Consider the following 144179-nt stretch of genomic DNA (forward strand, 5'->3'; position numbering starts at 1 on the left):
CCTTCTTTCTCCTGATGTAGGCTGAAGACAGGCTGTCCTCAGAGGATGCACAACCGGGGAAATGTTGCAGTTGCTGAAAGGAGCTGGAAATTCAATGTCGCAGAAGGCGTCTTGCTTCTTTGTTGCAGCTTACAGGGTCCTGAAGGGTCCAGATACAGTTTCTTCTAGCAGAAGTTGAAGTGGAGGGTGCAGAGGATTCCTTCTGGAGTTTTGCAATCTGAATCTGAGGAACCACCCAAAGGAGGCACCCTAAATAGCCCTGAAAGGGGGATTGATCACCTAGCTGGGTGACCACTTATCAGGAGGGGGCTCTGACATCACCTGCTGGCCCTGGCCACTCAGATGCTTCCAGAGTTCCCAGCCAACCTTGAATCCAAGATGGCAAAACCCAGGGTCCCGCTGGAGGAGCTCTGAGCACCACCCCTGGGGTGGTGATGGACAGGGAGTAGTCACTCCCCTTTTCTTTGTCAAGTTTTGTGCCAGAGCGGGGTCTGGGGTCCCTGAACCGGTGTAATCTGGTTTATGGAAGGAGGGCACCAAATGAACACTTCAAAGCATTACCAGTGGCTTGGGGAGGCTACCCCTCCCAAGCCTGTAACACCTATTTCCAAAGGGGGAGGGTGTAACTCCCTCTCCTAAAAGAAATCCTTTGTTCCACCTTCCTGGGCTTGAGCTTCTTACGCAACAGGAGGGCAGAAACCTGACTATGAGGTGTGTAGCAGCTGGGGCTGCCTGGAAAACCTCAGAAGGCTGTAATGGCAATACTGGGGATCCTCTAAGGAGCCCCAGGAGTGCATGGAATCATACAACCAATAATTGCAAAAGTATTGGGGTATGATTCCAACATGTTTGATACCAAACATGCCTATGTTCGGAGATACCATTATGTAGCTGGACATAGGTATTGATCTATGTCCAGTACATGCGTAATATGGTGTCCACACATTCACGAAGTCTGGGAAAATGGGCCAGGAGTTCGTAGGGGCACCTCTGCTAATGCAGGGGTGCCCTCATACACAGGTACTTTGCACCGTGCCCTCTGGGCTGGAAGGCCTACCATAGGGGTGACTTATAAGTGACCTGGTGTAGTGAAAAGTGGCAGTGAAAGGGTGCATGCACCTTTTCACGCAGGCTGCAAAGGCAGTCCTCAGAACCCTTTGCTTGGGCTCCCTATGGGTGGCAAAACATATGCTGCTGTCCTTAGGGATCCCCTGGAACCCCAATGCCCTTGGTACCTAGGTACCATATACTAGGGACTTATAATGGGACACCAGTGTGCCAAATGTGGGTGAAATACTGTGATAACAGTAACCAACAACTAGATTTAAGGGAGGGAGCATAACTACTGGGGTCCTGGTTAGCAGGATCCCAGTAGACTCAGTCAAACACACTGACAAACAAGCCAAAAGTGGGGGTAACCAAGCTAGAAAGAGGCTACTTTCCTAAAAGGGTGAAACACCCTCAAACCAGTGCTTAATTTGTGCTTGTTGTTTCCGGTGCTCAGCACCGGCACTTATTTTTCAGGGCCGGCGCTTATTCTTCTGCCTCAAGCATTTACTGTGAGCAAAAGACACATATGGGAAAGACGGAAGAAGACAAAAATGAAAAAGCGCCACAATGGTAGAAAGCAGAAAGCTGCAAGAGTGAGCTGAAGGGGAAGGGAGTGACTTTAAATATTAAAGGGGCCCGAGATGGCTTTCGGATTACGCAGCCTCAGTATTCAATGCTCCCACATTTACATGCAGCAGCTGCGTGTTTAAGAGAAGAGCTCTGGGCACCGGCACATTTTATTTACAAATTAAGCACTGCCTCAAACACTTAGGGCATGTGACTTCCCTGAACTCCTGCAATAGAAAAGCTATGCAGCATCCACAAGTTATCTCAAACTGAGCCTCCTACCCCTCCATCCTGGCTGAGAGTTGGTCCAGTCCCAGGAGTTCCCACAGTACCTGGAGCCATGCATGGTATTCTGGGAACATCCTTTCCTCTAAGGGCTGTGACCGCCTATCTGGATGGGCATAGCGCTAATGTGAGTGCCCTCCCTCTTAATGATGGTAGTGAGTAAGTTAGTCTGTGAGGTAAACCTAGTAGAATGCATTCTTGGAATTGTGGGATGTCAGTAGAGAAGATAGTATTTATACTGGCTATCATACTGGCAAAGCTTGGGGCACCCAGTGGCGTAAAAAAAGGCCCCTGCAGCACTTTTGCGGTGCAGGGGGCCCCTGAGCTCCAGGAACCCCCCCTCAGCACATTACCCTGGCCTGAGAGGTCCTGAGTGAGTTCAGAGGGGGGGCTGCCCATGTACTTTGCAGGAGGCCCCCCTCAAGTTTCATTGCTACTGGGGGCAGCGCCATAGAAGGCGCATCACTGTTTCCGTACTTCCGCAATCCCGCCAGTGTTCGGGAGTTTCCATGGGTCTCCGGTTACGTACGTGGGATGGGATGTAGTACCAATAGAGAGCAGTTTTCATCAGGGTCTCGGTGCCTGTACTGCTTGAAGCAGAGGTGTGCGTCCTATAAAAACATTCCTCCATTCTTCATTAGTGAGTCTGTGTTCCAGTCCGACCTCCCACCTGTTCTGTTCTGAAGGTTACCGATGGGGATGGTATACTGAAGCTATCTGTAAGTATCTGATAGTATGTGTTTGCCATCATGCTTGGAGGTGACCCATCTCTCAAATCGTGTCAGCAGTCTTGGGATCTGATGGCTGGCTGGCTCACCACAATATTTAATTTTGTTGAACAAAAATGAAATATGAATTAAAAAATGTAATTGAATATAACTTTTACACACACACACACACACACTCACACATATAGTACACAAAAGAAATTCACTGCACTCCAAGAACTCCAACCAATTTTGTTTATTAAATGTCTTCAGCAACCACCAACGCGTTTCGACTCTGAAGAGTCTTCCTCACGGCTAGTGAGTCCCACAACAATTTCCATTAAAATAGTGGCGATCCGTCTTGCATTTAATGAGGCATTCCGGATCTTGTAGTACATACTACTAAATAACTATGCACACAAATGAAAAGATAAAAAATATAACCAGTCAACCATTTCCACATGATGCAAGCTGATTAAACTCATATTACTCAATGTCTGAATGCTTCAATAAAAGTGACACACAGGACCCTGTGGAGTGCGGGGAAATTTTCTGGTTTTACAAATACATATATATATATGTCCTAGAGGCGGTCACCACTCGGTAGTTATAGTTAGGACCAGTTTCCATAGAAACAGCATTTTTTGACTTGCCTATATCTTTGGCACCGTTTGATGAATCTTCACGAAATTTTCCAAACAAAAGTGCCCCAGTGATTCTTGTTGCAACCTTCAAGATGATCCATTAAACGGGGGCCGAGAAAAAAAGGGAGGGGTCAAAAAAGTTGTGTTTCCCACGTTAATTCCCATAGGACCTTTAGACACGACTACTGCCCGAACCACTAAACGGAATTACGCCAAATTTGGCAAAATCTAACTTCAGTACGCAGATTACACTTTTGCTTATTTCGCAAAATTAGAGAAAATCAACATTTGTATACGTGAGCCCGCAAATAAATTGTGAATATTCACAAATACACGCCCAAATAGAAGCCCTGTAATTGGCTGGCCACAACCTGAACAGAAAGTTGCGGCCGCCATTTTATGTTACAGGAGAGGGCCCCTGGGGCTGAAAAACAAAATGAAAAGCAGTATAAGGGGTCAGGGTGGGGGTACCCTGACCCCAGGAGTGTGACATAGGGGTGTCTGAGGATCAAATTATGAGATTAAAATGATTTTTCTTCAGCCTGCCTGATATTCGATATTAATCAAGATTAATCAAGATTAATCACGAATAAGCAAAAAAAAAATGAACAATTCACAGGCTCATTCATACACTAATTCATTCACTCATTCATGCACTCAGAGACTCATGAGCCGACTCACACACCCACTCAGAAACTCATGCACCCACTAAGACCCAATCAGATACTCCCACACCCACTTTCAGACCCATTCAGACACTCAGGCACCCACTCACAAACCCACTCAGACACTGACACACCCACTCTCAGACCCACTCAGACACTGATGCACGCACTCACAGACCCAATCAGTCCCTCAAGCACCCACTCACTGACCCACTTAGACACTCATGTGAGTAGGTGTGAGTTATAGTTACCTCAGGGTGCAAGTTATAGTTACTTGAAAGAACTATAACTGCTGAATTTCTATGGTTTTCTACGAGTAAATTCAGAACCTAACTTTAACGTCCCTGTAACCTTTGTTTTTTTCATTGAAAAAAATAAATACAGCTATATAACCCAGTTGTGGTCACCACTACTAGGTAGTTATAGGCATGACCTTTTTTACTATAGACGGAGCGTTTTTTTGTTTTTCCAATAACTTTAGTACCGTTTGATGAATCATCACAAAATTTTCAAAACTTATACTTTGGTCAGTTCAGCTGCTGTCTAAAAAGTTTTGGGGTGATCTGTCAAGCATCGGAAAAGGGGAGGGTCCCAAAACATTTTTTCCCCATTCTATGTCAATGGGAATTTTCAAAATTATTAACACAACTATAGTTCAAACCGCTGAACGGAATTACACCAAATTTGGCAGAAAGCTAGATCTTGGTCCCAAAAGCACGCTCTTTAGGTTGAGCGCGCAAGCGCTTTGACATGTTGCCGGTATTGTGGGATTTTAACCACACCCATGTCACTCCCATCACTTTCACTCGTTCGTGGGCTTGTCTTTCAAAAATCACTTTATTACATTGGCAAATGCTTTAGGTTTGTCCCACGTAAAGGCTGTTTCTGTCACGCCTTGAGGACTGCCCCTGTTACATGGATTATTGCACAATTGCCGATATACTTCAGCGTGGGCGAACTATTTCTGTTGTCTCTCCCCCTCGTGCCGCATGGCGGCCATGGTACTCACAGCGCGAACAGGCACAACAGCGTGAACTCGATCAGCGGTATTGAAGCGCAGGTCACATTGTTCACAGTTACCTAATCAGAGTCATTTCTTGTGGCCCTCCCTCCCCTTAAAACACTTGAAATTGGTAAATGAGTTACGTAAAACAGAAACCCTCAAAGTGAAAGAGGCCCTCCTGGCACAGTGGGAGAGCCGATACTACAATATTCACGGCACTCGGAAAACTCGCCCCATGATGCTTTGCAGGGCATTACTTTTACAAAACATTTTTGCCCATATCACACCCTTTGCTGGTCCTAGGCGCATGTAGTAGTTACCTTAGGGCACAAATTATAGTTACTTGAGATAACTATAACTATAACAGGTGAATTTCTATGATTTTGTATGTTTAGAATGTGAGAATAACTATAACTCCCTTGTAACCTTTGTTTTTTTAAGTGAATTTCCATGTTTTTTTTTTTTATTCTATTTCTTAATTAGAATGTCTTGTAACCTTCCTTTTTTAAGTGAATTTTTTCATTGAATATGTATATATGTAGGTAGTTATATTTAGGACCAACTTTTTTCATCATCCAATTTATCCAAAAATGTATTGGATACAAGGTGCATGGAGCCCCCGTGGTACCCTGCCCCCTTCACTGCAGAGAACCACTTACAAAGAACTCACACCATTCAAACTGTTTGCTTCAACAGTGCAAATTCATGTTTTGAAAAATGCAAATGAACACTCTGAAATGCAGTCAGATGGTGCATCACAGGAGTATGGGGTACTCTCAGGTCTGCTCCCCTGGAGGGGGTGGCGCCCCAGAGAGGGCCTGTCCTGGAGAGTTTCTGCACATCCACAGGCTGACCACTCTGTTGAGATTTACTCAGTTCCCCCCTTCCCATCGTGTTAATGACTGTTGACTTACTCCTCTAAGGGGCAGGAGTAAATGTCCTTCATGGTGAGCACAGCAACAAAAAAAAGAATAAATTGGTGGGAGTGTAGAAGGGCTTTAGCTATGTCGAAATTCTGATAGGAAAAAATGCAGGTCCCCCGGCAAAGGTCTTACACCCCCTCAATTGTGCTCGTTGTGGAATTACGCGCGCGAGTACTTGAGGAAACTTTGAGGATCACAGAGGTTGGTACATCTGCCTCCGAGCCTCGGTGTGATCCTCCGGGTGTAGCTTCAGGGGGCTGTGAATTCTAGCGGGGGAGTAAACGAGGCAGGTGGTCTGTGGAGTGCAGAATTGTCCAACTGAACTCGGTTGTATAAATTCTCGACGCGCTCCCGGCTCATCGTGTGACACACACCCCGCAGCGCGTGAGCTTCTGCATGAAACATGCGTACACGTTAGCAGACGGCAGGGTCGCATCCCGGCAGGGCTGGTCAGACCTTCAGTTTCTGGAGGCCGATGCAATGAAGACGTTGAGTTGGGTAATAACGGGTTCTTTAGTTACCGGGAAGCGGTGGCGTGTGAAAGGGTGTTGGAGTTTACACGCTATACAACACCGTGCTGCTTCCGGGCCCTTAACTGCCCCGTCTATGATCAGTCATTAAAGCCCGGGCAGTAGTGATTGTTAACATCACTCCGGGTCTGAGTGGCCTTTGTGGTGCTGGATCTGGTGAGATGCCATGAGACTGCCAGCCCTGGCGCCCTCGGGACACTCCCTCTTTACTGTCCATCCCCCTTACTCCCGCCCCCTACTCTCAGTGCCCGCCCCATGATTAGTCATTAAGGCCCGGGCATGGTGGTGAATCTGGTGAGGTGCCATGAGACTGCCAGCCCAGGCTCCCTTGGACACTCCTCCTCTCTCGCCCACGCCCTCCTACTCCCGCCCTCACCCCCTTCCACACGCGGTGACATCACTGAGTGGGAGTTAGAGAAAGTTTGGAGCTGTCCAAGGCCGGCGGCAGAGACAGGAGCAGAGCCGAGACACCATCCAGCGAGACGAGGGGTGGAGACAGAAGCAGGAAGAGAGACTGAAGGTAAGAGGGACAGAAGAGACTGCTAGGAGACCAGAGGTGACAGAAGAGACTGCATCTGAGGGGTGGGAGCGCAGACTGCAAGTGAGAGGTGGGAGCGGAGACTGCATGTGAGGGGTGGGGCAGAGTCTGCATGTGAGGGGTGGGAGCGGGGACTGCATGTGAGGGGTGGGAGCGGGGACTGCATGTGAGAGCTGGGACAGAGACTGCATGTGAGGGGGAGCAAACACTGCATGTGAGAGGTGGGAACAGGCTGCATGTGAGAGGTAGCAGCAGAAATTGCATGTGTGTGTTGGGAGCAGAGACTGCAGGGTGTGAGGGGTGCACCAGAGACCGCATGTGAAGAGTGACAGCAGAGACTGCATGTGAGAGGTGGGAGCAGAGACTGCAGGGTGTGAGGGGTGCACCAGAGACCGCGCGTGAAGGGTAGCAGCAGAGACTGCATGAGAGGGGTGGAAGCAGAGACTTCAGGGTGTGAGGGGTGGGGTAAGAGACTGCATCTGAGGGGTGACGGCAGAGATTGAATGTGAGGGGTTGGGAGCAGAGACCGTTTGTGAGAACTGGAAGCTGATTGCATGTGACAGGTGGGAACAGAGACTGAACGTGAGGGGTACCAGCAGAGACTACATGTGACAGATGGGAACAGAGGCTGCATGTGAGGGGTACCAGCAGAGACTACATGTGACAGATGGGAACAGAGGCTGCATGTGAGGGGTACCAGAAGAGACTACATGTGACAGATGGGAACAGAGGCTGCATGTGACAGATGGGAACTGAGGCTGCATGTGAGGGGTACCAGAAGCGACTACATGTGACAGATGGTAACAGAGGCTGCATGTGAGGGGTACCAGCAGAGACTGTATGTGGGGGGGAGCAGAGACTGCACGTGCCAGGTGGGAACAAAGCCGGTGAGGAGCTGCAGTAGAGATTGTGAGAGATCGCATCAGATACAGCAGCACGTGTGTGTTGCCAGAAGAGACAGCACGTGAGCAGCTGTAGAAGAAGACATCACGCGAGGGTTGCCAGAAGAGACATAACGCGAGGGTTGCCAGAAAAGACAGCACGTGAGGGGTGGCAGAAAAGACAGCACGTGAGGGATGGGGACAGAGTCTACATGTGAGAGGTGGGAGCAGGGACTGCATGTGAGGGACAGCAGTAGAGACTACATGTGAGGGGTGGGAGCAGAGACTGCATCTGATGGGTGGGAGTGCAGACGGCAAGTGAGGAGTGGGGGCATAGACTGCATGTGAGAGGTGGGAGCGCAGACTGCAAGTGAGAGTTGGGAGCGGAGACTGCATGTGAGGGGTTGGGCAGAGACTGCATGTGAGGGGGAGCAAATACTGCATGTGAGAGGTGGGAACAGGCTGCATGTGAGAGGTAGCAGCAGAAATTGCATGTGTGTGTTGGGAGCAGAGACTGCATGGTGTGACGGGTGTACCAGAGACTGCATGTGAGGGGTGGGAGCAGAGACGGCATGGTGTGAGGGGTGCACCAGAGACGACATGTGAAGGGTGGCAGCAGAGACTGCATGTGAGGGGTGGGAGCAGAGACTGCAGGGTGTGAGGGGTGGGGGCAGAGACTGCTTGTGAGGGGTAGCAGCAGAGACTGCATGTGAGGGATGGGAGCAGAGACTGCAGGATGTGAGGGATGGGGCAGAGACTGCATGTGAGGGGTGACGGCAGAGACTGCATGTAAGGGGTGGGAGCAGAGACGGCATGGTGTGAGGGGTGCACCAGAGACGACATGTGAAGGGTGGCAGCAGAGACTGCATGTGAGGGGTGGGAGCAGAGACTGCAGGGTGTGAGGGGTGGGGGCAGAGACTGCTTGTGAGGGGTAGCAGCAGAGACTGCATGTGAGGGATGGGAGCAGAGACTGCAGGGTGTGAGGGATGGGGCAGAGACTGCATGTGAGGGGTGACGGCAGAGACTGCATGTGAGGGGTGGGAGCAGAGACTGCATGGTGTGAGGGGTGCACCAGAGACGGCATGTGAAGGGTGGCAGCAGAGATTGCATGTGAGGGGTGGGAGCAGAGACTGCAGGGTGTGAGGGGTGGGGACAGAGACTGCATGTGAGGGGTAGCAGCAGAGACTGCATGTGAGGGGTGACGGCAGAGACTGCATGTGAGGGGTGGGAGCAGAGACTGCAGGGTGTGAGGGTTGCACCAGAGACTGCATGTGAGGGGTGGCAGCAGAGATTGAATGTGAGGGGTGGGAGCAGAGACCGTTTGTGAGAGATGGAAGCTGATTGCATGTGACAGGTGGGAACAGAGACTGCACGTGAGGGGTACCAGAAGAGACTACATGTGACAAATGGGAGCAGTGCCTGCATGTGAGGGGTACCAGCAGAGACTGTATGTGGGGGGGAGCAGAGACTGCATGTGCCAGGTGGGAACAAAGCCGGTGAGGAGCTGCAGTAGAGATTGTGAGAGATCGCATCAGATACAGCAGCACATGTGTGTTGCCAGAAGAGACAGCACGTGAGCGGCTGTAGAAGAAGACATCACGCGAGGGTTGCCAGAAGAGACATAACGCGAGGGTTGCCAGAAAAGACAGCACGTGAGGGGTGGCAGAAAAGACAGCACGTGAGGGATGGGGACAGAGTCTACATGTGAGAGGTGGGAGCAGGGACTGCATGTGAGGGACAGCAGTAGAGACTACATGTGAGGGGTGGGAGCAGAGACTGCATCTGATGGGTGGGAGTGCAGACGGCAAATGAGGAGTGGGGGCATAGACTGCATGTGAGAGGTGGGAGCGCAGACTGCAAGTGAGAGTTGGGAGCGGAGACTGCATGTGAGGGGTGGGGCAGAGACTGCATGTGAGGGGGAGCAAATACTGCATGTGAGAGGTGGGAACAGGCTGCATGTGAGAGGTAGCAGCAGAAATTGCATGTGTGTGTTGGGAGCAGAGACTGCATGGTGTGACGGGTGTACCAGAGACTGCATGTGAGGGGTGGCAGCACATGTAAGGGGTGGGAGCAGAGACGGCATGGTGTGAGGGGTGCACCAGAGACGACATGTGAAGGGTGGCAGCAGAGACTGCATGTGAGGGGTGGGAGCAGAGACTGCAGGGTGTGAGGGGTGGGGGCAGAGACTGCTTGTGAGGGGTAGCAGCAGAGACTGCATGTGAGGGATGGGAGCAGAGACTGCAGGATGTGAGGGATGGGGCAGAGACTGCATGTGAGGGGTGACGGCAGAGACTGCATGTGAGGGGTGGGAGCAGAGACTGCATGGTGTGAGGGGTGCACCAGAGACGGCATGTGAAGGGTGGCAGCAGAGATTGCATGTGAGGGGTGGGAGCAGAGACTGCAGGGTGTGAGGGGTGGGGACAGAGACTGCATGTGAGGGGTAGCAGCAGAGACTGCATGTGAGGGGTGACGGCAGAGACTGCATGTGAGGGGTGGGAGCAGAGACTGCAGGGTGTGAGGGTTGCACCAGAGACTGCATGTGAGGGGTGGCAGCAGAGATTGAATGTGAGGGGTGGGACCAGAGACCGTTTGTGAGGGATGGAAGCTGATTGCATGTGACACATGGGAACAGTGCCTGCATGTGATGGGTACCAGCAGAGACTGTATGTGGAGGGGGGCAGAGACTGCATGTGCTAGGTGGGAACAAAGCCGGTGAGGAGCAGCAGTAGAGATTGTGAGAGATCGCATCAGATACAGCAGCACGTGAGAGTTGCCAGAAGAGACAGCACACGAGCGGTTGTAGAAGAGACATCACGCAAGGGTTGCCAGAAGAGACAGGACGTGAGGGGTGGCAGAAAAGACAGCATGTGAGGAATGGGGTCAGAGCCTGCATGTGAGGTAGGAGCAGAGACTGCATGTGAGGGACAGCAGTAGAGACTGCATGTGAGGGGTGGGAGCAGAGACTGCATGTGAGGGATGGGAGCAGAGACTGCAGAAGGGGAGGGGAGGGGTTGGAGCATAGACTGCAGGAGGTTAGGGGTGGGAGCAGAGGTTGGAGGAGGGGAGGGAGCAGAGACTGCAGGAGGGGAGGGGTGCGAGCAGAGACTGCAAGTGATTGGTGGGAGCAGAGACTGCAGGAGGTGGAAGCAGAGACTGCAGGAGGTGAGGGAGCAGAGACTGTCGGAGGGGAGGGAGCAGAGACTGCATGTGATTGGTGGGAGCAGAGACTGCAGGTGGTAAGAGCAGAGACTGCATGTGAGGGGCGGGAGCAGAGACTGCAGGAGGGGAGGGGTGGGAGCAGAGGCTGCAGGAGCGGAGGGAGCATAGACTACAGGAGGTTAGGGGTGGGAGCAGAGACTGCAGGAGGTGAGGGGTGGGAGCAGAGACTGCAGAAGGTGAGGGGTGGGAGCAGAGATTGAATGTGAGGGACAGCAGGAGAGACCGCATGCGAGGAGTGGGAGCAGAGTCTGCAGGAGGGTAGGGGTGGAAGCAGAGACTGCATGTGAGGTGTGGGAGCATAGACTGTAGGAGGTGAGGGGAGGGAGCAGAGACTGCAGGAGGGGAGGGGTGGGAGCATAGACTGTAGGAAGTGAGGGGAGGGAGCAAAGACTGTAGGAGGTGAGGGGAGGGAGCATAGACTGTAGGAGGGGAGGGGTGGGAGCATAGACTGCATGTGAGGGATGGGAGCATAGACTGCAGGAGGGGAGGGGTGAGGGCATAGACTGCAGGAGGTGAGGGGTGGGAATCAGAGACTACAGAAGGTGAGGGGTGGGAGCAGAGAGCGTTGTGAGGGGTGGGAGCATAGACTGCATGTGAGGTGTGGGAGCATAGACTGTAGGAGGTGAGGGGAGGGAGCAGAGACTGCATGCAAGGGGTGGGAGCATAGACTGCAGGAGGTGAGGGGTGAGAGCAGAGACTGCAGGAGTTGAGGGGTGGGAGCAGAGATTGAATGTGAGGGACAGCAGTAGAGACTGCATGGGAGGAGTGGGAGCAGAGACTGCAGGAGGTGAGGGAGTAGAGACTGCTGTAGGGGAGGGAGCAAATACTGCATGTGAGGTGTGGGAGCATAGACTGTAGGAGGTGAGGGGAGGGAGCAGAGACTGCAGGAGGGGAGGGAGCAGAGACTGCATGTGAGGTGTGGGAGCATAGACTGCAGGAGGGGAGGGGTGAGGGCATAGACTGCAGGAGGTGAGGGGTGGGAGCAGAGACTACAGAAGCTGAGGGGTGGGAGCAGAGAGCGTTGTGAGGGGTGGGAGCATAGACTGCATGTGAGGTGTGGGAGCATAGACTGTAGGAGGTGAGGGGAGGGAGCAGAGACTGCATGCAAGGGGTGGGAGCATAGACTGCAGGAGGTGAGGGGTGAGAGCAGAGACTGCAGGAGGTGAGGGGTGGGAGCAGAGATTGCATGTGAGGGACAGCAGTAGAGACTGCATGCGAGGAGTGGGAGCAGAGACTGCAGGAGGTGAGGGAGTAGAGACTGCTGTAGGGGAGGGAACAAATACTGCATGTGAGGTGTGGGAGCATAGACTGTAGGAGGTGAGGGGAGGGAGCAGAGACTGCAGGAGGGGAGGGAGCAGAGACTGCATGTGAGGTGTGGGAGCATAGACTGCAGGAGGGGAGGGGTGAGGGCATAGACTGCAGGAGGTGAGGGGTGGGAGCAGAGACTACAGAAGGTGAGGGGTGGGAGCAGAGAGCGTTGTGAGGGGTGGGAGCATAGACTGCATGTGAGGTGTGGGAGCATAGACTGTAGGAGGTGAGGGGAGGGAGCAGAGACTGCATGCAAGGGGTGGGAGCATAGACTGCAGGAGGTGAGGGGTGAGAGCAGAGACTGCAGGAGGTGAGGGGTGGGAGCAGAGATTGCATGTGAGGGACAGCAGTAGAGACTGCATGCGAGGAGTGGGAGCAGAGACTGCAGGAGGTGAGGGAGTAGAGACTGCTGTAGGGGAGGGAGCAAATACTGCATGTGAGGTGTGGGAGCATAGACTGTAGGAGGTGAGAGGAGGGAGCAGAGACTGCAGGAGGGAAGGGGTGGGAGCATAGACTGTAGGAAGTGAGGGGAGAGAGCAGAGACTGCAGGAGGTGAGGGGTGGGAGCATAGACTGCAGGAGGGGAGGGGTGGGAGCATAGACTGCAGGAGGGGAGGGTGAGGACATAGACTGCAGGAGGTGAGGGGTGGGAGCAGAGACTACAGAAGGTGAGGGGTGGGAGCAGAGAGCGTTATGAGGGGTGGGAGCATAGACTGCATGTGAGGTGTGGGAGCACAGACTGTAGGAGGTGAGGGGAGGGAGCAGAGACTGCATGCAAGGGGTGGGAGCATAGACTGCAGGAGGAGAGGGGTGGGAGCAGAGACTGCAGGAGGAGAGGGGTGGAAGCAGAGACTGCAGGAGACTGCAGGAAGAGAGGAGTAGAAGCAGAGACTGCAGGAGGGGAGGGGTGGAAGCAGAGACTGCAGGAGGAGAGGGGTGGAAGCAGAGACTGGAGGAGGGGAGGGGTGGGAGCAGAGACTGCAGGAGGGGATGGGTGGGAGCAGAGATTGAATGTGAGGGACAGCAGTAGAGACTGCATGCGAGGAGTGGGAGCAGAGACTGCAGGAAGTGAGGGAGCAGAGACTGCTGTAGGGGAGGGAGCAAAGACTGCATGTGATTGCTGGGAGTGGAGACTGCAGGAGGTGAGAGCAGAGACTGCATGTGAGGGGTGGGAGCAAAGACTGCATGTGATTGCTGGGAGTGGAGACTGCCGGAGGACAGGGAGCAGAGACTGCCGGAGGAGAGGGAGCAGAGACTGCATGTGATTGGTGGGAGCAGAGACCGCAGGAGGGGAGGGGTGGGAGCAGAGATCGCAGGAGGGGAGGGGTGGGTGCAGAGACCGTGGGAGGGGAGAGGTGGGAGCAGAGACCGCAGGAGGGGTGGGATGAGAGCAGAGACTGCGGGAGGGGAGGGGTGGGAGCAGAGACTGCAGGAGGGGAGGGGTGGGTGCAGAGATGGGAGCTAACGAGGGACTGAGCGCGGAGAGTCAATACATGGCGCCCTCAGTGACAGTTCGGGGCAGTGAAATGGAAGCTCAGTGAATGGGCCCTGCGTCCATAGGGAGAGAGGGGCAGGTACCGGGGGGCCTGCGGGAGGGAGGAGCGGGTGCAGTGGTACCGAGGGACCTGTGAGGTAGCTCAGTCACCTGACCTGTGCGCCTGCTGCGGGGGTACTTTGGTCCTTTCTGTGGTTAGACGTATTTCCTCAAGACAGAGGCATTTCTGCTTTTTACTCAAGGTTCCTCTGAGAATGTGGGGAGTAATATCTGTACTGGGGGAGGTTAGAGGGGGGGTATCAGTGTAGGACCAGTAGGTCACTCTCTGGGAAAATGCTTCACACACATAGAGGTTTCCGTGTGAGTTAATCCTCTCCCGTGGGTGGGAGCGGGGGCTCCCGGGAAGGTATTTACTCCTACCCTTCTCAGGAATGAATCAACTTTTCCAGGGTCAGGCACAGGTTTCTGAATAACCACCATTGTGCAAGTTTGTGAGTGTGATCGAACTTCCAGGACATTCTCTTCCTGAAAAAGGAAGACATTCAGTGATTAATTCATTTAGACTTGAATGTTGCCTTTTAGCTATTTTTGAATGTTGGACTGGCGGGGGGAGGGCATTGCATGCCCAGAAGGGATTCGAACCGGGACCTGGGTTTCACCTACATAGAGAGGGCACCAAACTCCTGCCTGAGAAGTCCTGCAAGGGATTAAATATACATAATTTGACGTGAAAGTGCCACTATTGAACCCTGCGGTAGTACACAGGTCAGAGGGGTCGATATAGCAGAGAGACTCCCCAGTTTTAACACAATGGTGTCAGCTTGGAAGATAAGGATTTAAACCAGTGGTTCCCAACCTTTTGACTTCTGTGGACCCCCGCTTTATTATTACTGGAACCCGGGGACCCCCACTGAATCATAATTGGAATCCGGGGACCTAATCTGTTAATATTATTGAATGTTCTAAGTAGTCGCGGACCCCCTGAGGAGGCTTTGTGGACCCCCAGGGGTCCCCGGATCACAGATTGGGAACCACTGATTTAAACCATTTTAGCAGCATGTCATTAAATCACAACCTTTCTTTGATGGAGTATTTTATGGTCCTGATAAAAAAGTACGATCTTTCTGACATTGTTACCCCCACTTTTTGCCTGGTGTCAGTGTGTTTAGACTGTGGTACACTGGGATCCTGCTAACCAGGACCCTGGTGTCAGTGCTCTCGCCCCTAAAATTGACTTGGTAAGTGATTCTTTCACCCACAATTTGGCATACTGGTGTCCCCTGTAAGCCACTGCTAAACAGTACTTAGGTACCCGGGGCACTGGTACACCAGGGGACTCCAATGGGCTGCAGCATGTATTGTGCCACCCGTGGGAGTCCATGCAAACTGTCTGCAGCCTGCCATTGCAGCCTGCGTGAAATGGTGCATGCACCTTTCAGTTTAGATATAAGGCTTGCCTTATATCGCGGTCACTTCAATCGGACACTGTAAGTCACCCCTCTGGTAGGCCCTTGAGCCCAAGGGCAGGGTGCCGTGGGACCCCTACAAACGCCAGACTCAATTCTCTGGGCTTTTCTAAGTGTGGCAAAGCAATTTTAAGGTCTGTAGTGGACTCTGGTCAACACAAGATGTCCAGTTACAATCTGGGTTCCCCAAACCTAGTCATGTTTGGTATTAAGCTGGAATCATGCAGCTACATCAATTTCAGTGTTAGTTCCATGGCCTGATGTACTCGGGGTTTCTTAGAGGATCCCCCAGATTTGCCTGTATAGCCTTGTAGGGTCTGCCTGCCATCCCGTGCTGCTGCCGACCCTAGACATTGTTCTGCCCTCCTGCCGATGAGCCTAACTCAAGCAGGGGAAGGCAGAACAATGGATTTCTTGTAGGGAAGAGGTGTGACCACCTATCTCTTTGAAATGGGTGACTCTGGGCTGAGTGGGGTGGCCTCTGCGCACCACAAGACTGCTTTGTAGGGCACATTTGGTGCCCTCCTTGCCTAAACAGGTTTGTACCTGAACAGGAACACCCGGTTTTGGCACAAAACTACACAAAGGACAGGTAGTGGCCTCCCCCCTGCCCAGCTCCTTCCCTAGAGAGGTGCACAGAGCTCTGACAGGCGGCCATTTGATTCTGCCATCTTGGAAACAAGATGGGCGAAGGCCCCTGGGAGCTTTTGACTGGTTAGGCCAGCTAGGTGACATCCTTGACCCCCTCTTATAGGTGGGTCACTGCAGACAGTGAACAACCCCCTTTCTGGGTTACTTAAGGGCTCCCCTGACAAAGAACTCTCTGCAAGACATTTCTGCAACCTGGCCTCTGGAACCACTGCTGGTCTGCGCTGGGAACTGAAACAAGACGTGATCCAGTAGGAGGGCTCCCACTGCAACATTATTTCTCCAGATCCTGCAAGAATGCTGCAACCTCCGTGGCCGTGCATCCTCCTAGGTCACAAGGACTTTGCATCCGGAAGCACAAAGCAATGCCCCTTGGAGTGAAGGAGGCACTCCCGGCATCTGCAGGCAACTCGACGACAACGACCAGCAGGTGGATCCTGCTGTCCGATGGACTTCAAAAGGCTCTACAACACAGGTGGTGGCTCTGTGGCCCTCTCCAGGGCCAACCTGTCTTCTGTCCATCTTGGGAGATGGTGGGCCATTGCTGTAGCCACTGGGACGGAACCCCTGTGCACCGCGGCTGTTGCTGTTACCAAGGCTTGGTGAGCTCTTCAAGCTTGAAGCCCCGACCTCAAGCACTCTGCAACTCTAAGAACAGCAGCTTCCCTGCAACTCCAGCGGCGCGGGCCTCCCTCTTTGTGACTCTCTGTGACTGCTGCCAGTAGGTCTTTGTGGGGGCTCCAATGATCCCTCCTGGCTCTTCTGCTTGCTGAGGGACGGCCCTGACTCCCCTCCAAGGTTTGAGTCATTTGGACCTTGCTGGTCCCCAAAAACTTGCAAACTTCCCTGCGGCTCTTTCCTGCATTTGCCAAGCCTTGTTGGTGGTTCTGCTGGCCACTGACCTAACTGCACCACCTGGACATCTCCGAGTGGTCTGGACTCTGTCCCCTTCTTGTCAGGTTCTTCTTGTCCGGAATCCACCCTTGGGTTCCACCCACCTGGTCCACAGGTCGCAACAGCAGCTGGGCAACCGAGGCTCCCACTGACTTCAACAAAGGTTTCAGGCATCACTTCGTCCATATGCATCTGGTCTCGCTGGTGTAGGTACACCCTGGGGATCCTTGGGTGGGGGCACTACCAAACCTCCCCTTTGCCACTGGTTTCCTTGAGGTCCTCTGGCAAGGGCCCTGAATCCTAAAAATTCCAACCGCGACGGTCCTGTGTTAGCCCTTGGGGCACCCGGTTAGATAACACCTCTGCACACGGACACCTGAGGGGTTTCTATTACTTACCTTGGGGAATTTCGTACTTCCCCAGCCCCTGGGATCCTAACACACTCACCTTGGTGGGACATGTGTGTTCTTATACCATTTTGTTAGTATATGGTTTAGCTCCCCCATAGGGCCCCATGTGTTTCTGTGCTTTTCCTGCATGTTACTGACTTGCGTGTAGATATCTAGAGACATACCAAAGTTAGGAGAGAACTAGTGCTACAATAATGACTATTTTATTTTTGTAACACTTGGTGTTATTCTTTCTTGTGTGAACATCACTGACTGACTATTGTGGTATTTTAAGTGCTTTATATGCCTGAGCTGCTCTCCACAGCTTACCATAGAGAGCTTTGACTATCCAGTCACCAAGACACTAGCACTAAGGGTTGCCTGGACTCAGTATAGGGTACACCATAAACTGAGACAACCTCCTACACTCCCCTATATCCAAGGCCAAGGAACTATTTAATAGGATCAGAAGGCTTCTGTCATTGAAGTCATCACCCATCCTGGGCCCCATTGAGGTTTCTGTGCTGTGACGTGCAGGGTAATTGATTGGAAGTCACCAGTAAGCTTGTTTTCTTGCAGATAGTTCTTGAGCTGGGATGCGACTCAGTGCCCTGTGATGTTCTACTACTAATCCTGTGATGGTAATCCTGCTCTCAGTGCAGCTTGTCTCTGCACTAGGTTATTTAAAAGGAGGTATAACCTGTCGTATTCTGGGCGAACCAGGCCCACAACCATGCTCGAAGGATGAATTGGTGATTTTAAGCCAGTTTGGAATCAATGCTCACGGTTTTGGACAGATTTGGAGGTAAGGGGGGCTGAGCTGGTTAGCTCAACAGTTGTGTTTACTTAAGAATCTCCTCTGTGACTGGTTCAAAGTGAGGCCAGAAGGTGTTTGTTTTCTTGGTGATGGTTATGTCAGGGGTATCTAAGGGGAGGAGAAGAATGATTGCCTCATAAAGTTACATTTATTATCAATGAATTTAGCAAACTCATTTTATTTCTGAAGTTCACACTTGCCTGCTTGGGCGCCAGATTCGTCCAGCGTTTGAAGAGTTGTGTTGGGCAGTGTTGGCCCCATTCAACTGTCCACTCAAATACTTAGCTGTGGCCAGCGTTGCATTTTTCTTGTAGGCCCCTCGTTTGGATTTCAGGGTGTATCTGTTGAGGGCAGGTGTTTTTTAGTCATTTTCTTTCAACCCCTTGAGATGTCCCACTTCCGTTGTTAAGATGATCAGTGTACCAGACTGTAGACTTCTAGCACTCTTGTTTTCAATAGTTAGAGGGCCCCCTTATCTCAAGAGAAGGATGACATCTCATTGTGATGGAGAAGGGGTGACGTTGTGTGGTCTGCACGAGGAATGCTCAGTTTAGGTGTTTGCGGCACTGATTTCACGTTGCCTTCTTGTCCGCTCATGTGGCTGTCAGGGGTTGATTTTCGTAGGTCTCAGATCCAGGTCCACTTTCTTGAGGGTTGAGAAGTAGACAAAGTGCATATGATGAGGAAGTGATCTGATTGGTCAGCAGTCACGGGGCCACCAGGCGCGAGGGAGCCGGGTTTAGCGTGAATAGATGAAGGATATGAGTTCGGCCGAAGCGCTTTAGACATGTTGGCAAAGGACGTGGCTCTTGCGACGGACTGAAGATTGGGGGTACCTGTGTCATTGAAAGAGCCCCAACTGAGATTAAAACCTCCTAGAAAGAATGTATCATTTTTGTCAGGAGTTGACCTGTCATGTTTTCGAGATATTTGTTCACAAAATGCACTTTCCACCACTGTGTATTCTTAGGCCTTTCTGAGTTTGGACACCTGCTTCTATGCACTATGAACTGTGCAAGGGAGGGGGTTATTTTGTAGCCCCTCTGAGAAGATGTATTATTGACCTACCCCGTAACTTGTCTTTCCTACTTTCTCAAGTCTTATGATGTCATAGGACTTTCATTTCAGGGGTGACCATGCCCCCGTGTGGCTTGGAGGACGCAGACCCCATGTCACAAGTGTCACCTCACTTTCCAACATAGAATTAGCTATGTATGTATGTGTTGAATGCAATATCCTATCTCCTGCTGAGGAGGGCACAACATATATTGCTTTTGGCCGCCTTCTTCACGCAGGCCCCTCGTGAGGTTTGAATGTGAGTTAGATTACAATATTTCATTTTTTGTAGGTTTGATGCACGTTTTGATCGGGAGTGTAGTAGTTCCGGGTCTCGTTACATCCAGGTGAGGTTTCCTGGCAGAGCTCCCGTATCCTGAGAGTATCCGTAGAATTGAGTTTCCACATTAGAGGGATTTCCATCTGCCACAGAGTATGGAAGCTCTGATGCCTGCGGCTCACGGGGCAGCAAGTGCTGGTACATCCGGGTAAAGCTGGAGACCAAGGAAGGCCTGTAGCTGCTGCATAAGATGGGCACATGAGGAGAGGGTCAGAGCTTCTAAGCGCCTGCGGCTCACAGGGGACAGCAGGTACTGGTACATCTGGGGTAAGGCTGGAGACCAGGGAAGGCCTGTAGCTGCTGCATAAGATGGGCACCTGGGCAGAAGGAGAGGGTCAGAGCTTCTAAGCGCTGAGGCTCACAGGGCGGCAGCAAGAGCTGGCACATCCGGTAAAGCTGGAGACAAAGGAAGGCCTGTAGCTGCTGCATAAGATGGTCACATGAGGAGAGGGTCAGAGCTTCTAAGCGCCTGTGGCTCACAGAGGGCAGCAGGTACTGGTACATCTGGGGTAAGGCTGGAGACCAAGGAAGGCCTGTAGCTGCTGCATATGATGGTGACATGGGTATGAGCAGAGGTTCCCTGCTTCTAAGCGCCTGCAGCTCACAGGGCGGCAGTAAGAGCTGGTACATCTGGAGTAAGGCTGGAGGCCAGGGAAGGTCTCTAGCTACTGCATATTATGGTGACATGGATATGAGCAGAGGTTCCCTGCTTCTAAGCACCTGCGGATCACAGGGGGCAGCAAGAGCTAGTATTTCTGGGGTAAGGCTGGAGACAAGGGAAGGTCTCTAGCTGCTGCATATGATGGTGACATGGATATGAGCAGAGGCTCCCTGCTTCTAAGCGCCTGCGGATCACAGGGTGCAGCAAGAAATAGTATATCTGGGGGAAGGCTGGAGACCAGGGAAGGTCTCTAGCTGCCCTATCAGATGGTGACATGGGCAGGAGGAGAGGTTCCCTGCTTCTAGGCGCCTGCAGCTCACAGGGGGTAGCAAGAGCTGGTATATGTGGGGTAAGGCTGGAGACCAGGGAAGGCCTGGAGCTGCCCTATCAGATGGTGACTTGGGCAGAGACATTTAGTGCAGCCTGTTTGCCAGGTGCCCCCTCCGTTGTTAACCACGCTGAACTCAAAGTGCAAAGACCGCCTCGGTGGGTTTAAAATTATAAGTTCGTGTTTCCCTGACTGACTTCAACCAGCAAATAAGAAACTTATCGATCTATCAGCAACGGTTGGGGTACGATCCACTGCTCCCTACCCCTTCACTCTCCCCCCAGCCCTGCCCATGTAACTAGCGCTCAGCCCTGTTCTAAGCGCTACATAAGAGATTTGTGGTGAAAGGAGGGAAGGGGCGGTTGTTATCTCATCCAAAGTAAACAGAGGGCCTTCTTTACACTTTATCTTCTTTTGGGGGGGTCGACACCCGCTGATTAATCCCCTCCTGCCCCCACCTCATACCCCCCCGGAATACACAGCATCGGCCCCGTCACAAAAGTGAGTGATTTCAGCCCCGTCGAGGTGCACAGTGGCCCTGCTTGCATCTCATGGCGGGGGGGGCTCTCTCTGCGCCCCCACTTCTTCCCGAGTGACTCATTAGTGCCTGGAATGTGACAGTCCCTCTGTGTGTCTCTGATGGCGGAGGAGTAATCTCCGACCCCCCCACCCCACCTCTAGTGTACTTTAACACAAGGGCCTTTGTGCACTGTCCAGATGTGGCCTCTGACCTCTAACCCCGGCCAGTCACAGTGTGGTGATCCTGAATGCACTGCAGGGGTGAATGGGATTCCTCATTGGGGCATCCGAGGCCCCCACAGAACAATGCACCCTGTGTTTTCAGCCTTCCAGGGAAGTCCAGCAGTTCACTAGGAATAAACTTGTGAAATAATTAAATAAGCCATTCACGGTTCCTGTTGTGTAATACTGTCAGTGCTCGTCTGTAAAGAGCAAACTACAAGCCGAATGTGCCTAGACTCTTAGAGAATAGCCAGGCTGTTTCGTAACTCAACGGCAGGGCCACTGGAATTACGCAGTAGAAGGGGGTCAAATTACGTGGCAGGTTTGAGTAAATTATGCTGCAAGAAAGGCAAATTGTGCGGCATAATGCGGCACGTTTTGTAATAGTATTACTTAATTATTTCATAATGTTTTAATTTGGTAACACGGTGTGGACGTTGTTTGCACCGCATAACTACCATTCTAATACCCAAATATAGCATTAAGCAGCAGCAAGGGGACCAATCCAGCTTTCTGAAGGGCCTTTCACTGAGCAGTAATTCTCACTACTCGGGCCTTTCACTGCATTTTTAGTTTCATTTCAACCGTTTGAGGTAGATTTTTTTTTTTGTTAAACTTCTGCAGATTATGCGGCAGATGGTGGATTATGTGATTTATGTAATAAATATATAATTATGCGGAAATCGCTGCGGCCACACAATCGCATAATCCCAGTGGTCCTGCTGCCAAATGGCAACCACATGACAGTGGAAGGATGCAGGACTGAAACCCTTGACCTGCATATTGTACTAAGCGCCTAGACGACTGTCATGCTAAGGTAAAGACCAGCGCCAGCGGGAGAGGATCTAGGACCTTGCACGTAGGAGTCACCATACTCTCAGTATGGACAGGTATTTTTTTAACACTTGAAACGTTCACGGGTCACGATACACTGTTTCCAAAGTGTCTAGGCGCTTTACAAACGGTGCAGCGAAGCTACGCTCGCATAAAAGACTTAGCACTCGTTTTATCGACCTCTGAAGGATGAAAGGTAGAGTTGCCTTCAGTGGGATTTGGAGCTGAAATAGCACAGATGTTTGCAGCAGCAGTGTTATCTCTAGAAGTGATTTCTAAGGAGCTGGGGACGGGGGAATGAGATGCAACGGGCCACAAATATAATTGGTGGGGCCACCTACAATGGGCAAGAGTGAAGAGTGTTTGTGCACGTGTGCACGTGTTTGCACACATATATACTCACGCACATTCAAAGTTACAGTGATCACAATCACAGAACACTCAGTCACAGGCTCACGCACTCCCTCCATCACTGATTCGCAGTGAAAGGGGCTTGGACACCAGGGGAAAGCACAGATTTCAGTTGTTTTTGATCATCACTGACACTAACATACCGAGTACTTGCAGAAGTTGACAACCTTTCAAAGCAACATTTCTAATTGCAATTGCATCCATATAGTGCTTACTACCCCCGATGAGGCATCGAAGCACTTTTTGGAAAGGTGCACCCTACTCCAGAACCCAAAAGGCATTAGTGGTGGATTAGTATATGGAAATATGAGTTCATCTGGGCAGTGAATATGCGAGGCTGTTGCTTGAATAGGGTGGAGGGGCAGAGGAGGGAAGTCTCTAGGAAGTGGTAATTGGGCGATCGCAGTAGTAAGGTGAGGTTTGGGTGAGTAAAAGGAGAGGAGGAGGGAAGAGTCTGTAGAAAGGGATTAGGGAGATCATAGTAGTATAAAGAGGTTTAGAATGAGTCAAAGGAGCGATGCATGAGGGAAGGGCCTAGAAAGGGTTGTTTTGGAGATCACGGTAGTCGGACGAGGTTTGGGATGAGTCAGAGAGTGAAGGTAGAGGATATTGTGGGAGAGGTACAGGGTGAGGCATAGAATCGTGCATTGGAGAGAGTCTGCTTTTTTCTTCAACAAGTAACTGCTGACATTCCAAACATAAAATCTGATCAAACCTCCTGTCATCAATGGAAAATACTCCTATAGTGACATGCTGTAATAGCCAGCATTTGCATTCCTTCGCTTGGGGTCCCTTGCATGGCAGGTATTGTTAAAAGTTTATAGCACGGTCACGTCCTAAAACTGAGGAAATAGCGCTGTAAGCATCTGGAGCACACGTGGAGAGCGAGCCAAGACCGGTGGACAAAGGCGGACAACTCCACGCTGAGAAGATACCACCAGCAAATCCAGAAGAGCAAGTGCACAGCCCTCCCAGACCGCATCAACGCAGGCAATATTCACCATCGTCAAAGAGTTCATCATGGCTGCAGCCGCCTCCAACTCCCTCTCAAGAGCTCTGCGGCAATCTCTCCGACTTCTCTGAAACAAGATCACATCCACATATGGCAACTTCAACCTGCAAATGGACTCCTTTGATCTCCCAGCAAGTCTCCTCGTCTTAGACGGAGAATGGACCTGAACCACATTCACCGTAGATGAAACCACCACTACCATGAAGTCCATCCACTCCGGAGCCCCGTGGGGCCCCTGTCCCCACCACGCCTCCAGCAAGGGACTCACCAAGATCATCAGCGCTATCACCCCACTCCTCAATGCCTCCATTGACTCAGCCATCTTCCCAGAAACTTGGAAATGCCGCAGTCACTGCCCAGCTCAAGAAACCTTCGGATGACCCAACCAAGCTCAACAACTACAGACCAATCTCCCTCCTACCATACCTACTACTGACCACCCCATCAAATACCAGCTCCTAGATGCCACACAGTCCAGCTTCAGACCCAACCACTTCACGGAAACAGCCCTCTTAGCCACAGCAAACAACATTCGCTTGATCCTGGACATAGGAGAGACCGCGACCCTCATACTTTTGAACCTCTTGGTGGCCTTCGACATTGTATCACCCTTCACCCTCATCAGTCGCATACTCCAGATCGGCACTCAAGGACCTGCTCTTCACCAGATCTGCTTCTCTCTAATAGAAAGAGCTCAGTCAGTCAGCCTAACACTGTGAACCTTGGAAGCCTGTAAACTCATCAGCGGAGCAACCCAAGGTTTATTCTTCAGCTCTACCCTCTTCAACATATATATGACTCCACTAGTCAATGTCATCCTTGCCCACAACATCAACATCCTCTCTCAAAAAAAACAAAAAAACAAAAACTCAAGGAACAAGTTCACCGCCTGCTTGCCTGAGGTCGGTACCAGGGTGAAGTCTAACTGCCTCAAGCTAAACACGACAAGATTGAAGTAGTGATCTTTGATAAAAAAATATCTTCCTCACTCTGGACCCAACTTGGTGCCCACTCCCTGAACCCATGCCAGGAACCTCTGAATAATCATTGCCAACAACCTGGACATGCCCGCACAAGTCAACGCTGTCACAGCTGCCTGCTTCCACACCCTGAGGATGCTGAGGAAGATCTTCAAATGGCTCCCGAGCAACACCAGGATAACTGCCACCCCTGCATCTGTCACCAACAAGATGCACAACAGAAACACCCTCTAGGCCAGGATCCCCAAGCAACTCATCCGAAGACTCCAAATCATCCACAACGCGGCAGCTAGACTCATTCTCCCCTTTCTATGCAGAACCCACATCACACCACACCTCAGGGAGCTCCCCTGGCTCCCAAGGCACAAGTGTGTTCACAAACTCCCCACACTCTTGCATTCAAGGCACTACACAACACAGACCATAAGCTCAGACTACCTGACCAATTGCATCTCCTTCCATCTATCAGTCAACAACCTCTGACCAGCTGGACTCCTATTTGAACACATCCCACACTAACACAGAACAGAGACGGAGGTTGAGCCTTCTCATACGTCACTCCTAAAGCGTGGAACTACCTCCCAATGCACATCAGAGCCTCCTGCTCTCTGGAGAAGCTGAAGGAGCTAACCCCACCAGCAGCCTTGAGATGAGGCCCGCACACCTGCTCAGTCCCAGCATATCCATGCAGGTGATAGTGCACAAATACACATAGCATACAACATGCTCATGTTTTGCCTCAAACACTGCTTCAGCATTCATGGCAACAGTCCTGATTTAGGCAGAAGATCAAAAACTGCCTCTACTTTAGTTTTCTCCTGCTTAGGCAATCCAGTGAAGGCAACGGAGAGAATAAATGTTCCTGAGATAGGTGCTGTACTGGCTTGAATGCTAGTGTTAGCAATGCTTAATTTGAGCAGTGGTTTCCGGTGCTCAGAACCGACAGTTAATTGTCAACACCTGCACTTATAACAGTCTGCCACACGGTGGCGCTGCTCATCTGATTTAGAGATGAGCACAACAACGATGTTTATGAATACAATATGCATTAACCCCTTCGCTGCCACGCCTTTTCCCCCTCCTGTGGCGAGCCTTTTTTTGGCTATTTGGAGCAGTTCGCGCTTAGGCCCTAATAACTTTTTGTTCACATAAGCTACCCACGCCAAATTTGCGTCCTTTTTTTCCAACATCCTAGGGATTCTAGAGGTACCCAGACTTTGTGCGTTCTCCAGAAGGAGGCCAAGAAATTAGCCAAAATACATTGAAAATTTCGTTTTTTTCAAAAAAATGGGAAAAAGGGGCTGCAGAAGAAGGCTTGTGGTTTTTTCCCTCAAAAGGGCATCAACAAAGGGTTTGCGGTGCTAAAATCACCAGGTTCCCAGCTTTCAGGAACAGGCAGACTTGAATCAGAAAACCCAATTTTTCAACACAATTTTGGCATTTTACTGGGACATACCCCATTTTTACGATTTTTTGTGCTTTCAGCCTCCTTCCAGTCAGTGACAGAAATGGGCATGAAACCAACGCTGGATCCCAGAAACCGCAACATTTCTGAAAAGTAGACAAAATTCTGAATTCAGCAAGGGGTAATTTGTGTAGATCCTACAAGGGTTTTCTACAGAAAATAACAACTGAAAAAGAAAAATATTGAAATTGAGGTGAAAAAAACATCAATTTTTCTCTACGTTTTACTCTGTAACTTTTTCCTGCAATGTCAGATTTTCGAAAGCAATATACCGTTACGTCTGCTGGACTCTTCTGGTTGCGGGGATATATAGGGCTTGTAGGTTCATCAAGAACTCTAGGTACCCAGAGCCAATAAATGACCTGCACCCTGCAGTGGGTTTTCATTCTATGCCGGCTATACAGCAATTCATTTGCTGAAATATAAAGAGTAAAAAATAGCTATCAAGAAAACCTTTGTATTTCCAAAATGGGCACAAGATAAGGTGTTGAGGAGCAGTGGTTATTTGCACATCTCTAAATTCCGGGGTGCCCATACTAGCATGTGAATTACAGGGCATTTCTCAAATAGACTTATTTTTTACACACTGTCTTACATTTGGAAGGGAAAAATGTAGAGAAAGACATGGGGCAATAACACTTGTTTTGCTATTCTATGTTCCCTCAAGTCTCCTGATAAAAATGATACCTCACTTGTGTGGGTAGGCCTAGCGCCCGCGACAGGATATGCCCCAAAACACAACCTGGACACATCACAGAAAACAGAGCTGTTTTTAGCAAAGTGCCTAACTGTAGATTTTGGCCTCTAGCTCAGCCGGCACCTAGGGAAACCTACCAAACCTGTGCATTTCTGAAAACGAGAGACCTAGGGGAATCCAAGATGGGGTGACTTGTGTGGGTCGGACCAGGTTCTGTTACCCAGAATCCATTGCAAACCTCAAAATTTGGCTAAAAAAACACAGGTTCCTCACATTTCTGTGGCAGAAAGTTCTGGAATCTGAGAGGAGCCACAAATGTCCTTCCACCCAGCGTTCCCCCACGTCTCCCGATAAAAATGATACCTCACTTGTGTGGGTAGGCCTAGCGCCCGCGACAGGAAACGCCCCAAAGCGCAACGTGGACACATCCAAATTTTTTAAGGAAAACAGAGGTGTTTTTTGCAAAGTGCCTACCTGTAGATTTTGGCCTGTAGCTCAGCCGCCACCTAGGGAAACCTACCAAACCTGTGCATTTCTGAAAACTAGAGACCTAGGGGAATCGAAGATGGGGTGACTTGTGTGGCTCGGACCAGGTTCTGTTACCCAGAATCCTTTGCAAACCTCAAAAATTTGGCTAAAAAAGCACATGTTCCTCACATTTCTGTGGCAGAAAGTTCTGGAATCTGAGAGGTGCCACAAATTTCCTTCCACCCAGCGTTCCCTCACGTCTCCCGATAAAAATTATACCTCACTTGTGTGGGTAGGCCTAGCGCCCGCCACAGGAAACGCCCCAAAGCGCAACGTGGACACATCCAAATTTTTGAAGGAAAACAGAGATGTTTTTTGCAAAGTGCCTACCTGTAGATTTTGGCCTGTAGCTCAGCCGCCACCTAGGGAAACCTACCAAACCTGTGCATTTCTGAAAACTAGAGACCTAGGGGAATCCAAGATGGGGTGACTTGTGTGGCTCGGACCAGGTTCTGTTACCCAGAATCCTTTGCAAACCTCAAAATTTGGCTAAAAAAACACATGTTCCTCACATTTCTGTGGCAGAAAGATCTGGAATCTGAGAGGAGCCACAAATTTCCTTCCACCCAGCGTTCCCCCACGTCTCCCGATAAAAATGATACCTCACTTGTGTGGGTAGGCCTAGCGCCCGCGACAGGAAACGCTCCAAAGCGCAACGTGGACACATCCAAATTTTTGAAGGAAAACAGAGGTGTTTTTTGCAAAGTGCCTACCTGTAGATTTTGGCCTGTAGCTCAGCCGCCACCTAGGGAAACCTACCAAACCTGTGCATTTCTGAAAACTAGAGACCTAGGGGAATCGAAGATGGGGTGACTTGTGTGGCTCGGACCAGGTTCTGTTACCCAGAATCCTTTGCAAACCTCAAAAATTTGGCTAAAAAACCACATGTTCCTCACATTTCTGTGGCAGAAAGTTCTGGAATCTGAGAGGTGCCACAAATTTCCTTCCACCCAGCGTTCCCCCACGTCTCCCGATAAAAATGATACCTCACTTGTGTGGGTAGGCCTAGCGCCCGTGACAGGAAACGCCCCAAAGCGCAACGTGCACACATCCACATTTTTGAAGGAAAACAGAGATGTTTTTTGCAAAGTGCCTGCCTGTAGATTTTGGCCTGTAGCTCAGCCGCCACCTAGGGAAACCTACCAAACCTGTGCATTTCTGAAAACTAGAGACCTAGGTGAATCCAAGATGGGGTGACTTGTGTGGCTCGGACCAGGTTCTGTTACCCAGAATCCTTTGCAAACCTCAAAATTTGGCTAAAAAAACACATGTTCCTCACATTTCTGTGCCAGAAAGTTCTGGAATCTGAGAGGAGCCACAAATTTCCTTCCACCCAGCGTTCCCCCACGTCTCCCGATAAAAATGATACCTCACTTGTGTGGGTAGGCCTAGCGCCCGCGACAGGAAACGCCCCAAAGCGCAACGTGGACACATCCAAATTTTTGAAAGAAAACAGAGGTGTTTTTTGCAAAGTGCCTACCTGTAGATTTTGGCCTGTAGCTCAGCCGCCACCTAGGGAAACCTACCAAACCTGTGCATTTCTGAAAACTAGAGACCTAGGGGAATCCAAGATGGGGTGACTTGTGTGGCTCGGACCAGGTTCCGTTACCCAGAATCCTTTGCAAACCTCAAAATTTGGCTAAAAAAACACATGTTCCTCACATTTCTGTGGCAGAAAGTTCTGGAATCTGAGAGGAGCCACGAATTTCCATCCACCCAGCGTTTCCCCACGTCTCCCGATAAAAATGATACCTCACTTGTGTGGGTAGGCCTAGCGCCCGCGACCGGAAATGCCCCAAAGCGCAACGTGGACACATCCAAATTTGTGAAGGAAAACAGAGGTGTTTTTTGCAAAGTGCCTACCTGTAGATTTTGGCCTGTAGCTCAGCCGCCACTTAGGGAAACCTACCAAACCTGTGCATTTCTGAAAACTAGAGACCTAGGGGAATCCCAGATGGGGTGACTTGTGTGTCTCGGACCAGGTTCTGTTACCCAGAATCCTTTGCAAACCTCAAAATTTGGCTAAAAAAACACATGTTCCTCACTTTTCTGGGGCAGAAAGTTCTGGAATCTGAGAGGAGCCACAAATTTCCTTCCACCCAGCGTCCCCCACGTCTCCCGATAAAAATGATACCTCACTTGTGTGGATAGGCCTAGCGCCCGCGACAGGAAACGCCCCAAAGCGCAACGTGGACACATCCAAATTTTTTAAGGAAAACAGAGGTGTTTTTTGCAAAGTGCCTACCTGTAGATTTTGGCCTGTAGCTCAGCCGCCACCTAGGGAAACCTACCAAACCTGTGCATTTCTGAAAACTAGAGACCTAGGAGATGGGGTGACTTGTGTGGCTCGGACCAGGTTCTGTTACCCAGAATCCTTTGCAAACCTCAAAATTTGGTTAAAAAAACACAGGTTCCTCACATTTCTGTGGCAGAAAGTTCTGGAATCTGAGAGGAGCCACAAATTTCCTTCCACCCAGCGTTCCCCCACGTCTCCCGATAAAAATGATACCTCACTTGTGTGGGTAGGCCTAGCGCCCGCGACAGGAAACGCCCCAAAGCGCAACGTGGACACATCCACATTTTTTAAAGAAAACAGAGGTGTTTTTTGCAAAGTGCCTACCTGTAGATTTTGGCCTGTAGCTCAGCCGCCACCTAGGGAAACCTACCAAACCTGTGCATTTCTGAAAACTAGAGACCTAGGGGAATCCAAAATGGGGTGACTTGTGTGTCTCGGACCAGGTTCTGTTACCCAGAATCCTTTGCAAACCTCAAAATTTGGCTAAAAAAACACATGTTCCTCACATTTCTGTGGCAGAAAGTTCTGGAATCTGAGAGGAGCCACGAATTTCCATCCACCCAGCGTTCCCCCACGTCTCCCGATAAAAATGATACCTCACTTGTGTGGGTAGGCCTAGCGCCCGCGACAGGAAACGCACCAAAGCGCAACGTGGACACATCCAAATTTGTGAAGGAAAACAGAGGTGTTTTTTGCAAAGTGCCTACCTGTAGATTTTGGCCTGTAGCTCAGCCGCCACTTAGGGAAACCTACCAAACCTGTGCATTTCTGAAAACTAGAGACCTAGGGGAATCCAAGATGGGGTGACTTGTGTGGCTCGGACCAGGTTCTGTTACCCAGAATCCTTTGCAAACCTCAAAATCTGGCTAAAAAAACACAGGTTCCTCACATTTCTGTGGCAGAAAGTTCTGGAATCTGAGAGGAGCCACAAATTTCCTTCCACCCAGCGTTTCCCCACGTCTCCCGATAAAAATGATACCTCACTTGTGTGGGTAGGCCTAGCGCCCGCGACAGTAAACGCCCCAAAGCGCAACGTGGACAAATCCAAATTTTTGAAGGAAAACAGAGGTGTTTTTTGCAAAGTGCCTACCTGTAGATTTTGGCCTGTAGCTCAGCCGCCACCTAGGGAAACCTACCAAACCTGTGCATTTCTGAAAACTAGAGACCTAGGGGAATCCAAGATGGGGTGACTTGTGTAGCTCGGAACAGGTTCTGTTACCCAGAATCCTTTGCAAACCTCAAAATTTGGCTAAAAAAACACATGTTCCTCACATTTCTGTGGCAGAAAGTTCTGGAATCTGAGAGGAGCCACAAATTTCCTACCACCCAGCGTTCCCCCACGTCTCCCGATAAAAATGATACCTCACTTGTGTGGGTAGGCCTAGCGCCCGCGACAGGAGACGCCCCAAAACACAACGTGGACACATCACTTTTTTCATTGAAAACAGTGCCTACCTGTAGATTTTGGCCTCTAGCTCAGCCGGCACCTAGGGAAACCTACCAAACCTGTGCATTTGTGAAAACTAAAGACCTAGGGGAATCCAAGATGGGGTGACTTGCGGGGCTCTGACCAGGTTCTGTTACCCAGAATCCTTTGCAAACCTCAAATTTTGGCTAAAAAAACGCATTTCCACACATTTCGGTGACAGAAAGTTCTGGAATCTGAGTGGAGCCACAAATTTCCTTCCACCCTGCGTTCCCCCAAGTCTCCCGATAAAAATGATACCTCACTTGTGTGGGTGGGCCAGGTGCCTGCAACAGAATAAGGCCCAAAACCTGTAGAGATAGAGGGGATAGCACAGCGAGTTTATAAGGACATTTTCTTTTATACATCTTTAGACTGACTCTGCTTTGGGGACCCACATAAGTGAGGTGTCATTGTACTTGGGAGACTGAGGGGAACACTGGGGAGTAGGAATTTTGTGCTGGAGTGGTGATCCTACGAAGAAAAGTCAGGAAAATATGCTTTTTTAAGCAAATTTTGAGGTTTACAGAGGAGTCTGGGTAAGAAAATGTTGGGGGATCCACGCAAGCCACACCTCCCTGGACTCCTTGGGGTGTCTAGTTTTAAAAAATGTCTGGGTTTGGTAGGTTTCCCTAGATGAAGGCTGCACACAGGACCAAAAACATAGGTGCCCTCTCCCCCCCAAACACAGGTAGTTTTGTAATATATCGTTTTGATGTGCACACATATGTCCGTGATGTGCCAAACACTAAAATTTTGAAAAGAAACACACTTAGGTTATGTGAAAAAGACCCCTCACCCACCAACCAAGTTGGTGGCATGCTTCATCATCGGGGTCCCACCTGAGGCACCTAGCGTGTCACAGGTGTGCTGCGACGCCTGATGACAGCGGAGCAGGTTTTGTAATTTTTACCACACATACTGGTTGGATTTGGCACGAGGGTGAGTGATGGTTCAGTGGATCAAATTTTACTAACAAGAGCTTTCACAAAAATGAAATGCACTGTTAGTAACTGAAAGGCAAAAAACTGAACCAATGACTCACAGCTCGTGAGCTGTAAAGCCGCGACAAGGCACCAACCGCTTTACAGTCCATTCACACAACTTTCATACATGACACACACAAGGCCATTCACACCGCCAGCCACGGGCCCAGCATATTACAACACTCACATCGACAGACAGCGCCACTCAAGGGCCCATCACTTACATACGCCCACATGCCTGATACAACAATCACACCAGCTGATGGGAGTGTGTGGACTGGTGTTTGGCTGGCAGTGTGTTGCAGTAGCCAACAGCAAGTCAATATGTACACTCTCAGCCAAGCCCCACTCCACACACAATGGCATATTTTTTTTTTTTTTTAAACAGAGGAACCCCTAACTAAGTAGAAAGAATTACAAAACTACAAACACAAAAGCTCTAACTAAGAACATGACAGAAATGCTAACCATGAAACTAAACACATGAAAATACAAAACAGACATGAGTTTACACTCATGGTTGTTCCCAGTAATTCTTCTGGGTGTGGTAATTCTTAAAACAACCACCCACACACAGCCCAGGCTTTGAAGGACAATCTGGGCAGTACATTCGAGTCTCCCTCCGGATACCTCTTCGAAAACACACTCTACATTTCTTAGCTGGAAAGTCTTTTTTGTGCGTGGGAGGAATGTGCTCAGCAAAGTGGCGATCTTTCAATCTAGCCACATCCTCCACCACTGCTTCTCTAGGAACTCTGGCCTGTTCCACCACAATAAGGCTCTCTATCACTGACTCCTGAAATTTCACAAATGTCATCTTTGACTCTGGAGACCTATCCCTAAACACAATAAAAGCATTGAAGGTTGCTAAGTGGAAGAGGTGAAGTGCTAACTTCTTATACCAAACGTAAGACTTACGAATAGCAGTATAAGGTTCCAACCTCTGGTCAACTCTATCTACACCTCCCATGTGCTTATTATAATCTAAAATGCACACAGGTTTGCGCACTTCAGCAACCTGGCCCCAAACAGTCACAGGGGAAGTACTCTCATCATGGATGGTACTTAGCATGTAGACATCCCTCTTGTCTGAAAATTTCAAAGCTAGCAGCTCCTCGTTCCGCAAGGCACAGCACTGTCCCCTTTCAAGTTTTTTACAGACAAGCTCCCTTGGATAGCCTTTCCGGTTAGAACGGATTGTGCCACAAGCAACTGTGTCCACTCTAAACAATTCCTTGAACAACTGCACACCAGTGTAGAAGTTATCTACATACAAATGGTGACCTTTGTTGAACAGTCGTCTACCAAGATCCCACACAATTTTCTCAGTAACTCCAAAAGTGGGAGGACAACCAGGGGGGTCAATATTGGAATCCCTACCAGTGTACACTGCTGCATTTTGTTGACAATGCATTAGCCTTGCCACGAGATCACCCAGATTCTGACCGTCTTTTTAAGATTAGGCCTGTCCTTGATCATTTTGTAGATCGGTTTTCGGAGGTCTATGTTCCAGGCAAAGAGTTAAGTGTGGACGAGTCTTTGGTCCTCTTCAAGGGTCGTTTGGTTTTTAGGCAGTAAATTCCTAGCAAAAGAGCACGATATGGAATTAAATTGTATATGCTGTCTGAAAGTAGGACAGGATATGTGTATAGTAATGGCCAACAGGTCAATGCCCCCAATGGGGGGGTGCCCATGACCAAGGGGACACCCTCCCACCAAAAAAAAAAAAAAAAAAAAACGGAAACTATACACATATCCTGTCCTACTTTCAGACAGCATATACAATTTAATTCCATATCGTGCTCTTTTGCTAGGAATTTACTGAAGAAGCAAATACCGATTACGACTCATGGTGCATAGAAATATAGCTGTTGCCATCAAGGGACTAGTAGACCAATAAGAAGCCAGTGACGGCTTCCTTATCAACCCCATCAAAAAAGTCAAACCCAAAAACATTTTTATCTCCTCCAAATTTGTGGGAATCCACTGGGCAGCTCTAGAGTGTGGCCTAAGTCTAGCAGCGTTGTCCCTCAAATGCTGCTCCGCATACAAATTAGTCTGCTCAACAATCTCTTCCAAAAACATATCATCCATGAATAACTCAAAGAAATTGATAGGCAAAAAGTTCTCTGTATTGGCGTTACACCCCGGGAGACCAGTAAAGGCAGGCAACTCTGGCTGCTCCATGTTTGGGGCAACCCAGACATCAGGTCTTATAACGGGAAACCTTTCAGCCCCAGGTTGCTGCACTATTGGCACATCAATGTCCTCCTCTAAAACAGGCCCTTCATCTGCACTGAGTGTGTCTTCATCATCAGAAGATTCCCCTCCAACAGAAACATCACTGCAAGAATCTCTGACTTCCTCCTCTGCCTCAGATGCAGAGTCCGTCTCATAGTCATGATCAGACTGTGACTCAAAAAGCATACCAACCACCTGCTGAGCGGTCATCCTGCGGCTAGCCATGATCTCTCCTGCTAAAATTAACTGGACAAATTCACCACCAACAACCAGCACTGTGTAAGACAAGTAACAAAGTGTAGCTTTGTTAGTAAGAGTTATAAACTCAAAAACTATACCGCTCACTTGCCTGAAAAAGCTTGATTCACCAGCAACTACACAGCAATCACCAATGATATCCCACTAAAAATAAATAAAGAAAGGCAAATTAGAAATAAGACAAAACAAATATCATTGTGCACAAACCTAAGGACAATTTCACACACAATCCTGCATTTAGTACACCCCCTACAAACATGTCATTCATGCATGGCAACAATACTCCTTTGGAGTAAATTGTTTTTACTTACCTAAAACATGCAACTGTGCAAACTGCAGGTCAACCACTGCCAAAACTGCAAGGAGCCACAGCAAATAAAGCAAAAGCTTTGAACTAGAACAAAAAGGAGGAAAACATTTTTTATCACAAATGCAAAGACTTCTTCAGTTGACAAACACCCCACCATCAAACATTTAGAAATTGGTGCCTAAGTGGATTCTGCCATAGGGGCAGATGGGCCTACTAAAAAAATAGGCCTGTCTGGCCCAAGGAAGCCAGAAAATACCTTTAGTAGTGTGTCCCCATGGAGAGCGACCCTTGCCAAAGGGGACAGCCCTCAAACAAACAAAAACAAAAAAACCACACACAACACTATCCCTGGTGCCTAAGTGGCTTCTGCCCCCCTTGGGGGCAGATCAGCCTAAAAATAATAGGCTGATCTGTCTCCAAGGGGTGCAGAAATGGCCTGGGTACATGTGCCCCCAAAGTGGGGGGCGACCCTTGCCCAAGGCCCCCCCTCATCCACTAACACACACACACACTATCCCTGGTGTCTAAGTGGCTTCTGCCCCCCTTGGGGGCAGGTGGGCCTAAATAAATAGGCCCATCTGCCCCCAGGGGGTGCAGAAATGGCCAACAGGTCAATGCCCCCATTGGGGGGGCGCCCATGACCAAGGGGACGCCCTCCCACAAAACAAACAAAAACAAAAAAATCCCTGGCGTTCTACTGGTTTCTGCCCCCCTTGGGGGCAGATCAGCCTAAAAATAATAGGCTGATCTGTCTCCAGGGGGTGCAGAAATGGCCTGGGTACATGTGCCCCCAAAGTGGGGGGCGACCCTTGCCCAAGGCCCCCCCCATCCACTAACTAACACACACACACACTATCCCTGGTGTCTAAGTGGCTTCTGCCCCCCTTGGGGGCAGGTGGGCCTAAAAAAATAGGCCAATCTGCCCCCAGGGGGTGCAGAAATGGCCAACAGGTCAATGCCCCCCTTGGGGGGGCGCCCCGTGACCAAGGGGACGCCCCCCCCACAAAAATAAACAAATAAAAAAAATCCCTGGCGTTCCAGTGGTTTCTGCCCCCCTTGGGGGCAGATCAGCCTAAAAATAATAGGCTGATCTGTCTCCAAGGGGTGCAAAAATGGCCTGGGTACATGTGCCCCCAAAGTGGGGGGCGACCCTTGCCCAAGGCCCCCCCCCATCCACTAACACACACACACACACACTATCCCTGGTGTCTAAGTGGCTTCTGCCCCCCTTGGGGGCAGGTGGGCCTAAAAAAATAGGCCCATCTGCCCCCAGGGGGTGCAGAAATGGCCAACAGGTCAATGCCCCCCTTGGGGGGGTGCCCCGTGCCCAAGGGGACGCCCCCCCACAAAAATAAACACATTAAAAAAAATCCCTGGCGTTCTAGTGGTTTCTGCCCCCCTTGGGGCAGATCAGCCTAAAAATAATAGGCTGATCTGCCCTCAAGGGGGGCAGAAATGGCCCTAAAAGACATGCCCCCCCAAAGGGGAGCGACCCTTGCCCAAGGGGGCGCCCCCTATCCACTACACACGCAATCCCTGGTGCCTAAGTGGCTTCTGCCCCCCTTGGGGGCAGAAGGACCTAAAAAAAAAGAAAAAAGGCCGATCTGCCCCCAAGGGGGGCAGAAAAGGCCAACAGATCTCTGCCCCCTTGGGGGTGCCGCCCCTTGCCCAAGGGGGCACCCCCCCCCCCCACATAAATACACATAAAAATAAAAATCCCTGGTGATCTAGTGTTTTCTGCCCCTTTGGGGGCAGATCTGGCTAAAAAGTAGGCCAATCTGCCCCCAAGGGGGGCAGAAATGACCGTACATAATTGCCCCCTAAAGGGGAGCGACCCTTGCCCAAGGGACCGCTCCCCACGTGCCACAGAGTAAAATAAATACAAAAAAAATAAAATCCCTGGTGTCTAGTGGGCATTCCTGCTGCCCTATTGCAATGCGATCGGGCAGCTGGAATGCTCAAAGAGACACCGGGGGAAAGGAAAAGCCTTTCCTTTCCCCGGGTGCCTCTTTGGCCCAAACCCCCCACCCACCGGGAAGAGGAACTCACCTCTTCTCTCAACGCCGCACAGGAAGCAAATGGCTTCCTGTGCGGCGATATCCCCATAATGAAGTCAGCGCACGATTGCGCGCTGACGTCATTATGGGGGGGGTGGGGGTGAATTTTTGCAAAAAATGGAATAAGCATTGGCAAAGCAATATGTGTGGCTTTAATGTGCCAGAGCATGTGAACACAGGCATTCACAGATGCTGTTTATATGTGTGGTATGCTCAAATGTTGTTTATCATATGAAAACCAGCCAATTGCATTTACTGGTGCTGGGAAAAAAGTTCAAGGAGTGCTTCAATGGCAAAATGCTACATTGCTAAAAATTCTTGCACTAGCCCCAAGCGCATTCCTTGTACATCTATGTACTCATTAGTGGGTTTGTCTTAATAAAGAATTGTGATTAGAACACGGTTTTGCATAAGAAAAGTGGTGCTTCTTGTCTCCTCAAGGAACTTCGGGCCTGATTACGATCTTGGTGGGTGGGATAGTCCGTCACAAACGTGACAGATACAGATATTCCATCTGCGGTATTACGAGTTCCATAGGATATAATGGAATTGTAATTTAGTGGATGAGAAATCCGTTACATTTGTTACCGAGTAGCCTTGACCGCCAATATGGTAATCAGGCCCTAAGTGTAACACAGAGCTTTGTTTAATAAAGTTTCCAGTGCTCTCCTCAGGGGTGCTTTTAGGGCATGGTGCTTTGGGGGACCTAAGAGAGTGGGGAAGTGTTACTGGAGTGCAGCTGGCTGTTATTTCCTCTGTGAACTCCACCGGGTGGGCTAGTCCGGAGGAAGGGCTGGGGAGATCCCAGTGCTGTGTGCTGGCAGCTCCCAGGAGTGTGAGCTGGGGAAGTCCAGGGGTGGGCTACCGATAACTGTGTTACTGCCCTTACCTGAGGCCAAGGCCTCAAGGTCACCAGCAGTCCCCTGTGCACTAACACCCTGCTTCACCTGTCTCTTCACAAGCACAGAGGAAGGAGAACACGGGAAAGCCTGCTTACTTTTTAAAAGAACCTATACAGTTGTAGCAAGTCTCGGAAAAATGGGATAGTGAGAACAAGTTCTTCCATTCTTGTTTTTCAGAGACACTGACACTGGGGGAGGCTGTGTGGCAGAGGAAGGGGGCTGCAAATGCTACCAATCACCTCCTTTTGTTATATTCTGGACTCAAGCTATAGATCTTTGGATTAGGGGACACAGAATGTAACTTAAGGATGCTCATCATTCTAGCTGAGAGGAAAGGCAGCGCTAGACCACTTGCTTCTCTACCTCAGGACCAGGGTCTCCGGCTTGCTGTGGTCTCGTTCATGTTGGCCCCTGTAGGCTCTGCGGGTGGGGGCCAGTGGTGAAAACCCAAGCCCCCTGCCTGCTCCTCATCTAGATCTGGAGGAGAGAGCCTGGGTGGGAGATGGTGCATGAGCTAACCTGGGAGCACTGTAGGGTGGCCACAGAAGCTGGGCCCAGAAAGATGTGGACGGCTTATGATCCCGATGACATCGAGGAGCTGTACAGCATGGCTAAAAACCATTGACAAAGCCAATACATTTGAAAGCCAAGACCGGTTGGCTTTGCCAATGCTTGTTATTCTGTGTATCTGGCATCCAGAAAGAGAAAGTTGCAAATATTGTTTGCTTTGTATCCATCTGCTAGTTCCACAGGACATGGTTAAGATGATGCTGAACTTTGCTTTGTAGACAGTCCCCTTACATTTTCTTGTGTTATTCCTCCTTGAAAATCAAGCTAAATCTATTCTTGGCATGTAACGGAGACACCATGATCCAGGTCTTAAAGTGCACCTCTAAAAAGTGCTTTCAGGGAGACAGTTTTTGAAATAGCCTAGTATCAAATGTAGCTACTATGTCCATAACAGAAAAATAGTTTGCTATTCACATTTTTTATACCGTTTCATAAAGGTTTATTATTATGCACAAATTTAATTAAAAATAGTACATCTCACCTCATCTAAATATTTGAACACTGGAGCCAGGCAGAAATTGCTGTGTTCTAATTTTCAAAATCAAGTAAAGGCACCGTAGGAATTAAAAAGTAAAAACACCATTCTTTCAAGGAGTGTAGCCCTGGTCATCCCATACTGCTCTCAAACACAAAGTCCAAACCATGAAGTCCAAACTGCAATACACTCCTCATGTCTGCCCTCCTCCCATCACCGCTCCTGCCAAAGAAAAACAAGCTCTGTGAACTATCTGCTTACCTAAGACACTTTAAAAGAATTATAGCATCAGGTGTGTGCCCCGGAAGGTAAAACCTAATCCCATTGTAAGCGTCCTACTTCTTAGGGAGCCTTGTCTGGGCAGCCATAAGGCCTCAGGCAGCTGGATAAATAAACAAAAGAATCCCAGTTATGTGGAGGGGAGACACTTTTTCTGTGGATGCATACAATTTCTGCCCAATAAAAACACGTGCTCCTTCCCACCAACTAATGTGGGTGGAGCCAAAGACCCTTTTTATAACACTCCTGGGAGTTGCTGATCACATAAAGTCAGGTGAAAGCCGCACTGTCAGGCCAGAAGTAACAAGGGATACTGGGATGGTAGTGGGATGCTTCAAGAGTAGCACTTACAAGCACGCATGACACATCAGTGCATACCTGTACCGTGCATGCAAAACAATGCACACTACTACAATGCATTTACACACATCCAGTGGCATTTACCACTACCATGCATTGCAACAGCATTCTATCACATTTATTCACATACATTAACACACACATTTATGTGCATATTTAAATATACACATATATATTTGCTATCACTTTACATTACCCATCCCTGAGCCTCAACAACTCCTTACTACCCCTACACACCACCCATTTGTGAGCCCTAAAAACTACTCACCACCCTTATACACAGCCCCTCCCTGACCACTAAAACTCCTTACCCATCCCTCAGTCCTAAAAACTCCCTACTATCCATACACACTGTCCTTTCTCTAAACCTTAAAATCTCCTTCCTACCTCTGTACACCATCAATCCCTGAAACTTGAAAATGCCTTACTGGCCCTAAACACTACTTCCTAAAACACCTTACTACCCCTACACATCCCTGATTTCTAAAAAAAACTTTCTATCCCTTAACAGTCCCCATTCGTAAACCCTGCAAAATCCTTCCTACCTTATACTCCACCCATCTCTGAACCATACACAACCCTTACTACCCCTATATACTACCACCTATGCCAGCCCTTAAATGTGTACTGGGGGCACATTTATAACTGGGGTTGCGTCGCTCTTGCACCACGTAACATGGTGCATGTGTGACGCAAGCCCTAAATGTGATTAATGAAGCCATGCAAGGCCACCTTGTGTGGCTCTGAGCAGCTTCATAAATCTGCAGTAAAGCAACGCAGCGCAAATCAATGCGTTACATTACTCTGCAACAGGGAGACGTTTCCACGGGTGTTGCATGTGTGTACCAATGGAACACCCATGGATTTTGACACGTTCACAGATTCATCACAAGTGGTAGACCTGGAAATGCACCAAAATGCTACACCTTCCCCTGTGAGGCGTAACAAGGAGAAATATCTCTATTTCCTCTTGTTTTTTCATATTTCTACTTTGCAGTTTGCAGCAACTCACAGAGGAATTTGCCTCTGGGGATTGTTTTTGTGCAGGAAGGTGTCCCTTCATCCACACAGCAATCTTGCTACAACACAGGCACCATGGCACAAGTGTTTACGTTGGCGCTAGGCAGACGAAAGGGCACAAGCAGCAGGACAAATGCACAAAGGCCGGTATTCTTTACAGCGCAGTAAGGCGACCTGCTGCAGTACATGCATCTGCCATAAATATGTCCCTAAATGTAAAGGCGTCGCACTGGTTCCTCGTTGTAGCCGTATGTTGTAGGAGTATAATACCACCAGGGAAGGGTCGGCAGGAGGCTTTGTAGCCTGGTAGGGCCGCAGCTGATTTAAAACATGTAGGACAGGTACGAGAGGTGAGGGATGCTTGGCTGGAGTAGTTAGGCCGAAGAGAGCTTTGGATGAGAGAGTGAAGTGTTTGACGGTCTGTGGGTTAGATGGATAACTGTGAAAGTGGCAGATCGTCTCTATGGGACACATGTGCAAACCTTTTTGCTGGTCGCAAAAAGGCTTTTAGATATGTACCAAACCCAACTAGTGAGTCAGTAACTTGTTACCAAAGGGCAATTTGGGTCTGTGATTCGGTATCAGGAAGGGGCATGTTTAGGGGGTCCCTTCCTAGCACCGAATCGCAGTGGTATGTGTGTATGTTTTGCGACTGAAATGCGGTCGCAAAACACTTGCATTTTACCAGCACTTTCAAATGGGTGCTAATCATTCGCAAATGTGAAGAGGTCCCCAAGGAACTCCCTTCCCCTTTCTGAATGTTTGTAAAAGCATTTTTCAAGAGCAGGCGGTGGTCCCACAGGCCACTGCCTACTCTTAAAAAAATTAAAAGAAAACTTTTCATTATTTTTTTTCAAATGCATCCCATTTTCCTTAAAGGAAAATGGGCTGAATTTAAAAAAAAACAAGATTGCTCTATTTATAAGCAGTCACAGACATGGTGGTCATTTGACCCCAGCAGGCCACCATCCCTGTGATTTTTGTGATTCCCAATGGGTCGCAAAGCGAGACCTACCTCATTAATATTCATAAGGTCTGTCTATTTGACACCCAGTGGGAATTGCAAAGAAATCACAATTAAGAGATTACTATTTCAAACTTTCGTACATGTGGCCCAAAGTGAAGTTCGATTGACATGCAGTAGTTAGGCATGGTGTGATGGTGGGGGGGGGGGGTTAGTTGTGCCTGGCTGTCATTCTCTGTCCTAATTACCTGTTCCCCATAAAAAGTTTTGTACTGGGGGCCTGGGGCGGTGTAAATATGTTTTCGATGGAGGAAGGCTTATTGACTTGTATGTTAAAAGTTTTGGAAGCTGGTGTTTTGCAAATGGTGTGTTTTAAATGGCACAATCTTTGTTTGCTCCACTTTTCTTGGGACAAACTCACTTTGCTCCAGACAATATTATTCAAGGTGCAAACCCAGTGGAAGTGAATTTGCTACATTTTCACTGGTACAAAACCTTCTGTACTAGTCTGTGTTTTATGTACCTCTTTCGGGGCTACTGGAATTATGCGGCAAGAGAGGACCACATTTTGCGGCAGGATTGGGTAAATTATGTGGCAAGAAAAGCCACATTATGTGGCATAATGCAGCACTTTTTGTATAGTGTCACTTCTTTATTTTGTCATTTTTAAACTTGGTAACACTCTATGGTCATTGGTTGCACCTCATTAGCACCAGTTTAACACCCAAATATAGCCATAAGCTACATAAAAGTGACCAGTCCAGCTATGCAAAGGGCCTTTCGCTGTGCAGCAACCCTTGTATCTGCATTTTTAGTAACTTTAGAACCGTTTGAGCCACAAACATTTATTTTGTTCAAATCTGCAGATTATACGGCAGATGATGGATTATGTGGAAAATGCAGCAAATCTATAATTATGCGAAATGCTCCAAGGCTGCACAACCACATAATTCCAGTGGCCCTGCCCTGTTCTCTCCGCACTGCAGGATTTCACAAGCAGTTCCATTCATCCAGTGATCCTCCTGTTCCTCACCGGACACTGCGGCCCTTCTTTCCAGGGCGGAGGCATCATGTTCTGGGATGCTCTGTTTGCTCTTGGCAGGGACCTGGGGCTGCAGGGGAGTAGCTGGGAAGATTCTCCCGCTATCAGACAGATAAGGGGAGCTGCCCTTAGCTACACAGCTCCGACAGCCGAGGACTCCTCAGGTGCCAGAAGATAGGGACTGAATGATCTCCTCCTGACCTGGGTCCTAGTCCATTTTAGCACACCGTGTGATCCTGGGCACATAAAGTATTTCTCTCTGTACCTTTGGTAACAAGCAGTGTCTGAAATAGACTGAAACATTGCCACTGTCTGTGTTTTGGGCGGTAATGGAATGAGCCCTGGCAGACCGCTAAAGCTTCCTGTAGAAGGACCTAAAACACTTCATTAGGTGCTGAGCATATGTTCCTGGCAATGACCTCAGGATATCACTCGTTTAGTAATACTAACTGAACAACGTGCTCCAGAAGTAGCCAATCGGGTAACGTTTTATGTAAAGTGTATGTGATTGCGGATAGGTAAATACCTTCTCGGAGTGAAAGCTAGAGCCTATAGAGGCCCCTCCCTCTCTCCTGCCATTCCCAACCCCCCCCAACTCTTTTTTCTTTTGTGCAATGTAACCAACATTCTACCCATAGGATCACCAATAGACGCCGCCCAGCTTCAGTTTTCTGGTGACGTCCACTCCTGTGGTCTGCATGCCCTCTGCTACCGGGGATCCCATAGTCTGGTGTCTTTGAGTGCATTGTGTAGCGCCTTGATGCCTCCATGCAGACTCTAGACCTAAGTACTCAATCGTGTACCCTATGCTCCGAAGTACGGTAAGCGCCTGAATGACCTCCCCTACTGGGGAACCCATAGTCTGGTGTCTGTGAGTGCATTGTGTAGCGCCTTGATGCCTCTATGCAGACTCTAGACCTAAGTACTCAATCGTGTACCCTATGCTCTGAAGTACGGCAAGCTCCTGAATGACCTCCCCTACTGGGGAACCCATAGTCTGGTGTCTGTGAGTGCATTGTGTAGCATCTTGATGCCTCCATGCAGACTCTAGACCTAAGTACTCAGTCGCGTACCCTATGCTCCGAAGTACGGTAAGCGCCTGAATGACCTCCCCTACTGGGGAACCCATAGTCTGTGGTGTCTGTGAGTGCATTGTGTGGCGCCTTGATGCCTCCATGCAGACTCTAGACCTAAATACTCAATTGCGTACCCTACCTGGGAACCCATAGTCTGGTGTCTGTGAGTGCATTGTGTAGCGCCTTGATGCCTCCATGCAGACTCTAGACCTAAGTACTCAATCGCGTACCCTATGCTCCGAAGTACGGTAAGCGCCTGAATGACCTCCCCTACCGGGGAACCCATAGTCTGGTGTCTGTGAGTGCATTGTGTAGCGCCTTGATGCCTCCATGCAGACTCTAGACCTAAGTACTCAATCGCGTACTCTATGCTCCGAAGTACGGTAAGCGCCTGAATGACCTCCCCTACCGGGGAACCCATAGTCTGGTGCCTGTGAGTGCATTGTGTAGCGCCTTGATGCCTCCATGCAGACTCTAGACCTAAATACTCAATCGCGTACCCTACCTGGGAACCCATAGTCTGGTGCCTGTGAGTGCATTGTGTAGCGCCTTGATGCCTCCATGCAGACTCTAGACCTAAGTACTCAATCGCGTACCCTATGCCCCAAAGTACGGTAAGCGCCTGAATGACCTCCCCTACCGGGGAACCCATAGTCTGTGGTGTCTCACCAGCAGCGGCGGCCGTGTATGCCAAGGGGGTGGGGCAGCGGGGAAACAACGTTTGAAAAAAAAAGAAAACACTTACTATTCCCGTTTAATATAAAAGTGTTAAAACCCGTCAAAGCAGAGTTATTTTGCATTGGAAGGATCCCGTTCCAATATAAAACCTATGCTTGACATCACTAACACTCGTGCGCTATGCAATGTGCGTGAACTAGTGCAAGGCAGCCTACAGCGCACCAGCGCAGGGAGAGACACAAACAGTGCTTTATCTTAGTGCCTCTTCTGCTCTCTTCCTTCCATGCAATGCAGCACTTGTGGGAATTCTTTGCAGATCTGGCGCAGACAGTATAAAAATACACAGCAAGTATAAGAAAGTTGTCATAACGAATATGACTTTATGATAAACAGTAGAAACAATATGGTAAACATTTTTCATTGTGTGACATAAATTACTTAAAATGTGGGAAGGGTTGGGGGGATACCCTACATCTATTTATGGAAATACTCCTGACAGAAGCACCAAATCCCGCGACTGTTATAGATGCGATAACAGTAGTATATGCAGCAGTCAGAGACTGTCTCTTTGTAGTAGGCAACCACCCTAATAAACGCAAATGTGGCTGGTACGACAAAGCCTGCTATGATGCAAGGGCAAATTTAAAGATGGCTACCAAGACTCACCCTAGAGATGGGGTTCTTGTAAAAGAAGCTAGAACAAGGTATAAAAGGACCCTGAGGGATAGTAAGCTAAAATATAAAGATAAAGCCTGGGGAGAGTTAGAGCGTGCTACAGCTCTGAAAGACCCCGGCCTGTTTTGGAAGGTGGTGAATAGAGGTTCCTTTGAAACAGAAACCTCTGAGGGCCTTGGATGTAACATAGCCCCGGAGGCCTGGGTAACTCATTTCTGTAGTATATTTGAGGGTACCCCCTAAGAAATATGCGGGAGAGTGTGTCTGATGAGGCTCCTAACCTAGCAATCAGATTCTCACTACAGGAGGTTATTGATGCGATACAGAGTTGTGCGCATAATAAAGCTCCGGGCCCGGACTCAATCCCGATGGATCTGTATAAAGCTAACCCTCAGTCATGGGCACCCATTCTCCTAAATGTTCTCAATGCAGCCGTTACTGTGGGCATTCCTGCCTCTTGGAGATTGGCATGTATAGTCCCAGTGTTTAAAAAGGGTGATCGAAATGATCCTAAGTCTTATCGCCCTATTTCACTGCTGGATTCCTCTGTGAAGATTCTTGGACGGATTATCCTAGGTCGTCTGGAGGCCTGGATGATAGGAAATGTTATTTTAAGTCGGGAACAGTATGGCTTCAGGGAAGGCCTCGGCACGCAAGAACAGTGTCTTAATCTACTGATGATAATCAACAAATACACGCAGGCCAGGAAAGGTACCCTTTATCTTGCTTTTATGGACCTTAGCTGTGCTTTTGATAAAGTAAACCGGTCTTTATTATGGGAGAGGCTAATTCATTCAGGGTTGGACCCTAATATTGTAGAGCTTCTCCGATATCTCCATTCAGGGACAGTTGCAAACGTGAGGGTGGGCCCAAATGGGGAATGCTCGGAGGCTTTCAAGCTTTCAAGGGGTGTGCGCCAGGGGTGTGTCTTGGCCCCTACGTTGTTCCTTCTATACACAAATGGACTGTCAGATTTTCTGATGGAACACTGCAGGGATGTCCCGAAGGTGAAGGGTATTGATATCCCTGTGCTGACGTATGCGGATGACGCGGTCCTTATGGCCCGCACAATGAATGGTCTCCGAGAATTAGTTAGAGCTTATGTTGTCTTTATGTCAGCTTTGGGACTGGAGGTCAATTTTAAGAAGTCGCACTTTATGGTTTGTGGTAAACCTATGAGTAGGGTGGGGGAGCTAAGGGTGGAGGATCAAGTTATTAGCAGAGTCCATGAGTTCCCATACTTAGGGGTCATTTTTGATGAGAAAGGATCTTGGAAACCCTGTATTGCTAGAAGGATTGTGCTTTTTCATGCAACAGTTGGTGCAACCTTTGACTTTGCGGCTAGGGTAGGTAGCAAACATATCAAACCCCTGCTTGAAATCTTTAGGCGGAAATGCCTACCTGTCCTTTTGTATGGTTCAGCACTTTGGGGGTTTAGGGATACCCGAGCCCTTATGGTGGAAGAAAATCGTTTCTGTAGAAGGCTTCTGGGTGTTGGACAAAATATTCCTGGATTTTGCCTTCACCTGGAACTGGACCTTGAGTATGTACAGGACACTACCCAGCTGGCTCCCCTTTTGTTATGGATTTTAGTTTGGAGTAACGAACATGCCTCTCTTAACAGGGATATCCTATGGGATTGTTTGGCCTGCGACAATGTAAAGCATATTCCCTGGCTGTCACACATAAGGAAGATGGCACATGACCTGGGGCGGCCTGAATTGTTTGTAAAATTATTACCGAGGACCTGACTAGCTATGATAAGAAATGGGTTAAGGATAACTTTCAGAGAATCCAGGAGAACAAGAGGGAGGGGGAGGCACTAAGGAAAAAATCGATCAGGGAATTTACTATGCTAAAGATGTGGGTGGGTCCTGAGCGATATCTTTCAGAAATCAAGGATGTGAGGGAAAGGTCTCTCATAATTCGATTTCGCTTGGGGATCATTAGAAGTAATTTGTGCTTCCCCCCAGGTCAGTATGGGGAGAAAGGTATTAGACCCTGCCCCTGTGATGGGGTGTCCCATCAGACCTTGATCCATTTTACACTGTTTTGTGCCTTTTATGCACCATTTAGAACCCGATTTCTACTACCGCTGCTTAGGCCCAAGGGTTTTGTACAATACTGTCCTGCTTTCATGTGGCTGCAAATGGCCTCAGATGTACTGGTATGGAAGGGCCTGGGATCATTCCTGAAGGGAGCTACTACTTGGCGCAAAAATGTAGAATTTTTAGAATGATTTTATTTATTTGTTTTCAGTTTTTATGAATGAGGTTTTTATCTTTGTCTGTTTTTTATTTTTATATATATATGTCTATATATATATATTTATATGTACATGTTTTTATGATGGGTGCTTTTATTATACATGGTTTTTATTGGTATTTTTATAATGTTTTGGTGATTATGTGTTGTAATGGATGAATTTTTTCATACCGAATAAAGCTTCTTCTTCTTCTACTTAAAATGTGTTATAAGGCGCTGTAATAAAAACTAAATTGTCAATGAAGTTGCAACATTTTATTTTTGTTATATATTTTATAAAGCATACACATTAAAATACTTACATACAGGAAGATACAACTATTTGAGAAAAACGCATACCATTGCAGTAGTCAACCTATTCATGTACCTAAAAAGTGAAGTTACATTATTTCTTTCAGTTTCACCAAAGGTGCTCTCCTTGGGTTCGGAGGTGAAAGGTGGCACTGAGGGCGGGACACAAAGGTGAAGAACTGAAGCACTGAGGTATTTAACTCCTAAATAAAAGTCCTTGTCAACTGAATACTGAAGGTGAGAACAAAATGATGTTTCTGAATGCTTTTAAATGGGAGAAAATTTAAATGAAGAGTTAATTTAATGACTAATTTAATTCTTCATATTAATTTTCTCCCTTTTCAAAGTGTCACATTTACACACAACAGACATCTTGCTCCTGGTGGTCGGCAGACATGGTGCCATAAAAATACAGCCTTTACGTTTTGTTAAATTGGAGAAATTTAAAGTTCAGAAAAATGTTCTATATTATGAACAATTTGCAGAACATATTTCTGCATTTTATATTTCTCCTATTAAAAAAATAGGTGTATGTTTGTGTTGTACATGTAACAGTGCCACAGATGGCAAAAGCAATGTCTGGTGCCACAAGTACATACAATTCAGGCTGTCAGTCATCCATAAACATATGTCCCATTCATACGCACACATGTTCATTCATCCCCCAAAGACCAGGCTCTCACCGACACACATGGCAGCCTAAAGTATTTTATTTAAACCATAGTATCGGCTCTATGGGCATTAGGCTTAAAGTCAATGAAGTGGGGCCTGGGGGTGTCTGGTAACTATGCACAAGTTGCTTGGCCTTCAGTAGCTCACAATGATTTTCACTGACAGGTGTGAGCTGGGAGCCCCGGCTCAAGGAGCTCCAAGTGACTGGCACACACAGAGGCCTTAGAGACGAGGCCTGGTGCTTTACTGCCAGAGCCCGTACACAAGGCGCGACCAGCAGGAGGCAGCTCTGGTCTGGCAGTGGACAAGCCTCGGGTCACTAATCCTGCGTGCCAGGGGAGGTGTGGTGGGTGGTTGTACTCCTGGTGACACAACGCTACTAGTGCACAGGACACCACTGGCACCTCCCCCTCCACAGCCATGTGCCTCATATCCGCCGCCTCCCTGAAAACCCCTCCTTTGCAAAGTACAGGCTTTAAGGCTATGTGTGCATCTAAGGCCTGTGTTGCTTAGCTCAGACCTCCTGGCGCGGTGAATGCTGGTGCACAAATCTGTTGAGCCCCTTCCCCCATCCATCCACATCGCCAAAACTATACAATTTCTGAATCATATCTGATGTATTTCTCACATTTACACCCAAGCTTACCCTCTGTTGAAGGGTGCACGACAGCTCTTCTGTTCTGTCCATTGGATGGGGATGTCGAAGGCACTTGTGAGATGATGAGTGTCACAAGCACTGCACTGTGGGTGAGGCTCACTAATACTCTCTAACAGCCCAGAGAGCTTGTGGCACCACCTGGAGCCTGCAGAGAAGACACCCTACGGCCTCCTGTGGGGCCCAAGAAACCAGATCCATACATGGGCACCATTGGAAGGTAGGGCCGGGTATCTGCAGAATGTGGCACCGCACTACACTTGGGGGGCGCTTCAGTCAGTCATTATGGACCCCAGGTTTGTAGTCCTTGTCATCTCACTTTCAAATCTTCACTATCTTTTGTGTAAGCCAATTACTTCAGTAAAAGCAAACCAAGACTACAACACCCAGAATGCATTAGGCTGCCAAGGAATGGCATTGCAGATGCTTGATGTCATGGAATTCCAACACCCTTGGACAATCTAAGGTCTGGTACTTTGATTTAAGTATTTAGTTTGGCATCAACAGGGCATTTCCAGTCCATGCTTGATTGTTGTTGTGTTTTTTTGGCATTCTAGTACTTGTAGTCCTGAATTTATATAGAAACTCAAGAGCTCTCAAAGACGCAGCACATGACGTCAGATCCCTGGGATCTAATGTCCCAGACTCTGGAATCCAGTGAACCCAGAGGTGATGAATGATCCGAACCAAGGACTGTTCAAAGCTGAAGTGTTCAGCTTTGAGGGAGGTGCTAATACCATGATGGCGGTGGCTGGGGACAGTCGGAGGCTGAACTCTCACTCCTCATGAGCATAGTACCTAGATACTCAAGCGCCGAGTTAGTGCTTTGAAACGCTGTAGGGTGACATGCAGCTCTTTACAAAACTCTTCAACACATAATAGCCCAGTGTCGGCCTGGATGCAAGTGTTGCTCGAATGTGGATTTATCTTAAAGAAATGAAAGACAAGAGGTGTTAAACATGGGGTCTGTAGTTGGCAGTGCTTTGCACCCTGTCCAAGTAGGGACCCTCACTCTGGTCAGGGTACCACACAAGTTAACCCCTGCTCAACCCCTTGGTAGCCTGGCATGAGCAGCCAGGCTTATCTCAGGGCACACAAACACGAGCCTACACACACACACACGGGCACACACACACACATACGGGCACACACACACACACACTGCCTGAAACGTTTGCAGGGCTACTCATTTGGGTGGGACATTCATTGTGCAGGCCCACTAGTACCATTTGAGTTACAGGCTCTGGCCACACCTGGTGCTCTATACTAGGAACTTACTGGTACATCAAATCAGGGGTGTGGCATTCCTATATTGTGATATCCAGGGGCTCAAGAACAAGTTTTCAGGTTTATTTTGTCTTTGGGACATGTAGGCCCAAACCCCTGCACCACAAACCCTTTGCCTGCCAGTTTACAGTACCACATTATGGAGCAGGGAGGGAATTGTCTGCAATTTATATAATATTTGTGTGGGATGTGAATTCTGTTCAGACTTGTACAGATTGCTCATTAATACAAACCCTTAATTATTAGGGTGAGTGCTGTACATAAGTGTTGTAAGCTCAGACTTCACTGCTGCCAGTAGTCCCAGTAGAAACATGTGTACACACCTTTACAAAGTTTTAAAATATGAGGCTACGTATAATGCTCCCAGAATGCTCTCTGATTAAATGCAAATATTTGCAGAAGCTTGAAGGCAAGATTGATGATTTTTTGCTTTCAAAATAAAATGTTCAAAAAAAATGCAAGTAGGAAAAACATGTTTTGCTAAACTACTTTGAAATTGTATGTACCATTTATTTGAAGCATCATTTAGTAAAATATGTTGATGCATGCTAGTATTTTTCTAAAAATATTCATAATGCAAAGTCAGTGTAACCAGTTTCTAAAAGATTATGAGAAACACAAGCACTGGCAAAGGCAATAGGTCCGACATTGGTGGTCAGTTTTTTTGGATTTGTCAAAGCGTGTCTTGTTTTGACATTGCATGTGTAAAACTTTAATGTTGTGGGAGCTGTTGGGCTCTCACCATTGTAACAAATATTAGCATTAAGCAAAATATTTTTTGGTCGCAAAAAGCACACATTGCCACAGTAGTTTCTGGCACTGAACAAAACAACTGTGTACTGATAAGCTCCCTGTGAAAGAGCAGATTACATTACAATGATCCCAATTTAGCATGGATTTATAGAATGTGGAACTCATCACGCTTGAGGGTATCCAGGTGCTGAGCAGGAGCGGGTTCTACAAGTAGGATAAGTCACAGTGAAGCCAGCCAATAGATGGATAGAAAGAGAGTTAGAATTTTAATAAAACAAAAGGTCTTGGTTAACACCAGACCCAATTAGAGGTCCAATTGTTAAAGAAGGCCACAAAAGTACACCCATGGTATGTCTTTGCATTAGTGCAATTTGTGTATTTCATGAATACACAATAATTTACAGAAGCAGACCAGGAAATCGTACCCCTAGAAAAATATCTGTGAACTGTTTTTAGCACGAGCCAATATGCAAGTGTAGATTTGCTCATGCGAAAATCTGTTGAGGGTTTACAAGTTCACTTTCCCTTTAACCATATTTTTCCCAACCCTGGAAGAAGTGCTACTTCTGATCTTTATCAGGAGTAAATTTCCAACCTTTCTCAGTATGGGAAATGATCAGAGAATAGCTGTTGAAAACTCTTAAAACATGCATGTTAGTAGGTTTGCACAGACGCATATGAGCATTCAAACACTGGAACTATTGCATTCTGCTACCTCCAGCCCCAGTGTGTAGATCTGTGGAAAGGTGGCAAAATAAGGAAACTGCCGGTTTTGAAGCCCTGCTATAAAAGTAGCCCTGGCATAATCAGAGACGCTATTTTTAGAGCTCTTACATAATAAGATAGCTGCCGTTTGTCGCGGCACTGCATGGCACCAAATAGACAAGTAGAATTTTTTACAGGACAACTAAAAATTCATGAAACAACCTGCCCTGAGGACAAGTAGATATTTTATTGAAATTCCACACCCCTGCAAACATGCCAATCATGGATAAACCAATCACCCATACCATTTAGACAGGGAGCACTTGCACGTTAGCACTGGTCAGCAGTGGTAAAGTACCCAGAATCCTAAAGCCAGCAAAAACGAACTGCAGCACACAGTCAAAAACAGGAGGTCAGAGGAAAAGGTTTGGGGATAACCCTACAGAAAAGACCATTTCCAACTAGAGGTGTTTGGCAAAACAGGAACAGTTGGTTTAATTAAACGCAGCATCCAGGAGAGCAGTACAGAGTTGAGGTTTGATGACTGTCTCAAAGTTTGTGTTCTGAGTGTCATTATAAACAGTTCTTGAAGTGTCATAAAACAATTCTGTGCATTCTTTGGAGAAAGGAATCCGGGCCTAGACACTGAGTCATAGATCTGGCCATCTGATAAAGTCGGCAGTAGGTAGGTAACATGTACAGATGTCCGGCACAGGGAGCGGATGATCACTGAGTGTTGTGTGCTTGTTGTGTTCTGATTGCCTTAGTGTTCCTAACTTCATGTGGCATCTAACTTGTATGGTGTTGTGGGAACGCGTGCCCTTCCAGCCAAATGTGTTTTATTGGGGGCCCATCTCATAGGACCTTTGTGGTGTTGCTGTCTATCTGAGGGACCGATCAGAGTTTTTCCTGTTTGTGCGTTTGTCTAAGGGCTGCGTGTCACCCACTGGTGATCTGTCAATCAGCTTCTTCAGGCCTAGGTCACAGGGCTTGCCTGTCACGTATTTCTGACCCGAGGTTGATGAGGAGGTCACATCGGGTGGATGCGACAATACTGATGCAAGTTCATTATTATTGACACACATATCATGGCATACATTGACATCGCTTTTATTAATATTAACACAAGTGTTGACATCAATCATTGAGAGCTGTCAGGTGACAGAGTTTCAGGCCCGACTTGCTACTGCAGTCCAGGTTTTAGTTGCATGCTGGGATTTGTAGTCCTGTTTAGCCCATTCTAAAACCACACATCCAAGCATTTAAGGAAAGGTACTGGACGTAATATTCATGGAAATGGGAAACTCGAGAGCAATGTCATTCTCTTTCTCGGATTTTTTCTCCTGATCGTTACGTAAAGCGCCTTGTAACCTGTCCATTTGGCGCTATGTCAGCAGTGCTAAAGACAGCTGGGTGTATCACCCTCGAGGAGGGCGGGGCTGGTATGGAACGCAGGTTACGTGCCAGATTCCGGCATTAATGTGCCATATAACGCCCCCGGGCCTCCCCACTGACAGCTGTGCCCCAGCGCACCCTAATGCGACGACAGCTCCTGCGCGCCCTAAAAGGGGTGATTTCATAAGGCTAATTGCCTGCCCTCCTCGGGCGCTGCGTTATCAGCCTGTCACTGGGCAGTGCACAAGTACCTGGGCACCCGCTGGAATTGTTTGCTCGCCCTGGCACCCCTCCCAGACAGACCGAAGGAAGGGCCAACACAAACAGAGGGGCCATCACCTGTGCGTCAAAGGCTAATAAACGTGGCCTCAACGCGCCATCGTGCTCTCTGCGGAGGCCGCGCCTAGCACCTTGAGTCCCAGTTTGTTGGCGCTAGCCTGAACTGTGCTATGTTAAACTTTGGCGACACAACTCACTCTACTCGTGAAAGGACCCGAACTCCGCGGTCCCCTCCTTGAAGGCACGGGTGTTGACATGAAGGCGCTATCTGACTTGCACGTTGACGTTTTTTAAGTGCTCAGGACCACTACAACCTTTAACGGGTCACACGGCATGAGGTCTACTCAGGGGCGTTGTGGAACTTTTAGGCCCATATGATATTTATAATGGGTAACGCGAAACTACAAGTCCCAGCATGCTTTGATGTGCTTGACTATAACGCCGGCAGTGGTTTACAGTCACTCTCGTGGCATATGGCGGGTTAGTGCAGACTTCACATCTACCTCTAGGCACGTGTATTCTTCTGGCAATTTCGCGAATCAATACCCATGCTGCCCCCCGAGTTCAAGAGGTAACAAGCACTGGCAATGCCAACACCTCTGACACTGGAAAGCTGCAATATTTTCAAATGCGTTTATTTGCAAGTACATGCAATAGCCATTCAAGTTTAAAAGTTACAAACAGTAAGAATGCCCCATCGACATGTGGTGGACATATAATTCCAAAAGAAAGAGGTCAACACAACAACCTATCACAAACAAAATAAAAAAAGAACGCAGAAAAGGTGGGATTAGTCCACCAGGAGCGAAGTGGGCTACCATTTATCGAATGTGCGCATTTGGTCAGGGAAAATACTGCCACTCACAGTGCACGAGGGCAAATGGATGAAAAGGGCTGATCAATTTCTCTGTGCTGTGTGTTGTGGTGGCTGGAAGCACAATGTGAATGATGCTTGAATGGGCCAATGGATGAAGAGGGCTGACCCAAACCTCCTTTAGTATGTATGTATTTTTAGTATGGTTTTTTTGGGAGAAAATAATAGGGTGGTGAGACCACTAAAATGTTTTCTACGCTAGACCTAAAAATGTTAATTTTATTTATATAGTTTTACGGTATCGGGGGTCCATGTTAGTGCGTTGCTTGGGCACACTTATTTTAGCTTCGGGTCTGCTGCCCTTTTATCTAGTTAATTTTCATTTATTCCTTTTAATATTTTAGCATGGCTTCATTTTAGTGATGATTTTTATTTTTTTATCAGTTGCCTTTCCACTCAGGAATTATCATTAGAACTTGTGCACAACATTTCATCTTGTGCCTCTGCTCAGGGCTGTACATAATAATCTACTAAGTATTGCCTGTCCAATAGTACGCAGTCAGCCTTACACATGAATACGCAATATTACGTCAGGCCAGGTCTTAGAAAACAACATGTTTTATTATAAAACACAACACTGGCAAAATTATTTTAGAGGGGACATTCCAGCCATCCATCCTGTGCTGTACCAATGTCGTTGCACCTCTGCTGAACTTGACCTCGATACTCTACTAAGTATTGCCTGTCCAAGAATACGCAGTCAGCCTTACACAGAAAGGCGCTGTAGGAAAGTACCATCTTGCCTGGCATGTTACCCCCTTTTTTCACTCTATATATGTTGTTTTAGTTGTATGTGTCACTGGGACCCTGCCAGCCAGGGCCCCAGTGCTCATAAGTGTGCCTGAATGTGTTACCTGTGTTATGACTAACTGTCTCACTGAGGCTCTGCTAATCAGAACCTCAGTGGTTATGCTCTCTCATTTCTTTCAAATTGTCACTAACAGGCTAGTGACCAATTTTACCAATTTATATTGGCTTACTGGAACACCCTTATAATTCCCTAGTATATGGTACTGAGGTACCCAGGGTATTGGGGTTCCAGGAGATCCCTATGGGCTGCAGCATTTCTTTTGCCACCCAGAGGGAGCTCTGACAATTCTTACACAGGCCTGCCACTGCAGCCTGAGTGAAATAACGTCCACGTTATTTCACAGCCATTTTACACTTCACTTAAGTAACTTATAAGTCACCTATATGTCTAACCTTTACCTGGTAAAGGTTAGGTGCAAAGTTACTTAGTGTGAGGGCACCCTGGCACTAGCCAAGGTGCCCCCACATTGTTCAGGGCCAATTCCCCGGACTTTGTGAGTGCGGGGACACCATTACACGTGTGCACTACATATAGGTCACTACCTATATGTAGCTTCACAATGGTAACTCCGAATATGGCCATGTAACATGTCTATGATCATGGAATTGCCCCCTCTATGCCATCCTGGCATAGTTGGCACAATCCCATGATCCCAGTGGTCTGTAGCACAGACCCTGGTACTGCCAAACTGCCTTTCCCGGGGTTTCACTGCAGCTGCTGCTGCTGCCAACCCCTCAGACAGGCTTCTGCCCTCCTGGGGTCCAGTCAGGCCTGGCCCAGGATGGCAGAACAAAGGACTTCCTCTGAGAGAGGGTGTTACACCCTCTCCCTTTGGAAAATGGTGTGAAGGCAGGGGAGGAGTAGCCTCCCCCAGCCTCTGGAAATGCTTTCATGGGCACACATGGTGCCCATTTCTGCATAAGCCAGTCTACACCGGTTCAGGGACCCCTTAGCCCTGCTCTGGTGCGAAACTGTACAAAGGAAAGGGGAGTGACCACTCCCCTGACCTGTACCTCCCCTGGGAGGTGCCCAGAGCTCCTCCAGTGTGCTCCAGACCTTTGCCATCTTGGAAACAGAGGTGCTGCTGGCACACTGGACTGCCCTGAGTGGCCAGGGCCAGCAGGTGACATCAGAGACTCCTTCTGATAGGCTCCTTCAGGTGTTGCTAGCCTATCTTCTCTCCTAAGTAGCCAAACCCTCTTTTCTGGCTACTTAGGGTCTCTGCTTTGGGGATTTCCTTAGATAACGAATGCAAGAGCTCATCCGAGTTCCTCTGCATCTCTCTCTTCACCTTCTGCCAAGGAATCAACTGCTGACCGCGCTGGAAGCCTGCAAAACTGCAACAAAGTAGCAAAGACGACTACTGCAACTCTGTAACGCTGATCCTGCCGCCTTCTCGACTGTTTTCCTGGTGGTGCATGCTGTGGGGGTAGTCTGCCTCCTCTCTGCACTAGAAGCTCCGAAGAAATCTCCCGTGGGTCGACGGAATCGTCCCCCTGCAACCGCAGGCACCAAAGAACTGCATCACCGGTACCCTGGGTCTCCTCTCAGCACGACGAGCGAGGTCCCTTGAATCCAGCAACTCTGTCCAAGTGACTCCCACAGTCCAGTGACTCTTCAGTCCAAGTTTGGTGGAGGTAAGTCCTTGCCTCCCCACGCCAGACTGCATTGCTGGGAACCACGACTTTTGCAGCTACTCCGGCCTCCGTGCACTTCCGGCGGAAATCCTTTGTGCACAGTCCAGCCTGGGTCCACGGCACTCTAACCTGTATTGCACGACCTCCTAAGTTGTCCTCCGGCGACGTGGGACTCCTTTGTGCAACTTCGGGTGAGCACTGTTTCTCTCCACTTTGTAGTGCCTGTTCCGGCACTTCTGCGGGTGCTGCCTGCTTCCGAGAGGGCTCCTTGTCTTGCTTGACGCCCCCTCTGTCCCCAGACGCAATTGGCGACATCCTGGTCCCTCCTGGGCCACAGCAGCATCCAAAAACCCTAACCGCACGATTTGCAGCTAGCAAGGCTTGTTGGCAGTCTTTCTTCAGGAAAACACTTCTGCACGACTCTCCACGGCGTGTTGGATCCGTCCTCCAAAGGGGAAGTTCCTAGCCCTTGTTGTTCCTGCAGAATCTTCAGCTTCTACTGTCCAGTAGCAGCTTCTTTGCACCCACAGCTGGCATTTCCTGGGCATCTGCCCATCTCCGACTTGCTTGTGACTTTTGGACTTGGTCCCCTTGTTCCACAGGTACCCTCGACTGGAAATCCATTGTTGTTGCATTGCTGATTTGTGTCTTTCCTGCAGAATTCCCCTATCACGACTTCTATGTCCTTTGGGGAACTTTAGTGCACTTTGCACTCACTTTTCAGGGTCTTGGGGTGGGCTATTTTTCTAACCCTTACTATTTTCTAATAGTCCCAGCGACCCTCTACAAGGTCACATAGGTTTGGGGTCCATTCGTGGTTCGCATTCCACTTTTGGAGTATATGGTTTGTGTTGCCCCTATCGCTATGTGTCCCCATTGCATCCTATTGTAACTATACATTGTTTGCACTGTTTTCTAAGACTATTACTGCATATTTTGGTATTGTGTACATATATCTTGTGTATATTTGCTATCCTCATACTGAGGGTACTCACTGAGATACTTTTGGCATATTGTCATAAAAATAAAGTACCTTTATTTTTAGTATATCTGTGTATTGTGTTTTCTTATGATATTGTGCATATGACACTAGTGGTACTGTAGGAGCTTCACTCGTCTCCTAGTTCAGCCTAAGCTGCTTTGCTAAGCTACCATTATCTATCAGCCTATGCTGCTAGACACCCTATACACTAATAAGGGATAACTGGGCCTGGTGCAAGGTGTAAGTACCCCTAAGTACTCACTACAAGCCAGTCCAGCCTCCTACATTGGTTGTGCAGCGGTGGGATAAGTGCTTTGAGACTACTTACCACTTTTGTCATTGTACTTTTCATAAGAGAAAAATATACAAAACAAGTTCAGTGTATGTACACCTAACCAAAAAGTTTTGCATTTCTTTTCTCACCTCTTTTCTAAAGTGCTGAAAAGTACCTCTAAACTTTCTAAAAAGTTCTTAAAAGTTTAAAAAGTTTTTTTTCTGTCTTTCTAAAAGTTCTGAAAACTTTTTTTCTCTTTTTCTGTCACTTAAACTCTCTCTAAAAATGTCTGGCACAGGCCAAACTGTTGATCTGTCCAAACTTGCTTATGATCACCTTAGCTGGAAAGGAGCAAGGAGTCTCTGCATAGAGAGAGGTTTGAGTGTAGGGAAGAATCATTCTTTGGAATTATTGCTTAACATGCTTAGAGAACAAGATAAGGCCAGAAGGGCCCCATCTGTTGAAAAAGTAGCTAATGGTTCCCAATCTGATCCAGGGACTCCCCTAGGAAAAGATTCAGGAAAGAAACTTCCTAGCCTGCCCATTACTAGACAGCCTAGCATAGTTGGTACTGATGTAGAGTCACACCATACATATAGTGTTGTCTCACATCCTAGCAAGAGTATTCCTTCTCACCACAGTAGAAGTGATGTTTCTGTTAACCAAGCTGTTAGGGTGCCCTCTGTAAGGGATAGGTCTCCTTCTGTCAATTCTCATTATACCTCTGTTTCTAGACGTGTCCCTTCCACCCACCCTGATGACAGATTGTTAGAAAGGGAGCTCAATAAATTGAGAGTGGAACAAACCAGACTGAAGCTTAAGAAGCAACAGCTGGATTTGGATAGACAGTCCTTAGAACTAGAGAAGGAAAGACAGAAGTTGGGTTTTGAAACCCATGGTGGCAGCAGCAGTATTCCCCATAGTCATCCTGCAAAAGAGCATGATTCCAGGAATCTGCATAAGATAGTTCCCCCTTATAAGGAGGGGGATGACATTAACAAGTGGTTTGCTGCACTTGAGAGGGCCTGTGTTGTACAGGATGTCCCTCAAAGGCAGCAGGCTGCTATCCTATGGCTATCATTTAGTGGAAAGGGTAGGGATAGGCTCCTTACTGTGAAAGAAAGTGATGCCAATAATTTTACAGTTCTTAAGAATGCACTCCTGGATGGTTATGGCTTAACCACTGAACAATACAGGATAAAGTTCAGAGAGACCAAAAAGGAGTCTTCACAAGACTGGGTTGATTTCATTGACCATTCAGTGAAGGCCTTGGAGGGGTGGTTACATGGCAGCAAAGTTACTGATTATGACAGCCTGTATAACTTGATCCTGAGAGAGCATATTCTTAATAACTGTGTGTCTGATTTGTTGCACCAGTACCTGGTGGACTCTGATCTGACCTCTCCCCAAGAATTGGGAAAGAAGGCAGACAAATGGGTCAGAACAAGGGTGAACAGAAAAGTTCATACAGGGGGTGACAAAGATGGCAACAAGAAGAAGGATGGTAAGTCTTCTGACAAGGGTGGGGACAAATCTAAAAATGAGTCTTCATCAGGCCCACAAAAACACTCTGGTGGGGGTGGTGGGCCCAAATCCTCTTCTAATCAAAACAAAGAAAAGAAACCATGGTGCTATTTATGTAAAATAAAAGGCCATTGGACAACAGATCCCAGTTGTCCAAAGAAAAGCACCAAGCCTCCTACCACTACAACCCCTACTGCTACACCTAGTGTCCCTACTAATAGCAGTGGTGGTGGGAGCAAACCTACTAATAGCCAATCCAAGGGAGTAGCTGGGCCCACTTTTGGTAACTTAGTTGTGGTTGGTCTTGTTAGGGAGACCACAGAGGCTGTGTTAGTCTCCGAGGGGGCTATTGATTTAGCCACCTTAGTTGCTTGTCCCCTTAATATGGATAAGTACAAGCAGCTACCCCTAATAAATGGTGTTGAGGTTCAGGCCTACAGGGACACTGGTGCCAGTGTTACTATGGTAATAGAGAAACTGGTCCACCCTGAACAACACCTACTTGGTCACCAGTACCAAGTAATCGATGCTCACAACAACACACTTAGCCACCCCATGGCTGTTGTAAATCTCAACTGGGGGGGGTTACTGGTCCAAAGAAAGTTGTGGTAGCCACAGATTTACCTGTAGACTGTCTATTAGGAAATGATTTGGAGACATCAGCTTGGTCAGATGTGGAGTTGGAGGCCCATGCAGCAATGCTGGGCATCCCAGGGCATATTTTTGCTTTAACCAGGGCTCAGGCCAAAAAGCAAAAAGGACAAGGTGACTTGGATCATGGAACAAAGGACCAAGTTCTTCCTTAAAGCTAGGGCTAGTAGAAGTAAAGCACTACCTACTATCCCTCCCTCTACAGTGGATTCTACTTCTGAGGAAGAAGAATTTCCACCCTGTGCAGAACCTACACCAGAGGAGCTGGAAGCAGACACTGCTGAGCTTTTGGGTGAAGGGGGGCCTGCCAGGGAGGAGCTGAGTGTGGCACAGCAGACCTGTCGCACACTAGAGGGTCTAAGACAGCAAGCTGTCAAACAAGCTAATAGGGATGTCAGTGACTCTCACAGAGTTTACTGGGAGGACAACCTCTTGTACACTGAAGCAAGGGATCCTAAACCTGGAACTGCCAGGAGGTTAGTGATTCCTCAGGAGTACAGAAAGTTCCTCCTAACTCTAGCCCACGACATTCCCCTAGCTGGACATTTAGGACAAATGAAAACTTGGGACAGACTTGTTCCCTTGTTTCATTGGCCTAGAATGTCAGAGGACACAAAATAATTTTGTAAGTCCTGTGAAACCTGTCAAGCCAGTGGCAAGACAGGTGGCACTCCAAAGGCACCCCTTATTCCACTGCTTGTGGTTGGGGTTCCCTTTGAAAGGGTAGGGGTTGACATAGTTGGCCCCCTTGACCCTCCTACTGCTTCAGGCAATAGGTTTATCTTAGTGGTAGTGGACCATGCCACATGATATCCTGAAGCAATTCCTCTAAGGACCACTACAGCACCTGCAGTGGCAAAGGCCCTCCTGGGAATATTTTCCAGGGTGGGCTTCCCAAAAGAGGTGGTATCAGACAGGGGAAGCAATTTCATGTCTGCTTACTTAAAGGCCATGTGGAAGGAGTGTGGTGTGACTTACAAGTTCACTACACCCTATCATCCACAAACAAATGGACAGGTGGAGAGATTTAACAAAACTCTCAAAGGCATGATTATGGGACTCCCTGAAAAACTCCGCAGGAGATAGGATATCCTTTTACCATGCCTCCTTTTTGCCTACAGGGAGGTACCCCAGAAAGGAGTGGGCTTCGGCCCCTTTGAACTCCTCTTTGGACACCCTGTTAGGGGTCCACTAACACTTGTAAAGGAGGGTTGGGAACAACCTTTAAAAGCTCCAAAGCAAGATATTGTGGATTATGTACTTGGCCTCAGATCAAGGATGGCTGAGTACATGAAAAAGGCCAGTAAAAACCTTCAGGCCAGCCAAGAGCTCCAGAAGCAATGGCATGACCAGAAGGCTGTTTTGGTTCAGTACCAACCAGGGCAGAAAGTGTGGGTCTTGGAGCCTGTGGCCCCAAGAGCACTCCAAGATAAATGGAGTGGACCCCACACAATTGTTGAGAAAAAGGGTGAAGTCACCTACTTAGTTGACTTAAGCACTGCCAGGAGTCCCCTTAGGGTGCTCCATGTCAATCGCCTGAAACCCTACTATGACAGGGCTGATCTCACCCTGCTCATGGCAACTGATGAGGGACAGGAAGAAGACAGTGATCCTCTACCTGATCTCTTTTCTTCCACAGAACAAGATGCTCTAGTGGAAGGTGTAGTTTTGGCTGATTGTCTTACTGCTGAGCAGAAAGACCATTGCATAAATCTCCTGGGTCAGTTTTCTGAACTCTTCTCTACTGTGGCAGGTACCACTTCTTGGTGTGAGCACACTATAGATACTGGAGACAGCTTGCCTGTCAAAAGTAAAATCTATAGGCAGCCTGACCATGTCAGGGACTGCATAAAGCAAGAGGTGCAGAAAATGTTAGAACTGGGAGTGGTTGAGCACTCTGAAAGTCCATGGGCTTCTCCTGTGGTACTTGTACCAAAACCTCATTCCAAGGATGGAAAGAAGGAAATGCGGGTTTGTGTAGACTACAGAGGTCTCAACCAGGTAACCAAAACTGATGCTCACCCTATACCCAGGGCAGATGAGCTCATAGATACACTGGCATCTGCCAAGTATCTAAGCACTTTTGATTTGACTGCAGGGTATTGGCAGATCAATTTATCAGAAGATGCTAAACCTAAAACTGCATTTTCAACCACTGGAGGCCATTACCAATTCACAGTAATGCTTTTTGTATTCAAAAATGCACCTGCCACTTTTCAGAGGTTGGTGAACACAGTCCTGCAAGGGCTGGAAGCTTTTAGTGCAGCATATCTGGACGATATAGCTGTCTTTAGCTCCAGTTGGGAGGATCACCTGGTCCACCTATGGAAAGTTTTGGAGGCCCTGCAAAAGGCAGGCCTCACTATCAAGGCTTCAAAGTGCCAGATAGGGCAGGGGAAGGTGGTTTATCTGGGACACCTTGTTGGTGGGGAACAGATTGCACCACTTCAGGGGAAAATCCAAACTATTATAGATTGGGTTCCCCCTACTACTCAGACTCAGGTGAGAGCCTTCCTAGGCCTCACTGGGTATTACAGGAGGTTCATTAAGAACTATGGCTCCATTGCAGCCCCTCTTAATGACCTCACCTCCAAAAAAATGCCTAAAAAGGTATTATGGACAGCAAACTGTCAGAAAGCTTTTGAGGAGCTGAAGCAGGCCATGTGCTCTGCACCTGTCCTAAAAAGCCCTTGTTACTCTAAAAAAATCTATGTCCAAACTGATGCATCTGAATTAGGAGTAGGGGCAGTCCTATCACAACTTAATTCTGAGGGCCAGGATCAACCTGTTGCTTTTATTAGTAGGAGGTTGACCCCTAGAGAAAAGCGTTGGTCTGCCATAGAGAGGGAGGCCTTTGCTGTGGTCTGGGCACTGAAGAAGTTGAGGCCATACCTGTTTGGCACTCACTTCATTGTTCAGACAGACCACAAACCTCTACTTTGGCTAAAACAAATGAAAGGTGAAAATCCTAAATTGTTGAGGTGGTCCATATCCCTACAGGGAATGGACTATACAGTGGAACATAGACCTGGGAGTAGCCACTCCAATGCAGATGGACTCTCCAGATATTTCCACTTAGACAATGAAGACTCATCAGGTCATGGCTAGTCTTATTGTCCTTCGTTTGGGGGGGGGGGTTGTGTAGGAAAGTACCATCTTGCCTGGCATGTTACCCACATTTTTCACTGTATATATGTTGTTTTAGTTGTATGTGTCACTGAGACCCTGCCAGCCAGGGCCCCAGTGCTCATAAGTGTGCCTGAATGTGTTACCTGTGTTATGACTAACTGTCTCACTGAGGCTCTGCTAATCAGAACCTCAGTGGTTATGCTCTCTCATTTCTTTCAAATTGTCACTAACAGGCAAGTGACCAATTTTACCAATTTATATTGGCTTACTGGAACACCCTTATAATTCCCTAGTATATGGTACTGAGGTACCCAGGGAATTGGGGTTCCAGGAGATCCCTATGGGCTGCAGCATTTCTTTTGCCACCCATAGGGAGCTCTGACAATTCTTACACAGGCCTGCCACTGCAGCCTGAGTGAAATAACATCCACGTTATTTCACAGCCATTTTACACTGCACTTAAGTAACTTATAAGACACCTATATGTCTAACCTTTACCTGGTAAAGGTTAGGTTCAAAGTTACTTAGTGTGAGGGCACCCTGGCACTAGCCAAGGTGCCCCCACATTGTTCAGGGCCAATTCCCCGGACTTTGTGAGTGCGGGGACACCATTACACGCGTGCACTACATATAGGTCACTACCTATATGTAGCTTCACAATGGTAACTCCGAATATGGCCATGTAACATGTCTATGATCATGGAATTGCCCCCTCTATGCCATCCTGGCATAGTTGGCACAATCCCATGATCCCAGTGGTCTGTAGCACAGACGCTGGTACTGCCAAACTGCCTTTCCCGGGGTTTCACTGCAGCTGCTGCTGCTGCCAACCCCTCAGACAGGCTTCTGCCCTCCTGGGGTCCAGCCAGGCCTGGCCCAGGATGGCAGAACAAAGGACTTCCTCTGAGAGAGGGTGTTACACCCTCTCCCTTTGGAAAATGGTGTGAAGGCAGGGGAGGAGTAGCCTCCCCCAGCCTCTGAAAATGCTTTCATGGGCACACATGGTGCCCATTTCTGCATAAGCCAGTCTACACCGGTTCAGGGACCCCTTAGCCCTGCTCTGGTGCGAAACTGTACAAAGGAAAGGGGAGTGACCACTCCCCTGACCTGTACCTCCCCTGGGAGGTTCCCAGAGCTCCTCCAGTGTGCTCCAGACCTCTGCCATCTTGGAAACAGAGGTGCTGCTGGCACACTGGACTGCTCTGAGTGGCCAGGGCCAGCAGGTGACGTCAGAGACTCCTTCTGATAGGCTCCTTCAGGTGTTGCTAGCCTATCTTCTCTCCTAAGTAGCCAAACCCTCTTTTCTGGCTATTTAGGGTCTCTGCTTTGGGGATTTCCTTAGATAACGAATGCAAGAGCTCATCCGAGTTCCTCTGCATCTCTCTCTTCACCTTCTGCCAAGGAATCGACTGCTGACCGCGCTGGAAGCCTGCAAAACTGCAACAAAGTAGCGAAGACGACTACTGCAACTCTGTAACACTGATCCTGCCGCCTTCTCGACTGTTTTCCTGGTGGTGCATGCTGTGGGGGTAGTCTGCCTCCTCTCTGCACTAGAAGCTCCGAAAAAATCTCCCGTGGGTCAACGGAATCGTCCCCCTGCAACCGCAGGCACCAAAGAACTGCATCACCGGTACCCTGGGTCTCCTCTCAGCACGACGAGCGAGGTCCCTTGAATCCAGCAACTCTGTCCAAGTGACTCCCACAGTCCAGTGACTCTTCAGTCCAAGTTTGGTGGAGGTAAGTCCTTGCCTCCCCACGCCAGACTGCATTGCTGGGAACCACGACTTTTGCAGCTACTCCGGCCTCCGTGCACTTCCGGTGGAAATCCTTTGTGCACAGTCCAGCCTGGGTCCACGGCACTCTAACCTGCATTGCACGACCTCCTAAGTTGTCCTCTGGCGACGTGGGACTCCTTTGTGCGACTTCGGGTGAGCACCGTTTCTCTCCACTTCGTAGTGCCTGTTCCGGCACTTCTGCGGGTGCTGCCTGCTTCTGAGAGGGCTCCTTGTCTTGCTCGACGCCCCCTCTGTCCCCAGACGCAATTGGCGACATCCTGGTCCCTCCTGGGCCACAGCAGCATCCAAAAACCCTAACCGCACGATTTGCAGCTAGCAAGGCTTGTTGGTGGTCTTTCTTCAGGAAAACACTTCTGCACGACTCTCCACGGTGTCGGGGATCCGTCCTCCAAAGGGGAAGTTCCTAGCCCTTGTCGTTCCTGCAGAATCTTCAGCTTCTACTGTCCAGTAGAAGCTTCTTTGCACCCACAGCTGGCATTTCCTGGGCATCTGCCCATCTCCGACTTGCTTGTGACTTTTGGACTTGGTCCCCTTGTTCCACAGGTACCCTCGACTGGAAATCCATCGTTGTTGCATTGCTGATTTGTGTATTTCCTGCAGAATTCCCCTATCACGACTTCTATGTCCTTTGGGGAACTTTAGTGCACTTTGCACTCACTTTTCAGGGTCTTGGGGTGGGCTATTTTTCTAACCCTTACTATTTTCTAATAGTCCCAGCGACCCTCTACAAGGTCACATAGGTTTGGGGTCCATTTGTGGTTCGCATTCCACTTTTGGAGTATATGGTTTGTGTTGCCCCTATCCCTATGTGTCCCCATTGCATCCTATTGTAACTATACATTGTTTGCACTGTTTTCTATGACTATTACTGCATATTTTGGTATTGTGTACATATATCTTGTGTATATTTGCTATCCTCATACTGAGGGTACTCACTGAGATACTTTTGGCATATTGTCATAAAAATAAAGTACCTTTATTTTTAGTATATCTGTGTATTGTATTTTCTTATGATATTGTGCATATGACACTAGTGGTACTGTAGGAGCTTCACTCGTCTCCTAGTTCAGCCTAAGCTGCTCTGCTAAGCTACCATTATCTATCAGCCTATGCTGCTAGACACCCTATACACTAATAAGGGATACCTGGGCCTGGTGCAAGGTGCAAGTACCCCTTGGTACTCACTACAAGCCACTCCAGCCTCCTACAGACGCAGTATCACGTCAGGTCAGTTCTGAGAAAACAACATGTTTTATTATAAAAACACAACACTGGGAAAATAGAGTTTGAGGGGACATTCCAGCCGTCCATCCTATGCTGTACTGTGTCGTCGCACCTCTGCTGAACTTGACCTCGATACTCTACTAAGTATTGCCTGTCCAAGAGTACGCGGTCAGCCGTACACGGAAAGACGCCGTATCATGTCAGGCCAGTTCTGAGAAAACAACATGTTTTATTATAAAAACACAACACTGGGAAAATAGAGTTCGAGGGGACATTCCAGCCGTCCATCCTATGCGGTACTGTGTCGTCGCACCTCTGCTGAACTTGGCCTCGCCGCTCCAGCCACTTGGGAGGGCTGCCAGAAGATGACAGGCAAACGACCCCTGCTTATTATTCAGGTTTGGGCCGGGACTTCCTTGCAGAGACTAGTATGAGCATAAAAAGGCTATCACTACTATGCTCTCATGTAGAAAGCTAGAAGTGTGGGTAGGGACTTAGATTCATTATTGTGACAGGATGCTGGGGCTTATTGTTTGTTTCACACTCTTGGTCACAATACTAACTGTATTGTGTTTCATTTTCCTAATAACCGCAGCTCATGCTTTTTTGCATAGAATGCAGTTGCTTAAAAAAAAAATATTGAAACCTGTCCTGCATTTCTCTGTCTGTATTGGACGTATGAGACCGTGTACAGATGAGAGAAAGGGGTAAGATCTGTTCTTCCACGTCTTCACTGAGGAGTCAGAGTGTCATGCGTCAGGCTGCCAAAAATCACCTTTACTCTCTAGGTTTGGGAGAGGTACTGCTAGCTAGTCGAATGGGTTAGGCCGACAGCTACCAAAGTGTGTGGGTTTGACTCAGTTCCTCACATGCGGTGGTGCTGCCGTCCCCAAAAACAGCAGTCTCATCTCTATGGTGAGAGTCCTACGTCAACGGTAAGTGGCTTGCTAGCAGGAAACCAAGTTAAGGGGTTAATCAAGCCATTGCTGTTGGTAATAGCAATCAGTTACATGCTCTCAAAGAAATTACATGCATTTACTCCAGTTACTTTGTGATAGATTATATTGATACCAGTTAGGTGTGATCTTTAGGTGCTATTTGGCTTCAGGTGAATGGTTGGTGAGGAAGATTGGCTGGGGGAGATTTGGTAATGTTAGGTTTCAAGGAATGAGCTTTAAAGAGGAGAGGTTGTGATCTATGAAAAGAGGTGTCAGCCAATTGCAGAAGTAGAGGAAGGCAGATGAAGGCAGACAGGCCTGGGACTGAGAGGAGGCTAGACTCAGAAATAGAAGGCTTGCCGCGGACGGAAGGCAAGATGATGGCCACTCTTAAGACAGAAGGAGATGAATCATTTGTGAGAGCAGGCACTCTGGAAGTAAAATGTTGAAAGAATACTACATTATAGACATTGCTCCATATCCAGGGCAGACAGCTTAAACATTCCAGTCCAACCGCTATGGATAATACTTGTGATTACTACAGTTCAGTGGTATTCCTTTTCTGGTCCACCTAAGGGTGAAAGGCTGAGTCATCTCCGAACTTGTGATATGCAAATTGCATCCGTATGTCTGCACCGCGTGCAATAATCCAATGAACTGTCTTATTATATAAAGGCCATTAGTATATCTCTGCATTAGATGGTAAAACATGAGCATTATCCAAATTTGTGGTGAAGGCGAGATGGAAAAAAAATCATTTTTAAGAAAGGCGGTGCACAGAAGCTGGAAATGACATTTTACTTTATTTTGAGAGGTACTGCCATAGAAATTCGGCTGTTGAGGGAATTCACTCAGTCGAATATCCGTTACAAAAGCAGAGTTCTCAAGTAGATGTCAGGTGTGACTACATGTAGCCTGGCAACGGCATTCTGGCACCTGCATTCATTGTTTTATCAAGATATAGGTGAAATCACCCATAGCAGAATGCAAATAAATACCGAGACCTGGATAAGCTACTTACACTTGATATGAAACAATTTACAGTCTGTTGTATCGGGGAGCTCAAATTTCAATCGGCCCGACTCATCAGGTCTTCATGTTAAAGTAAAAAAAAAAATGAGCGTCTTTGACACATGAAATAACACCTATAATTGGTGCAAGTCATATAAATGGCAGCAATATGTGCTCTATAAAGCACCAAGGGGTCGGTTACGATCTTGGCGGACGGGGTTACTCCATCACAAACATGTCAGCGATCTCATCTTCCGTATTACGATTCCATTATATCCTATGAAAATCGTAATGTGGAGGACGGAATATCTGTCTCGTTTGTGATGGAGTATTCCATCTGCCAAGATCGTAATCAGGCCCATAGGTAGTTTGGATTAAATGGACATATATCCAAACTACCTTTCCTGATGAGAGGGACACAGCATGCCAGATGGAATAGTCGGCGCTTTTGTTTCCCCACAGAATCCCCACGGGCAGCCAGCACCGGAGCTGCCCGCTGACAACAAGTGCCTCCGTGAACCAGAGGTCGTATAGAAAGCTTCTCACTGCAAGAAAGCTCTGTTGATGAGGTGGCCACAGACCCTGGACTATCATGTCATTGAGATGCTCCCCCTACCCAGTAAGCGATGTGTTTATGGTAGCGGTTACCTGCGGAATCAGGTCTTTGAAGGGCTTGCTGTGCAACGCGTTGTTGCTGTTCTACCACTGCAGAGAGCATTGGGTGCTGGCACTTATTAACACTAGATCCTCCCAGTGACCCTTTGCTTGTGACCTCAGGGCCTTGAGGTACTCCTGGAGCAGACGCCTGCGAGCTGTGCGTGATGGACTATGGCTATGCAAGAGGCCATCACGCTTAGGAGGCGCATCGCTGTTCAAACTGCGAGAGGACGGAGTGGCTATAAAGGAGGCAGTAGCTGCTGGGACGTAGTCACCCTTTAGTCACTTGGGTATGCTTTTCTGGAGACTGCAATGAGGACCGACCCTAGGAACGGTTGCACCTGAAAAAGCCTCAAGTGAGACTTGGTGACGTTGACTATAAAGCCCATTTTGTGGAGCAGGGAGATAACAGCGGGGTGTGGCGTGAATAATCATGTCTGTTTGATCAGTCAGTCGTCTAAGTATGGTACAGTAGGAGTACCCCCTCCTCCTTTACAGATGGGCGACTACCACCGCTAGACATATGGTGAAGATCCAGCAGCGGCTGCTGCAAATCTCAAGGGAGGGGTAGGGGGAGTGAACGGAGAGGGAGGGCGGGTGAAAATAAAAAATAAAATAAAATAAATTTACCTCTCACCATGATGCCGCAGTCTCCTGCCGACTTGCTCGTCGCTCCTCTTCCCTCGATGTGGTGCCCCATCATTCACTGGGACACCAGCACAGACCCCCCAGCAATCCTGGCTCTGCTTTCATGTTAAAGTTAGCGTGAAAGCAACATCAGGATTGGTCTGAGCGGCTTCGACTGGCATTCATTCACAACCCTGGGACCTGTGCAGTTTCTCCAGCCCGGCTGTTCCACACTACCAGTCTGGAGAAACCTAAGTGCATATGTGTGTTTGGTGGCCTAAAATGGCCGTCCAAACACACATGCACACTTAGGTGCACTCCAGTGCCACTCTTTTTTTCTGCTGCTGTCTCAGCCAGGGGGGTGACACTCCTTCGCCATTTCAAAGGAGCCACCCCTGTGAAGATCACTGGGGACGTGGTGACTCCGAGGGGCAACACTTTGAACTGGTAGTGCTGACCAGTTACCATGAAGAACAGGTCTCATCAATGGGCCGGATGGATAGGGCTTTAACGTAGGCATCCTTTAGGTCTAGTGTAGCCATGAAGTCACCATGCTACTGCAGGGGATGACATCTGGGAGCGTCACCCTGTAGAAATGTTCCAAGAGAACATACCTGTTGAGAGGCCTGAAGTTAAGTACTGACCTGAGGAAGCCGTTGTTTTTGGGGATGTGGAAGTCTAGGGAGTAAACGCCTTTGCCCCAATGTTGAGGACATCATTATCACTGTTTAACCATTCCAACATGGCAAACATGATTGGTCTAAACATTGCAGCCATGCTGGACATTTTAAAGAAGAATACATTATGTACAAGACCATTCATCACAAGATAGCCACTCAGTGCTTTGTTTAATTTTGTCATTGCAAACATATGCCTGCTAAGTTTACATGGCAACATGTTTTTTCAACCTTTGTTCTTTTTGTTTATCTTGCATGTGTATAAAAGTTGCATAAGTGCAAGGATGCGTGACGGAGTAGATGTATACAAGTTGCATGCCTAAGCCCACCAGTGAATTAACAGGCACTTTCATTCATAAACCAAGCCCACTGGCATTGTCAGTGCTTGTTTAATAATGGGGGGATGTGGCCAATTTGCAGCTGTCTTGGGACTGACTCTTGTGTTGGGGAGACTCTTGCTGGGTAGACCCACAGTAGTGCACCACTGTGTGGAGCTTTTAAAAAACCAAAAAAAAAACTTTCAGAGCTTTTATGTGATACAAGTTAATGTATAGGGCTGACTCGCCCTGTGCAATGGCGACCACACCACGGCTACATGGCTGGTGTGGGTGTGTTCCCTGCCAGCGTGGAACATACCATGGAGCACAGAAAACTCTAGTGTGTGGGGATCCCTCCTGTGGAAGGCACTCTGCAAGAGCTAGACACATTTTTAAATGACCCCTAAACCTCTTGCTTGTTTTATGCAATAAATAGAGTTCATAATGTCTGTACCAGCTTGGGTTCGAACGCCTGGTGAAACTGGTGTGAAACAGGTGTGAAACAGTTTACCAGGCCTACTTGTATTTATAGTGTGGATGTTGTTTGTCTTCATTGCGATTGCATGGTTGTTAACTTGTATATTGAAAGTGCTCCTTTTTATGGGCGAGCGCAAAGCGCTCTGTCCATAAAGTAATCTCTCTTTGGGCTTCAAACCACACCCAGGTCACGTCAGTCTCTTTCGTTGGTTCCTGAGCTTGCTCTTTAAAATCTGCTTGCTTTCATTTGTGAAAGGCATACATACGTCATGCCTTTTCCGGTGTTTAGCCTGCCTACACAGCACCTGTAAACTACTGGAAACATACGAGGCTCGATGTTTTGAGCCTGGTTTCTGGACTACTTTATCTGTTAATTTTCCCTGCAGCGCGATGGGGTTTACATAGCGCAATCGCGCTCAGTTTTTTCGTTTTCACTTCCAGCACTGCATTTTACATAGCGCGATCGCGCTGTTTTTTTTCTTTTCATTTGTGTGGCAAGAAAGGTTAGGTTAGGAGTTTACAACGCAAATAGCTCCAACTCGAGCAAATGCGAGCCCCATTGCATTGAAAATGCTTTTTTTACATGGTCACTCCCCACTTTTTGCTGCTGGTACAGAGGTTTTTCGACTGAGGTGCACTGTGTCCCTGCTAAAGAGACCCCAGTGCCAGTGCTCTTTCCCTAAAAACAGGTACCACTGTGTACAATTGGCAAATTACCCTAGCTGTAAACTCCTAGTAAGTGGTATCCCTAGTACCTAGGCCTGGGTAGAGGAGAGGGTCCTTAAGGGCTGCAGCACATATTGTACCACCCTCAAAGACCCCCCTAACAATGAGAATCACACAGCTGCAATTGCAGTCTGCATGTCCTGGAAAACACAACATGGCACACTCAAGGTGTACGATGTCCCTATTGCTGCATCCAAGTATATGTAAGTCACCCCGAATGCATGCGTAGGCGCCCTAAGGCAGAGTGCATTATATCTGATGCGTGGACATACCTGCCCAAGCAGATATGCCTCTGTGATGTCCAGACCCATTGCTGAGCATTGCAAATGAACAGGAAATACATCTTAAGGTAAGTGCTGGACACTCGTCAACACGAGTGACCCTGTCAGAAATGGCTTCACTGAACCCTATGGTGTTTGGTATCAAACACCTTGTTTTAATAAATCCAAGGATTGTATCAGCCTCAGATTTATTACGACGTGCACTCAGAGGGCACCTTAGAGGTGCCCCCTGAACCTCACGTGCCTGTTGGTGTGTTGACTGACTAGTTTCAACCAGTCTGCCACCACCAGATAAGGTTCTGGCCCACTGGAGGTGAGAGCTGTGCTCTCTGAGATTAGAAACAATTCCTGCTGTGGAGGAGGGTGTTACCACTCACTCCAACAGGATGGCTAGCAGATCTGCATACCAATGCCAGGGTCTTCAAAGACCCTATCATGTTTGGTATGCAAACCCCCACAGCTTCCCCACTCCCTAGGTGTAGCCACCCACTGCCATGAGGCCCATTTGGCATCAGGACAGGCAGGAAAATTAGCTAGTCAGTAGGTGTGTATCACCTCTGGGCACACCACTAAGGTGGGTTCTCCGGGTGGACACTCAAAGATGGGTTCCACCATCTTGTTTGTGGTTGGAACTAGGCCTTCTGGGTTAGGAATATGCCCATCCCCATAGGAAGTGGTCATATAGAGGGTGTAGGCACCTCAAGGGTAGGTAGCCCATTGGCTACCACCCTAAACACATGTAACTGCCCCTAAATTCCCTACACCAGAAGACAGATTTGTCTGACACAAGAAGAAGAGTAACAGAAGAACTGGAAAAGTGAGAACTGTGGATGCCTGGTAAACCTTTGGCACAAAACCATGCCTGCCTACCTGCTCCCATCCCGACAATCACAATATCATGACTCATCCTGCAGCTGTGGGGACTCCAAAAGTCTTGGAGGTACTGCAGAACTTCGCCAGACCATCAGCATCTCCCTTGGAGTGGAGGAGCCACTTGCCAGCTTCCTGCAGGCACCAACGGCACCGTCCAGTTCACTGACCTGCTGCCCACCGGGTCCACCATCGCAGCAGTTGTCCAGGAGGAAGTCACCATGCTCCAAGAGGTGAATCCCGTCACCTCTCCACATCAGAAGGCCCAAAGATCAACCAGAGTCGAGCTGCACCAATACCTGTGGTACTGGACCCCTTGCACCAACCAAGGCTTGTTGAAACCCAAACCAGACTACAACAGCATATCTGAAGACCTGCTGGTAAGGGATATCAGTACCGCAGAGAACATCCTTCTCAGTCGTCCAGTTGCCTTTTTGTGAATCTTCCTCTACAGGTCTGCACCCACGCACCCCTGCCCAGGTCCACGACTTCCGACTGTGTTCCCATGCGCTCCAGGCACCCTCCAACTGAGCCCACTGTTGGGAGTTCCCGGAATTGTCCTCAAGTCCCCCCTTGCACTCTTTTCTAGGTGGCCTCCCTCATCACCAAATGTGCGGTGCACAGGAACCTGACTCGACTATCACCACTCCACCCAGACGCCTCAGGGTAGGTAAAACTGAACTGCTGGTCTTGTCTCTAACTTTACACCTCTAGCATCCTACTACCTACAGGGGATCTCCAAGAATGGACTGCAAGGACCCCTAAGTAGTAAAAATATCTTGGAACCCTTACTGCGTAAGAGCACATTTGAGCAAAAGTGGTACTTACTTGCACAGTACTTGCTCTCTTGAAAGCATGCTGGTGTTTAAACATAATATAAACAAACTAACTATTTTTCTAACAATTGCTCTCAAGTTCCTTCTTGAGTGTGAGTCTAATTTAATGACTCTCTTAGCACTACCCTCTGGGGCACACACTGAGAACCTATGTCATACAGCAGCAGGGAGCTCTCTTCGTCAAGAGCTGCTATGATGATTGTACCTGCAAGGTGGGCAGTAGTGAGTGTAGCTTTCAAGTTAAGGCTGGAGTGAGACAAAGATGTGATGTTAGCTTTGCTTTTAAACATGCACAAATGAAGACCAAGCCGGAGGCATCACACAGACCTTATTCATCTACACTGGAGGACCATGACTGTGCGGATGACCCAGCCTTGCTCTCTCACATGCAACAACATACGCAGGAAAAGGTGTCTCACCTCAACATCTATGTTATATGGTAATAGGACTGCATATGAGGAAAATAGAACTTCGGAATGTGGGAGACCTAATCTGTCCACACCGTCAGAAACTGTTGCCCGAATATACAGCAAATAGGCCTCAAGGACAACATGAAGAAATCAGATGTCATGCCATTCAGTATCCCAAACCCTTCACCATCAAAGTGGATGAAGAGGGCCTCACCATCACTAAAGAGGTCCCTTACTGAAGCTGTCTGCAATCAGCCATGATGAAGGCGCAGACAATGACATCAAGAGCAGAATAACCAGGCCTTGAATGCCTTCAGGATGCTGAATAATGTGGAGTGGCCATCGCAGTAGAGCACCAACACCAAGCTGAGGCTTCACCAGAACTGATTCTGTTCACACTCTTCTATGGATCAAAATACTGGCGAGTGATGAAACGTGTTGTGACCAGACTGTCGGCACTCTACGCCAGTAACCTGGGAAAGATCTTGCACACTTTCTGCCTGCGAACCATCTCCAGCCAGGAGCTGTTCACCAGATGCAGGCAGGAGAGCGTGGACCCCGTCATTATGAAAAAAAGATGGAGACGGATTGGACAGACCATCGAAAGTGATCAAGACTCCATCACAAGAGCAGCTCTCCACTGGACTCCAGAAGGCAAAAAGAAGAGAGGCGGGTCAAAGAACACGTGGAGGCGAATTGTGGAACCAGAAATAAGGACTATGGATCACAACTGGGGCACCGTACGAAAACTTGCCAAAAACAGACTGAAGTGGAGATGCTTCCAAGGTGCCTAGTATGAGCCAGCAGTTACCAGTGGGGGCCACCGTCACTTATTTCTGGGGACTGGCACTTATTTTCACAGATCGGAAAGACAGAAAAGTGAAAGACAGCAAAACTGTCAAAAAAGGAGAAAGCATGAACCTCCAGGAGTGAGACAAAGGGGCGGGAGTGTCTGGTTGTGGATTAAAGAGGCATGAGGTGGTTATAAGAAAACCAGCCCTGATATTCCAGCGCCAGCAGCTTGCTTCTGAGCAGAGTTCTGGGCTCCAGAACTTTTTCTTTCACAAATTAAGCACTGCCTAAATGGCGGTCGGCATAGCAGGCAATAAGTAAATAATCAAATACACATGTAGAGTCTTAGATGACTGCCATTGTGTATCTTTTATTTTCACTGGTAACTCTGCAGAGGTTCTGTTTATTGATCATCAGATCTTGTTGAATGATGTCATTTTGGCAGTTCATTGTTAGTGGCCCTGTTTTTCAGGTCTAGAAGGGGGTGAAAAAAGGAAGAGAATCTTACTACCAAACACCGTAAAAGACAACTTGTTATTCCCTTCTCAAAATTTTGATCATAATAAGAAACAATGGCAAAGCCAATAGGGCTGGCCCTAAAGTGATACTGCATGGACACATGAGCCTGCACAAATGCAGCTTGCAGGAGTTAGCACTTTTAAGCCAAACTTATTGGTGTTGCTGTGAATGCAGAGGTAGGTGTGTCCCTCCGTCACGAAGGGAGCCCTTTTTCTGTGTTCTTCCTTTCTGCACCAAGTATGCTTTGGTAAGGACTGATGCATGAGACGGTGAGTGCCACTCTGTATGCCTCCACACTATGGCACTGCAATACACGACACTCTCTGCCACTCCACTGTACAACACTCTACTGTACTCTTCGCCATCCCACTGTACAACACTCCACAAAACTCTCCTCTGCACAGTAACTTGCAGCCATGCTAGTGAAGAACATGTCTAAAACGCATTGGCAAAGCCAATAGCTCTAGCATCAGCGCGATCTATTGGCTTTGCCAATGCTTGTCTGTTTTCTACCTTTCCGATCCTATCTTGCTTTGGTAAGGACTGATGTATGAGACGGTGAGTGCCACTGTGTGTCTCCACACTATGGCACTCCAATACACGACACTCTCTGCCACTCCACTCTACAACACTCTACTGTACTCTTCGCCATTCCACTGTACAACACTCCACAAACCTCTCGTCTGCACAGTAACTTGTAGCCATGCTGGAGAGCAGCCATGCTGGTGAAGAACATGTCTAAAATACATTGGCAAAGCCAATAGCTCTTGCATTGGCGAGATCTATTGGCTTTGCCAATGCTTGTCTGTTTTCAACCTTTCCGCCCCTATCTTGCTTTGGTGAGGACTGATGCACGAGAAGGTGCAAAGTACAGTAGGGGCAGGTGTGCCCTTTATGCATGTCACACAGACACTTTCATAGCAACACAGTATCCCCGGAGGAATCTGTTTGTACGAGGTCAGATACAAACTATTCGCAAAGCTAATCATCTGATAACCGTCGCTCATTTAGATATGTAACCAGAGTGGAGATAACAGCTCCACAATGTTACTTCAAGTCTGAGACAGTTTCACAAGCAGAGGCTCAGAATATTGAAAATCCGCAGTTATTCAATTACATTGTTTCATCGAAAGCACATATTCTCTGAAAATGTGGAGTTAAAGGGAAGCAACATGTTACAATCGCCAAGTGTCGTAATACCAGTTTACAGTGGAGCACAATGACCTAAAATGGGCTTGTTGGTAAAATAGAGTACATCAACACATATTCACTGTACAGTGTCTCAAATCAGAAATGGGAGTTCTACGCAGCTATCACTATAGATGTCAACGTTTCGGTCTGTTCTGAGTTTACGAAGCAGGCCATCATCAGGACAAACATAACAACGTTAAAGGAGTATCCGCGTTCTTGAAACAGTGATGGACACACAATTTGAAATTACATACACACATTTCAGTAATCTAAACTCAGCTACATTGTCTTTGAAAGCTGCTGCTGTAATAACACAATTACCCATGTGAATACTTAATTTTTTATAAAGGATTTTATATCCCTGTTTATTGCTTAGCACCGTAATGTAAGGGTAGAAATGAAACTTGTGACATTTCTCTGGACAATAAACTGCTGACTTCAGAAAGCCTGTGCCCCCTTCATCACATACCTCCTGGGAGCCAATCCATAACCTACCATAGAGTGTACACTTCAGGCTATCTGTGTAAATGCTTACTTTGCCAGTGCAGTCCTCCTACACACAAACACTGCTTGTGAATCAGAGAAAGAAAAATTACAAATCAAACAATCCAGTCTTTGCACAGTATGATTGTGCTTTTGTGAATTTTAGAGAGTGGCGGGTTTGGTACAAAAACCATGTCTGTTTTTCTCCTCCTGGTGTACACTGTATGTTATAGTCTCTTATTCTTCATGGTGTTATGGTGTGCAAGGGGCATATAGAAACAACACTCTCTTCAATAGGTTTACAGTTTGAAGGTTTCTCTCATTTTGCACCAAACCCAACATTTTTTGCACTTTCTCACAATTTGGATTTCTCAATAGTTGGGATATAAGAAAGGCTTTTCTTTGAACATGAATGGGGAAAAACTTAATTCATGGCAGAGCCCATACCTGGGCAAGCCCTTCAATGGTTTTTGGGGGATTTAGGGTGGAGAATACATGGTTCTCCTGCCCTGGGGAGAGGTGTGGGGTGAGAGACGGGGGCAGAATATGCATGTGTACGTGTAGCATTGTAGTTGCATTTATATAGCACTCAGCGCTCAGTAGACCTTATGGAAGTGCTTGGTTGGAAGAATGCTGAATTGCAACGTGGCCTACGTGGGAAGCATGCTGGTGTCATGTGTGAGTAACCAGAGGTGTGCTCTTATTCTGTCTGAGGCCTCTGCCCCAGGGCTTGTAATGATGCGAAGAGGAGGAGTTTACATTCATGTTTTTCTTGTGTGGCCACAGAGAAGCAGCTTGTGGCATGATCTACCCACAGGCAGTCACTGGTCGATGCTGGCCACGTGTGATAGGTGATTGCCCGCAGGCAGGCACTGTATACAGGCCACCATGGTAGGGGCATCTATGGTAAATGCTCCCGGGAGGGACAGTGGAGTAGCCCACAGGATTGTACTGGTTGGAGTCAGTTCAGGTAAAAGCTTTCTAGCAGTGGGGCCCAACCTGTGGTTCGGGGACGCCTGGGGGTCCGCGAAGCCTCCTCAGGGGGTCCGCGACTGCTTAGAAAATTAAATAATATTAACAGATTAATAAAGGGTGTATAAATAAAGTGGCTAAATTTACAATGACATTTTTTAAAACATACTGTACATGTCAAGGAATTTGAAATTGGAGCCTCAAAATTAAATTAGTCTCCTCAGATTGATGTGTGAGAGCGGTGCAGGCGCGTCAAACAGAATATAGTATGGACGATGTCTGGCTTCAATTGAGTTTAGAAAAGCTCCGACCATTAATGTCAATTCACCAAATTGTTGTGGGTAGCGATGTGACTTTGCACACCCATCACACGCCCTTTCTCCTTGCATTTCACTTTCACACACGTGCTTACACACACTCACACCTACACACACACGTGCTTACACACACTCACACCTACACACACATACTGACACCTTCACACACTCTCAACACACCTCAAGCACGCACACAACATACATTTAAAAGCATTTTTTTTAAATATGAGCTGCCACTGTGCCCCAGGCACTGCTTTGCCACCTCTGAGACCAGGGGCTGCAAAGTGTTAGCGGTGGCAAGGGGCAAGCCAGGGGTCACATCTGTGACCCCTGCAACCCCTAAGTGAAGTCCATGGCTCCAACCCTCCTATTAAAATCATATTTTTTTTTTAATAAAATGTTATAATTTGTATATGTATTTGATGAGTGCTTGCTTATGTATTTTTTATGTATTGTTTTGCAGGTCAGGGGTCTCCGGCTTCCAGTAGTAACTCTGTGGGGGTCCCCCAGATTCCAATAATGATTCATTGGGGATCCCCTAATTCAAGTAATGATAAAATGGGGGTCCACAGAAGTCAAAAGATTGAAAAACACTTGTCTAGGGTCCACCTTGTAGCAATGGGAGAAAATGCAGCCATAATGTTGTTTGGACACCATCCTGGTGTCCCAGAGGGGACTCTGCAGGCATGGACTGGTACCAGGGTCCCCAGGCCATAGGAATGTTCTTTACAGATGGCTAAAGAGCACAGTAGAGCAGTCAACAGGCATGTGCTGGTTCCCATAGTGCATGGCACACACAGGTTACCAACAGCTCGACAAATGCTCTGTGTAGACCCCCAGGGACAGAAAAGTCCAACACATGCACTGGGTACAAGCAGCCTCCTAGAATGTACTATAGGGTCCATTCAGGAGTGCCATAGGTTCAGCCTGTGGCAGGCACTGTTACATGCCCACAGTGTGCACTGGTCACAGGCCAAAGTCCACCCAGGAAAGACAGAGGATCAGCCTATGTAATGCACAGGATACAGGAAGCAGATGTAAATATACTCTATCAACGAGGGACCTGGAGGAATTAACTTAGCAGGTCTTTGGCTCTCCCATTGATATGTTAGAAGTAGAGAATGCAGTGGAAACAACATAGTAATTTTGGTAAGGTGCTGTTGGTTCCTGCTGGACACTGGTGACCATCTAAAAGCGGTCGTGCTACCGCATTTTGGATTCTTTTCAATTTTTAAACTTGGATAATTGGACTTTGTATCTATGGACCATGTGCATGGTCTACTTGTGACATAAGGATGATAGTGGCCTGTGGTTTCTGTGGCTAGCGTAGATGAGGGAGGATGTGTTGCTGTGTTTGCGTTGTGTAGAAGATGCTTCTTGTGACTTGTATCTACATGCAAGGTGATGAGGGTGAGAGTGGCCTGTGGTTTTTGCAGATAGATTAGATGAGGGGAGATTTATCTTGTGTCTGTGTTGTGCTGAAGATGCTTCTTGTGACTTGTTTCTTCTTGTGATGTGATGATGTTGATATTCACCTGTGGTTTCTGCAGATAGCTTACATGAAGGTAGATGTCACTGTGTGCGTGTTGTGTAGAAGATACTTCTTGTGACTTGATTCACTTGAGGGATCAGGGAATAATCCTGCAGACTCTCTCCCTTTGTGAGAAGACTATAGTGGGGTCTCTAGCAGTGCTTAATTTGAGCCGGTGTTTTTAGGTTCTCTGCACTGGCACTTAATTGTCAACACTGGCACTTGTGACAGTCTGCCACAAGATGGCACTATGTGGCTAATTTAGAAATGACCACAACAGCAGTTAATTATTAATTCAATATAGATTGAAATGACTGTTGTCTGCCGCCCAAATCATTCAGATAGCTTTGAGGGCCTGCAATAGACCGAATTGCGTCACTTGTAGGAGTATGATGGTGAGTGGGTGTGCTGGTACTATCATTGGCAGCATGGCAGCATGGCAGGGGCAAAGTGTGGTGCAAGCTGCACTGGCCTTCTTATGAAGGCCCTGGCACTTGCTTTTTTTTTTTTTTTACAAATTAAGTACCGGTCTCTAGTTACATGAGCCTGTAGATGGTTGGCTGGTAGTTTCTTCATAGGGCATTAATTGTGTGTGTACATGGGGGGGTGATGCAAGGTGTACGTGAAATGCAAGGCCACCTTGGGCTAGCAGAGAGAGCAGAGTGAATGTGGAATGGAGAGCTCTATGGATGCAGGGTTCATCTGTATCTGTGGAAGATTCAGGGAGTACAAAGAATGCAGTGCCCCACTGCATCAGGGGGGATCCAGGGTGTATGCTGAATGCAGGGCCCTCCTGGACCAGCGGGAGCACGGTGTATGCTGAATGCATGTCCCTCCTGGACCAGAGGGGATGCATGGCGTATGCTGATGCAGGGCCCTCCTGCACCAGAGTGGAGCCAGGGTGTATGGTGAATGCAGGGCCCTACTGCAGAAAGAGGGGATCCAGGGCGTATGCTGAATGCAGGGCCCTACTATACCAGAGGGGGTGCGGGTGTATGCTGAATGCAGGGCCCTACTATACCAGAGGGGGGTGCGGGTGTATGCTGAATGCAGGGCCCTCCTGGACCAGAGGGGGTGCAGGGTGAATGCTGAGTGCAGGGCCCTCCTAGACCAGAGGGGCTGCAGGGCGTATGCTGATGCAGGGCCCTACTGCACCAGAGGAGATGCAGGGTGCATGCTGAATGTAGGCCCCTCCTGGACCAGAGGGGATGCAGGGTGTATGCTGAATGCAGTGCCCTACTGCACCAGAGGGGAGTGCAGGGTGTATGCTGAATGTAGGCCCCTCCTGGACCAGAGGGGATGCATGGTGTATGCTGAATGCAGGGCCCTACTGCACCAGAGGGGGGTGCAGGGTGTACGCTGAATGCAGGCCCCTCCTGGACCAGAGGGGGTGCAGGGTGTATGCTGAGTGCAGGGCCCTCCTGGACCAGAGGGGATGCAGGGCGTATGCTGAATGCAGGCCCCTCCTGGACCAGAGGGGGTGCAGGGTGTATGCTGAGTGCAGGGCCCTCCTGGACCAGAGGGGATGCAGGGCGTATGCTGAATGCAGGCCCCTCCTGGACCAGAGGGGATGCAGGGCGTATGCTGAATGCAGGCCCCTCCTGGACCAGAGGGGATGCAGGGCGTATGCTGAATGCAGGGCCCTCCTGGACCAGAGGGGGTGCAGGGTGTATGCTGAGTGCAAGGCCCTCCTAGACCAGAGGGGTATGCAGGGTGTATGCTCAATGCAGGGCCCTCCTGGACCAGAGGAGATGCAGGGTGTATGCTGAATGCAAGGCCCTCCTAGACCAGAGGGGTATGCAGGGTGTATGCTCAATGCAGGGCCCTCCTGGACCAGAGGAGATGCAGGGTGTATGCTGAATGCAAGGCCCTCCTAGACCAGAGGGGTATGCAGGGTGTATGCTCAATGCAGGGCCCTACTAGACCGCAAGGGATGCAGGGTGTATGCTGAATGGAGTGCCCTCGTTGGTTTGTGAAGGATGCAGGGTGTATGTGTTAAAGCAGAAATCTCGGCTATATTGTAGTTACAACAGACTAGATTGCGGATTTCATGCTATAGGCCGATGAATCTTTTGAATCCACTTTAAAGAAAACGTCAGAGGCATCAAATCAAATATCAAACAATGCACTATACATCATAAAGCCAATGAAGGCACACCATGATCAATGCGGCCATTAATAACCACACCAGTTTATTAAGAAGTTTAAATGTTTATTTCCCTATATGAACAATGCTAAAGTCACAAATATTAATATCAAGCTCAAATGATACATGTAAAGAAACAATAAAGGCTGCCTGAGTTGGCGAATTAATCTAAGCTTAATGAACACATTGAGAATTATCTCAGTAGAAAATACACAAGTCAGTAGCAATAGGATCTGAGCAAGAGGAATTGAATATATTGAATCCACAAACGGAAAGTCAGTGATCATTCATGAGTATGAGAGTAACACCTCACTAACAACTAATTATCATTACCATGTTGGGCTTCATGCAAAAGATTTAGTAACATGAATTTAGAAACCATCTAGCTGTGTCAAAACACAGCAGCATTAAAAGAGCAGTACTTAAAAGAGTACCTGGAAAACAAAAGACAAATAACAATGCACAGATCATTGATTTACCCAATCGCTAACGTAATCAGCAACAGCTTCTACTTCATCAGGGGGACATCAGCCCCAGCATCAGGACATGGACAGGGAAAGGGGGCGGTTTAGAATTTGGACTCTAAGATCTCTGAACCATCAGAGCATTAGTTCATTATTGAACAGGCAAAGTAAACTCAGAAAATAATAGAGCACCAGAATGTCAGTAGACTGAGTGGCAAGCCACGGAGTGTCAAAGTGATAGATCACGCCAAAGTACACGAAGTGAAACCAGGAATGACAGATGACGACTGACCTTAAATTAAACTTACTAAACATTTTCCATTGGACAAAAACACCAGTTACACAAACATTAAATAACAAAAATGTACTGAAGGTGACACAATAATTATTTGAAAGCCACTGATTGGCTTCTGCTCTGTTAGTTACACTATGTGTACCGTGCACACTCCCTTCTCCGGACGCCTCTGTAGGCCCTTTTGTTTGGCATCTTTTGGGTTCGATTCTACTGGACAGTGGTTAAAAGATGGGGAAAGATTTCTCATTGCACAATTTCCTTCCAGAGAAACACATGGGTTGGAAACATAACTACAGACAAATGTGCGAATTCAGTGAATGGAGTCTGTTTAAACAACTGACGTGAAAATATACAAATGTTTCAACAGTAGGAACACCAAGTGTTAGATAACTTCACACTCTGGCCTTGTCTGCTTGAGGCCAGCAGAGGACAACGAATACTCCTATTATTTCAGCATTTATTTTAGCAGAGAACATGTTCTTAAAGAGACAGAATATTTTCCATTACAGTGTTAGTACAGTTTTATAAAACATGTGCAGGCCTTTCACTTGATGGCGGCCAATCAAAAAGGCACTTTCTGTGTTAACATCAAATTATTTCACACATTAATACATAAGTAAGATTATGTAAAAGACAATTCTTCCGCTCTCACATATGTTAAATACGGAAACCTCCCGAGTCTACAGGGGCTGCAAGGTGTGTGGAGAAGGCAGGGCATCTATGGATTGTGGGGATACAGGGACTACAATAAATGTAGGGGCTCCTGGGTCATGAGGTATGCAGGTCCCTTTTGGGCTTCTGGTTGCGTCCTGGGCCTGTGAGCAACACAGGAAATATAAAGGTTGCAGGGCCCTCAAGGGTACTGGGTGTGCAGGCTGTACGAGGAATGCAGGGTCCGCCTGGGTTTAGATGATATACAGTATGTATAAGAAGCACAGGGCTTCCTTGCATCTGTGGGTGATGAGGGTGACTGAGACATCCATGGCCTTCTTGGGTCTATGGGGGTGCAGAGGGGGTTCACAGGCCGTCCTGCGTGTGGAGATGCAGGGTGCATAGGGAATGGCGAGCTATCCTAGGCCTGCATGGATGCAAGCTGTATCATTGAGAACACGGGGCACTTCTGGGTCTGTGGGGGGGTGCAGCATGAAGTCGGCCTCCAGATGTATGCCGATTCTAGGGTTTGCGGTGGGGGTTCCATGTGTATAGGGACTGTAGACCCCCCTAGGTCTGTGGAATGCAAGGTGTGTGGGGGATGCCAGGCCTGTCGGTCTGTGAGGGATCCATGTGTACATGGACTGCAGGGCCCTCCAGGCTCTGTGGGGTGCAGGGTGTGTGGGGGATGCCAGGCCTGCCGATCTGTGAGGGATTCCATGTGTATAAGGACTGCAGGGCCTCCTGGGTCTGTGGGATGCAGGGTGATTGTGGGATGCCAGGCCTGCTGATCTGTGAGGGATCCATGTGTATAAGGACTGCAGGGCCTCCTGGGTCTGTGGGATGCAGGGTGTGTGGGGGATGCCAGGCCTGCTGATCTGTGAGGGATCCATGTGTACAGGACCTCCTGGGTCTGTGGGATGCAGGGTGTGTGTGGGATGCCAGGCCTGCTGATCTGTGAGTGATCCATGTGTATAAGGACTGCAGGGCCTCCTGGGTCTGTGGGATGCAGGGTGTGTGGGGGATGCCAGGCCTGCTGATCTGTGAGGGATCCATGTGTACAGGACCTCCTGGGTCTGTGGGGTGCAGGGTGTGTGAGGGATGCCAGGCCTGCCGATCTGTGAGGGATTCCATGTGTACATGGACTGCAGGTCCCTCCTGGGTCTGTGGGGTGCAGGGTGTGTGGGGGATGCCAGGCCTGTGAGGGATCCATGTGTACCAGGACCTCCTGGGTCTGTGGGACTCGGGGTTTTAGGGGAATACAGGACTACCCCCGACCCCCTTCAAGAGGTCCGGAGTGCAGGGTGTACAGGAAAGGAGAGCCTTTCTAATTGGTGTCACTTGATAACGCTGCATTGAGCTGAAATCTGGGAGCTCTAATACTAAATGCAGGGGGCGTGTTCGATTATCCTGCAGCTTCATTTGCATAAATGCAGGGCGAGTGAAATGGTGCTGTGTTGCGTGTCTATGTTTTTTCACGCATTTGCCGCATAATAAACCATCTGGGTCACAAATGTACTATTTCCACCAAAGAACTGTTTCTAGTTTCTAGTTCAAACTGATTAAAAGTTACTTAAAGACGAGGCGCGCGCTTCTTCCTTCCAAGACAAAAGCTTTATTTCTTGGTGACAGCGATTTTAAATGAAACCTGGAGAATACCTATAGTTTCCTATTTTTAAACCCCTTCGTGGTTTCCACCCTTAGGGTCACTTCTGTTGTAAGTCGCCCCCACACCCCTCCCTCTCTGGTGGGGTGACTGGCGCACGGGTCCTCGGTGAACACAACCAATACCAGACCCCTTCCCCTTGGGGTGCGGGTGAAGGTGGTCCAGGGGTTCGTGACGTGACGTTCATGCCCTCTGTGCCAGTTACCCCCACCAGCTCTGCCCTGCTTGGGGGATTGCCCCAAAGCCTAGGCTACCAGTGTCGGTTTGAGATGAAAAATAGGCCCGGCACCCTAAAAAAAAAGTGGAGCACAATTGTGGATTATACCTCTTCACAGTACAAGTAGTATCAATATAAGGAAGGGGGGGAGGGGCTCTCTGAAAGAGGCATGCCCAAAAAACTGAAACTGGATTATCTCACTCTAGCTGCCAAGATCTATGAAGTAGATATTCACAATTAACTTTTGTTTTTTTTACTCCAGTGAGATTACGAAATGCGAACATGACCAGCGTTCCTTGTGCATGGATAAATTCAACCAAGTGAACCCCATCTGAATATCACTGAGGGCACTTCTGGTCAGACCCCCTGCCCCTTCTCAGTCTTCAAACATTAATGTGTCATTAGCCGGTTCAAAGGCCGGCCCGGGGGCGGGGGAGCTGGCACTGATGCCCCATGCCCTGCTGGTGAGAGGAAGGTACCAGAAACCCATCCACCTCCCGGTACAGGGCTTCAGGGAGGGCGCCTAGGCCCTCTCTGTGAACAGCAGAGATCCACCTCAGATCGGTCACCTCTCTGCCTCAATCAGCGCCCCTCAACTGCCCCTCACTCTGGCCCATCGGCCACTGGCCAGTGCCCCTCTTTACCAATCCGACCCTGTAGGCAACCAATGCCCAGGCCCCCCCAGACTCCTCCCACCTCAAACTTGTAAACTCCAGGGGCAGTTACTGGGTGGGGCCACGGGGTGTGGTCTGTCCGAGGGCTGAAAGGTGACCCGTCCACCGCCCCTCCACACACAGTACGGTCACTGGCACCCCTGGTGCTCTTGAACCCCGCCTCTCCTCTAGGCGCTGCACGGAGCTTGGCCCTGGGCCAGCTGGCTTGAGACCGTGTCGGACCACAGAGAAGCCGGAGGGACCCCGACTTGGTGGATACGAGTGTACGGGGACCTCGGAGGAGCTGGAGAAACCCCAGCATCGTGCGGAGCGAGGCGTGAAACCCTTGGAGGGACCTCGGAACTGTGTGCAGAAGAGGTCGGTGGATGCCCTGGGCTGTGAGCATCGGTCGCAGAGCCCGAGCAGGTGAGTACAAAGCGCATCACTGCCCACGCCTTGTGCCAATGACTTTACTGATGGTACCACACGCTGCCCGGGCTCTCGCGGAGGACATTACCTCAGAGGCACGCCTTTCACCCGACTCCGAGACCCCTCACAGACCCATCTGTTGTTATGAATGAAACTCAGAGGCACTCCTTTTAACCAACTCCGAGACCCCTCACAGACCCATCAGTTGTACTGATGAAACTCAGTGGCACTCCTTTTAACCAACTCACTCACAATAATATAGATGGATGAATGTCATTGAGGCCTTTGCTGACACAAGATAGCGCCTACCTTACGACATGGCGTAGAAGCACTTCACGCGGGGAAGAGTCTGCGCCCCACGAGCACCAGATGAGCTTTACAGCCCTGCGTGACGTCAGGTGGAGAAGGGGTGGATATTAAAGGAAAAGACAGCTTACAAAAAGAGAATTCCCCCTGTCCTTTAGAAATGATTTGGGATACATTAATAAAAAGTGCCCATTAGTAGGACTGTCTGATTTTCTGGCACAGGCAGACTCTGATGACTATATGGTGACCTTTCACCTCCAGCCTTAACCCCCCCGCCCCCCTCCACCACACCCGAGTGTGGCACAGAGCTCTCCCCACCACAACGCTCGTACGGGTGTAGGATGGTAACGTTGTGAGGTTGTGAGTGTGTGACACTTTACAGCGGTCTCACACACCTTCGACTGATCTGTCCTCAGTTAGTCACACATCCAAACTGGATTCAAAGCAAATTTTAAGCATACGTCCTAGGGGGCGGTCATCAAAGCTCCCCAGTTTCCTCCAGGTGGGCGTTTCTTTACGTTTTTTGTTATAACATCTATAATCTATTTATTTATGGTGGTGACTGAGTTTTTATGTGTCTCTGAAGTGCACCTCTTGTAATCTGTGCATCTGAGCCAGATGCCCCGCGTTTCATTCTTTGCAATCTTACGGGTGTTTATTTGGGTAATGATTGTAGCAAATCATACAGAAAACACTAGACCCTAAATAATGGCCTTCTTTTTACCTAACTCGGTGGTACTCTTTTAATGCCCACACGTCGGACAGTCACGGCTTTTATTCCAAATCCGAGTGATACTTTTATCTACCAGCGAAAGATTAAAGGTAGCGTCGACCCTGCCAGGATTCTCATCTGTGAACTGAGACGTACATGCAAGTGTCTGCTGGTAGAGCTTTACCCACTGAGCTATCTTGGGGCCGCTAGTACCAAAACCCCACATGCCCGGGGGCGCACGACTGGATGTCAGGAAGTACACCTGGTGCTTTCTGCGGGCCACTGCTGACCATTAATACCTGGCAGTATTTATAGCCCAGTGGGTTCATGCAACTACGGCGGGTGCAGCTCCAGTGGAAACGGAGCGTTGTTTACACACTTCAGGAAGTAAACCCGCTGCTTTCTGCGGGCCACTGCTGACCATTAATACCTGGCAGTATTTATAGCCCGGTGGGTTAGTGCAACGGCGGCGGACATCTGTCAGGACAAGATGGGCCAGCTCAGAGTGTCATACTTTGGAGGAGGTCTAGTTTTGAGAATCTTCTTACAGATTGTGAGGAAGGAAATTCCACGAAATGACTTCGATTGAATTTGAGGATATTTTGTTTTGTAAACATTAAAGAAATGCATGAAAACCCCACCAAGGGTGACTGAGTCAACCGCATATTCTACGACCACCCTGTGAGTGGTCTGAGGAGAGGTTTGGGGGCAAATTTGTTGCAGCACAATGTTCACATTTTGACACAATTCGCCTGAATAGCCACATATTTTGTTGGCAGTACTGAAGGGGCACCCGTGAAATATGTAAGTGGCTTCATGGTCTGCCGAGCACCGTCACCCCAAATTGGTGATGGTGCTTTTCTCACTCATCTCAAAATTTAAATCAAATATTAACCATGTGATGTAAAACGGTGTACTCTGCACAACGTCTCTAAAACTTGGTTACTCGTCTAGAGATTGCCGCGGAAGGTCCGATAATCTAGGGAATCATTGCACAGCATCTCTTCTAGGTATGTAGCATCAAGTTTAAGAACCTTCCCCCCCCCTCCTCCGCGGCCTTCATCCTCCCTCCCTGCCCCTCGGGGGAGACAGAACTTCCCAGAAGGGTCAGGGTGGACGCATGAAACGGTTCCGAGGCTGTGAATAGCAGAGCTATCCCTCATGGGGGATTCCCCGCCATTACTGAATGACGGGAGGGCTTTCAAGGAGAAAGAAGCGCCTACATGAAAACAAAGCGCCTCTGCTCCTAGCGGGCGCTTAGACTGGACTGACGCACAAAGGCGCGAGGCAGCAGGGGAAGGAGGCCCCCGTGGCGCCCCCCTAAGTACTCTCATAACCCTGAGCTGGGCCTAAAGTTCACGGTCGTGAGGCTGCCTGTGCAGGGACCCAGAAATCAGACAAAAGGGCTGGGTGATTTGTGGGGTGCACGCCTGCTGCTTACCGCCGATCACCGCACCGCACCCCAACCCGTGATCCCCCAATGACAAAAGAGCTGTGGCGGTCTGCCCACGCCCTTCATTGCCCTCCCCCGGGGCAGGCTCTTTGTGCAATGTCATGTCATGTCCTGTCATGCAAATTTTTGGTTTGTGCTATCACCCGGGATGACAGAATCCTTTCTGGTCCTTCAGATCACAAAGAAACTGCAAATAGCCCCCAAAGTGTCTGTTTACAGGCGTTTAATTCAAGAAACAGTCCAAACTTTGTGATTTTCCCCAACAACTTTGCTTCCAGAATTCTTATGTGCATTATGAATGTCTTTTCAGCAAATTCTTTTAGAAAATCTAGTTGTTATGTTATGCAGATATGCGGGGTGCACTAGCTTCCAGGGAGGGTATGCTGGCGCTGAACAGGGTTAATCTATGCACATATAGGCCCCCCCAAAAAGCCAGGTCTTCACCTTCTCGCAGAATTCAAGAAGTGAGGTGTGGGCTCTTATGTGTAGCAGCAGCTCGTGAGGTGTGGACTCGTGCTGCTAGTGAGGTGTGGACTCTTATGTGCAGCTAGTGAGGTGTGGGCTCTTATGTGAAGCTAGTGAGGTGTGGGCTTGTATGTGCAGCTCGTGAGGTGTGGACTCATGTGCTGCTAGTGAGGTGTGGGCTCTTATGTGCAGCAGCAGCTAGTGAGGTGTGGGCTCTTATGTGTAGCAGGTAGTGAGGTGTGGACTCTTATGTGCAGCTGGTGAGGTGTGGGCTCTTATGTGAAGCTAGTGAGGTGTGGGCTCTTATGTGCAGCAGCAGCTAGTGAGGTGTGGGCTCTTATGTGTAGCAGGTAGTGAGGTGTGGGCTCTTATGTGCAGCTGGTGAGGTGTGGGCTCTTATGTGCAGCTAGTGAGGTGTGGGCTCTTATGTGCAGCAGCAGCTCGTGAGGTGTGGACTCTTATGTGTAGCAGGTAGTGAGGTGTGGGCTCTTATGTGCAGCAGCAGCTAGTGAGGTGTGGGCTCTTATGTGTAGCAGGTAGTGAGGTGTGGGCTCTTATGTGCAGCTGGTGAGGTGTGGGCTCTTATGTGCAGCTAGTGAGGTGTGGGCTCTTATGTGCAGCAGCAGCTCGTGAGGTGTGGACTCTTATGTGTAGCAGGTAGTGAGGTGTGGGCTCTTATGTGCAGCTAGTGAGGTGTGGACTCGTATGTGTAGCAGCAGCTCGTGAGGTGTGGGCTCTTATGTGCAGCTGGTGAGGTGTGGGGTCTTATGTGCAGCAGCAGCTAGTGAGGTGTGGGCTCTTATGTGCAGCTAGTGAGGTGTGGACTCGTATGTGTAGCAGCAGCTAGTGAGGTGTGGACTCTTATGTGCAGCTAGTGAGGTGTGGGCTCTTATGTGCAGCTGGTGAGGTGTGGGCTCTTATGTGCAGCTAGTGAGGTGTGGGCTCTGATGTGCAGCAGCAGCTAGTGAGGTGTGGGCTCGTATGTGCAGCTAGTGAGGTGTGGACTAGTATGTGTAGCAGCAGCTAGTGAGGTGTGGGCTCTTATGTGCAGCTCGTGAGGTGTGGACTCGTATGTGTAGCAGCAGCTCGTGAGGTGTGGGCTCTTATGTGCAGCAGCAGCTAGTGAGGTATGGGCTCTTATGTGTAGCAGCAGCTAGTGAGGTGTGGGCTCTTATGTGCAGCTAGTGAGGTGTGGGCTCTTATGTGTAGCAGCAGCTCGTGAGGTGTGGACTCGTATGTGTAGCAGCAGCTCGTGAGGTGTGGGCTCTTATGTGCAGCAGCAGCTAGTGAGGTGTGGGCTCTTATGTGTAGCAGCAGCTAGTGAGGTGTGGGCTCTTATGTGCAGCAGCAGCTCGTGAGGTGTGGACTCTTACGTGTAGCAGGTAGTGAGGTGTGGGCTCTTATGTGCAGCTAGTGAGGTGTGGGCTCTTATGTGTAGCAGCAGCTCGTGAGGTGTGGGCTCTTATGTGCAGCTAGTGAGGTGTGGGCTCTTATGTGTAGCAGCAGCTAGTGAGGTGTGGGCTCTTATATGCAGCAGCAGCTCGGGAGGTGTGGACTCTTATGTGTAGCAGGTAATGAGGTGTGGGCTCTTATGTGCAGCTAATGAGGTGTGGACTCGTATGTGTAGCAGCAGCTCGTGAGGTGTGGTCTCGTATGTGTAGCAGCAGCTAGTGAGGTGTGGGCTCTTATGTGCAGCTCGTGAGGTGTGGACTCTTATGTGCAGCAGCAGCTCGTGAGGTGTGGACTCTTATGTGCAGCAGCAGCTAGTGAGGTGTGGGCTCTTATGTCCAGCTAGTGAGGTGTGGGCTCTTATGTGCAGCTCGTGAGGTGTGGGGCTCTTATGTGTAGCAGCAGCTAGTGAGGTGTGGGCTCTTATGTGCAGCAGCAGCTCGTGAGGTGTGGGATCTTATGTGCAGCTAGTGAGGTGTGAGCTCTTAGGTGTAGCAGCAGCTAGTGAGGTGTAGGCTCTTATGTGTAGCAGCAGCTCGTGAGGTGTGGGCTCTTATGTGCAGCTAGTGAGGTGTGGGCTCTTATGTGCAGCAGCAGCTCGTGAGGTGTGTGCAGCAGCAGCTCGTGAGGTGTGGTCTCTTATGTGCACCTAGTGAGGTGTGGACTCTTATGTGCAGCAGCAGCTCATGAGGTGTGGGCTCTTATGTGCAGCAGCAGCTAGTGAGGTGTGGTCTCATGTGCAGCTAGTGAGGTGTGGGCTCTCATGTGTAGCAGCAGCTCGTGAGGTGTGGGCTCTCATGTGTAGCAGCAGCTCGTGCCACGCTTTAGTGGTGATGTAGGACAAGGCTCGACCACTTGCCAGATCTGGTTTTTCATATGCGTGGGGTTCGTGCTAGTTGGAGTCTGGACAAGTGGAGGTGTTTGGAAGGTTTGTGAAAGCAGATGCGATTGTTAACGCATGATGGGCCAGTGTTATGTAGTGCCTGGAAAGTGTGGGTGAGGGGTTTTGAATTCTGCGTGTTTATTTATGGGGAGCCAGTGGAGCTCCTTAAGGTGTGGTGTGATGAGTGCGGTGTGGGAGGTTGACAGTAATTCTGAGTCCTGTATGTTCTGCAGCCTTCTGGTGAGTTTTGTGTTGATCCCAGGAAAGAGGGTGTTCCCCTTGTCCCGGTTGCTTGAAACCAGGGCATGTGTGACAGATTTCTGGGTGCTGATTGGGAGCCATTTGAAAACCTTCCGCAGCATCTTCAGGGTTTGGCAGCATGGGGTGTTGACGGCGTTGACTTGGGCAGTCATGTTGAGTTTGCTATCGATGATGGTGCCGAGGTTCTTGGCGTAGGCGGTGGTGGTGGGCGTCGGTCCCAGCTTTATTTGCCAGCAGGTGGAGTCCCACAGTGATGTGCTCTTCATGAAGATCACAATTTTGGTGCTGTTCATGTTCAGCTTTAGACAGTTGGACTTCATCCAGTGGGCGATTTCAGTCATGCAGGCACTGAGCTTGATTCGGGTACCGGGCATCTTGTCCATGAGGGAGAAAATGAGTTATGTGTCGTCGGCATAGGTGAGGACGTTGATATTGTGAGATCAGATGATGTGGCTAGATATCATGTATGAACTGAAGAGGGTCAGGGAGGATCCTAGCAGAGCTCCACTGATGAGGTCGTGATCAAAAGCCACGTTGCAATTCCTGGTGTTTACCAGAGATGGGCCAGGCTCTAGCTCAGGGCCTCCTGAAGCCACCCACAGTCTAGCTGCATGTGTCAAGAATTTAGGAACAAAGACCCCCAGATTGGACCTTACCCCCTCCCACACTTAACTGAGCCAATGACAAAGACATACTCAGGTATTTGCATGGGTAACAGGTCATGTTTATTCACATCAAACCATGAACACAACATTCTCTAGCTTAACAAAACAGTTTGAAGTCACACAATAGTATGTGAGACCAACATGGGTGAACGGATGGCACAGCACTATGGACTTACTTCCCTTAACCTACTCGGACCACCCAGGTGAAATCACCTGTATCGCTGAGGGGCAGTCCCGCCCTCCGTACGCTTGACGTCCTGCATCAGGCCCCTCCCCTCCAACACTCTGCTGCCAGATGGGACTCAAGATGACGTATGGACTCAGGTGGTCATTCCGACTCTGGCGGGCGGCGGTCTCCGCCCGCCAGGCGGAAACCGCCATTTGGCCACCACACGGGCAAAAGACCGCTGCCGGCATTCCGACCTTCCCGCTGGGCCGGCGGGCGCTAACCATGTTAGCGCCCGCCGGCCCAGCGGGAAGGAGGCCTGCAACACAGAAGTCGGCTCCGAATGGAGCCGGCGGTGTTGCGGGCGTGCGACGGGTGCAGTTGCACCCGTCGCGCTTTTCACTGTCTGCTAGGCAGACAGTGAAAAGCAGGCTGGGGCCCTGTTAGGCGGCCCCAGGACACCCGTTCCCGCCAGGAAGAGTTGCACCCGTCGCGCTTTTCACTGTCTGCTAGGCAGACAGTGAAAAGCAGGCTGGGGCCCTGTTAGGGGGCCCCTGCACTGCCCATGCCAGTGGCATGGGCAGTGCAGGGGCCCCCAGGGGCCCCAGGACACCCGTTCCCGCCAGCCTCTTCCTGGCGGTGAAAACCGCCAGAAACAGGCTGGCGGGAAGGGGGTCAGAATCCCCAAGGCAGCGCTGCTTGCAGCGCTGCCCTGGCGGATTCGCCCAGCCGGGGGTAAAACGGCGGGAAACCGCCAGCCTGTTGGCGGTGCTTCCGTCATTCGCGACCAAATGACCCCCTCAATTGCTAAACTGTAACCTATGCCCCCCCTGAGCCGGAGTGACTGTCCTTTGCAGTACAGGCATTGCTGCCCATCCCCTGAGTGCTGCCCTAGGAAGTGTTTGGCTGTAGAGTCCATTCACCCCTGTGATCATTGTTTCTGCCTGTCACTCCACTGCATGAAAAGGGGGTGGGAGGGCGGGAAATTGTTTTGCAGGTTGCGGAGCACTGCTGCAGCCTGAGCCCTGATGTCGCAAAGTCTGGCTTAATAAGAAAAGGCCTAGTCGGCTCGGGCATAAATAGCCCGCCAACATCGCGACACCGGGACCAGAAGTGATGTGCCGCTCGCGATATCCCTTTCCTGTTTCCTGTCCCCCCACACTCGCAAGACATGGGACAGGAAATGGGACCCGTGAACCTGTGGCCTCCCCTGCCTGCTGCCTTGGCCAAAGAATCACAAGAGGAAGGGAGATTGTCGTTCCACTGGGCCCCGGGTCCTAGCTTTGTGCATCCTAAAGGGTGCACTGTACATACAAATAAAGTATTGACTTTTGATGTGAAATAGGCGAGATAAAGAGAATGCCCATCTAGGGCTGAACTGCACTGGAGAAGCTAGTCTTGCTGGCGCCATGCTCTACCAGTTCTCTGTATGAGAGAAGCTTGGCCTGCTGGTGTTCGGCACCTGTTCTGTATATGATAGAAGCTTGCCTTGCCGGTATGATGCTGTACCAGTTCTCTGTATGAGAGACGCTTGGCCTGCTGGTGTGCTGAACCTGTTCTGTGTATGATAGACGCTTGTCTTGCTGGCGCCATGCTGTACCAGTTCACTGTATGAGAGAAGCTTGGCCTGCTGGTGTTCTGCACCTGTTCTGTATATGATAGAAGCTTGTCTTGCCGGTATGATGCTGTACCAGTTCTTTGTATGAGAGAAGCTAGGCCTCCTGGTGTTCTGCACCTGTTCTGTGTATGATAGAAGCTTGCCTTGCCGGTATGATGCTGTACCAGTTCTCTGTATGAGAGAACCTTGGCCTGCTGGTGTTCTGGGTTTGATAGAAGCTTGCCTTGCCGGTATGATGCTGTACCAGTTCTCTGTATGAGAGAAGCTTGGCCTGCTCGTGCTCTGCACCCGTTCTGTATATGATGGAAGCTTGCCTTGCTAGACCCCTGGTGCACCTGTTCTGTGTATGAGGAAAGCTTGATGTCGGGGTGCTGCACCTATTCTCTTTGCGAGAAAAGCTTGTCTCGCTGTTTCCGTGCTGTACCTGTTCTGTGTGCAAGTGAAGCTTGCACTGCACCTGCTTAATGATACCCTTTTTTGTGTCTAATTCCAGCGTGAAAAAAAGCTTTCACTGTACAGAGGCAGAAACCATTGCCAGTGCTTGTGTTTTTGTCTGTGGCACCTCATGCCTCACACAGCAGGATTAGAGTCCGATGCAGGCTCGAGGGAGTTGAGGCTGTTGTTTAGTGTGCGTATAAACCGGTCACGCGGCCTCAGAGATTTTTGCATATTTATAAATTTGTCACATAATCCACCATCAACTGCATAATCTGCAGATTTTTATAAAAAAAATGTTGTTCTTAGCTCAAACGGTTCAAAAGTTACTAAAAATGCAGATACAAGTGTTTGCTGCGCAGCGGAAGGCCCTTTGCAAAGGTTGACCAGTTACCTTTCCGTTGCTTCTTGCTTTATTTGGGTGTTAAACTGGTACTAATGAGGTGCAACTGATGCCCAGACAGTGTTAATAAGTTTAAAATGTCAAAATAATGAAGTAATACTACCATAAAATGTGCCTCCTTACACTGCATAATTTGCCTTTTCTGGCTGCTTAATTTGGTTAACCCTGCAGCATAATTTGTCCCTCCCCTGCCGCATAATTCCAGTGGACCTGGATAAATTACTGCATTACTTTGTGTTTCTGATGAGTCATACAGCTGCATGCAGGGTGGCTTCAGGTGGGGTGTGGTGTCCAGGGGGTCTGTGGTGAGGCGGTGGCACTGTCCATGTGGGGGCAAGAACGGGGCCTGGATGGTGGAGCAGACATTGTTTGGAGGGAAGGTGGGCTTCAGTCTTTACAGGGGGCTAGCTTGGAAGCAGGATGGCTTGTTTACATCCCTCTTCCTGACAAGTCAGTCTGTGTTAAGGGAAAGGGATCTGGTGCTGATGGAGATGCAGACAGGAGAGGCTCGCGGCGCAGAAAAGGGATGGGGTTGGGTGGGGCGTGGTGGGGATTGGGGAAAAGAGAAAAAATAAACATTCAAAAAACACTTACCTGATTCCCTGCCACCACTCTTCAGCCTCCACTGCAGGCACAGGCTCCCATCCTGCCCTGCGGCCAATCTAAACGGTGCTCTCATGCTGCGGGCAGCATGAAAGCAGCGTTCGGATTGGCCTGAGCACCCTGGCTTTGCGTTCCCAGGCAGACAGGGAGCCTGTGCCTGCTGTCTCCAACCCAGCAGCACAGTGCCGGGCTGGAGACAGCCCAGTGCGCATGTGTGTTTGGCTGACCCGAGACGGCTGGCCAAACACACATGCGCACTGAGGGGAGTGCTGTGCACTCCCCGTCTGTCCCTGTTCGGCCTCATGGCATCTCCCTTTTAACAATAAAATGATAATAAACATAGTGTATTATTGTTTTATTGTTAAAGGTTTGCAGCTGCTGGCAGGGGAGGGGGTGGTTGGCGATGCTACTCTACCATAGCAGAGGAGCTGCGCCTGGATGCAGATACCGGTGAGTGGGGGGGGACAAGAGAAAGTATTCAATGTGTGGCAATTACATGTACCTTTAAGATATAAAATAATTGTTCATGCATTGCAATACGAGCGTTCAAAAGGAGGTGGATTGATACTCAACAGCCAATAACAAAAGGTGATACAGGTATACTTGTCTAGGCGGAGCCAAAGCGTACTTTGTGTGTATTTTATATAACGGGTGGATGGGACAGCTGTTCTGCTAAGCCAGACCTAAAACCGGTTGCCTCGGTGGTGCCGCAGGGATTCCATGGGCCTCTGATGCAAAGAGGAAAGCCGTCCCATCCCTACCACTGATTTTGTATCAAAAGCCTCCATAGTTGGGTCGCAGTGGGTCCCTCCCTTTCCTGGGCACCGGTGCCACTGTACCTGTTGCACCATTGAACCCCACTCCGAGTGCTTTAAATGGAAATACAGAAGTGCAGATACTCACTCTCTAGAGTACCTGCTTGTTTCTGAGAAGTGCCGGTACTCTCCTAATTGAATGTATTGTATAAGTACTTAGAAGTGCAGGTACTCTCCCAATTTAATGTATTGTACAAGTGCTCAGAAGTGCAGGGACTCTCCCAATTAAATGTATTGTTCAAGTGCTTAGAAGTACAGGTACTAAATGTATTGTACAAGTGCTCAGAAGTGCAGGTGCTCTCCCCTTCACATTTCAGAAGTGCAGATACTCCGTCCCGGACAGCACCTGCCCATTTAAAGTACTGCCCACACCTGATAACGGATGTGCCAAGGCCTGCTTTCCATTACCCAGGGAGTCGTTAGTACTTGGTGGTGAGGGGCAGGCGCAGTAAACAGTTTATGGGCCCCACAGAACGTCCTCCGTTTATTGCAAACTTTACGCACAGGCCCTTGGGGTGCGCAAGGCCCGTTGGGGGTCCGTCCTCCCCTAGAAGCAGGGGCTCGTCTTCTCCAGAGGTAGGCGCGCCAGGTACACGTTCCGCCGCACACAGGAGTTGTGAAACATCGGTTGACTCGGGATCTTTGACTCGGGGACTTTTCTCCCAGGCGCTTTGGCTGGGTACAGATGTTCAGATCAGCGGAGAGCTGTGGGACTGGCGCCCTCTGCTCCTGGGCGTCTGCTGGCCCTGGGGCAGCGGCCTCACCGACAGAGGCCTGCAGGGCTTCACACGTGGGCACGGCCAGACCTCAGAGTGGCAGGGACCCTGCAGCGGGCACGGCCCTTCCACACACGTGGGCACGGCCAGACCTCAGAGTGGCAGGGACCCTGCAGCGGGCACGGCCCTTCCACACACGTGGGCACGGCCAGACCACAGAGTGGCAGGGACCCTGCAGCGGGCACGGCCCTCCGGCACCTCCACACACGTGGGCACGGCCAGACCACAGAGCGGCAGGGACCCTGCAGCGGGCACGGCCCTTCCACACACGTGGGCACGGCCAGACCACAGAGTGGCAGGGACCCTGCAGCGGGCACGGCCCTCCGGCCCCTCCACACACGGGTCACGGCCAGACCACAGAGGGGCAGGGACCCTGCAGGGGGCACGGCCCTCCGGCCCCTCCACACACGGGGGCACACGGCCCTCCGGCCCCTCCACACACGGGGGCACACGGCCCTCCGGCCCCTCCACACACGGGGGCACGGCCAGACCACAGAGTGGCAGGGACCCTGCAGCGGGCACGGCCCTCCGGCACCTCCACACACGTGGGCACGGCCAGACCACAGAGCGGCAGGGACCCTGCAGCGGGCACGGCCCTTCCACACACGTGGGCACGGCCAGACCACAGAGTGGCAGGGACCCTGCAGCGGGCACGGCCCTTCCACACACGTGGGCACGGCCAGACCACAGAGCGGCAGGGACCCTGCAGCGGGCACGGCCCTTCCACACACGTGGGCACGGCCAGACCACAGAGTGGCAGGGACCCTGCAGCGGGCACGGCCCTCCGGCCCCTCCACACACGGGTCACGGCCAGACCACAGAGGGGCAGGGACCCTGCAGGGGGCACGGCCCTCCGGCCCCTCCACACACGGGGGCACACGGCCCTCCGGCCCCTCCACACACGGGGGCACACGGCCCCCCGGCCCCTCCACACACGTGGGCACGGCCAGACCACAGAGCGGCAGGGACCCTGCAGCGGGCACGGCCCTTCCACACACGTGGGCACGGCCAGACCACAGAGGGGCAGGGACCCTGCAGGGGGCACGGCCCTCCGGCCCCTCCACACACGGGGGCACACGGCCCTCCGGCCCCTCCACACACGGGGGCACACGGCCCTCCGGCCCCTCCACACACGGGGGCACGGCCAGACCACAGAGTGGCAGGGACCCTGCAGCGGGCACGGCCCCCCGGCCCCTCCACAGCCGTGGTTGGTGTGTCACGGAGCCTGCTGGCGCTCCAGGCCTCTTCTGGTCTCGGAATGGTGCCATGGAACCTACCTATGTGCCACTGGACAGAGCCAAGGACACCACAAGTGAGTGCCCGAGCCTGCCGGGGAAGGGGAGGGGGGCACAGGCACCTGATTTACCAGGGGTGGGGGTAACACAGACACTGCTCTCGGGTGAACTCCGCTCGTGTGCAGCGCAGCGCTCGAAGTGCAATAAAAAAACAAGCATTTGCAATGCAACGAGTCTCGCGTTTGCTCATGTTAGAGCTGATAGCTTGTAAACTCCTAACCCACTTTTCACCTATCGGCAAAAGTGCTTTTATGTACATAACCCGGAAAAGTGCAATTAACTGTGTAAAGAGACTTCTGCCAAGCGAAATCGGGCTAGTAAATTAGAGAAAAAGTAGTCCGCGAGCTGGACAGAAAACAGCGAGCCTCGCATGTTTTCTGTACTTGGTCGATGCGCTCGAGGAGGGCTAACCACCGGAAAAGGCATGACGTATGCGTGCCTTCGACAAATGAAAGCAAGCAGATTTTATTAGGCAAGCCCACGAACCAATGAAAAACACTGATGTGACGTCAACAGGGCTCCGAGCCCTTTTCTAAACCCTAAAGCATCTTGCTGCGATACGCATGCGCAAGCGCATGCAACGCAGGCTCGACCCTAAAAAGAATGGGAAGCGTGATGCTGTGCCGAGTGGGGGTGGGGTTACTGAGAACGGGGCGGGGTCAAAAGAGTGACTAAAAAAACAAAAGGTTCTGTAATTACATATAAAATAGCCCAAAGCTTAAATGAAGAATAAACACAAGTTAATCAGTGGGAAATATACTCTCTTACATTATGTAACCTATTAGTTGATGCACTGTGTGTAACCAGAGAGCTACAGAACAGAATCGTGGTTGGTGCAGTGGAGAACAGTGACTTGTGTGTGTTTAGTGCTACAAGGCCCCAGTCTGCGACAGAAAGCACATGAATGTGTAAGTCATTAATTTAAACTTGCATGACACTGCTGCAAAATGTGCTAAAATGTTAAAGATGAAAAAGTAGCATAGAGCGCAGTCACGTAGAATGGCATACAGTGGACTGGCATACAGTAGAACGGACTAGTTTAGAGTGCATTGGCGTAGAGTGTGGCAGAGTATAGTGATGTAGAGTTCTGTGGTATTGCATCCAGCGGTAGGCCGGTCCTTGATCTTGTAACTTTTAGGCGTGCGTGGAGATCTTACACTGGCATCTTTTCTGGATGGGAAGCCACAGGAGGTTTCTGAGGTGGGGGAGGGTGATGTGGGCCCATTTGGGGAGATCCAGGACAAGTCTAGCTTCCACGTTCTGTATGGTCAGGAGTCTTTTAAGGAGTTGGGTGGAGATGCCGGTTTATTGTGCGTTGCTGTAATCGAAGCGGCTGGTGACGAGGGCCTGGGTGATGGTTTTCCTGATGTTGGTTGGGATCATCTGAAGATTCTGCAGAGCATGTGCAAGGTGTGGAAGCAGGAGGAGAGGACTCCATTAATTTGTCGCTTCATGGTCAGTTCTCTATCGAGGATTATTCTGAGGTTGAATGCATGGTCTGTTGGCAAGGGAGTGGGCCAAGTTTGGCTGGCCACCAGCTGTGGTCCCAGATGGATGTGTTTCTCCTGAAGATCACTACTTTTATCTTGTTAGAGTTGAGTTTGAGGCAATTGCTTTCATCCAGTTGGCTACATTGGTCATGGTCTTGCAGAAGTTTGTTCTGGTGGAGGAGGGGTCTTCAGTGAGTGAGAGGATGAACTGTGTATTGTCTGCACTGGAGATGATGTTGAGACTGTGGGAACTGGCAATGTCGACAAGGGGGGTCATGTTGCTGTTGAACAAGGGTGTGCTGAGGGATGATCCTTGGGGTACGCCGCATATGAAGTTCTTGGGTTCGGAGGTGAAGGGAGGCAGCCGGATGCTTTGAGTGCGTCCTGTCCAGAAGGAGGCAATCCATTTGATGGCTTTCTCTTGTATGCCGATGTTGTGGAGTCTATTTCAGAGGGTGTGGTGGGATAGTGTTGAATGCAGTTGAAAGATTGAGGAGGATCAGGGCAGTGGTCGCCCCATGATCAAGGAGTGTTCTGAAGTCATCTGTGACTGAGATGACTGCAGTCTCAGTCCTGTGTTTGGCACAGAATCGTGATTGGGAGATGTCAAGCAGGCTGTTTTGTTCTAGGTATCCAGTGAGCTGTTGATTGATGGCCTTCTCGAGGACTTTGGCGGGGGAGTAGAGAGACCGATTAATAATTTTGAGTTCGCTGGGGTCAGCGGATGGTTTCTTAAGGGGGCATCTGACTTCTGTGCGTTTCCCTTTGTCCGGAAAGACTGTTGTTGTAATCTGTAAGTTAAATGACCTCTTTCACCTTGTATGTGAAATTTTATTTACAAGTGTTTCATTCAATATATCTGTATTCATCTCTAGGCAACAGTTTATTAGGCTGTTTTAGTGTAGTATATGTATACATTTCAGAATGGTATGCTCCAGATTGTAACCTTAGAATGCTGGACAATGGAATGCACTGGGGCTCGCCTGAGAATGTTGAGATGAGAGATGGTGTTTGAGCCGTCTGGTTGAATAAACATCTGGTTCGCTCTTGGTATCAGTTTGATTATTACAACTGGCATGGTGATGGAGGTGTTGAGAATGCTGGTGAGTTCCGTGCTGATGTGATTGGCTCCGAGGTTGAACAGGTGGTGGGGACATGGGTCAGTGGGAGATCCAGAGTGGATGGATGGCATGATGGCTGAGGTGGATTGTATGGTGAGCGGTGCCCATGTGGTCTGGTATGTGCTGGTTGGTGGAGACTGCTGAGGTTGAGGACTGTGGGTTGAAGTTGTTGTAAATGGTAACAATCTTGCTGGTAAAGTAGTGCTAGAGGGTGTCGCAGAGTTCATGGGAAGGGCGTAGATCAGAGTGGTGCATAGTAGAGTGCAGTGGTGCAGACTGGAATGGGGCAGAGTACAGTCCCATAGAGTACAGTGACATAGAGTCCAGTGGAGTAGAGTGGTGTAAAGTGGTGTAGAGTCTCATAGAGTGCAGTGACAAAGAGTAGAGTGGACTGGTGCAGAGGGCATGAGCGTAGAGTGTTGTGCAGTATAGTGGTGTAGTGTATAGTGGTACAGAGTACAGTGGAGTAGAGTTTCATAGCGTGGCATAGAGTACAGTGGTGCAGTGTCATAGAGTACAGTGGAGTAGAATGGCAGTCTGCAGTGGCATAGGATATATTGTTTCACAGTAGAGTGGAGTAGTGCAGGGTAGACTGTGGCGGCATAGGGTAGAGTGTAGTGGTGTAGAGTGTAATGCTTAGTGTAAAGTAGTGTAGAGTGCAGTGGTGCCGAGCAGATTAGAGTGGCGCACAGTGGATTGGTGTAGAGTGCAGGGGTGTAGAGTTGAGAGGTACAGAGTAGAGTGCATTGACGTAGAGTATATTGCCATAGAGTGCAGCGGCATAGAGTGGCCTGGAGTAGAATGCATTGTGAAGAGTGCAGTGTTGAAGATTAGTGAGGCGTAGAGTGAAGTGGTGCAGAGTGCAGTGGCGTGCATTGGTGTAAAATGGAGTGGTGCAGAGTATAGTGTAGTATGCATGGCGTGGTTGCGCATTGCCATTACAGACAACACATTTTCAATTGAAATGATAATCATATTTGCAGAGACATAGAGTTTTACCAAAAAACTATACAGTTTACAAATGCTTGCACAGTTCATTAAATGTTTATGTGTGCTAGAAAAAAAAAACCTTTCCTACCCCCTGTATCCAGCAAGATTGTCACATAAATCCTCTCACTTCGAAGTTAGAGAAGTAAAAGTAAACACGAAGCTTTCTCTGTCCTCTGTCTTAGAATGCCCAGCAAAAGTGACAGGATAAGAACAAGACTTACAGGCCTGTTTACAGAAAGGAGTAACCATAGAAGAGTACAAGGCGAGGTAGTGTGAAAGGGCTTTGCTCCTTTGGAAGGACAAACTCACTCTGGACGGCCTAAAACAAATAAAGCCAGCATAGTGAACACCGGAAAATGTCTGTTACAAACCACAAGGCGAATGGTAAGCAGCAGGTGGAATGCATTGCCAGGAAAGCTCCCAAAGATGTCCCCAAAATGTCTTTAGCAACAGCTGTCTGGAAGGCTTTGACAATAAAAAGGAACCCAAAACTATCTCCCATTCACATTTCCATAGGAATATCAAACAGAGCTACAGCCCAAATGGCTACACAGAATTTCACCAAATTTGGCAGAAAGCAAGATCTTGGTCCAGAAAGCATGTTTTTTGTGATTTGGTGCAAATTAGTTCAGTATGTTCAGAGAAATTAAGGTTAAAAAATAAAGATATTACACGCTGCAGAGGATCTGCGGAGCCAACAGATCCTAAGATATGTATCTGGTGAGTGCTGGCACTGTGGTTTTTCTGGGAGAGGTAGCGGTTATGGGAACAAAGAGGCATTTGCGAATTACGGCTTCAGAAAGTACTTGGGATTTTGGCAAACTTCATTTGCACTCCCTGAAAAATATCAAACACTTACTCTCAATGCTCCCTAGTCTCCACGTCCCAAGTCGAGGCGCTCTGCCATTCAGCGGCCAGTTGTGTCACCTACTAGAAACAGCGGTCTCATCTCACCTCTTTTTAAGGACCTGCAGTGGCTTCTCATTGACATCTGAATTAAATTCAAGTTCTGCTGCTTCGATTATAAAGCATTTTAAGAAGTCAAAGAGGTCTGAGAAGCAAAAAGGCCCATATTTACACTTTTTTAGCACCACATTTGCAGCATTTTTTGATGCAAAAGCGACGCAAACCTGCAAAATACAATTGCATTTTGTAAGTTTGCGCCGTTTTTGTGTCAAAAAGCGGCGCAAATGCAGCGCTTAAAAAGTATAAATATGGGCCAAAGTCTTTAAACCAGGAAACACACAGACCTCCCAAGCGCTGAACCAAATCTTCTCAGAGACCCCTCCAGTTTTCTGGACTTCTTTGTACCTGTTCTAAAAAGTGAACCCCTGCTCCTGTCATTCAGGAAAAAATAGAAACTCACTGCTTCTGGTTGTGAATGAACACGTTTGTCGTTGAAAACTTACTGTTCTGTGTTCAGTGGATTGTTCTCTCTGTATCTCACTCTTTTCAGCTTATTGTAAGGCACCTTGACACCTTATGATGCAAAGGCGCTACGGAAACCGTTAAATAAAATTAATGAATATGTTATAATTTTACTGTAGTGTAGAATGTGACTGCCCCACATGGTGTGTTTTGCTTCACCTCGAAATTTTACAACCAAAATTTAATAACGAAAATGGACAACATCATTATATCATATAACAAAAGCTGTGCAATATTGGGGGATATTTAGCCATACCCAAGCTATATTCAGAAGCCCCTTTATAACACCTCAGATTCTGAAATCCTTGTATAAAAACCCATCTCTAATTTCCTTTAAATATGCGACTTGTGACCTACCCAGTTGCCTATTATAAAGAAATGACGTCAAAACGCCAGAGACAGAAGTAGAAAGGAAGGCAGGTCAGATCTAAAGAAAGCAGCTGTTTAGAGAACAACATGAAATGCTGCTTTTCTTTCTTCTGCTCTGTTTTTCTAACTTCATAGTGAACATCTGGAAGGTGATATTTATGGAAACTTTTATTTTTTTTAACTCAGTACCTAATTATAGAAAAGTTCGAATATTTCTGCATGTTTCTAAACATTCTGAGCTACTGCATCTTTTTTTAAACACTGATTTGTATTAAAACACATATTTTTGCAACAGCTTTTTTGATGTGTTTAGTTTTGCACTAGAGATTCTATTTTTGTTCTTCATGCCTACTGTCTGTTTCATATGAAATAGCTAAGCACTAAGGAGTTAAGGGCCTGATTACAACTTTGGCGGAGGGCGTTAATCAGTCCCTAATGCGACGGATATCCCGCCCACCATATTACGAGTTCCATAGGATATAATGGAGTCGTAATATGGCGGTCGGGATATCTGTCACATTTAGGACAGATTAACCCCCTCCGCCAAAGTTGTAATCAGGCCCTAAGTGTTCTGTGGGAAAGGTGATCGTATGACCGTGTATTATAAGGAATAATGTATTCACTGCCCTACATAAGAAGGTTATTGTAAGCCACCTAGGAGTTCCATAACCTTATAAAGGAACTCTATTCTCGTCCTAGTTCCTCTATATGGTCATGGAACTTCGAAGTGACTTACAATATCCTTACAATTTACGGCAGGTTGTATTTATTCTCCATATAGAAAGGATCTTACTTTCTCCAGGAGATTTAACTGTTATGTTTCAGCAGCATGGCTATTATCAGATGTGCTCAATTTATAAAGAATGCTTCTTTTTTTATAAGATTCTGCTTATATTTTGAGAAGTTGAAGAGCACTCACTTACCCGCACGGCTTCCTAGTTTAGTACACCTAGGCCCATATTTATAGTTTTTTAGCGCCGCATTTGCGCCGCTTTTTTATACTTAAACGGCGCAAACTTACAAAATACAATTGTATTTTGCTAGTTTGTGCTGCTTTTGCGTAAAGAAATGATGCAAATGCGGCGCTAAAAAAGTATAAATATGGGCCCTAGATCTTTTGCAGGGCTGAACTGCAGCTTCCCATGCTTGTGAACGCCAGAAGTTGTTAGGCTTCCAGCACTAACCATCTGGAATCTCTCCCAGAAATAAGTAGATCAAAGCATGAAAAGGAATAAAATTCAATTTTTGATGTCTAGATTTTATTTGACTAGATCTCGAGTTTATTCAAAGGGGCGATTCAGTCCTAGTTTTAATGACTACCCTTTCTATCATTTGTCTCTAGGAATGCTAGACGGGAGCGCAATGGCGAGAGCAACACTAACTTCATCAGGACCTCCACTTCTCGCCGACTGGAACACCACGGAAAACTATGACGCATGCGTCTTCAATGAGGAGTTCAAGTTCATCCTGCTGCCGCTGTCCTACGCCATCGTCTGCATCCTTGGACTCGCGCTCAATGCCGGTGCCATCTGGATGTTCGTGTTCAAGATGAGACCGTGGAATGCCACCACCATCTACATGTTCAACCTGGCCGTATCGGACATACTCTATGTACTGTCCCTCCCCACCCTGGTGTACTACTACGCCGATCGAAACAACTGGCCCTTCGGAGAGGCGATGTGTAAAATAGTCCGATTCCTCTTCTACACCAACATGTACAGCAGCATCCTCCTCCTCACCTGCATCAGCATCCACCGCTACATTGGCATCTGCCATCCCATCAGATCGCTCAAGCTAAACAAAACAAAGTATGCCAAGATCCTCTGCTTTAGCGTCTGGCTGGTGGTCATTGTGTGCCTCATCCCGAACCTCATCTTTGTCACCATCAGCTCTAGTGGCAACAACACCCTCTGCCACGACACCACCAAGCCGTCTGAGTTTGACCACTATGTCCACTACAGCTCATCCATCATGACCCTTCTCTTTGGACTCCCCTTCCTCGTGATTGTCGTCTGCTACTGCTTGATGGCCAAGGAGCTGTGGAAGCCCCACCTCACGGGGATCACGCAAGACCTGCCCGCCTTCAAGAAGCGCTCCATCAAGATGATCATCATCGTCACCACCGTCTTCGTGGTGTGCTTCCTGCCCTTCCATGTCACCAGGACATTGTACTACACGGCCAGGCTCCTAGAAGCCAACTGCAGCGTCCTCAACATCGTCAACTTCACCTACAAGATCACACGCCCGCTGGCCAGCGCCAACAGCTGCATTGACCCTATCTTATACTTCCTTTCTGGTGATAATTATCGGACCAAACTTGTGCGTGCGGTTACTCAAGCACCAAAAGCCAAGTGGAAAAAGGCAGCTAACGTCTTCTCTGTTGTATCCCAGCTGACATCTAGCAGTCAGACAGCTCTGGCCAGTGCAGATGTCAACAGCATTACCACTGTAGGGAGTAGCTAGGAGGAATGCAATAGATTTTCAAGACGTGATATCTCGTAGAGTGAAGGGCGCCCTCATTTCGGGGAGAGGCTGTAAATTCTGCTTCTGGATATTTGGTGTCTCACTATAACATTCTCTGGAGAACCCACTGTAGCCAGATCTGGCTTGGATCTGCCTTGAGTATTCCTCTGTTAAGGCGGTGTGTTCCAGAAGTTGCAGCACTATTTAGGCAGTGCCTTGACTTTCATGTCTTGTAAGGCAAAAAGGCTTATTTACTGTAAAGTGCTTTGATTAATTTTGAGGACAGAAGGGTCTGTGCATGTGCACTATTGTTACCCCTGATGAAACTGAAGTTCAGGCCTCTGGCCTGTGTGTGATGTATCTCAACTCCCAAAGTAGGAGATGTCTTGATAATGAAGGATCCAGACAAAAACACTTGATGCGAAGGCGGCTGAAGATGTGGTGGCCCCACCTATGCCTTTGCCAAAAATCCTCCTCAAGCACAGCAACAAGCATCCCTCACCAGATCCCTTCTCCCCTGTAGCTCCTTTTTATGCATCCCACCAACAAGATGCAGGATACAGGGCAAGGTCGTAGAGTGCTCCTGGGTCGGAAGACCAGGCGTCAGGCCTTCAGACAAGCTACCCAATGGACACCTTTCCCTAGGCCTCCTTGATAACCACCAACCATGTGTTCTGCAAGCATGATCTCTTATGAAGGTGGCATCATTGTTTAAATACTTTAATGGGGGTGAGATTCGTCAGCTTCACACACTCCATTTCCATGAGTGGAGTGGAGATGGGTCGTTCAAGATTGCCAAAATGTTGTATTGATCATGAAGTTACTGAAATTATTTTCCAGGTGCCACCATGGTAGTCCATGTCTTCCTGGACATCCATATTGTATTTGGTAGCACATCCTTCATTTGTGTATTTATACCACTCCTCATTGTGTACAGGGAGATTGGTCCTGTTTCTGAAGGGCAGATTTAAAGCACTCAGCTTCTGACGGTCACATGACCAACAGTGTGCAGGAAGTGGGCGTCAGTGTGCAAAAGTCATGCCACAGGAAGTTGTTGGTTTATTTTCACATATTCTCAAATGGAAATTATTGAAGTTGTTTCTTTGCCTTGAAAAGAAAGCTGCTTCCTGTTTATTGAAATGTTTTGAAATGTATGTTTCTCTGTATCTCTTCCTTGGTCACTGCATTGCTCCTTTTGTACTGGCTCCTAATGACCAAACTGGTCACAGTGAACTCATGGATCGAGTCCATGAAACCAACACCCTGTATGGTAACATGCCAAGTCCCTCCTATGGTCTGGATCATGAGCTATGGACATTAGTTGATCTCTATTGCAACAAAATCTCTAACTTTCTGTGGACCAATCAGAGGAGGACCTCTCAGCTTGGGACTATTTTTATATTTAAAACTATGATTAAAAAATTAAGATGTCGAGCAACTTGCCTTGTGAACCTTTTAATATTCTTTGCTAACAAACCTTTAATTGATATATATGAAAAAATAAATGTATTTTTATACTGATACTAATCTAAAGATTTTGTCTAATTTTGCTTTCACCAAACTCTTCATTCTTGGATGCTCTTTGTGTTATTGCGGATTAGGAGGTGGTGATCTGGCAGGGATCTACAGGTCAAACCTCGCTCAAACCTTACGTAGAGAGATGGGTAGTGGTTTAGCTTGAATCGGAGATGGTATCCTCTTTCGGTGTTGGACACAAAGGCCCATATTTATACTTTTTCAGCGCCGCATTTGCGTCATTTTTTGACGCAAAAGCGGCACAAACTTACTAAATACAATTGTATTTTGTAAGTTGGCGTCGCTTTTGCGTCAAAAAGTGGCGCAAATGCGGCACTAAAAAAGTATAAATATGGGCCAAAGTTTGGAGAATAGAGCAGACAGTTTAAAATGGCTCTGAAGCTCCTGAATGGAAGAAGCACAGGAATTAGAGCGGGGACGTGTAACAATGGCTAGTCCATGCTACTCACCTTATCCATATGGCACAAATTTGCATACAATGGATTGAAAGAGTTTGTATAGTTAGTGTGCACCTAGTATCATCCTAGCCATCACTGAACGTCCCTATTTTGAAAGGATATAGCAGTGGCCTGGGACAGATATTGTCCCAATCGACACCCTAATGCCCCCTGTCATCTGTGAGTTCCACCCTTATCAAGCCCTGGCCGAGCAGCAGCCAGCGGAACTTTACCCCTGCAGCCAACTGCACAATGTCCTCTGCAACTCTGGACCAGACAAGCAAGTGGGATACTCCTGCCAGATGTGCCATTGAGACACCATTACATCTGCAAGTAGAGTAGCCAGAGGGCCTTGTCCTGAAGGCTTTTCAGGGGTGTAGGAACTGTATTGTATTAGCTCTGGTTCTGTTCACCAATCAATCAATCAATCAATAATTTGTTAAGCGCGCTACCCACCCGGTAGGGTCTCTTGGCGTTGGGGTGGGTGGGGGGGTGCTACTGCTCGAAGAGCCATGTTTTGAGGCACTCTCTGAAGGCTCTGAGGTCCTGAGTCTTGCGTAGGTTGGTGGGGAGGGAGATCCAGGTTTTGGCAGCGAGGTTTTAGAAAGACCTGCTACCAGAAGTGGTGCGTTGGATGCGAGGGACTGTTGCGAGGTCGGCGGAGCCGAACCAGTGTTCAGAGTGCACTGATCCCCCACCTACGGGTGGGGTGGCTCATGAGGGCTGGGGTTTGCTTTGGTGGTAGCCCACACAGGAGCGGGCTCACACCCTGGTCTAACATATATGTTAGATATGTAAACCTTTATCATACATTATCATTCTTATTGCCTCTGATGAAGCAGAGTTTTCTATATCTTAATCTTTGGGTATAATCATTAGATAATCCCCGCCATTGGTCTGATGGACCTTTGTTCATCGACAAGGAGAAGTTAAAAGGAGCCATCATCTACATGAAAACCATATCAACAGTAAAATCATTAAAGACTTTTGTATAGTCAATAAATAGAATGGATGTAAGCTAAAGGGTTTTATAATCATTTCTTTCATTTCATTGTTTATTCAGTAAATTCGTCTTTAGGAATCATTATTTAAAAATGAATATATTTCAGTAAACGATATTTCAATATTATTAAGAATGATAGGTAAAATTGAAATATTACAGCAAGTGTGTTCCATAAAGGAATTGCCCTAATCTAAGTTTTTACAATGGAATAGAATTTGTTGTTGGTTCAGAAAACCCAATAAATAGCTCTGATGCGAGAATAAAGGCAAATGCACAAATCTCTGCACATCAAATAAAGAAAATGCCAAACTGGAAATTATTCTCAGCTATAAATCATCAGACATATAATAAAGCAAAGAATAAGCTCAAAGTAATCTCTCTTAAAAAGAGACATGTTCTCCATAAACCCAGAGGTGGATCTCCAGAAACACGAGCGCGAGAAACCACCCTCTACTCTAGCAACATGCACCACCATAAACAAAGTAAGTTATAAATTGAAACATGTTTTACATTCTCCATTCACAGCATTCAATAAAATTTCAGTAAACTCCTGTAAGTAGGTAAACTCCCCAGTTTCTCACGTCTTCCCAATGAGCCAGAGACACAAGTCCTTGAAAAGATACTCCATGCACATTTTGTGATTCAGACAACTCTTCCCATGAATTAATGAATGGTTGTTTTTATTATATAGTGCACTGCTACTCAATGAGTGTCCTGGTGCTGGGCAACAAAGATCTGCCAGGAGTGGTAATTTATAGTTTAAATAAATAGGTTTTAAGAGAGTTTTTAAAATCCATCTTATTCGTAATGGATCTAAGTTGAAGGGGGATCTGATTCCAGATCTTCCCAACAAGAACCACACAAGAGACACAGCTCTGTCGCTTTCTTGCGAAGCGGAGGGCAGGTATAAGCCGTGCATTACTCGAGCGTAACGTCCTTGCTGGACTGTATTCGAGAATCCTACCATTCAAATATCTGGGTCCTGTGTTTGCCATTGTTGAGGCCTTAAACAAGATTCTCTTATGAACCGGCAGCCGGTGTAGTTGCTCCTGAAATTGGGCAGCTGAGGACTATTTAGGCAACTTGTACAGAAGGCAGATAGCTGCATTCTTTATCACTTGGAGACAATCAGGAATTCCCAGGTACAGTACATTGACGTAATCCAGCCTAGAAGGAATCACTGCTGTTATCTGTGCATCCCCTGTAGGGAAATCCAGTAAATTCTTGAGCATTCTTAAAACCCAGAAGCAGGATTTTCCCACCACCGCAATCTCGGCTTTGAAGCAAAACTAAGGGCCAGATCTACAAGAAAGTGACGCATCAGCTGTGATGCGCCACTTTTTGTGCGCATTCCAGCGCCCTCCTAACGACACCATGTGTGCGCTGTAGTTACAATACAGCACACCATGGCGCAAGTTAGGACAACGGCGTCAAAATTTATGACACTGTTGTGGTATTTTGCAGGATTAGCGCCATAAATTGTGGCGCCAATCCTGCAAAGTTAAGGGAGGCCCACTGAAAGTAATGAGCACGTAATCTTAACACCTGCTCTGAGCAGGCATTAAAAATAATGCCGAAAATGACATAGTGACATGTTGTAAATTTCACTGTGCCATTTCTACTGGCCTCCCTGTGGGTTAATGGCCCCCCTGCCTGGCGCAGGCATAATGTGCCACAAGGGGTTACAAAGTGGCCTTTCTTTTGCCCGTAGCTGCATCACCTCCATACGTACGTCATCATATGATATCATCTTAATGCCAATTGACTCAACCAGGAAAGCCAGAGGGGCCATATAAACATTATAAAGTGTGGGGCTCAGAGACGAGCCTGTGGTACCCCCCATTTTAATGGTATTCTCCCAGAGAAGAAGGACTTCAGCCATGCCGCTTGCTCTCTGTGCTCCAAGAAAGATTTGGCCAACTCGATGCCGCTCCAACCAGCCCCACAGTATCCACCCCTGTTGTCTCCTCTCCTCCCACTGAGAACCTCACTATCAGTTGTCTAACACATAACAAATGCCTGTCCACTAACTGAGGGCTTCTGGGAAGTTAATTACAGCATCTGCAGCAAAACAAGAAAACATCTGCAAACAACAGCTCAAAATGGAGAGCAGGCGTTTCACTGCTAGAATATATACATCTTGTTAACATGGCATCAAATGTCAGGCTACCTACAATAAATTATTATTTCTTTTGTATGCTTATAATACTTTAGTATGATTGTTTACTGCAAAGTTTATAAAACATAATGCATGCATTATTTAGCATAGACGCTTACACTTTTTCAGTGAAATGCAATTTTGTTATCAATAAACTGTAAACTTTGCGCTTGTATAGGGCACTACTCACCCGTTAGGGTCTCAAGGTGCTGTACACATACCACTGTGGAACCCCTCCTGGCTTTTCCCTGGGAGGTGCCCACTCCTGGACAGCCTTAGGGTGAAGCCAGGCATCCAAGCGCTGTGAGGGCTGTTGTGGAGATTAAGCAAGCTATTGCCCAGAGTTACAGAGTGGGACCCATTAATTAGATTAGGCACCGAGGCAAGATTGATCTGGTCCAAGGGAATTGAACCCTGGTCCTGGGCCAGGTCTCTGCATCAGGGTCTGCCGCTCTAAACATTGTGCCACACGTCTCCACTTCATGCAATAGATGAAATTCGCTGTGCCACCCCCTATCCTGGCAGGATGGTCTCTGGCGCCTTCCGTGTGAGTGTCACACTGGCAGGAGGGGCCTACCTACTACGAATGCAGCAGGTGCAGTGGCACCGGCCCCAGAGCCCTGAGGGGCCCATTGAACTCCGAAGAGTGATGAATTTCACTTACCCAACAGCAGCCAAAGAGGGCATTTTCCTTGCTTGCATCAGGCCCTGTGGCCTCCTTGCAGGAAGAAGAATAAATCACACACACAGATGGCAGGGTGCCACCCTCTGGAACTTTATGTACAACTGCTCTCTCTTACCAGGCCTCAGGACATCTATGGAAAGCCCCATGGACCTGCAGAAGTTCGGGCAAGCAAACAGTCTCATTGAAGAAACACATGAGCATTCAGTACTTGTCACTCATAAACACTTGTAGCTGACACACACATGAGCTAATGCTCTCCTCCAGGAGCCGAAGGCCCCCCCCCCGGTGTAAACACCAAGAAGTGACGTAGTCCTGCTCTGGGGCAGTAAACAGGAACTGGTGAGGCAGAGGTGAGGTCAGTCCCTCAGGCTGCATGGTGTCCACACTGTATCTGTTCCCTATAAATTCTCCAAGCACATTGCAGGGTTTCATCACCAGTGTCTGCCAAAGACAGTAAGAGGTTGGAGGTTTGCGTACGAGGCTTGCGTAAATGACTTCGGGTCAAAGTCTGAGAAGGCCTTTCCCAAAAGGCAGTAAAATGAAATCCTCCCTCTGCCTTGAACTCACTCACCTGGGTGAGACCAGCTTACTCCCAGCTCAGGAAAAGCTGACGTCATCCTATGTGCCTCTCGGGGACTGGCTCTGACCTAGGCACCCCAGGGGAAGGTCCCAGCAGCGGCTCAGCCAGGCCTAATGCCAGGCTCACATGGGTCTGGTCCTTTGTCCCAGAGGTGACCTAGCTGTGTTCTCCCAAAAGGTTCGTGACGTTTGACGAACTCAGAAAACTGGTTCCAAACCAACTCTCTGGCAGATGTCCCTCTTTACGTGTACGCACTCAGTTTAAGAACGTACCGATCAAATCACAGCAGCCCCCATCAATCACCTGGAAACCACATTACATCTTAAGGAGCCCATGTTCAAAACAACGTTAAATTTATCATCGTGCTCAGCTAATTTATGCCTTCATAATTCCAAATATTATTGATTTAAATGTTAACCTTTCACAAAAGGGGGCATGCAAAATAGAATTAAACAGAGAGCAAGAGATATCACTATACCTGGGGCCCATTTCTTAATACAGCTATGTCTTCAGTTATGGGCACAACCCCTTACTACATCCTTCCTTCAGAAGGAGGATACACTTACTCAGGGCCTGAAGGGTCTCCAGCTCCAGGCCTGCCCATAGCTCTGCAGAACAATAAGATGATGGATGGAATGCTTTAATCTCAGCCACTGGCAATCGCTTGGGCCACAACCCACCTAACCATTTTTTTTCTCACCATGCCACAACAGTTTGGACCCAGCCATATGCAAATCAGTCTTGACCCTGCTCCAATGGGAACAGTCCAGCCCGAACTGCCAGGCCAGGTCCCTCATGGACCAGAAACAAGCATCCTGGGACCAGTTTCAGGGTATCACCCCTCATCAGCCAGGCTACCTAGAATCCAGTGGTGTAGTGAGCCCGGGACCCACGTCTGGGCATACCCTTCCCACTTAGGGTGACAAATGCAAAAACAACTAGGTGGGTGGAATGCTTGAATTAACCGCCGTCACTGACAATCACTCGGGCTGCATCCCAATCCATTGTGTTTTGTGCACAATGCCACTCCACTTTCAACCTAGCCATATGCAAATCATCCTGCTCCCCATGGGATCTGTCCAGCCCAAACTGCCTGGCCAGGTCCTTCCTGGACCTGGGACCGGCCTTGGGTTGCTTGTGTTTCAGCCAGGGAGGACCTGGCTTGGTGTTTCGGGCTTGACTGTTCTGCAAGACTAATTTGCATATAGCTGGGTCCAAACTAAGGTGGGCAAAATCATGATGGATTAGGATGCGGCCTGAGTAATTACCAGTGGCTGAGATTAATTCAAGCATTCCACCCATCACTGTTTTGTATATTTAGGTTTTTCGCTAAGTGGGACAGTTATGCCCAGATGTGGGTCCCTTGCACGCTGTCACTGGAACCAAGCTGTACCTTGCTGATGAGCCCATAACGAGGGCAAATCTGTTCTTGGGTTGCTTATGTTCCAGTCCAGGGAGGACCTGGCTTGGCAGTTCGGGCTGGACTGTTGCTTTTGAAGCAGGGTGAATACTGATTTTCTTATAGCTGGGTCCAAGCTGAGGTGGCATGGTGTGCAAAATTACAATGGATTGGGATGTGGCCCGAGTAATTTTTCAGTGGCTGAGATTAATTCAAGCTTTCCATCCGTCACTGTTTTATAAATTTATCTGCAGAATATCGCACTTGCTGCAATCTTTCAGCACTCTTCAGTCATGCCTGCATATTTCTGTAAGGGCTGGTGGGCCCTACATGTACCAACATGTAACAAAGCGGTACCACAGAGTAGTCAGTCAGTATCTTTCTCAATGTTTAACCACCTGAGTTCAGATCTGGACTTGCTTGGGAAATCCTAAACCAGAGACCATCACCTGGCCGGCTTTGCAGCATGTGGCAAGGGCAGTACCAGTCTAGTGGAAACTCTTCTCCAGCTTTCCTCCATTGTGCTGGGTTTCCATGACAACATGCATGCGGATATGATGCTGGAGTCTATGGTGAAAGAGTCTTAGGGGCAGGTTCACTAACATTTGCCGCAGTGCAACGCAGCAAGAGAACTTGCTACACTGAGGGCAGGAGTCTTTTCACCCTTTGCATTGGTGCACTAGTGGCGGCCAAGCACCAACGCAGGCACCCTTGCACCACGGTACAAGGGTGCCTGTGTTGCATGCAAGATTGTTATTGTGCAGGAAGGGGCACCTTCCTGCACAGAAGCAATTCTCTGAGGCTTTTTCCTCATTGTACGTGTGCAGCAGAATGCAGCACATGTAAAAAGAGAGAAAGACGAGGAGAAATAAATATATTTCACCTCGTTACGTCTCCCTGGGAAGGCATAGCATTTTGACGCATTGCCACGATTACTATTATTAGTAAATCTAGGAATGTGCCAAAAAACATCTGTGGATGCATAGAAACACCCACTCTCCACCCATCGAATGCCTTTCCAGGGTAAAGTTATGCAAGGCAGCGACTTGAACTGCTGTGCATTACTCCATACTTACCATATGTACACTTTACGTGACACAAGGGCAATGCAAGCCACAGTAAATCTGAGCCCGAGTGCCTGGTGGATACAGTGGTAGAGGGTTCGGAGCATATGGAAAGCAGCCTTGTGATTGGTTGAAGAGCTGTCCTCATAGCTATGGCCAATTAAAGTCTGGGGCATCCAGGTCCTGTCCATCAGGACGTGGGCAGAGAGAAAATACGGGGAGAATGGAAGCGGCACTGCACAGGTGTCAGGCCAGATAGTACCACAGAGTGATTTTCCCCTCCACTCCCAATGTACTGTTGCTGCCTGCCAGGGGAGCCCGAGTGAGTGAAAAGAGGGGCTCGGCTCCAGTGCTTAATTTGAGCTGGATGTTTCTGGTGCTCAGCGCGGGCAACTAATTGTCAACACCAGCACCTATAACAGTCTGCCACATGATGCCACTGTTTGTCTAATTTAGAGATTAGCACAACAACAGTCGTTTAATAATTCAGTGTGTATTGAAATGACTAATATCTGCAAGCCAAGCCATTCTTATAGCTTTGGGGGCTGGAAATGATCTGAATTGTCACAGCTGCAGGGATGTGATGGCTGGTAGTTGTACTGGTTCTGTCTTTAGCAGTGCTGGTAGGGGCAATGGGTGATGCAAGCTCCAGTGGCCTCTTGACAAGGGCCCTGCCACATATGTTTACAAATTAAGCACTGCACAGCTCTCTGCAGTGCCTTGCTGCATGACAATCACTGAGAGTCCAGCTTTATTCTGGGCAGGTAGGTGAGTGGTCAGAGAGACTGAAGCCCAGATACGCGCTCACTAAAAACAAACAGGGACATGGAGGTGGTAAACTTCCTCCAGGTCGCGGAGAACACCAGTGATTTTAAATATAAAAGTGAACACATTGTGTATAGGATAGCAATGAAAGTCAGTAGAAGTTATTGAACCTTTTGCTGCCCCTATCTTCTGTATGCACAATATACTGAGTCCACTGTCTAACGAGTGTCCTTTTTTCAAGGTGGAATTTATCCTAACAATTACCATTTATGCAGCACACAAACCGCCTGACATTTATTAATAGATGTTAATTACTAGCTCAGTGGTGCTCATTTCATCACTCTCAGGAGAAGCACCTTTGAATTCACCCTGCAGGATTCCCAATCCTCAGTGTGCACCTTATTGCAGTACTTTGCAGGTGATGCGTAACAATCTGAGCCTTCTTACCAGGACTGTATTTTGTGACCTGTAAATTAAGGGGCATATTTAAACCTACTTTTTCCGTTTTCGCGTCATTTATATTTTGACGCTAAAACGGTGCAAAGTTAATTCCATATTTATATTTTGATGCTAGACCCGTCTAGCGTCAAAATATAGGGCTTAGCGCCATATTGTGGATGCGTGAACTACCTTGCGCTAATTAGATGCAAGGTAGGGGTTCCCATCCACAATATCACGCTAACCCCCAGCTCCTTATTTATACCCAGGTGAAAAAATGACGTGCATGGAGTAAGTGGACCCAAATAATGGTGCTAAGCCTACTTAGCACCATTATGTAACACCTGGGTCTGATCATGGGCTAAACACCATGGAAACAGATCCACAGGTGCCCACCCCAAGCCCCAGGAACACCCCCACCAATACAGGAGGGATGCCAAAGGACTGGGGACCCCATCCTGGGTAAGTATAGGTAAGTGTAGGTAAGTATTGAATTAATTTTTTTTCTGTGCAAATTGTGGCCTCTTACATGGGCCCCCTGCATGGCACTGGTTCTAATGGCCATGCTCCGGGGACACTAGTCCCCTGGGCATGGCCACTGGTGTGGTGAGCATGACTCCTGTCTTTCCTAAGACAGGAGTCATTTTGGGGTCGTATTACGTCAAAGATATGACGCTAGGTTGGTTAACGCCATATGTATTGATGTTAACCAGCCTAGCGTCATTCCTGGTGCCTTAACACTATATTCCACTACCGCCACCCCCTCCCGGCTAGCATCTTTTCTTTTGATGCCGATCCTTACTGCCAGCTTGCGCCATTCCATAAATATGGCGCTCAGCTGGCGCTCAGGAATGACGCAAGCCAACAGAAATCTTTTTTGATGCAAAACTGCGTTCGTGCAGTTTTGCGTCAAAAAGTCGAAATATGGGTCTAAATCTGGATTGCAGCTTGCCAAAGCCACAAAACTGTATTGGCAGCTGATACACCTGAACAACAGGCACAGCTTTTAAGATAGCTAAGTGCACTAAAGTTCCAACTGTTGACATTTTTGAGCAAGTTGAAGATCACTAGTGGGAAGTGTGATCAGGCCAGCTTTTTATCATTCTAGGGCTTATAACATTAGTTACTTTACCTGGGTAGTAATATTAAAACTTATTCATGGCTAATTGCTGGAAGAACAATGGGCTTGAGGTACATTTTTTCTGCCCAAAATACGGAATGAGATTCATATGTCGTAGATTGCATGTCAGAATATTGCAGTCAGAAATATCGTCTGACATAAATATTGTGTCTTAATTAAAATTTTTGAAAACATTTTGAGCCATTGGGTGTATATTTCTATTACTGACTTCAAAGAGGTGATATTTTTGTAAACCATATTTAGGAGAAGTGTAAGAATCTCTTTCAGGGGTCACAAGGCAGGCAGGGGTTACTGGGCCCCATTGTGGTGGTTAAATCATTTCACTCTTGCTGTCCTGGGGCCCAGCCTACTATGAGCTCTGCACAACTAGGCCAAGCGCTACCCTTTAAGCACTTGGCTCTCAGTAGTAGTGCAGGTCGAGCAGTCCAAGGTTGTCGAGGAGGAGGTAAAGTGTCAGTGTAGGTGCAAACAACCAAATCAAAGCCATCAACCCCAATAAATTAGGTCCAGCCCAATAATTGTTTTTATGGAAAAACAATTATTTATTACACACAACAGTTCAAATCTATCATTGTGAAATAGGAAACACAATCCCTTGCAGAACCACGCCTAGCACTTCGTGTGAGTTCATCCAAGCGCCTCCCGTCTAGGCCTATGTCTCTGTTCTGAAGTGTTTAGGTTGTATGTAAGGCGACACTCCCACAAGTGCAACCCCCTCTGCTCTAGGTTTTTGTTCACAAAGTTCGCAGCAAGTGCCTGTAAGTCTCTTTCACAGTTCTTACATGCGTGCGTCATGCCTTAGTTCCCGAGTCTTAATGAGCCCCAGCTTGATGTCTTACTCAGGACGGAGTACCTTAGGCGATGCAGGAACCTTCTCTGCTGGTGGAGGACCCCTTCGAAAGGAATCAGGTCGGTGGTCCAGTGGGAAGGTAGGAGCCACTCAACTGTGCAGGTTCAGAGGGTATGTAAGCAGCTCCTAAGCTCCTTGGGATTGGTGTTGCACACTCTGGGTCAAGTGACGATTGTGCCCTGTGAGGAGGCAGAGAGCCTGGAGTCGAGCAGGCCTCCCCTTCTGGCAGATGGACGTGGGTTTCCAAAGAGTTCACTTAGTTCCTTGGGCGATAGCACCAACAAAGAACTTAGGGCCAGATGTAGGAAAATCCAATTTTGCGACTTGCAAATTGCGAGTCTGACCAACTCGCAATTTGCAAGTCGCAAAATTGGATGCAGAATGGTGTCTCAGACACATTCTGCGACTCGCTATGGGGTCGCAAAGACCCACCTCATCAATATTCATGAGGTGGGTCGCATTTTGCGACCCCATACCGAGTCCCTGCACTCACAGGGATGGTGGCCTGCTGTAGTCAGCAGACCTCCATGTCTGTGACTGCTTTTTATTTTCATTTTGCAGCCCATTTTCCTTAAAGGAAAACGAGTTGCAAAATGAAAACTAAACCGAAACCATTTGGTTTCGTTTTTTTCAGAGTAGGCAGTGGTCCATAGGACCACTGCCTACTCTGAAAAAATATTTTGTTCGACATTCACAAAGGGGAAGGGGTCCCATGGAGACCCCTTCCCTTTTGCGAATGAGTTACCACCAGTGTGACACTGGTGGTAACTGCGAGTTAGTTTGCGACCGCATTCGCGGTCACAAAGCAACTCTGAATTGCGATGCGGTCGCAAATAGGAAGATAACACCCCTTCCTATTTGCGAGTCGCATTCCCAAATTGCGAGTCGGTACCGACTCGCAATTTGGGAATGAGCATCGCGTTAGGCCGTTTGCATGCCGCAAACTGCGATTTATGCAGTTTGCGACATGCAAACGGCTTACTACATCTGGCCCTTAGTTGGTTGCCTCCAATTCATTCTAACAGGCGATGGCCCCAATGATGTCCCTGGACAACGGCCCACAACACACAGGCAAATCGCCCTTGTGCACTGCAGTAGTCCTATAGCGTAGTCATCTCACTTGACCTTCGGCCTCACAACTCACTCACTGGGATCCTCATCTCTGGATCTCCGCTTTGACAATGCACCCTCTAGTCTCTCCTCTTCCTCACATGGCACACTGGTCTTGGGAGTTAGGCAGTCTGGTACCTCAGGCTCAGGGTAACTATTCTTGGCATCCTGGGCAGTGTTCCTGATAGCGCGTCCAGTCCTTGTAAATTACTTATACTTGGACACGCCGAAGGTCGCTGAACCTTTTGACCGGGTTGAGTTCTCCTCATCCAAATAAATCGTCGGATCCCTCAAATCAGTGATCAATATTCATTTATTGTAAGTAAGTCTCAAAATCAAATGATACACATATACGAACATTACTGGCTGTCCATAGCGAAGGAAGAAACGCAACTTACGTAAAACTAGAATAATCACACACTCTGATATAGCTGTGCAAATCACTAATAAAAGTAACTGAAATTGACTAATTGCATACATCGGTCAGCATAACAAGATTTCAATTCAGCAAGGTGCATCAAATTAATTCCTCAACTAACTTCTGATTAGCATTGGCATGTGGGGCTTCATGCAAAATTTATTTAATCGACATAAATTTAGAAAACTTCTAGCTTAGGCTCTGTCAAAATAAGCAGTTGGTACCTAAGAAGGAAAACCCAATGAATAGTACATTTATCCTTTTATAATTACCAAATACAATCAGCATTCAAGGTAAGTCTTCGTCCTTCAGGTACCGGTTCGATCAGCATGGGGCAGACTTCAAAGGGGGGTAAAGTTTAAGCCAAATTTTCCTTGCAGCAGCAAGGAAAATGGGGGGGGGGGCAACAGTTATTATATGGGCAAGGCAAAGTAAAGTTAAAGTCTCTAGGGTGAGAATTCTTAAAAGTCTCTCTCTCTGGGATAGAGAAAAAGCATCAAAGTGTCATCAAGGCGATAGTGGCAATAAAATGGCTTCTCAAATCTGGCTTCAAAATGGCATCAAAGAAAATGGCTGTCTTCTCTTTGTCCGATGGGATTAAGTAAGAAAAGTTCCAAATTCTTCAGGTTCTTCCATTGGAGGGTCCATGGGGTGATTTCTCTTTGACCAATGAATAGTGTCTTTTCTCTTAATACTCATCTACGCATAAGGTGTCCTTGGAGTTTTGGAACATAAGTAGCAACAAAGTTGCCAATTAATTCTGCATCAGTGTCTTCATTGTCTGCACCTGCAGAAACTGACCTTGAGCTTCAAAGGGGATGAAAGTTGCCTAGCACGCAACTTTGAGATAAGTGTATTAGTCATTCTACTGGAAAAATACAGCTTTTAAAGATTCAAACACGTCTTTATTAATACAAGTGAAAACTACGCAGTTAAAATTGAGACCAGGCAACTAGGCCAAAGCCTCTGCTAAATTTAAGCTAAGCATATAACAGTTTTAAAGAGAAAATCATAGAATATAGCTGCAATTCTGACATATTAGTACATTTTGTCAGTTTTCATGATTAATTAAGCTTGTTTATACTAATGGCGACCTATTTCTTGGGCACATTTTCTACATACATTATTTTTCTTTGCTAAAATCACATTGTCTCATACGATTTTGTTACATGATATATAAATGTTTGTTAGTCTTTCTTTTTCTGCTTCATCAATCCCTCCTCTGATGAGTAATTATGTCATCACATTAAATCTTCCTTCACAAATTTTATTTTATTTAAAATTCAGTTTTAATATTTTTGCATTTCAATCATTTCCCTTTTCCGTTTTTCTCCCTTTGATTTTTCTCTGTATAATTTTACCATTTCTTTTTGTTCTTTCTTTTCAGTTCTTCTCTTGTTTCTTGATTTCAATATTTTAATAGCTTTCCATATTCCCCAAATACCTATTAAGCAAATTAATATTATTAATATCCCTTTTACTATTTTCAGTAATATTCCGTTCCAAATGTTGCTGAGCCAGTTTCCCACGGAAGCAAATCCTTTTCCAACTTTTTCCCATACTCCTGGTTCTTTCAATTCTTTCAAATCTGTACTATCATTAGTTAAATTTGTAAGCATATTTCTAATTTGTTTACTGTTGTCTGGTATATATGAGCAACAGTGACGTGTACTAAGCATTTTGCAAACGCCGCCATTCTTTGCTAAAAGAATGTATAAAGCAAGCCGGTTTTGAAGAGTCATAGCTCTTTCTGCAGCAAGTTCAGTATCCATCAGGATCATTGCTCCTGAGAAATTTGTCAGCATGTTATCCACAATAGTAGACAACTTTCGTATTTTGATTGAGTTCAATATAACTCCTACTGAAGGAATTATTGCTCCAAATATGTCTCCTACAACACCAGAAGCTGTCTCCCTTTTCTGAATACGATGTAATTCAGACAGCTTTGGAAATTTCTTTAAGTCATCTAGTTGATAAATCTTTGGAAATACTATTCCCAAATAACATCTCCCATACCATCCTTTTGGAAGACGATAATAGGCATTAAATCCACAAATATAATATACCCCTGGAGTAGCTGGATCTTGTCCATTTAACATGAACGTCCATTTACTCTGGAATAAAAACACATGTTTACATTCACTCGTTCCTACAAAGATTGTGTCATAATATGATTTAGGTCTATATATACAAAGTTTCCCTATATGTAATGCATCTAAAGCTAGTTTCCCTTGTGTCTTTATTGCGACAAAAGGATAGTTATCTACAGATGTCCTTTTTTGTAATTATTTTTCTATTTTTTCCTTTATCATTTTCCTTCTATCTTCAGTGTGATCTAAAAAGCTTTTCTCTATGGGTGAAAGTAAGCATGTAAGGTTGTCTCTATGAGCGTGAACTGTGGAAAAAGGCGATATTGGTTCAAAGAAACCTCTAACTAATTTTATATAATAATCTCTTGCTATTTTACTCAAGTACTCAATTATGGGGACATATGAAAATACGACATCCTGATTGGAATAGAAGTATTGAATATACTCCAGGTTATAAAATCTGGTTAGTAACAAACTACATGTTATTCCATACGTAAGGGGCATGCTATGATATGTCACCCCTTCTATTACTGATGTAGGGATTTGTGTACATATATAACAATCTTTCGCGTCCATTGTCTCAACATACTCACTCAGCAAGCAATAGAAAACATTAGATGAGAGTTCTTTCTTGTCGTTAGTATAGTCATGTAAATATTTTTCGTCTTGTTCGAGTTTCTTCAAAGGAGTTAATTCAGTAGTAGTTTGAAAAGTAGAAGCATCATTCGCGTCTCTTTCATTCCCTCCATGCATTCCAAGAATTATTGCCATAATTATTAGTACACATGCAATTATTAGACCTATACACATGTATTTACAATATTTCATCTTATGTCCTTGTGTAGTATTGTCCGTCATGATCTATAGAGAATCAGAAAGTTGAAGATAGTTTATCAAATCAAATTTGCAGATATATATATAAAGGATCAACGAGGTCAAAGTTCACACAGTTTTCTTTAGCAGCTTAGTCTCTTATCGGTTTAGCAGCTTTGTCTCAAAATCAGTTTCAAAGTCAATCAGGTTATCAATGTCTTATTCGGTAATGTTCATGAAATTCAATTTTCAAGTACCAAAGTGTTGTTCTGCTTCTTCATTTTCAAGACTAAGAGATAGAAATTCGTCTGACCAATCGTTAGTGGCTGTGTATGCCCATTCTGGACCAGAATATCTTCTGTTCGCTATTCTTTTCCTTTTCAATTTTGCATCTCCTTTCGCTTCCCCTTCACTTATGTCTTGTTCTTTGGATGTGTCTTTTTCTTCATTCAATGTGGTTATGATAGACACTTCTTTTCTTTTCTCTTTCAATTCTGGCCATTTGTTTTCATTTAATGTTTCTTTAGTCTTTGATTTCACTGGTGATATGCTTTGTCTTCGTTTCGCGTTGTTTTCACCTGATGGACCTGCAACCGGTTCTGGAAGAGTTGGAACAATTTGACTTTGCTCCGTCTCGTCTCCTTCACCTGGGAGGTCGGTCAGTTTTTCTCCTTGTTTTCCTGTATCGTCTGCTTCTGGGAAAGCCCTCCTCTTACTAGGCTCTCCTGCTTCTTCACCTGAGATAGGATCTTTGTCACCTCCTGAGGCTTCTTCTCTGTTGTCCTCAAAAGGAGTGACTGTGTCTTCCTCAGTGAATATTTCTTCTGTCTCAGTTTCTTCTTGTTCGCTTTCAGGCTCTCTTCGTTCTGTCTCAGTGCCTGGTACTTTCCTGTTAGTTGTTGGTAATTTCAGTGCTTCAATTTCCTCTTCTGTGGGACACGTCACCTTTTTCGTGTGACTGGCATGAATCCAGTTGGGAACTCCCGCACACTTCACAGCGGTGGTAGTTGTCAGAATCACTTGAAAAAGTCCTTTCCAACGGGGTTCCAAGCACGACTTCTTCACGTGCTTCTTTATCACAACCCAGTCACCTGCTTTCAGGGCGTGTCCTGGATCTTGGATCTGCGGCAAGGTGGTTGCCTCCACCTGGTGAGAAAAAGAGCGGACCACATCAGCCAGACCTTTGCAGTAGTCCAATACCATATCATCTGTAATATTTACAAGGACATTCACAGGAACTGCTGGAAGTCTCATGGCTCTGCCCATGAGAATTTCATGTGGTGATAGTCCAGTTTTTCTATCAGGTGTGTTTCTGATTGACATTAACACCAAAGGCAACGCGTCAGGCCATTTCAAGTTTGTGGATGTGCATATTTTTGCCATTCTTGACTTCAGCGTGCTATTCATTTGCTCCACTAGTCCTGATGCTTCAGGGCGGTAGCTACAATGCAATTTTTGTTCAATGTTCAATGCTGCACATAGTAATTTGATTACTTTGTTATTGAAGTGACTTCCCCTATCTGATTCTAAAGAGATCGGAAATCCGAAACGTGGAATTAGTTCTCTCAACAGTAGTTTTGCAACTGTGAGACTCTCATTTCTGTGTGTAGGGTATGCTTCAATCCAGTGACTAAAAATACACACAATCACCAACACATATTTCAAGCCTGCATGCATAGGCATCTCTATGAAATCCAGTTGCATCCTGCTAAACGGCCCACCTGCTCTTCCAATGTAGCTCAAATTTACTACGGTTCCCTTCCCTGCGTTCATTTGTTGACAAATGACGCAACAATGGCAAACTACTTCAGCAAATTGGCGAAATTTGGGATTAAACCAATCAATTTTGAATAATCTAATCATGGCGTCTCTTCCAATGTTTGCTTGTCCGTGATATAGCCTAGCTATTTGCATCAAAAGACTGTCTGGCAAAACTAATCTCCCTTCACTTGAAACCCACAAATCATCTGGCTTTTTTACGCATTGTAATTTATTCCATGAGAGTTTTTCATCTCTACTAACATTATTTTGTAGAAATTTCAATTCTTCTAGTGTGTCTACAACTTTTAGAGCAAAGTCTTCATTTGGTTCAAGTTCTGGCTCATTTATCAAATTCCATTCGTCTTTGAGCAATATACAGTTCAATGCACAAAACCTTGCGACTTGATCTGCATATCCATTTCCCAAAGAAACAAAGTCTTGTGATTTCAAGTGTGCACTGCATTTTACCACTGCTATTTCTCCTGGTAACTGGATAGCATGTAACAACTCTTTGATTTTTTCACAATTTTTCACTGGTGATCCAGAAGAGGTCATAAAGCCTCTTTGTGACCACAATTGTCCAAAGTCATGCACTATTCCAAATCCGTACTGACTGTCAGTGTAAATGGTGACTTTAATTAATGCGGAAAGTTGGCAAGCTCTAGTAAGGGCTACTAGTTCCGCTACTTGTGCAGAGTAAATTCCTTGAAGCCAAGATGCTTCTAGAACACCAGTTATTGTACATACAGCATATCCTGCTTTCAATATTCCTAGTGCATCTCTCAAACATGAACCATCAACAAAAATAATCTGATCATTTTCCTCCAATCGAGTATCTTTGATATCAGGTCTTGGTTTGGTACAAAATTCAGTCACTTGAAGACAATCGTGCTCTATGTCTTCTGCATTTTCAATTTCAACTTTTTCACTGGGAAACAAAGTTGCTGGATTTAATGTAGTACATCTTTTTAACTGCACATTAGGTGATCCCAAAATTATTGTCTCGTACCTTGTAAGCCTAGCACCAGTCTTGTGCTGTGTTCGGGAACGTGTCAAAAGTATTTCGACTGAGTGAGGGACCATAACTGTTAAAGGATGTCCCATCACTATTCCTTCACTTTGATTTAGGCTCATACCAACTGCTGCTACAGCACGCAAGCATCCTGGTAAGGCTGCTGCGACTGGATCCAAAGTAGCTGAAAAATATGCTGCTGGTCTATTTACGCCACCATGGGCTTGAGTCAAGACAGACAGGGAACATGCATCACGTTCATGACAAAACAATGTGAAAGGCTTTGTGTAATCAGGCATACCTAAAGTTGGAGCTCTGCACATGCATTCCTTTAACTCAATAAAGGCATCCATTTCATCTCTTTTCAACATTATTTCATCCTGCACATCTTTCTGGGTCAGTTTCAGTAAAGTTTGGCTAGAGTTGAGAAATTGGGAATCCATTGGCGACAATAGCCCACCATTCCCAAAAACTTTCTCACCTCTTTTCTTGTTTTGGGTAGACTCATTTGAAGTACAGTCGTTATTCTTTCTTTCATAATTCTTCTCTACGCTTTTTCTATTTGGTGACCCAAATATTTCACTTTCTTTTGGCAGTATTGCAATTTCGAAGGAGACATTTTGTGTCCATTCCTTCCCAAATGATTCAGTAGGGCAATAGTGTCAACTGTACAGTCATTTTCTGTTTTGGATGCAATCAGTAAATCGTCAATATACTGTACTAAGGTTAATTCAAAAGGTAATTCCAATGATTCCAGATTTTTCTTTAGAATCTGATTGAAAATTGATGGTGCCTCCGAAAACCCTTGAGGAATTTGACACCAACTGTAGACTCTGTCCAGGAATTTGAAGCAAAAGAGAAATTGGCTGTCCTCATGAAGAGGCACAGAAAAGAATGCTTGTGACAAATCGACGACTGTGAACCACTCTGCATCACAGGGAATTTGAAACATTATTACAGCTGGATTTGGTACTACGGGACAACATTTGACTATTATGTCATTTATTTTTCTCAAATCTTGAACAATTCGGACATTTCTACTTGGTTTTATTAGTCCCGTGATTGGTGAATTACATGGACTACTTAGTACTTCTTTCAGTACTCCCTGTTTCACAAATTCGTCAATGAGTTGGGCGACTTTCATAAGAGTATCTTGTGGCATATGGTATTGTGGAGTCTGAGGAAAATTTACATTAGGTTTTACAGTCACTTTCACTGCTTCTGCTCCTTTGATCAATCCTACTTCTTTCCCTGTCATATCCCACACTTCCTTCTCAACAGTTTCTTGTAAATCAGCTGGAATATCTGCTTCAGTGAGCATAGGATAAAGAGTAATCAGGGGATACTCTTCATCAACAGTTTCCATTTCTTCTTCTTCTTCTAAACTGTCCTCTTCTTCCTCATCACTGTTTGTCGGAATTTTAATTCCATTATGTGAGCACAGCATCCTAGTTTGCATAATAAATCTCTTCCTAATAAGGATATCGCACTTGAGTCACACACCACAAATTTATGTAACCCTTGAAAGTTACCAATTTTGACTTGCACTGGATCTGTAATTCGGTTTGTCAGATACTGATTTGCTACTCCCACTACTTGAACTGTTCTCCCTGAAAGTGGCAAATTTGGTACTTCGATACTTCTGACTGTAGAGCGTGTATCTCCTGTGTCAACCAAAAATGAAACGCTGTGACCCATAACTCTTCCTTCCACATATGGCCCCTTTTGATCAACTTCCAAAGACGCTGCAAGCATACAATTTCCCTCCTCATCTGAACTTTCACTCTCCCATTCATTGTTTATTCCATTCTCACTGTGTAACAGGAATTGGTGTACTGTGTTACTTTGATTCATTCCTTGACCTGTAACCTGTTGAGGACGCATTACTTGTTGCTGATTCATTGGTGCTAAGGGTACTTGCATTTGCTGATTAGGTACCATAGGAAACTGCTGTTGCATTGGCTGTGATTGTACCATTTGTACACAAGACATTTGCACCTGCTGTTGTTGTATAGGTTGTAGATCTTGCATCTGATTTACATTATTTTGGAAATTTGGGTTTGGACCTCTCAATTTTGGTCCTCTCATATTTTGAAATGTAATGACATCATTGTTTTGCTGACCTACACCTTCCTGCACCAACATTGGGCACTCCCGTTTCCAATGTCCGACGATTCCGCAAGTGTGACATGGCATCACTTTCTTCATTGCCTGTATACCATTTGGAATTATGACAGTATTTAAATCAGGACCATTATTCACAAAACCTCCTCGGCCTCTGCCTCTCATCTGTGGCTTAAACATAGCATTTCCCTGCTATTGCTGCTGCAGCAACTGTTGTTGGAAACCTTGCAAACCTGTCCGAGCTGCTCTAATCTGCATCACCATCACTTTTTCTTTCAACCTTTACTGCTTTGTCTCAATCTCATCACTGCAGTATTTTGCATAGTTCAACACTTCATCGATCAATTTTGACTGCCAACAAATCAAATGCATTTTAATCATCTGGCTAATTTCGGGTCTCAATCCTTCCACAAATCTGATAACAAAATGGAGCATGTCCTTTGCCTCAATCGTTTCCGTGCCACTATAATGTTTAAATGCTTTCAACAATCTCTCATAGTATGCATGTATCGACTCTTTAACTTCCTGTGCTGTTCTGTCAATTTTCTGCCAATCTACATTTTTCGACGCAACTTTCGTTTTCAGATACTCAATCACTTTATGGTATATGCTCATTACCCTAGGCGATGGTGCACCTGTGTCCTTATCTCTTTCCGGTTCTTTTGTTGGCCAATCTATAGCCCTTTTACATTCTTCCCACAAATCTGCTGGAACTACAATTTCAAATAAAGTATTTAGGTCTTCCCAAAGACATTTTGCGAGTTTCACAAATCTATCTGTTTGTTGATACCATTCGATCGGTTTCTCTCTTAACTTAGGGTAATCATCCGTAAAAGATTGAATATCACACCTGTGCCATGGTACATGGTACATTTTCCTCCTGCTGTTTCTCTCATCGGTAACATGGTTATAAGATCACCATTCTGTTGTATTTTAACATTTTGATCTGGGGTACTTTCTTTCTTCTTATCCTTTTTCTTAACCCACCTACTCTCCCACTTGTCTAAACATCTCCAAACCTGCACGCTTTGCAGTATTTCTTTAAGGTGCGTTTTCATTCCTGCAGACCTCATGTGTTCAAAATCTTTTGCCTCAAAGTCTAACCTGTAACTTCTGCTCAAGTGCTTGGTTTTATTTATGTCTATTTTGTGTCTGTCGGCAATTTCTTGTAACCTCTTATGTACGCTGCTTACTTCTCTTGTAATTCTAGGGCAAATGTACCTCAGCTCTTCTTCTGTGTATGATTCTAACCTGTTCAGACCCATCGTTCCATCTACGAGTTCACCTGCTTCCATGCCCAATCTTATTTGATTCAAATATTCTTCTCCTTTTCCTTTGGGTGTACTCTGTGGGGTTTTCAGACTGTTCAACCATTGTGTTAACTGTTGTGCGTTTAGTCCCATTAATGTAGCATCTACGTCTACTGCTACTGATGGTTTCTGTAATGTTTCTGTTTTTGAAGTTTGCGGTATTATTAGTGGTGGATTTGGCCTTACCACAGTTGACGGAACACAAATTGGAATTGGACTAAATTCCAACAAAGACCCAGATCTATTTGAGAGTGTTCCTACGGGAGTCATTTCTTGGTTTTTTTCTATATATCTTCTTCCTGTCTCATTCTGTGTCATTACACCTTGATCGCATACACTTGGTTTTGCTTGTATATATAATGGTACTGGCGGACCTACAGTGATAGGCAAAGATATTGCATCCGGATTCTGTCTGTTACCCAAATTCTGTGGCATGTTAATTCCCATATTATGGTTCATCATTGCTGACATGTCTAACTGTGTTTCTGCTGTTTGAATGTACTTTGGCATTTCTTGCATCTGCTTTTGAGGCATCAAAATTTGTGTTGGTTCAGTTTGAATCAATGTCGGTCTTTGGTAATTCTGTCCTCTCTGCAACCATTACATTAGAAGTTATTTCCAAATTATGCTCCTCATAATAGCGTCTTTGGACCTGTAGCTGATAATCATTAACAGGTTCCAGTTTAGTCATGTCAGGATATATTCTCTGAACTTGTGGTATTTCTTGTGTAAAAGGCATATTAGGACTACTTTGCATCTGCAATTTTCTCAAGCCTAGTGCTTGGGCCATTTTCGTTTTCCACATATGGTGGTGGACGGTCATTTAGCAATTGCAGAATGAATTCCTCATCGTCTGATTCATCTGACCTTTTCGAGGTTCTCTTGTTTTCTCTATCTTTGGACTGACTCCTGATTGTTTTATGGGTAGCTTTCTTTCCTTCCATCTCTGCTTCATCAGTAATTGCTGGAAACAATTTAATTCCCTGCAATGTATCTGATCTCCAAACCTTTTGAGCACTATCCCATCTAGCATCCGCTAGTGCCTTTTCTACTTTTCTCACCCTTGTCTAAAATTTCTTTTGTAGGTGCCTTCTAGCTATTTGTTCCCAAATTGCTAATGCTTCAAACTGTGCTGGTCTTGGAGGTATTTTCATGTCATATAGCGCAAATCTTAAATTCTCCAAAACTGTTAAACGTCCCATGGATAGGAAACGCTACACTTCCATGCTTTTCTGTTAATTTACACCATTGTTTTAACCAAAGACATGGTGCGACACCCTTTTCTTCAATTATGATGTAAGCTGGTGTACCCTCAGGCGGTGTTTCTTCTCCTAAATTTGCTTTAATATAGACATCTCCCCTCAAGGCACTCTTAAATGCTTTGAAAAATTTCATTTTTCATCTTTTATTTTCTCAAAATGTAATCAATAAGTGACTTTAATTCCCAGAATACTCTTCGCTTGCCTTTCCCCACCAATTTCGCTTCACAAACTGCGTCCAATCCGTGCGCGACCCTTCTCACCAACCAACCTATCCCAGCGCGGCTCCAGTGATGTCACACTCACACACTGCGGCTGACAAAGTCTTGCGGCTTGTCCTCCTTCATTCAGCTTCACTCAAAACTAATTTCTGCAATATATCGCGAGCACTAATCAAAAGAAGAAAACAAATCTGTCGGTTTACTACAGGAAAGGTAATACAATCGCTTCAGAAACCTTAGGGATTTTTCACTAGCCTCAGCAGTTATTCCATCTTTCTCGGCTTCCCACTTTCGCAAGCAAAATTTGACCTGCAAAACTTTACTCTCAACTGATCAATGAACTATTCTAGTGCACCTTAGAATTCGTCAAATCTCAAAGTCGAAAATTTTCTTTTATTCTTCAATATTCGCACTGACTCGTTGACCACGCCCGATCAACCTATTAAACCGAACAAATTACAACATCAATCAAGTGTCTCATACACTTTTCAACATACTCCGGAGTCTCTTGACCTCGCAGGGCCCGTTTCAACATCAACAACCACGTGGACAATTTTTTCCTGCACAAAGCGCTACACACATATGAAGTTCGATGACTTCCCTACTTTCACACTTTGGAGTACCACTCCTCTAAAATTTTAATTGGAGTTCGTAACCCCCTAAAAATCCTCACAAACTTCACAATTCATCTGCGGCATAAGCTGTGCAAGCGCGAAACCCTAACTTCACTCATACTGTCACTAGAAACGCCGAAAACATTTTCACACCTCCATTTCTTCCATTCGCAAGTTCCGAGATTCCAGGAAAGTCATTGGGGATTTGGGGCATCATCATCTCTCCAACTTGTTTTATTAAAGAAAATTTTAACTTGGATCCGTCTGTTGTTCGGATGGGGTCCCAAAGGGCCAAACCATCAAGCTCTGCTACCATCTACTGATAGCGCGTCCAGTCCTTGTAAATTACTTATACTTGGACACACCGGAGGTCGGTGAACCTTTTGACCGGGTTGAGTTCTCCTCATCCAAAGAAATCGTCGGATCCCTCAAATCAGTGATCAATATTCATTTATAATCAATAACCAATACTCAATTAGTAATCAATCACCAAATTAGTTAAACAGAAATCAGTAATTTGACACACCATGACCTTTCAGTCATGAATAACCACACCTGTTTATTAAAAGTTAATGAGTTTATTTCCCTATATTAACAAAGCTAACACAATGTAAGTAAGTCTCAAAATCAAATGATACACATAAACGAACATTACTGGCTGTCCATAGCGACGGAAGAAATGCAACTTATGTAAAACTAGAATAATCACACACTCTGCTATAGCTGTGCAAATCACTAATAAAAGTAACTGAAATTGACTAATTGCATACATCGGTCAGCATAACAAGATTTCAATTCAGCACGGTGCATCAAATGAATACCTCAACTAACTTCTGATTAGCATTGGCATGTGGGGCTTCATGCAAAACGAATTTAATCAACATAAATTTAGAAAACATCTAGCTTAGGCTCTGTCAAAATAAGCAGTTGGTACCTAAGAAGGAAAACACAATGAATAGTACATTTATCCTTTTATAATTACCAAATACAATCAGCATTCAAGGTAAGTCTTCGTCCTTCAGGTACCGGTTCGATCAGCATGGGGCAGACTTCAAAGGGGGGTAAAGTTTAAGTCAAATTTTCCTTGCAGCAGCAAGGAAAATGGGGGGGGGCAAAAGTTATTATATGGGCAAGGCAAAGTAAAGTTAAAGTTAACGTCTCTAGGGTGAGAATTCTTAAAAGTCTCTCTCTGCGGGATAGAGAAAAAGCATCTAAGTGTCATCAAGGCGAGAGTGGCATCAAAATGGCTTCTCAAATCTGGCTTCAAAATGGCATCAAAGAAAATGTCTGTCTTCTCTTAGTCTGATGGGATTAAGTAAGAAAAGTTCCAAATTCTTCAGGTTCTTCCATTGGAGGGTCCATGGGGTGATTTTTCTTTGACCAATGAATAGTGTCTTTTCTCTTAATACTCATCTCCGCATAAGGTGTCCTTGGAGTTTTGGAACATAAGTAGCAACAAAGTTGCCAATTAATTCTGCATCAGTGTCTTCATTGATGTGGGTGATCTTGTCACAGCTCTGTACAACAAGAGGGTTTACAGCTTCCACTTTTATACAGCCTCTCCAGACATAAATGTGGTTTAGTGCCAGTGGTGTGTCAAAAATGCAGGGCATGATTTAGATATTGGTGGAGGGGTTACTCCATCACAACTGTTACAGATATCTCATCAGCTGAAATCTTAATCCCATGGACATAATGGGATTTAGATTTCGGAGGATGGGATATCCGTCACTGTTGTTATGGCGTAACCCGCCTACCACTATCTATATCAGGCCCTTAGTGGGCCTCCTACAAGGTATGCTGAGGGGCCCCAAAACAATTAACTCTGCCCTTCCTGGCCCCATTATGCTTTTTAAAAATAATTCTTTATTGAAAAGCAGCAGTATATACCAAATAATGTTAATTACAGACGCACTTACATCTATACACAGCAATATGTAGACATACAGCTATATAAGTATAGATGTGGCCTAAAGAAAATGTCTGTTCCTGGAGCTGGGGTGAGCTGGGTGATCCTCATCCAATATAATCTCTGCTCCAGCAGGGAGAGGGTGCAAAAATGAAGGGCAATCTTTACTCCATCCTATGGGCGCCAGACAGCAGTGCCTTTTAGGAGTGCAAAGTTATTATGGGGTGTGAACGTGGTTTTTATGATGTAAAAGAGTCCCAGATCTCTTCATATTGAGGTAGTTGGTTATTTAACCTGTACATGATTCTCCCACATGAGCCCATGGTGATCATGGCTGTCAGCCATGTGGCATATGTTGGGACTGTAGGCATTTTCCATAGCCTTATGATGCCAATCTTGCCTACTGCTAGCAATGTAGATTACCAGTGCCAGAGATGGTGTGTAATTTCTGGAATGGTGGAGTATCGTGAACCAGTGCCATATTTAAAAAAGGCGGTCACATTTACCCATTTACATTTCCTTCATTTCCCCCCATAGAGCTGACCAGCATCATTTTACTTTTGTGCATTTCCACAGAATGTGAACAACGTTGCACCCCTATAAAGCACATCTTCAACACTTAGGCCCATATTTATATCTTTTGCCGCAAAACTGCACTAATACTGTTTTGCAGTAAAAAGTTTAGCGCCGGCTTGCTTCATTTCAGAACACCAGCCGGGTGCCATATTTATTGAATGGCGCAAGCCGGCGCTAAACTTGGGCTAGCGTCTTAAAAAAGACCCTAGCCGGGTGGGAGTGACAGTAGGAAGAGGGGGGGGTTGTGCATCAGAAAATGACGCTAGCCTGGTTAGCGGCAAAAGAAATGCCTCTAACCAGACTAGCGCCATTTCTTGGTGCTCAACCTTGAAAAACATATCTCCTGTCATAGGAAAGACAGGAGTCATGCCCACGACCCCAATGGCCAGCACAGTGGACAAGTGTCCTCTGGGCATGGCCATTGCACCCTGTGCCATGCAGGGGGCCCCAAATTAGGGTCCCAATGGCAAAAAATAATTATTAAAAAAATACTTACTTGCATTTACCTGGGATGGGGTTCCCCATCCTCTGGTGGGGGTGGGGGTGTTTCTGGGGATTGGTGAGGGCACCTATGGACCCATTCAATGGTGTTTAACCATGGAAATGGGTCCTCAGGTACCTTAACCCCTGGTCAGACCCAGGCGTTAAATAATGGCGTAAAGGAAGCTTAGCGCCATTACTTAAGCCCACCCATGCGTCATTTTAGCACAGGGGGATAAATATGGCGCTACGGCCTTAGAGTCATTTTTTGGACGGGAACGCCTACCTTGCATCTCATCTGCGCAAGGTGGGTTCACGCATCCAAAAAATGACTTTAAGTTTGCACCGCATTTGCGTAAAAAAAATGACGCAAATGCGGCACAAAAAAAGTATACATATGCCTCTTAGGCCTATATTTACACTTTTCGCCGCAAAACTATGCTAACGCAGTTATGAGGCAAAAATATTAGCGCTGGCCTGCATCATTTCACAACGCCAGCTGGGCGCCGTATTTATTGAATGGCTGAAGCCTGGTGGTAAACTTGGGCTAGCATCTTAAAAAAAGACGCTAGCCGGGTGGGGGTGGTGGTAGGGAAGGAGGGGGTTGTGCATCAGAAAATGACGCTAGCCTGGTTAGAGGCAAAACAAATATTCCTCAACCAGACAAGCGCCATTTCCTGGCGCACAACCACCAAAAACATGACTCCTGTCTTAGGAAAGACAGGAGTCATGCCCACCACCCCAATGGCCAGCACAGGGGACAAGTGTCCCCTGTGCATGGCCATTGTACCCTGTGCCACGCAGGGGGCCCCAAGTTAGGGCCCCCAATGGCAAAAACATAATATTTTAAAAAATACTTACCTGGGCTGGGGTCCCCCACACTCTGGTGTCCCTCTGGTGGGGGTGGAGGTGTTCCTGGGGCTTGGGGAGGGCACCTGTGGACCCATCCCATGATGTTTAACCATGGAAATGGGTCCACAGGTACCTTAACGCCTGATCAGACCCAGGTGTTAAATAATGGCGCTAAGCAAGCTTAGTGCCATTATTTAGACCCGCCTCCCACCCGTGCATCATTTTAGCATGGTGGGATAAATATGGCGCTAAGGGCTTAGAGTAATTTTTTGGACGGGAACGCCTACCTTGCATCTCATTGATGCAAGGTGGTTTCACGCATCCAAAAAATTATGTTAACTCCTATATTTTGATGCCAGACACATCTAGCATCAAAATATAGATATGGAGATAAGTTTGCGCCTCATTTCCGTAAAAAACATGACAGAAATGCAGCGCAAAAAAAATAGAAATATGCCCCTTGGTGTTAGGGCATAGCTTTGCTGTTCCCATTTCTATGTGGACCAATGCCATGATGTAAAACCTTATAATATCCAAATTTAAGTTGTCATTTCCTCAGCCCTTTATTTTGATATTTGAGTATGTGGTTCCAGCCCATCTTAGATAACTGAATATTTAACCTGCTCTCCCACAGAACTTAAAGGTTGCACACTGTGAATCTTGAAAAGGTGTGTGTGAGAAAATGGGGTTTGTTATATTGTGTGGTTGTTCAACCTCACTGTGTAATACACTTACCAACTCCTTAAGGTCTAGTAGGTTTTGTCTGTAAAACCCTCAGCTCAACCCTGGGTCGCTATGGGACATAGCATCAATCCTTACACAGAGGAACAAGTGTTAAACATTTAAACAGCACCAACACAATTGAAGAAGAAATTAACATGACACTCAAGAAATCCGACACCAATATATAAAAATGTACTGTATTTTTGTAAGTTTTTAGACACTAGAATGAAAAAGATCCACAGAGGGTTCCAGAGCTATAGATTTCACAAGTAATAATAAATCAGAGCAACATCACTCAACTGCGAACAGGCCTTGGCAAAGTCAATGAATTGGACACTTAGAAACTTTTTCAAAGAAAACGTAAGTAAGTGTCAATGAGGTCAGCTAGAAGTGCTTGGGGCGACCAACTCTGGCAGGAAACTAGTCAGGGGGACAAGCAAGGTCCTCAAGAACAGTTACCTTCACAGGAGAAGCAGTCCTTCAACAGTTCCAGGTAATTTATCTGTGTTGCAATGGATTCCTATGAAGTGGTCCTGATGACGGATGCTGAAGATGCTCTAAGGATGCTATGGATGTGATGAAGTCGACATAGGTCTTCCTGCAGGGATTCCTCGGTCCACAAAGATGGTGAAGGGGTCCTGGTCACAGGCTCAACGTCCCACAAAGTCATCTCCAGTCTGGCTGTTTAAAAGACTTGTACAGAGAAGTATGTGCGAAACAAGTAAATCTTTATTTAAAAAGAAGTGCCCACGACGCACAACACACCTGGCTTAAACAAGACCCTGGCATCAGCTGACATGCCCGTTACTGCTGGAACCTTAGTTAGATGCCAAGCTAGAACCTATGACCTTGCAATACCTAGTTTCAAAGATACACAACCTTTAATGAAATACCTTTACATTACCATCCACTTTATAAACAAAACAAAACAAATCCCAAAACAATCAAAAAAAATTTTTTTAATAAAAAATAAAAATATAAAATGTAAATACTAATGTATAAATTAGATGCTTCATAAATCTTGCATTAATAGTTTACATAATCATTGAAACAATTTGGTACTCTAATTGTACGTGAACTGGTCTTCCTCAAACCTTCAATTGGCTGGAAACCTGCCTGTTTTTGAACTGCAGAGTGTTGGACATTATTATCATTATTGACATTTTCAGGCTGCAACCAAGCAGATCAATCATCTTCAGTGCTTATACATGTATTCTTTCTAATAATGTCTGCTTGTTCTGAAGACAATTTAACAAGTCACCTCCTATTCCACCAACCTTTGTCCCGAGTTAAAACAGCACCTTTGTTAACTTTCACAACCTGCATAGGTAATGAAAATTTAGACTCACCCTTTTTAATTCTCCTAGGAATTTTTATCATTAACCCGTCTACGGCACTAAAATTCATGGACATTGTGTTTTTCATCAAAATATCTTTTCATCTCAACTTGCTTTAAAGCTACTGTGGCAGAAATCTTTTCTTTATCTTGGAACCGATGTACACCTCCTTTATCCTCTAACCAATTTGAAGATAAATTAGTATTTGCTTTACCTCCTCTCAACAATGTAAACGGAGCTTCCCTAATGGTACTATGAGGAGTCACATTGTCATTCCAGATTTGGTTTTAAAACATAGAAACTTCCTGACCTGAAGTTATAGCTGTTTGTATGCCGCCTTCTGTTCTAATCGTGTTTGCCCTCTGTACTAAACCATTTGACATAGGAGAATATAAGGCAATTTTTACATGTTTCATATCATGCTGTTTGAGAAATGAACAAATATGGTCTGAAACAAAATGAGTCCCATTGTCAGTGAGAATCTTCCTAGGAATGCCCTGAAGTTCAACACACATTTTCTAGAAATGACATAGCTACACTAGTGCAAAGAGACTCAACAAATGAGAAATATATCAACTTTGAACAATAGTCAATTAACACTATCAAGTACCTCATGTGGCTGGAAAGTAGAGAATATAGACCAGAAAAATCTAATCCTGCCTTCTCCCAGGCGTCCTTGGAAAAAGTACTGGACACAAAAGGATTTGCATTCGTCTTTCAATGCTTGTCTGAAAATAAATATTCAGGACATTTGTCAGTAAATTGTTTTACACTGGTCTCTAATGACGGCCACCAATAAAATTCCTTCAATCTCTTAGAAGTTGTTGAGATTCCTAAGTGCCCTAGATGAGCCAACACCATTAATTCATGCTGCACACCCACAGATGGTGCATATAGTTCACCACGCATGACAATACCACCAATCACTGATAATTCCTCTGCTACCTGAGAAAAGGTCTTTAACTCACCGGATAAACAACTACTCTCTGGCCAACCATTTGTTATGAATCTCACAATATTTTGCATATTCTCGTCTTCACGACATGCTTCCATCCATCTACTTTCTGAAATGTTATTCTCACATTAACAGTATGCGTAACAGCAACCACCCAGGCTGTATCATCCAAGTCATCCTCTTCCTCATTCTCTAAAGACCTGCGAGAGGGACAGTCAGCCTGAACATTTTTTCAACCAGAAAGATGTTTGACTTTAAAATTATATTCTTGAAGTTTACATACCAACCTCACTAACCTAGCTGACAAATTACTTGACCCTTTACCATTGAGGATATTAGAGGCTGGTGGCCAGAGTACAGTTTGAATTGACGTCCTCATATATACGTTCTAAATTTGGGCACTGCCTATAAATCAAGCTAATGCTTCCATCTTGATTGCGCTGTAAACATTTCTGCCTGTTTGAGGGACATTGATGCAAATCCTACTGTATGCTCCTTGCCCGATCACTCCTGGCTGAGTACTGTCCTAAGACCTGTCAAGCTGGCATCCCCTGAAATCATGCATTTACTGTCTGGCTTATAAGCATTTCAAGCAGGAGCTTCCACTATAAGTTCTTTTATTTTGCAAAAAACTTTTTCTAATTCCTCCAACCATGCAGACTTCACTCCTTTTCTAAGAATAGCTCTTAATGGTTCCACTAACTGGGCATAACCTTGCACAAACTATGCATAATATTTGGCTAAACCCAGAAAGGGCCTGAGGCTGCCTCTGTCTTTTGGTGCTTTGGACTCTGTTAGACTTTTCATACTTTGCGTGGTCTCCCTTAACTTTTTGTCTCTGTTCCCCAGGTTGTTGATGTGTGCTGGACTCTGATTTTGCTGTTTTTGTTGCTCTGGGCACTTTACCACTGCTAACCAGTGCTAACGTGCAAGTGCTCCTTTACAAAATGTGTATGTAATTGGCTTATCCATGATTGGCATGTTTGATTTACTAGTATTGCCCTAGTAAAGTGCACTAGGGGTGCCAGGGCCTGTAAATCAAATGCTACTAGTTGGCCTGCAGCACTGGTTGTGCCACCCACATAGGTAGCTCTATAATCAAATCAAATCAAATCATTAACATTTATAAAGCGCGCTACTCACCCGTACGGGTCTCAAGGCGCTAGGGGAAATCGGGGGGTTATCGCTGTTCGAACAGCCAGGTCTTTAGGAGTCTCCGGAAAGCGGAGTGGTCCTGGGTGGTCCTGAGGCTGGTGGGGATGGAGTTCCAGGTCTTGGCCGCCAGGAAGGAGAAATATCTCCCACCCGCCGTGGAGCGGCGGATGCGAGGGACAGCAGCGAGTGCGAGGCCAGAGGAGCGGAGGAGGCGGGTGGGGACGTAGAAGCTGAGGCGTCTGTTGAGGTATTCCGGTCCCTTGTCGTAGAGGGCTTTGTGTGCGTGGGTGAGAAGTCGGAAGGTGATCCTTTTGCTGACAGGGAGCCAATGCAGGTGTCTCAGGTGTGCGGAGATGTGGCTGCTGCGGGGTATGTCGAGGATGAGGCGGGCCGAGGCGTTTTGAATGCGTTGCAGGCGATTTTGGAGTTTGGCTGTGGTCCCGGCGTAGAGGGTGTTGCCGTAGTCCAGGCGGCTCGTGACGAGGGCGTGGGTCACGGTTTTTCTGGTGTCGGCGGGGATCCAGCGAAAGATCTTGCGGAGCATGCAGAGGGTGAGGAAGCAGGCGGAGGACACAGCGTTGACTTGCTTGGTCATGGTGAGAAGAGGGTCCAAGATGAAGCCGAGGTTGCGGGCGTGGTCTGTGGGGGTCTCAGACCTGCCATTGCAGTGTCTGTGTGTGCAGTTTTGACTGTAACTTCGACTAGGCAAGTGTAACCACTTGCCAGGCCTAAACGTTCCCTTTTCTTACATGTCAGACACCCCTAAGGTAGGCCCTAGGTAGCCCCAAGGGCAGGGTGCAGTGTATGGTTAAGGTAGGACATATAGTAATGTGGTTTATATGTCCAGACAGTGAAATATTGCTAAATTCGTTTTTTACTGTTGCAAGGCCTGTCCCTCTCATAGGTTAATATAGGGGCTACCTTTAAATCTGATTAAAGTGTAGATTCCCTTTGGGAGCGGATGGACATGTGGAGTTTGGGATCTCTGAGCTTACAATTTAAAAATACATCTTTTAGTAAAGTTGATTTTAAGATTGTGTCTTTGAAAATGCCACTTTTAGAAAGTGGGCATTTTCTTGCATATACCATTTCTGTGGCTCTGCCTGTTTGTGGATTCCCTGTCTTGGTCAATTTGACAGTTGGGCTGGTTGCACCTCACGCTAGACAGTGACACAAACGGAGCTGGGGTGTTGCCTGCATATCCTGATGAGCCATCTGTTCTAGGAGGTAGGGGAGGAGTGGTCACTCACACCTGAAAGGGCTGTGCCTGCCCTCACACAATGCAGTCTCCAACCCCCTGGTTAGTGTCTGGGTCCTGGCCTGGGCAAGGCAGGATTTCACATTCAAAAGAGACTTTACTTTGAAGTAGGCCTACTTCAAAGGAGAAATTGGGTTTTAGAAGGGCACCCCAAACCACAGACTTTAGAACACTTCTGGAAACAAGAGGAACCTCTGCCTGGAGAAGAGCTGAAGAGCTGAGGAAGAAGAGCTGCCCTGCCTGTGGCTGTGCTTTGTGGAGCTATCCTGCAGTTGCTGCTTCTGCCAGAGTAAGAGGGCAAAGGCTGGACTTTGTGTGCCTTCCATCTTGTGAAGAAATCTCCAAGGGCTTGATTTAGAGCTTGCCTCTGTAAGGAAATGCCTCCTTGGCATGGTTACCCCCTGACTTTTTGCCTTTGCTGATGCTATGTTTTGATTTGAAAGTGTGCTGAGGCCTGCTAACCAGGCCCCAGCACCAGTTTGCTTTCCCTAACCTGTACTTTTGTTTACACAATTGGCACACCCTGGCATCCAGTTAAGTCCCTGGTAACTGGTACCCCTGGTACCAAGGGCCCTGATGCCAGGGAAGATCTCTAAGGGCTGCAGCATATCTTATGCCACCCTGGGGACCCCTCACTCAGCACAGACACACTGCTTGCCAGCTTGTGTGTGTTGGTGAGGACAAAACGAGTAAGTCGACATGGCACTCCCCTCAGGGTGCCATGCCAACCTCACACTGCCTATGCAGTATAGATAAGTCACCCCTCTAGCAGGCCTTACAGCCCTAAGGCAGGGTGCACTATACCATAGGTGAGGGCACCAGTGCATGAGCACTGTGCCCCTACAGTGTCTAAGCAAAACCTTAGACATTGTAAGTGCAGGGTAGCCATAAGAGTATATGGTCTGGGAGTCTGTCAAACACGAACTCCACAGCACCATAATCCCTACACTGAAAACTGGGAAGTTTGGTATCAAACTTCTCAGCACAATAAAAGCACACTGATGCCAGTGTACATTTTATTGTAAAATACACCCCAGAGGGCACCTTAGAGGTGCCCCCTGAAGCCTTAACCAACTACCTGTGTAGGCTGACTGGTTTTAGCAGCCTGCCACACTCGAGACATGTTGCTGGCCACATGGGGAGAGTGCCTTTGTCACTCTGTGGCTAGTAACAAAGCCTGCACTGGGTGGAGATGCTTATCACCTCCCCCTTGCAGGAGCTGTAACACCTGGCGGTGAGCCTCAAAGTCTCACCCCCTTTGTTACAGCACCACAGGGCATTCCAGCTAGTGGAGTTGCCCGCCCCCTCCGGCCACGGCCCCACTTTTGGCGGCAAGGCCAGAGGAGATAATGAGAAAAACAAGGAGGAGTCACTGGCCAGTCAGGACAGCCCCTAATGCAACCTGAGCTGAAGTGACTCTGACTTTTAGGAATCCTCCATCTTGCCGATGGAGGATCCCCCCAATAGGGATAGGAATGTGACCCCCTCCCCTTGGGAGGAGGCACAAAGAGGGTGTAGCCACCCTCAGGGCTAGTAGCCATTGGCTACTGCCCTCCCTGACCTAAACACACCCCTAAATTCTGTATTTAGGGGCTCCCCAGAACCTAGGAACTCAGATTCCTGCAACCTAAGAAGAAGAGGACTGCTGAGCTGAAAAACCCTGCAGAGAAGACGGAGACACCAACTGCTTTGGCCCCAGCTCTACCGGCCTGTCTCCCCCCTTCGGAAGAAAACTGCTCCAGCGACGCTTTCCCCAGGACCAGCGACCTCTGAATCCTCAGAGGACTGCCCTGCTCTAAAAGGACCAAGAAACTCCCGAGAACAGCGGCCCTGTTCACCCAAGACTGCAACTTTGTTTCCAAAGAAGCAACTTAAAGACAACTGGATTTCCCGCCAGAAGCCTGAGACTTGCAACTCTGCACCCGACGCCCCGGCTCGACTTGTGGAGAAACAACACTTCAGGGAGGACTCCCCGGCGACTCCGAGACTGTGAGTAACCAAAGTTGTCCCCCCTGATCCCCCACAGCGACGCCTGCAGAGGGAATCCCGAGGCTCCCCCTGACAGCGACTGCCTGACTCCCAGATCCCGACGCCTGGTAAAGACTCTGCACCCGCAGCCCCCAGGACCTGAAAGATCGGAACTCCAGTGCAGGAGTGACCCCCAGGAGGCCCTCTCCCTTGCCCAGGTGGTGGCTAGCCTGAGGAGCCCCCCCCCTTGCCTGCCTGCATCGCTGAAGAGACCCCTTGGTCTCCCATTGATTCCAATTGAAAACCCGACGTGTGTTTGCACACTGCACCCGGCCGCCCCCGTGCTGCTGAGGGTGTACTTTCTGTGCTAACTTGTGTCCCCCCCGGTGCCCTACAAAACCCCCCTGGTCTACCCTCCGAAGACGTGGGTACTTACCTTCTGGCAGACTGTAACCGGGGCACCCCCTTCTCCATTGAAGCCTATGCGTTTTGGGCACCACTTTGAACTCTGCACCTGACCGGCCCTGAGCTGCTGGTGTGGTAACTTTGGGGTTGCTCTGAACCCCCAACGGTGGGCTACCTTGGACCCAAACTTGAACCCCGTAGGTGGTTTACTTACCTGCAAGAACTAACAATTACTTACCTCCCCCAGGAACTGTGAAAATTGCAGTGTGTCTAGTTTTAAAATAGCTATATGTGTTTTATTTGAAAAGTATATATGCTATTGTGATTATTCAAAGTTCCTAAAGTACTTACCTGCAATACCTTTCATTCAAAGTATTACATGTAAAATTTGAACCTGTGGTTCTTAAAATAAACTAAGAAAATATATTTTTCTATACAAAAACCTATTGGCCTGGAATTGTCTCTGAGTGTGTGTTCCTCATTTATTGCCTGTGTGTGTACAACAAATGCTTAACACTACTCCTTTGATAAGCCTACTGCTCGACCACACTACCACAAAATAGAGCATTAGTATTATCTCTTTTTGCCACTATCTTACCTCTAAGGGGAACCCTTGGACTCTGTGCATACTATTCCTTACTTTGAAATAGTGCATACAGAGCCAACTTCCTACAGCCTCCTATTGTTGAAGTCTCAGGGACAGCAAAGACTTCTCTCTGCCAGCACCTGGAGTCTCTGGAGAGACTCCTACTCTGCCCTGTGGTGCCCATCCAGTTCCTGGGACCCTGAAAGGAGAAGCTGGCAGCATAAAGATAAGGAAATCCATGCACAGAGCGCCGTGCGGGGAAAAGATTGACGCAACTCTGATTTGCAGCTGAAGAAACAACGCGCCGCCGGATCCGCAGCTGAGAAACAACGCTCGCAGGAAACGCGACCGAAGAATCGACGCACGGAGCAGGAGAAACGCCGCGCAGCATCGCTGATGGAGGCTGGGAGATCACAACCTGCGCTGCGGGGTTTTCAGATCATCGTGCGACTGTATTTCCGACTCAAGTACTGCTGTGCGTGGAAAAACAACGCAAGGCCTGCCTGGACCAGAGAGTGCTGACCGGATCGACGCATCGCTCTCCTGCGGGGAGAAGAAACAACGCACCCGGTGAAAAGAGAAATGACGCACGGTCCCATCCTTGAGTGGAATCAATGCCTCACAAGCCCTTTTTGACGCACACTCACCCGTGCGGGGTTATTTTTGACACGCACCAGGTACATTTTCATGCTAGCAGCGCTAGTGTGTGTTTAAAACTACTTAAAGACTCTTTTTGCATTTTTATTGATAACTTGACTTGTGTATTGTGGATTTTTGTTGTTTTGTTTAGATAAATATTTCCTATTTTTCTAAACTGGTGTTGCGTCATTTTGTAGTGTTTTCATTAGGTTACTCTGTGTGTTGGTACAAATACTTTACACCTAGCACTCTAAAGTTAAGCCTACTGCTCTGCCAAGCTACCAGGGGTT

The 144179-nt window shown here is 47.4% G+C and overlaps 1 protein-coding gene across 3 annotated transcripts; it reads left to right on the plus strand.

Annotated features, from left to right (window-relative positions):
* Nucleotides 1–6756: 6756 nt before the first annotated feature.
* P2RY4 (pyrimidinergic receptor P2Y4) lies at nt 6757–109245 on the plus strand. Of its 3 annotated transcripts, XM_069209875.1 has the most exons (3): nt 6757–6894; nt 47399–47483; nt 105138–109245. In XM_069209875.1, the coding sequence occupies exon 3, from the start codon at nt 105140–105142 to the stop codon at nt 106256–106258; it is 1119 nt and encodes a 372-aa protein (XP_069065976.1). In that variant the 5' UTR covers nt 6757–6894; nt 47399–47483; nt 105138–105139; the 3' UTR covers nt 106259–109245. The 3 variants fall into 3 exon arrangements, with proteins under 3 accessions (XP_069065976.1, XP_069065966.1, XP_069065958.1); XM_069209865.1 differs by lacking the exon at nt 47399–47483 and having other exon boundaries at nt 6820–6894; nt 105138–107787; XM_069209857.1 differs by lacking the exons at nt 6757–6894; nt 47399–47483 and adding an exon at nt 85910–86089 and having other exon boundaries at nt 105138–107782.
* Nucleotides 109246–144179: the final 34934 nt, after the last annotated feature.

This window comes from Pleurodeles waltl, chromosome 2_1, assembly GCF_031143425.1.
Source record: "Pleurodeles waltl isolate 20211129_DDA chromosome 2_1, aPleWal1.hap1.20221129, whole genome shotgun sequence".
Taxonomy (NCBI): Eukaryota; Metazoa; Chordata; class Amphibia; order Caudata; family Salamandridae; genus Pleurodeles; species Pleurodeles waltl.

Excerpts from the sequence above, each read along its gene's own strand:
- P2RY4 (XM_069209857.1), top strand. The coding sequence starts at position 86,050 with ATGCCCTGGGCTGTGAGCATCGGTCGCAGAGCCCGAGCAG. Across the intron at positions 86,090-105,137 it reads CGGTCGCAGAGCCCGAGCAG|GAATGCTAGACGGGAGCGCA; the intron begins GTGAGTACAAAG and ends ATTTGTCTCTAG.